The 118,008-nt window shown below is 37.3% G+C and overlaps 2 protein-coding genes across 2 annotated transcripts; both read left to right on the top strand.

The window, feature by feature from the left end:
• The first annotated feature begins 8,516 nt into the window (after window positions 1-8,516).
• On the top strand, window positions 8,517-62,452 carry LOC131644802 (uncharacterized). The gene is made up of 2 exons (XM_058915396.1): window positions 8,517-9,602; window positions 62,269-62,452. Exons 1-2 carry the CDS (start codon window positions 8,600-8,602, stop codon window positions 62,283-62,285), a joined length of 1,020 nt encoding a protein of 339 aa, XP_058771379.1. The 5' UTR covers window positions 8,517-8,599; the 3' UTR covers window positions 62,286-62,452.
• A 9,246-nt stretch (window positions 62,453-71,698) lies between these two features.
• On the top strand, window positions 71,699-74,707 carry LOC131621802 (pentatricopeptide repeat-containing protein At4g21065). The gene has a single exon (XM_058892842.1). It carries the CDS (start codon window positions 71,964-71,966, stop codon window positions 73,812-73,814), a length of 1,851 nt encoding a protein of 616 aa, XP_058748825.1. The 5' UTR covers window positions 71,699-71,963; the 3' UTR covers window positions 73,815-74,707.
• The last annotated feature ends 43,301 nt before the right edge of the window (window positions 74,708-118,008 follow it).

The raw sequence follows: 118,008 nt of genomic DNA, 5'->3' as shown, positions 1-118,008 counted from the left end.
GGACATCGCTTTATCCTGGTCGCTATTGACTACTTCACAAAGTGGGTAGAAGCAGCTTCATTTGCTTCTGTTACCAAGAATGTGGTGGCCCGGTTCATCAAATACAATCTCATTTGTCGGTACGGCATCCCTGAACGGATTATCACGGACAATGGCACAAATCTAAACAACAAAATGATTACTGAACTTTGCACACAGTTCAAGATCAAGCATCATAATTCCTCTCCATATCGACCAAAGATGAACGGCGCGGTGGAAGCTGCCAACAAGAACATCAAGAAAATCATACAAAAAATGACAGTAACCTACAAAGACTGGCATGAGATGTTGCCTTTTGCTCTTCATGGTTATCGCACATCTGCGCGTACTTCAACAGGGGCAACTCCATTCTCCTTAGTCTATGGTATGGAGGCAGTTCTTCAAATTGAAATTCAGATTCCTTCCCTAAGGATTATGAAAGAAGCCAATCTAGACGAAGACGATTGGATTCAAACACGGTTGGACCAGATAAACTTGATTGATGAGAAAAGGCTCGCAGCTATTTGTCATGGTCAGCTATACCAAAAGCGTATGATCAAAGCCTTCAACAAAAAAGTCAAAAGTCAAGCATACCAAACTGGTGGCTTGGTTGTCAAACGCATCATCTTATCACAAGGTGATCCCAGAGGCAAATGGACTCCCACCTACGAGGGACCATTCATAATCAAGAAAATATTCTCCGGCGGCGCCATGTTGCTTACCACCATGGATGGTGAGGATTTCCCACACCCTGTGAATGCTGACATAGTCAAAAAATACTTCGCTTAAAAAGAAAAAAAACAGCTCGCTAAGTTGAAAACCTGAAAGGGCAATCTAGGCAAAAAATGAGCGTCTCGGTGGATTGAAAACCTGAAAGGGCGGTCCAGGCAAAAATTAGAGACTAAACGAATACTATCCCGGTAGGCTGAAAACCTGAAAAGGCAGCCTAGGAAAAAGTTAGGGAATGAAGCATACAACTATGTTCCGTTCAGCTGCCTACTCACCATCAAGATTCAACACCTCAAAGACACCGATCAGTCCAATCACTTTCTTCCAACAAGTGAGGGATGAGATGCTCGAAGACAGATTGGCAATAGCAGAGTTGAAACTTGACTGGATTGTTTTCACATAGCTATTTATCTTTATAAATATTTTCCAAAACTTTCTAACAGTTTCCTACTTCTAGGATTGTTGTCTCCCTGTGCTAACCAGCCTATCATGGCTCTTTTTCAAAAATCAATGCAGCTTAGGCTCAAAAATCACCATTTTCACTTTTTCTGTTTTAAATACGTAAGCGTCCCAATGATAATTTTGAATGAACATGTGCATTCGAATATGATTGATGTTTACCAGGAAAAACAGGAATAGCATTCAGGAAATGTCCTAATTATCTGGACATCATTCCGTCAGAAGAAAATCCCCAAGAGAAACACATTTCTCAGCAAATTCCTCAAAAAGATTTTCTCTTCAAAAGAAGTCTTATCCCCCAGCAGGGTTGTTCCAGATTACTATCTTCAGAAGGTGTGATCCCCGCACCCGGACTTGGTCAGATAGTGCATCGGAGGATTATGCATCTTCCTCATTCCCATTTGAAAGGGCATCAGAACTTCCAGCTACCTTTCATTCCCAAGAGATATTCAAAGATCCTTCAACAGAGTACCAGGGTTCTCAAAGAATTTCCCCAGCCGAGGGTACTCAAACAAGACAAAAGATCATCAACAATCACAATATAGTCATATCTAGATGACTGGCGGAAATTTATTTTCCCAAATAAAAGCTTTACATCACACATTCATATTCACATTCATACATTCATACATTCATATTCACATTCATACATCATGCATCATGCGCATATTCATACGCATATTCATACACAACATCACATGCATATTTCTCCGGGAATATCTCACATTTACATACATCATAAACATTGCATATCACTAACTTGATTTTTCAGGTAGACGGATATCTTCAACAAAGATGTTCTCAATCACATGCAGTGTTCACCTGAATTCCATGAACGGTTCTCTCAGATATAATCAAGCCAAAGATTCATTCTGATCACTTATCAACTCAAAAACAGACATCACAGATCTAAAGTTGATACCTCAGACGGTTCCAGAACGATCTAACCTTGCAGATCTAAAGTTGATACCTCAGACGGTTCCAGAACGATCTAGCATCACAGATCTAAGTTGATACCTCAGACGGTTCCAGAACGATCTAACATTGCAGATCTAAAGTTGATACCTCAGACGGTTCCATAATGATCTAGCATCACAGATCTAAGTTGATACCTCAGACGGTTCCAGAACGATCTAACGTTGCAGATCTAAAGCGATACCTCAGACGGTTCCAGAACGATCTAACATTGAAGATTCAAAGTCGATACCTCAGACGGTTCCAAAACGATCTAGCATCACAAATCTAAAGCGATACCTCAGACGGTTCCAGAACGATCTAACGTTGCAGATCTAAAGCGATACCTCAGACGGTTCCAGAACGATCTAACGTTGCAGATCTAAAGCAATACCTCAGACGGTTCCAGAACGATCTAACGTTGCAGATCTAAAGCGATACCTCAGACGGTTCCAGAACGATCTAACGTTGCAGATCTAAAGCGATACCTCAGACGGTTCCAGAACGATCTAACATTGCAGATCTAAAGCGATACCTCAGACGGTTCCACAATGATCAACTTCCAAAATCTAAATCGGAAAAACTTTGGACAAGTTCCGTAACGATTATCTTCCAAGACTTAAAGCGGTAACCTTGGACGGTTCCGAAACAGTCAACACAAAGACTTTCAAATCCTTCATCAAGATATAATCAATGGATTCATTCTGATGAACAAACCCTCAACCCATTTACCAGGTGGCATCTGAAAGCCCATCTCAGGTAATGTTTCAATCTGCCAACAACATTTCGCAGACGACATTCAAATGCAACTTCCAACATCTCTTCTGATCAAGGTAAGTGCAAATTTTCAGGGCATCTAAATATTCAATCATCTTCTACCTTCAGATTTCAGACAATCTCTTCAGGTTTAAGAAGATTGAATAGGGGCAACTGTTATACCCCAAAATTTGCCCACATATTTTTCAAGAAAACTCCAATCTGAAAATTAAGGGTATCATATAATCATGGATTTTTATTTCAACAAATATCCTGACATATGAAATACTTAGTTTTTAGAATTTTTCTTATACAGTAATTTGGCTTGCAGTTGAATTTATTCTTACGCAAACACCAAATACTGTTTATTACTTCACACATGCTATTTATTTATTTACAGATAAATGGTACTGACACAATTGGTACAGAGTTAAATCTTTTTTGCAGGCGCAGAATCAGGAAACTCAGACTGTACTGGTAACAAGTAGATTATTATTATCTTTTGTTTCCCACTAATTTTTGTACTATATTCCATTATTTGCAAAAATCTTTTCAAATCTCTTTTTCAAAAATCAAATCTCTCCTTTTTCCAACACTATCATACACTTTCTTTCAAATCTTACTTCCACTCAAATTTTCCTTTTGTACGGAATCACACCATTCCCCAACGTCTCTTTCCTTCTTTCCATTCTATAAATACCTCTCATTTTCTTCCATAAAATCTCACATCAAATTCCAACTCATCTTTCAAATTCCTACCTCATATCTATTTTCTCTTCTTCCCTAACAAGAATGGCAAAGTGGATAGAGACACTGTTTCTTACAGTCATCACCATTGCTACGGTGATCATGACTTTCTTCTGCCTACATAGTCCTGAAGAGTGTGGACCTGCAATGGTTGCACTCCCAATCATCTACATGTTATTGTTCATAGCATGGGTCATTAATCGTCATTCTTAAAATTTGCCGTATTTCTTATTTCTTAAATGTACCGTTTATTCGTCGTACTGTTCAATATAGTATGTGATATTTGTACTGTCAGTATTAAATGTTGTACTATTTGTCATAATATTGCTTAATTACTAAGATAATATTTTGTGTGTTTTCTGCCAGTCAAATATTCCTATTTCTGTGCATTAAATGATTTTCAGGGTTATTATCGGTAATTTTGCCCGCATACCGTAAATATTAGTTATTTATTATGTCTGTGTTTTTCTAACAAGTCATGTAAATAAACTTTCATTTTTTACATAAAACAAAAACAAAAAACAACAAAAAAGAAAATTAACTTTGACTGTTGATTTTTCACTCTAACTGCTACATCAATACCTGAACAGTCAGTTGACAGCCAAACTGCTGGCAGTACAATTCTCAGTGTTTTGTACCATCAATCAAATCAATCTTTCACAATTCAAAATTCCAAGATTTTTGTTCTAGAAGTCTTCTGAATATCACGCGATTAGCAGAGACTCAACACTGCACAAAAATCAGGTACGCTTAACTGTCTCCTACACAAACAGTCCCTAATCAGGGTTTTTCTTGTTTTTACAGGAGCAACAAGTTCTTGAGAGCTCAAATGGATTTCATACACATCCATATATCTCAAAGTACCATCATACAAATTTCCAAACTTCAATTCACTCAGACGCACCGTCAGCAGCTCAAACAGTCAACAGACGACCCGTTTGACCAAAAAAGTCAACAGACAGTCAAAAATGAAATTTTTTGTCAAAGTCCATATTTTGTCAAAGGATTCATCATTTGATCATTGGATGATCATAATTCATCAAGGAAAGATCAAAAATCAACAAAACCCTAAGATTCAAAATTAGGGTTATTGCCTGAAAAGTCAACTCAACTTTGACTGATCTTAACTCTCTCATCCTTCATCCAAAAAATTCAAACCAAAGCTTGTTTTGAAGGAAATTCAATTATCTTTCAAATGCCATTGATCCCATGGTCATTGGATTCACCATTTGAAAAATATGATCAAAGACATTACAGGTCATTTTCAAAGTCAACAAAAAGACACTTTTTTCAAAAGGACACACAAGGAGCTTCAAAAATCATTTTGACATGAGACCAAAGGCATTGGTTAGAGGACTCTTTGAGTTTTCCAAAAAGTGCAAGATCTCCTTCATATGACAAAAATTGAAGGATTTACACCTTGTTGAAGTTGGCTAAATTTTGGGAAAATACATGAAATCAACATTGTTCAAAATGGCATTTTTTCCAAATGGGGCCAAGTTTTCAGCATTCAAACATCATTTCCATGATGATATGGGCCTCCCACGACCAAGACTAAGCCCACATCATTTTTTATCCATTTTTGGCATAATTTTATCTTATTTTAAGATTAAAATTAAAAAGAAAATGAAATGGATAAAGAATAGCTTGTATTCCAAGCATGACTCATTCAACTCTGTCCCAAAGCAAAGTACAGCAGAGGAGAAGAAGAAAATCAAGCCATGGTGGCTTAAAGGCAAAGCTACCAATGTTGAAAAAGTCAAGATTCCAAAAAAACTCATCAATGCTTTTGGCTTAGTTTCTAAGCACTCTAATGCTTATAAATAGGCTATAGCACTTCAGTAATATGAGAGACAGAAATTGAGAGCAAAACTCTTGCTGGTAACACACTTGTAATCTCTTAAAATATTCAAAGAATTTTGAAATTCGAATTCCAAATTTAAGTCACTTTCCATTCAAACTAAACACTCAAACACGTTCCTTGAACTTCACTGAACATATCCAGATCATTTGCAAGCTCTGAAACTCCTTGAATCAAACGCTACAGGTCTCGATTCATCCAAACTAAAACTGACTTGTGTCTCATAACCCAAGCATATCTAGCACGATGTAGACATATATTTGAACTTGGTGTGGTGTGTAGATCATTTCTGGAGCTTTAATTGAGTTTTAGATGCTTACACACGAAGATACCATTTTAGGGTTCTTAAGCTAAAATTTGGGATCCTCTGATTTAGGCAAAATTAGAAGAAACCAATGACATATTTGAACTCAGGGGACGATTTTAAGCTTAACCATGGTCTCCTAAGTAATTTATATTGCTTGTATGAAATTTTGACATGTGCAGGTCTTGTAGCTACGGACGAAAACCGTCACTAAAGGCTTTACCTACAGTTGCAGAGCCTATAGCAACGGAGAGAGGAAGAAGATGAAGGCGTGGCAGGCTCTGGTTGGCCAGAATGCGCGCGCTAGCTTTTATTCAAATTCTTGGATCCTGTGTTACGCTGTCCATGCTTTTGTCATGCTCCTCAAAATCTGAGCCCTCTGATTCACTTCCAGTCAGATCCAACGTGCCAGATCTCTCACCACACCATACTCCTTCATTGATTTCCACACAGGATCAGTATCCTTTTTATTTTCTATTTTATTTTCTATTTTATTTTAATTTCTTTGTTAAATTAATTAAAAATAGTTTTAAAAATCCAAAAAATACACAAAAAATATTTTTAGACTTCTAAAATAATATATTATTTTCTGAAATAAAAATATTTTATTTTCTTCAAAATTTTAATATTTTGCATAATTAATTAGTATATATTTATATATTGGCTTTTTAATTATTCTAACCAATCAAAAAATCATAAAAAAAATTGTTCTTTGTGTTAAACATTGTTTATATATTATAAACTAATTTTGTACATATTTTGAATAATTTTCTTTTTAAGTTTTAATTATTTGTATAATTATGTATTAATTAGCTTAATCAATTTCCAATCAATTTCAAAAATTCCAAAAAAATTAGTTTTGTTTTAAAATTAATTAACAAATATTTTGTACATATTTTAAACTTAATTTCTAGGTTTAAATCTATTTTCATCTTTTTTCTTCATTTTAATTTAATTAATCATGCATTAATTATAATTAAAACCAATCATAAAAATTCCAAAAACATGCCTTTTATTTTTCTTGCAATTTAAAATTCCTAGATAAATGTATAGGATGTCAAATTCATGTAAATAGGCTAGTTTACATTTCCCGCACAATCGATGTAATAGCGTAGATTTACTTTCCGCACTTTACATTTCCGCACTTTAATTTCCAGCAAATATAAACTGCGTGTATGTCAAAGATAAAATTGAACCGTTAGATCACTAACTTCAAAGATAAAATATCTGAATCCAATCACAATCACACTTGCACCTCTTAAGGTAATCCCTTCTCATTCCTTTCAAAATCAAAGTCAAAATTCCACTGTTTTGAGTACAAAATCGAACCTTGCTTTTATATCCGGTGAAAGGATAGATTTTTAAAGGAAATAGGATAAAGACCTTACAACTCAGGGTAGACCTCCTAGTTTGCTTGCTCAAATCAAAACAAACAAAATTCTCATACACTGTTGATTTTTCAAAACTTTCAAAAAAGACAATACTTTGTATACATCCAAACACGGGTTATTACAAAGTTAACGTTCTTTTCAAAACATCTTTCGAAAGATAAACAAACATTTTGTATACATCCACACAAGGATCATTACAAAATTCAATTTACAAAGGTATTTGAAACCACATATGAGCATTCTAAAGCAATTGAAAAGTAATCGAAAAACAAGTGAGCTAAGCAAACTTAAGAGCCCATGGATAACCATGGATACAAAGGGTGCTAACACCTTCCCTTTGTATAACCTACCCCCTTACCCAGAATTTCTTAAAGGTCTTTTTTCTGTTTCTTTTATAAACCTTTCCTTAATTGGATAAAATAAAAGGTCGGTGGCGACTCTGTGAATTTTCAAAAAAATGCGAAAGCATTAAGCGATAAAAAAAGAGTCAGTTCACGTATCTCTCCCGCTCAGAGGTATGGCCCGAAAAAACGGAGGTCCACAGTACCACATGCATATGCATAGTTGAGTCGCATTCGAGTCGTTGTCAGTTGTTGTTGGTTGAAGTTGTTGTTTATGCATTGTGATGCTTATGTGTTGACTTGTTGAAGATGTCGATGTGTTGATATCAAGACTATTCTTTGATGATGATCTTTGTGTTGTTTATGTTGATGTTGTATGAAATGGTGATTCATTTATATTCCTTACCTAATATATTATTTATCATAATCCTATTTATATAGTTTGATATCTCACCCTTTCTGTTTGAATGTTGCCTCCACGTGGGTAACGTGCAGATAATCCAGATGAGTAGTTGTTTCCGCTTATAGTCGAGTCTTGGGTGTCATTGCTCTGATACGTAGCACTTGGGGGGAAATGAACACTTGCTTGATGTTGTTATTTGCTTATTGAACCTTATGATGTATTTGAGGATTTGTTTGTATTGTTTCTTTTTATGATTCAAAAGATGTTATGTCTTAATTATTGAATCATTGTGAATCTGTTGCATGTTTTACCTAAGTTTGGGTTATGCTATGAATACTATGTTATTCAAAAGTAGAGATATGTGTTATGAGTTTGTTCACTCCAATCCTGATAGTGTTATGTATTAGTTTAAAAAGCATGACAGGTTTATGTTTATGTTGAATGTGTGACATCCTGATTCTGTTGAGAATTTTTATACTCTGATTTTTCCGCATAAATGTTTGGGGTAGATTTAGGGTGTTACATTAGTGGTATCAGAGCAGGTCGGTCTTGTCCGGCCAAGTGTCGAGTCGTAGTGTAGTCTAACAATCGTGTATTGTTGTTTGTGCTGAATTGTTTTTGTGTTGTAGTGACGCTATGGCTCGGAGGAATGATGTTGCGATAGCTGCTGCTTTGGAAGCGGTGGCTCAGGCTATGCAGAACCAACCGAATGCTGACGAGAATGCTGGATCTCGTAGTTTGGCGACTTTCCAAAGGGAGAATCCTCCGGTGTTCAAGGGTACGCATGACCCTGATGGTGCTCTTGATTGGTTGAAGGAGCTCGAGCGAATCTTCCGTGTTATGGATTGCACTCCTGCTCAGAAGGTCAGATATGGCACTCATATGTTGGCTAAGGAAGCTGATGATTGGTGGTTAGAGACGCTTGCTAGGTTGGAGTTTTCAGGTGAGGAAGTCACTTGGAATGTGTTCCGTAGGGAATTTCTGAGGAAGTACTATCCTGAAGATGTTCGGGGTAAGAAAGAGATAGAATTCCTAGAGTTGACGCAAGGGAACAAGTCCGTGACCGAGTATGCTGCCAAGTTCACTGAGTTGATTAAGTTCTATCCTCACTTTGATGGCAAAGGTGCTGAATTCTCTAAGTGCGTCAAGTTTCAGAATGGGTTACGCTCGGATATCAAGAAGGCTGTTGGGTACCAAAAGATCCGTTTGTTTCCTGATTTGGTTGACAGTTGTAGGATCTTTGAGGAAGATAGTAATGCTCATCACAAGATGGTTAGTGATAGAAGGGGCAAGAATCAACAAAGCCGTGGGAAACCGTATGATGCTGGTAAAGGGAAACAAAGATTTATTCATGGTCAGAGGTCTAGTGGGGGAGATGCTCCTGCTAGGATTGTATGCTTCAAGTGTGGTCAACCTGGTCATAAGAGCAATGCTTGTACTGCTGATGCGAGGAAGTGTTTCAGATGTGGTAAGATGGGACATGCAATGTCTGATTGCAAGCATAAGGACATGGTATGTTTCACGTGTGGCGAAGAGGGACACATTGGTAGCCAGTGTCCAAAGAAGAAGGCACAATCCGGTGGAAAGGTGTTTGCTTTAGCTGGGACTCCTACAACTAGTGGAGACCGACTCATCAGAGGTACATGTTTCATTAATAGTAATCCTTTAATCACTATTATTGATACTGGTGCTGCTCATTGTTTTATTGCTTCTGATTGTGTTGAAAGATTGGGTCTTATGTTGTCTTCCATGAATGGAGAGATGGTTGTCGATCTTCCAGCTAAGGGATCGGTGACTACTTCTCTGATGTGTTCAAAGTGTCCTTTGTCGATCTTCGACAAAGACTTTGTTGTTGACTTGATTTGTTTGCCGTTGAGTGGATTAGATGTGATCTTAGGTATGAATTGGTTAGAGTGTAACTATGTTCATATCAACTGTTTTAACAAGTCCTTGAGGTTTTCTTCTCCCGAGGAAGAAGGAGTTGGTTTGTTGACTAGTAAGCAGTTGAGGCAATTGATGCAAGACGAAGCACAGATGTTCTCGATGATGGCGTCATTGTCTTTTGAGAATCAAGTTAGAACTGACGAGTTAAAGGTGGTGCGAGAATTTCCTGATGTGTTTCCTGATGAAATTCCTGATGTACCTCCAGAAAGAGAAGCTGAGTTTGCGATTGATCTTGTACCTGGTACCAGACCTGTTTCTATGGCACCGTACAGGATGTCTGCATCTGAGTTATCTGAACTGAAGAAGCAATTAGAAGAGTTGCTTGAGAAAAAGTTTGTAAGACCAAGTGTATCGCCGTGGGGAACGCCCGTGTTGTTAGTAAAGAAGAAAGATGGGAGTATGAGACTTTGTGTTGATTATCGGCAGTTGAATAAAGTGACGATAAAGAACAAGTATCCACTTCCAAGAATTGATGACTTTATGGATCAATTGGTGGGTGCTAGTGTGTTTTCTAAAATTGATTTGAGGTCCGGATATCACCAGATTAGAGTAAAAGAAGATGATATTCAAAAGACCGCGTTCAGGACTCGGTATGGACACTACGAGTATTCAGTGATGCCCTTCGGTGTTACTAATGCGCCAGGAGTATTCATGGAGTACATGAACCGTATTTTTCATACTTACTTGGATCGGTTTGTAGTGGTATTCATTGATGACATTCTGATTTACTCTAAATCTGAACAAGAGCATGAAGAGCATCTGAGAATTGTGTTACAAGTTCTGAAAGAGAAGCAGTTGTATGCCAAGTTATCTAAGTGTGAATTCTGGTTGCACGAAGTTAGTTTCCTTGGTCATGTCATTTCTGGTAGTGGCATTGCCGTGGATCCTTCTAAAGTTGATGCTGTGTTACAATGGGAAGCTCCGAAGTCAGCTACTGAGATTAGAAGCTTCTTGGGTTTAGCCGGTTACTATAGACGGTTTATCGAGGGATTTTCTAAATTGGCACTTCCGTTGACAAGATTGACTTGCAAGGGAAAAGCTTTTGTGTGGGATATTCGATGTGAAGAAAGTTTCAATGAGTTGAAGAAGAGGTTGACGTCGGCTCCAGTTTTGACTTTGCCTAATCCAAGAGAGCCTTTCGTTGTGTACTGTGATGCTTGTCTGATGGGGTTAGGTGGCGTTGTAACACCCCATAAAACTCTTTATTTAATTTAATTAATTTTTGGATTAAATATTAGAATTGAGTTAACTGAGAATAATGGAAATAATGAGGCTAATGGGCCAGGGTCGCGTGTAGTAGAAGGGGGGTGTCAGTGGTGAAGCCCATTACTAATGATAAGCTTATTTTCATAAAATAGAAGGAGTTGTGGAATAGAGAGAATTACAGCGTTTTGGGAAAAGAAGTCTGAACGTGAAAAGAGGAGAAGAGCGAAGAAGTGCGACGCGAAGAAGAGCGAAGAATCAACCTTCAGGTAAGGGGGGACTCTTCCGTTTATCTTCTATTATGGGATTATAGGTAGTATGATAGAATTTGATCGTGTTATTCGGATCAATTGGGTTATGCTTAGGTTGTAGAAATGTTAGGTTTTTGGGGGAATTGATTTATAATGAATTGTATTGATCGTGTGTGGTGATAATTGGACGGTTGAATGTATTATAAATGTGTTATAATATGTGTTATTTCACTGTATACGAAATCTGGTTGGAGTGAGTTTGGTTTGGTAGTGATTCGGTGAAAGAGGGACGAAATCGCAGGCTGTTTTCTGCTATTCGGAGCGCTGGAAATCGCCAGTTCGCGCCGCGTCCAGGAGTTGGCGCCGCGAACTGCTTGGCAGAAGGCCAGGAAGTTTTTGTTGTGCTCAGTACGCGCCGCGAGAGTATGGCCGCGCCGCGAAGGCGTAGTTTCTTCTCGTTCCGCGCCGCGAAACCTTGTTTGCACTGCGAAGGCGTTGTTCCGATTCGTTCCGCGCCGCGAATGTGTGTGGCGCCGCGTGCTGTTAGTTGTTGCGACAGGCCGTTTTGAAAAGTTTAAAAATGTGTAACTTTTAAACCGTAAGCCGGATTTTGGTGCCGTTTCGAGTACAGTGAAGCTAATCAAATAATTTATATACTCAAATGGTGTTTTGAGTTGTGGCTTGAATTATTTTTAAAACACTCGATCTTATTTGTTGTGGTGGGATATGCTTATAGGTTCACTAATGAATGTCTTACCTGTATGATGACGTGGTTATAACTGGTGTTTATTATACATGTATTGTGGTATGAAATATGTGTTTTATTGATGATTATGACATTGATCGATGTATGTGGGTGATGAGCATGTTATGGTTGATGCATGCATTCATAATCATTTTGGTGGCTGGTCCTTGACGATGGTGGATCAGTGGTAGCTAATTCCCATTGTGTGGAATTAGTGAGTGGGTGTTACCGTATCCTTGACGATGGTGGGTCGGTGAGTTGGGTTATCCCAGATTTTGGTACCACATGCATGTAGTTGCATTGCATTAGGCTGTTTTGCTATTATAACATGAATGGAAGATTGTCCAATGTTATAATATGTGTTAATTTGGTTGTTTGCTTGCTGATTGTATGGTTTGAATCTGATCATAACTGTGATTGGGTGAATGGCATGTGAAATGATATTTTATTATCTATATCTTATAACATTAGTTAAATGTGAATGAGACTCACCCTTACTGTTGTTATTTTTCAGATTGAGGAGTAGCTCTCGTACTTGGTGAGGATTAGCTCGTCAAGTAGTTCGTTAGAGTCAGTTGGGTCCGTGTCATGCTCTGGTCGTGTAACACTGGGGGCGTCGTTTAGAGTTACTTGTTAAACTTTTTATTTTGGATGGATTTTATGTTAACGTCTGTTATACCCCAAAATTTGCCCGCATCTTTTTTCAAGAAAACTCCAATCTGAAAATTAAGAGTCTCATATAATTATGGATTATTTCAACAAATATCCTGACATATGAAACACTTAGTTTTTAGAATTTTTCTTATACAGTAATGTGGCTTGCAGTTGAATTTATTCTTACGCAAACGCCAAATACTGTTTATTACTTCACACATGCTATTTATTTATTTACAGATAAATAGTACTCACACAATTGGTACAGAGTTAAATCTTTTTGCAGGCGCAGAATCAGGAAACTCAGACTGTACTGGTAACAGTCAGTTGACAGCCAAACTGCTGGCAGTACAATTCTCAGTGATTTGTACCATCAATCAAATCAATCTTTTGCAATTCAAAATTCCAAGATTTTTGTTCTAGAAGTCTTCTGAATATCACGCGATTAGCAGAGACTCAACACTGCACAAAAATCAGGTACGCTTAACTGTCTCCTACATAAACAGTCCCTGACTAGGGTTTTCTTGTTTTTACCGGAGAAACAAGTTTTTGAGAGCTCAAATGGATTTCATACACATCCATATATCTCAAAGTACCATCATACAAATTTTCAAACTTCAATTCACTCAGACGCACCGTCAGCAGCTCAAACAGTCAACAGACGACCCGTTTGACCAAAAAGTCAACAGACAGTCAAAAATGAATTTTTTTGTCAAAATCCATATTTTGTCAAAGGATTCATCATTTGATCATTGGATGATCATAATTCATCAAGGAAAGATCAAAAATCAACAAAACCCTAAGATTCAAAATTAGGGTTTTTACCTGAAAAGTCAACTCAACTTTGACTGGTCATAACTCTCTCATCCTTCATCCAAAAAATTCAAACCAAAGCTCATTTTGAAGTAAATTCAATTATCTTTCAAATGCCATTGATCCCAAAGTCATTGGATTCACCATTTGAAAAATATGATCAAAGACATTACAGGTCATTTTCAAAGTCAACAAAAAGACACTTTTTTCAAAAGGACACACAAGGAGCATCAAAAATCATTTTGACATGAGACCAAAGACATTGGTTAGAGGACTCTTTGAGGTTTCCAAAAAGTGAAAGAACTCCTTCATATGACAAAAATTGAGGGATTTACACCTTGTTGAAGTTGGCTAAATTTTGGAAAATGCATAAAACCAACATTGCTCAAAAATGTATTTTTTCCAAATGGGGCCAAGTTTTCATGGTTCAAACATCATTTCCATAATATTATGGGCCTCCCACGAGAAAGACCAAGCCCATAACATTTTTTCTCCATTTTTTGATTTAATTTTATCATTTAAGATTAAATTAAAAAGGAAAAAAAGGAAAGGATAAAGCATAGCTTATTTTCTAAGCTAAAGTCTCCACATGGGACTTAATTATGCAGCAAGGAAGGTGCAAAGCAAGTCTATGGCAAGAGTGTGGAAAAATGAAGCAATGGTTGCTTGAATTTTAAGTTTGAAAGTCAAGATTCCAACAAAGACAATTAAGGCTTCTTAGCTTCAATTCTAAGCACTCCATGGCTTATAAATAGGCTAGCATACTCCAACAATCAAGGGGAGAACGAAATATAGCCCAAGCATAGCATTGAAACCTCATAATTCTCACAAAAATCTCCAAACTATGTAATTTTCATTTTCATATTTCCAATCAATATCAATACAAAACAATCATTCAAATCATCTTCTGAGATCATATAGAGTAAGATTGGTGCACTAAACAAGTCCCTTAATACTCTAAACACGTGTATCATAATCTTCATGCTCATAACTTCATAACTTTCGTTTTCCAAATTTTCACGTGAAACAACTTAATCTAATCTTTGATTTAAGTTCCTGACATCATTTAGAGTAGATTCAATGTAGATCATGCAAGGTTTCACGCCTCTAACACAATCCACCATTATTGGGTGTCCAAACTTGAAAAGCTTCGAGTTGCCTCTTCCAAGCACTTTTAACAAAAACTAATGCCACTAATGAACTCAGGGGGTCTTAATTAGGCCATCTGGGTTGTTTGCAAGAATTTATTTCCTTGTTTTTGCAGGTTTCTAAAAGCATGGAAAAAGCAAAGAAAATCCGCAGGTAATGTTGCAGCTAAATCCGCAGCTAAATCCATAGGTAAAAGGTTAGGGATGATGAATAGTGACGTTGAATCTTTGACCAGCACGCGTGGCAGATTCCCTTTTCCTCATTCGTTGGTCAGCCAGCGTGGGTCCCAGCGTGGACTTTGAATATCTGACTGATCACATGCACTGATTTCCATATGGCTATCATGTTCCCTCATGATCTGAGCCCTTGGATCAATCTCAAAGCCAATCCAACGCATCAGACAAGCAGCCCTATACTATGGACTTCATTGATTTTCACACATGATCATATCCTTTTTTATTTTCTATTTTTATTTTAATTTCTTTGCAAAATCAATTAAAAATAGTTTCAAAAATACACAAAAAATATTTTTAAGTTTCTAAAATAATATTTTATTTTCTGAAATAAAAATATTTTATTTTTCTTCAAAATTTCAATATTTTGCATAATTAATTAGTATATATTTATATATTTGCTTTTTAATTATTCTAACCAATCAAAAAATCATAAAAAAATTGTTCTTTATATAAAATATTGTTTATATATTATAAACTAATTTTGTACATATTTTGAATAATTTTCTCTTTGAGTTTTAATTATTTGTATAATTATTTGCATAATTATGTATTAATTAGCTTAATCAATTTCAAAAATCCCAAAAAAAATTAGTTTTGTTTTAAAATTAATTGACAAATATTTTGTACATATTTTAAACTTAATTTCTAGGTTTAAATCTATTTTCATCTTTTTTTTCTTCATTTTAATTTAATTAATCATGCATTAATTATAATTAAAATCAATCATAAAAAATCCAAAAACATGCCTTTTATTTTTCTTGCAATTTAAATTCCTAGATAAATGTATAGGATGTCAAAATCATGTAAATAGGCTAGTTTACATTTCCTGCACAATCGATGTAATAGCGTAGATTTACTTTCCGCACTTTACATTTCCGCATTTTAATTTCCAGCAAATATAAACTGCGTGTATGTCAAAGATAAAATTGAACCGTTAGATCACTAACTTCAAAAATAAAATATCTGAATACAAACACAATCACACTTGCACCTCTTAAGGTAATCCCTTCTCATTCTTTTCAAAATCAAAGTCAAAATTCTACTGTTTCGAGTACAAAATCGAACCTTTTGTTTATATCCGGTGAAAGGATAGATTTTTAAAGGAAATAAGGATAAAGACCTTACAACTCAGGGTAGACCTCCTAGTTTGCTTGCTCAAATCAAAACAAACAAAATTCTCATACACTGTTGTTTTTCAAAACAAAACTTTCAAAAAAGACAATACTTTGTATACATCCAAACACGGATTATTACAAAGTTAACGTTCTTTTCAAAACATCTTTCGAAAGATAAACAAGCATTTTGTATACATCCACACACGGATCATTACTGTCATACCCCAAAATTTGCCCATGTTATTTTTCACGCATAAAATCAGAACAAAAGACAAAGCTCCAAAACACACTCTCCTATACAAAAACTCTGAACTAGGGTTTGATTAATTCGATGGAAAATCATTGAATCAATGGCTCAAGGTGGTTCCATAGGGTCACTAACATCCCAAAGTATCTCCATATAAAGTTTCAAGTCAATCAGAGCAAATTGAGTCCCTCAAATCTTGGTTAGGTCAACAGTCGACTCTCAAGGGCAAAATAGTCATTTCAAGTCAATATATAGTCAAAGTTCAAGATATTTGGTCGACAACATCCTCATAACCCTAAAATCATCATTTGATCAAGGGTTGATCATGATGATGCAAGGAAAGATCAGAGAAGTCAAAAGTCAAGAGTTACTATTTTGGGCATGAACTGAAAAAGTCAACCAAACTTTGAAAATTCACCAAATATTCATACTTCATCAGAAAAATTCCCACCAAAGCTCATTTTAAAGGGAATTCATTTCTCTATCTAATGGTCCAAGAATCAGAGCTCATAGGTCAATGGTTTAAGAGATATGGCTTCATACATTATAGGTCCTTTTCAAAAGTCAACAAAAAGACATTTTTTTCAAAAGGTCATAAGATGAGAATGGAAAATGATTTTGATATAGGACCAAAGACATTGGTTAGAGGACTCTCTAAGGTTTCCAAAATGTCCAAGAACACTCCCATACCTCAAGAATTGAAGGAGATACACCTTGTCAAAGTTGGGCTATTTTTGAAGGAAAAATATGAAGAATTGTGAATATTTTTGCAAATGGGCCTAAGATATTTTTTATCCAACCTTGATCCACAAGTCATCTAAAAACCCAATAACCAATAGCCAAGAATTTACTTGAAATTATGTGATTTATTATAAATTTTATTCATGATAAAAATGATTAAAAATTAAAATAAATCATGTAAATACAAAAAATTTGATTTGATTCTATTTCCAATCAATTGAATCATCATTAATCACCAAATATATTCAAATATTCATTGCAAATTCGTGCTAGACCAATTTGTGAGGGAAATATTGAGTTAGGCCAAGATTGGAAACTTTAAAAAATCAAATTTCAATCAAATTTTCTCAATATGCAAATACAAGATTCAAAGAAGATTTGATCAGTTTCTCTTGCCCTAATCATTCTAGTATATATACACAAGCAATTCAGATCATAAGGGGACGAAATCTGCAGCCAGAGCATACCTAACCCGAGCTCAAAATTCTTCAAAAAAACTAAAACTTCAATTCTGAGATCTAAAGCAATTCAAGGGTTGCAAGTGATCAAGAATCGTTCCTGGAGCATCACAAAATAATTCCCAACCGTTTTCGAGTCTCAAAGCTCCAAGAACAAGGCACTGTAAGCCCTACTTGATCCGATTCTAAGTTCTCTCAATTACATATTTTCATACTTCCATTCGCGAATCTAATGACATATTCATGTTTATAATGTTATAATTATTGTTTCTGCAAAGTTTGGTGTGTTGTGATGCGTTTATGGATAGATCACCATTGTTAGGGTTTCGGCCTCGAATTAGGGCTTCCCGTTCCAGGTAAAATTAGCGTATGACATGGTTATAGTTGAAATCGCATGAACCATACGATCGTTTTGGTAGGGGTGCGCCATATTTTGGTTGTGTTTTGGTCGTGTTCGTTATTTCGTGCAGGTGTTAAAAGTAGAGCTTTTATAGCGCTTGTACAATAAGCACTGTAAAAGATGCGTTGCAGAAAATTCTTGAAGAAGATGATGAGGTGGCGAGGAATCATTGGTCTATTCGAATCAAAAAGAGCGCGCGCGTTCCCTGCAGACTCTGGGATCCTGTGCTCTGCGACCTACCATCATGCCATGTGCATTGGTTTCCTAGCCGTCAGATCTCATCAACGTCACATCCAATGGACTGAAGCCGCAGGTGCACCATGGACAACACGCGCGCGTCACACACGATCAAAAGCTAAGTAATTTCTAATTTTTTTAATTTTTTATTGCACAACCTTTTTATCTTATTTATAATATATATATATATGATTGTTTTATTTTTAATTTTATTTTTATACATAAAAACTATATAAGATTTCATAAAAACCTTTTATATGTTTATTTATCTAATTTATTTATTTAATTGTTTCCCTTTTAATATTTGTTTAAATGACTTTATTTATTTTAATTTACCATTAAATCTTTAAAAATTTATATGTATTTTCTTTTAATTCTAAAAATTCCAAAAAATTACTTTTTACTCAATTTAGTTTTTCGCCTCGATTTAATTAATTAGGTCGCAAGACCAATAATTAATTAAATTGATTTATCCTTATATTCCATTTGAATCTTAACCAGGATTAATAATACACTGAAAAATATTTTCTTTCTTTTGTGCCTTGCCTTTTCAGGGTTATCGACATGGTTCACTCCGACAACGCGCCCGATCAAGAACCCAGAGCTAAGTACCTTAAAATTAAAGTCTATTTTTGTTTTCTTTTAAAATCAGGGGTTTGTTTTGCCTTCATCTTTCCTCAGCCTTTGCCATTTTTCAGGGTTAACTCCGAGGCTTTCTGCCAACCCTATCAGATCAAATCAGAGCTAAGTGCCTTTGTCTCTTTTATTATATCTTTTTTAATCTATTTATTCTTCATTTTAGGGTTAATCCTGTTTGCCTCCGAATTGATAATGCACTCACTGTACTTTGCCTTCTTGTTCTTCCTCCTTTTCAGGTTTATCAATTGCCAAAGCTACGTCATTGGTAACCCTAAACCTCATTTTATTCTATGCCTTTTATTATTATTACTTGTGTCAAACCCTGATAAGGGATCCGCTGGTTACAATTCCCCTCTCCTCCGCAGGTTTCATTTTCCCCCTTCCCTTTATTGCTTTATATACTGCGTGGTTAGTAATCTTAGGGAGTGCAAGCCTTAAATCAATGTAGATAATTAATTAAAAGATAAATATCTGAATATAATCACGTGATTGTTGCACACACGCACCCTTTGGGTAACCTCTCTGCTGCCTTGTTGCCTTGTTGCCTTGTTGCCTTGTTGCCTGTTGCCTTTGTGTTTTTGCAGAATAAGCCATGTCCCTCGAATTCGAAGATACCTCAGCCATGTTGCCTCGAATACTAAAGGTCATACGACCCTAAATGATGCTGCCTTCGATACACAATATGACCTCGACCCTCGGAAGTTGCCCACGAAAAAAGGCTGAGGTATCTTCTGGCTGCCTACGAAATGGCTTATTCTGATCCTTGCCTTAGACTACCTGCCCTTCTATGGCATGGGACAGTCTTATGGCAAAGGATGCTTCGATGACCCTTCAACCTCCAAACGAAAGGCTTCCTGCCCTCTTATGGCAAGGATAGACCCTTTCATTCTGAAAGGCTAAAAAGAGACCTATCATCTGAGTTTAAGGTAATTGCCCCTAATTGCCTTGCAATGCTCAATTTTCTATATTCTTTCTCAAAATTCTTCAAAAAAAACTGGCTACGCTCATTTACGAGCTAAAGTCCATTTTTCCTCTTTCATCTACATTTTCTGAAAATGAGCAAGCAAAGCAATTAAGAGCCCATGGAAAACCATGGATGCAAAGGGTGCCTTACACCTTCCCTTTGCATAAATTACCCCCCGAACTTAGATTTCTTTAAAAGGTTTTTTCTGTTTCTTTTTGCCTTTCTGAATTTGTTTAGATAAAATAAAAGTCGGTGGCGACTCATGCTTAACCGCGACATTTTTCGATTATAAAAAAGTCAGTTCACCGTATTACAGAACTGGCGACTCTGCTGGGGATTTTCCGATAAAAGAGGGGTTACCTTAAAAGTTTAGGATTCACTTAAATGTTTTCTATTGTTTGTTTTGTTTGTTTTATTTTTCAGGGGCGTTTTGGGAAAATTGAAGGACGAATCCTATTCCCGGATTCAAGAACACCTAAGTTTAGGAGTGGCATAGTCATGGAGGCCTCTTTCACATATGTGGGAGATGAGTCAATATGAAGTTCACGCTTGAGTTAGGACTCCATAGCATATGCACACCTTTCTCAAATGAGGGAGGTCTATGTATGTGTCTGTGGGTGCGCCGGAGCTCAAGGACCTTTAGTTACCCTTAACCCATCCTGGCCTTTAGGAACGTAGTGGGGGGACTACCCTTGACAAATGTTAAGGAATAGTCGCTACCCGATGCTACAATTCAGATAGGTTCTTTCTCAAAGTATCATTGCATGGTGCAAATGCATTATGTCCGAGGGTGCTTTAGAAGGGCTTACAATTCTGGATAACTTGTAGAACCTGTTGCTGAAATCTCCTTATCCATAGAAATGCCCTTGGGAAGGACACCTGATCTAAACTCCATGCAAGCCTTAAGCCAAAAATTGTGTGATTTGTATGGATTTGTTTTTCTGTGATGCATCATGCATACATGCATTCATGACATGGCTAACTCATCTCAAGGAGAAAAAGGTCTTTTAACCATAATTTGTTTTGTAGGTTATTTAAATAATGGGAATCCTAATCAGAAAACCTTTCTTCCTCAACTTCAAGAAAGTACCTACTGCATTAAGACTCTTATGTGATGATATTACTGGTTCTCTTGTTCTTTCTGAATCTCTCAACAAACTGATGAGTTTAATGCGAACCAAAGTGGATGAAGCTCTCCTCAACTCTATGATGCAATTTTATGATCCTCTTCTCCATTGCTTCACTTATAGAGATTTTCAACTGGTACCTACATTGGAAGAATTCTCTTACATAATGGACATGCCCATACCTGATCAAATCCCTTACACTGGTGAGGAAGGAGGTCCTAAGTTGGAAGACATTGCTGCTGCTCTACACCTACCAAGATCAGAAATTAACAAAGTTTGGATCAACAAAAGAGACTACTCTGGGATACCTGTGGATTTCTTGATCGAGAAAGCTAAGATCTTTGCTAAAGCTTTAAGCATGGATGCCTTGGAAAGTGTTCTAACCTTGCTGATATATGGACAAGTTCTGTTTCACCGCTGCGACAAAGTTGTTGATAGGGCTGCTATCAAAATCTTCCTTAGCAAGAATCCTGTTCCTACTCTACTTGGTGATTTATTGCATTCCATCAACGCTAGAGTAACAAAGAGACGAGGTTGTGTTCTAGGGTGCATCCCTCTCTTACATAGGTGGTTTATTTCTCACTTACCCCGATCCTCAATAAAGAATGAAGAAGGTTTGACTTGGATTCAAAGGATTATGGAGCTTTCATACGACGACATCATTTGGTATCCAAAGAAATTCGAGGGAGTTCAGTTATATGACCGATGTGGAGAGTTCCCTAATGTGCCTCTTCTTGGCATCCATGGAGGAATTACCTATAACCCTATACTTGCTCGACATCAGTTTGGTTTTGCTTTGAAAGATAAGCCCCGCTCCATATATCTTAGTGCGGAAAATTTTGACTATGGTTCAGATACAACTGAAAAGAAGAATCGCTTCATTAAAGCTTGGTATGAAGTAAAAAAGGTGGATGCAAGAGAATTGGGAATGAGGATCGATACTCCTTCAGATCTTTACTTTAAATGGATTTATGACCGAGTCGTCGAGTTTGGCATACCACATCCATCTGACACACCCGTTGTTCCGAGGGTCACTCCTCCCGAGGTTCACATAGAATTGGAGCCTTATGTACCCGCTCCAAACGAAGACCTTGCTGCCACCGTTGCTCATTTAAGACAAGAAAAGGCTGATCTTGAGAAGCGTCTACAAAAGGTTGAAGCAGAAAAAGCAGTATTAGTGGCTAATGCTAAAGAACGAGATAGTATGCTTGACTATTTCTCTCGCAAGTGGAAGATTGAAGACTTCATCTCACCTGATCAGATACAATCATGGGAGCTAGAGATTGATAGGCTTATTCAAGAAAAGAACGAGATGGTCAAAGCCCATAAAGAGGAAATCAGAGGATTAAAGAGAAAGCGCCGACTTGAAGAATGATTCTTTTTATATTTTATTTATTATTTAGTATTTCTTTAATGTAACTTCAAAAAATAATAGTAAAAAAAAAACATACAATACACTGGTTTTTATTTAAAATAATTAATTTATTTTTGCTTCTACTTTTCTTTTCTTTTAAATGTGTTAAAAGGCCTGTAACTCCTTGAGATCATTGCATATGCATAATCATGCATTCATAAACATTGCATCACAGGTTTCATAAAAACAAATGCCTCATCTTTCCGCTGTTTATTTCAGTAAGAAAGATGGATCTCGAACAATCTGTCAAAAATCTTCAGGCTCAGAATAACTAGTTCCAAAAAGTAATCTTTCACTTGGCCAAGGGGCAAGAAGAATTAAAGGCACTTCTGGCCGAGAAAGAGAAGGACCAACAAAGGTGAAGGATAGAAAAACACTTAGAAAGGGGGGGGTTTGAATAAGTGTAGCTTTAAAAACTTGACAGATAAAAATAAATTGCACAGTTATTTTTATCCTGGTTCGTTGTTAACTAAACTACTCCAGTCCACCCCCGCAGAGATGATTTACCTCAACTGAGGATTTAATCCACTAATCGCACGGATTACAATGGTTTTCCACTTAGTCCGCAACTAAGTCTTCCAGAGTCTTCTGATCACACACTGATCACTCCAGGAACAACTGCTTAGATACCCTCTAAGACTTTTCTAGAGTCTACTGATCAACACGATCACTCTAGTTACAACTTGCTTAGTTCACTCCTAAGACTTCCTAGAGTATTCTGATCAACACGATCACTCTAGTTCCTTACAACTTAATGTAATCAATTCTAAGAGTTTACAAATGCTTCTTAAAAGCGATAATCACAACTGTGATATTTCTCTTAATCGTTTAAGCTTAATCTCACTAATATATTACAGCAGCAATGTAGTGAGCTTTGATGAAGATGAAGATTCTGAGCTTTGAATTTGAACAGCGTTTCAGCAAGTTAATATGCGTTGTTTTTGTTCAGGATCGTTAACCTTGCTTCTCATCAGAACTTCATATTTATAGGCGTTGGAGAAGATGACCGTTGAATGCATTTAATGCTTTGCGTGTTCCGTACAGCATCGCATTTAATGTTATACGCTTTTGTCAACTACCTCGAGCCTTGTTCACGCTGTGTCTACTGACGTAGCCTTTAATAGCTTTTAACGTTCCTTTTGTCAGTCAGCGTAGCTTGCCACTTGTACTTTCTTCTGATCTGATGTTTGTGAATATATCGTTTGAATATCATCAGAGTCAAACAGCTTGGTGCATAGCATCTTCTGATCTTCTGACCTTGAAGTGCTTCTGAGCGTGATACCATCAGAACTTCAGTGCTTCTGTTCTCTTGTTCTTCTGATGCTTCCATAGACCCATGTTCTGATTCTGCTTCGACCATCTTCTGATGTCTTGCCAGACCATGTTCTGATGTTGCATGCTGAACCATTTGAGACAAAGCTTCTGAGCGCTGAATTATGCGTACTCTTTATATATTTCCTGAAAGGGAAATTGCATTGGATTAGAGTACCATATTATCTTAAGCAAAATTCATATTATTGTTATCATCAAAACTAAGATAATTGATCAGAACAAATCTTGTTCTAACAATCTCCCCCTTTTTGATGATGACAAAAACATATATAAATGATATGAATTTGCGATCAGAAAGAATAGATGGCAAAAGACAAATTACACAGCTATAGCATAAGCATATGAATATGTCTCCCCCTGAGATTAACAATCTCCCCCTGAGATAAATAATCTCCCCCTGAAATAAATACTCGAAGAACTTTAATAAAAGACTTCCCTGATTATTTCGGTAGAGACGATCATATAAGCTTTTGTCTTCAGAGAATTCATAGCTTCTGACTTCTGCTTCCATAGGACAGCTTCAGAACTAGAATTTCTTTAGATCCTTAGAACACTCACAGCTTCTGATTCCTGCTTCCATCTAGGACAGCTTCAGAACTTGAATTTCTTTGATCTTCTGAACATTCACAGCTTCTGATTTCTGCTTCCATTCAGGACAGCTTCAGAACTTGAATTTCTTTGATCTTCTGAACATTCACAGCTTCTGATTTCTGCTTCCATTCAGGACAGCTTCAGAACTTGAGTTTTCTGGATCTTTAGAACATTCGCAGCTTCTGATTTCTGCTTCCCTCAGATAGCTTCAGAGCTTTGAATTTCTACCAACATCACTTCATGCTAGATTTGTATCAGAACATTGTTGAATGTACCAGAGCATCATCTGAGCATCTCTACATCCTGAAATGTTACAGAACAAAAACTAAACGACAAAAGTCAGCATGAACGAGTTAGAACATAAAATGTATGTTTGAACACATTATATGTATCAGAGCCATATAGGCTGAAATAATGTATCAGAGCAAATAATGTATCAGAGCCATAACATTATATGTATCAGAGCAAATAGAATTTTGTCAGAACAAATAGACAAATGTAGATCAAATTCTATTATCAGTGCTTCTGATTCATTCTTCTTTCTTGCTTCTGATTTTCTGAAGCTTGATAGCACTCAGCTTGCTTCAGTTTCCATGGTTTTGCTTCTTGTGTTTGCTTTGAAGATTCTCTTCACTTCTTTATACCTGCAAAACACTTAAACCATATAGAACTTGCAGTTCTTGTTAGTGAGAGCAACTGATTAAATCAAATCATTTTTCATTTATCTTTCTCCCCCTTTTTGTCATAACATCAAAAAGCAATATTTCAAAAGAATTAGATGCATAAAACGACAAATAGAATTGCTGCAATGTAAAAGCAAAGAAACTTTTTCATTGATAACTAAAAAGGATTACAAGAAAGAAATGCAGGAAAACAGATGCAACAAGGAAAGGAAACTACAAAGACCAAAAGACTAAGATCCTAGCCTACGCAAAATCCGCGCCAGAACATCATGAATCCCGTCAGTGCTTGTAGCTTGCCTTGTCATGAAGGAACGAAACTCAGCATTGGCTGCTTCTTGCGCGTCCAAACGAGAAGCCAGCATAGCTTGATTCTGATGAAGAGTTTCCAAGGTCTCCATCAGAGCTGAGGTTTCACCAGAAGAAGAAGCACCAGTATTTCTGCCCAGAGGGACAGCAATCTCAGCAGGGTGATCTTCTGGAAGATCTTCAGCTTGTGCATCTTCCATTTTCTCATCTGAGTCTGACTCAGAAGTAGCCTTAGCATATTCTGGTTCAGGCAGCTCAGAAGTTCCATCTTCCAATGCTTGAAGAATAGCTGCTAGGTTTGTTGGAGGAGTAGGACCAGCAACTTCAGCACGATAAACCACTACTGGAAAGACCATGTGAGGTGCTTTTTCAGAAGGGTTCATTCTGAACCAGTTGAACAGCCACTGAAAATCTCCAGTCAGCACAGGAAACCATGGTCTCCACACCACGATGTCTCTGCAGAGATTTTCTTCTTCCAACTCATCTGCTGGTATCTTTCTTTCAAGAACATTTCTGTTCCTGATGAGATGGTGATGGCTGCTTTCACCAACTTCCAACCGGAGACCACGAACACCAGGAGCTTCAGACATAATCCTTCTCTGAGTGTCTGTAGCCTTATCCAGAAAATCCTGACGAAAGGTATTCCAAAGGTTGTTTGTAGCATACTCATCCAGATGATAAAGGTGAGCAGCACCTAGAATCTCCAACCAGCCATTTACATCAGCATGTAAAAGCTCCAGATATGTTTGAGTGGTAGGGGTTGGAGGGTTGACAGTGAACCTTGAGTCGGGAAGAACAACACTATAGGGATTAGGTGTTCTGGTGGGAAAAGGGTATGAGAGAGATGAAGAAATATCTGATGGAAGGGTTGAAGGAGAGGAGATATCAGATGGTGAAGAAGGTGGTTCCGAGAGGATGAAAGAGGAGGAAGAGGTGGTGGAGGTCTTTGAAGAGGGAGGTGATTGAGGGGAACCGTCAAGGGGTTGATACACTTTGAGAGGGTCATAGGAGATCCTAACTCTTTTAGGTTTGGTTTCTGGTTCAGCAGATGCCTTTCTCTTTTGTTTCCTATCATTGTCTTGATTCCCAGAGCTTGACGATGGATTCATGATGAATTTTCAGATATTGGAAACTGCTAGGGTTTGTGATATGAAAAGAGAGAGAGACGAAAAAGAAACCGAATGCAGAGAGAGAAATATGAGAGGGAAAAGAAACGTTTGAAGAGTATAAAAAGAAAACTGAAAGAGAGTAAATGATGAAAAGCATTTAATGTTACGTGACATGAGGAGGGATAATAATGACAAAAGACGTGATTTGCACAGTTACCTAAATAGACGTCCCCTCAACTGCACGCACGCTTGTCCAGGAATAGTGAACACGTGTTTACCATCTGGATAGCCAGTTACAGCTGTTTTGCTTTTATAGAGATTCTGAATCAACTTAGACACTGAAACGTTAGTAATAACTGAATCACAATTTCTAATTGATTTCTATCAGAACTTCTTAAAAAAAATTTCATATCAAAGGATACTCATACGTAAGAATTTCTCATCTTCTCATTCTGAGCTTGTTTCTGAAGACCCAATTTGTGCCGATTATATTGAATCCATCTGGTCTAGGAACAAGGTCCCAAACATCATTCCTTGTAAACTGATTCAGTTCTTCTTGCATAGCAATTATCCAGTCTGGATCTTCTAGAGCATGATCAACAGAAGTTGGCTCGATCAAAGATACAAGACCTAATTGACAATCTGCATTGTTCTTAAGGAATGCTCTTGTTCTGATTGGATCATCCTTCTTTCCAAGAATGACATCTTCTGAATGACCAGAGATGAGTCTGGATGATCTTCTGACAGATGGTTCTTCAGAAATGCTTAGATTCTCCAGAGAAGCTGATACTTGATCTTCTGGTTCTTTGCTTCTGAGAAGCTCTGCTTCTGATGCGTTGCTTCTTGGCTCAACAACTTCTGATATATCAATATCACAATCTGCAAAATTATCAAACTGCTTTGGTTTTTCAGAACCAAGCTTATCATCAAACCTGATATTGATTGATTCTTCTACAACCAATGTTTCAGTATTGTATACTCTGTAGCCTTTTGAGCGTTCAGAATATCCAAGAAGGAAACACTTTTGTGCTTTGGAATCAAACTTACCAAGATGATCTTTAGTGTTCAGAATAAAGCATACACATCCAAAAGGATGGAAATATGAAATGTTGGGCTTTCTATTCTTCCACAATTCATAGGGAGTCTTATTTAGAATAGGTCTGATAGAGATTCTATTCTGAATATAGCATGCAGTGTTTATTGCTTCTGCCCAGAAATGCTTAGCCATATTGGTTTCATTGATCATGGTTCTGGCCATTTCTTGCAGAGTCCTATTCTTTCGTTCTACAACCCCATTTTGCTGTGGAGTTCTAGGACAAGAGAAATCATGGGCAATACCATTTTCTTTGAAGAATTCTTCAAAGGATTTGTTCTCAAATTCACCACCATGATCACTTCTGACCTTTATGATTTTACACTCTTTTTCAGATTGAATCTGAATGCAGAAATCAAAGAACACTGAATGAGTCTCATCCTTGTGTTTTAAGAATTTTACCCATGTCCAGCGGCTATAATCATCTACGATGACTAATCCATATTTCTTCCCTCTGACAGATGCTGTTTTGACTGGGCCAAACAGATCAATGTGCAAGAGTTCTAATGGCCTTGAGGTAGAAACAACATTCTTGGACTTGAATGCAGGTTTGGAGAACTTGCCCTTCTGACATGCTTCACAAAGAGCATCTGATTTGAATTTCAGATTAGGGAGTCCTCTGACAAGATTCAGTTTGTTAATCTGAGAAATCTTTCTCAAACTAGCATGACCTAATCTTCTGTGCCAGACCCACTGCTCTTCAGAAACAGACATAAGACAAGTCACCTTCTGACTCATAAGATCTTGCAGATCTGTCTTATAAATGTTGTTCTTCCTCTTGCCTGTAAATAGGACTGAGCCATCCTTCTGATTTACAGCCTTGCAAGACTTTTGATTAAAGATTATATCATAACCATTGTCACTCAATTGACTGATAGATAAGAGGTTATGTGTTAATCCTTCTACAAGAAGTACATTAGAAATGGAAGGAGAGTTACCAGACTTTATAGTTCCAGAGCCAATTATCTTGCCCTTCTGATCTCCTCCAAACTTGACTTCTCCTCCAGACTTAAGCACCAGGTCTTGGAACATAGACCTTCTTCCTGTCATGTGTCGCGAGCATCCAGAGTCCAGGTACCATGACATGTTGTGCTTTGTCCTTTTTGCAGTCAAGGATATCTGCAATAGGAATAATCTTATCCTTAGGTACCCACATTTTCTTGGGTCCTTTCTTGTTAGATTTTCTCAAGTTCTGATTGAACTTGGGTTTAACATTATAGGCAATAGGAGGAACAGCATGATAATTCTTAATGTGAGTTTCATGATATTTCCTAGGTTGTGTCACATGCTTTTTGGTGTGTGTTATGTGAAAACTTTGAGCATGTGAAGTGTGCCTAATATCATGGGAGTGGCCATACTTGAACTGATCATACAATGGCTTGTATGTAATTTTCATTTCATCAACAGGTTCAAGTTTGTATGGGGTTTCACCCTCAAAACCAATGCCAACTCTTTTGTTTCCAGACACAGCATATATCATAGAAGCTAGCTGACTTCTGCCAATACTTCTAGACAAGAACTTCCTGAAACTTAAATCATATTCTTTCAGAATATGGTTTAGACTGGGAATGGATTTTTCTGAATCAGAAGGAGATCCAACATTATTGGATAATTTTAAAAGTTTTTCTTTTAATTCAGAATTCTCCAACTCAAGCTTCTTTGTTTCAAATTCAAATTGCTTTTTCAGCTTTTTGTATTTGAGACTAATCTGAGACTTGAGTTCCAGAAGTTCAGTTAGACCGGAAACTAACTCATCTCTAGTAAGTTCAGAAAATACCTCTTCAGAATCTGATTCTGATGTAGATTCTGATCCGTCATCTTCTGTCGCCATCAGCGCACAGTTAGCCTGCTCATCTTCAGAGTCTGAATCATCTTCTGACTCATCCCAGGTTGCCATAAGACTTTTCTTCTTATGAAACTTCTTCTTGGGATTTTCCTTCTGAAGATTTGGACATTCATTCTTGTAGTGTCCAGGCTCATTGCATTCATAGCACATGACCTTCTTCTTGTCAAATCTTCTGTCATCGGAAGATTCTCCACGTTCAAATTTCTTTGAACTTCTGAAGCCTCTGAACTTCCTTTGCTTGGTCTTCCAGAGTTGATTTAGCCTTCTGGAGATCAGGGACAGTTCATCTTCTTCTTCAGATTCTGATTCTTCAGGATCTTCTTCTCTGGCCTGAAAAGCGTTAGTGCATTTCTTGATATTAGATTTTAATGCAATAGACTTACCTTTCTTTTGAGGCTCATTTGCGTCCAGCTCTATTTCATGACTTCTCAAGGCACTGATAAGCTCTTCCAGAGAAACTTCATTCAGATTCTTTGCAATCTTGAATGCAGTCACCATAGGACCCCATCTTCTGGGTAAGCTTCTGATGATCTTCTTTACGTGATCAGCCTTGGTGTATCCCTTGTCAAGAACTCTCAATCCAGCAGTAAGAGTTTGAAATCTTGAAAACATCTTTTCAATGTCTTCATCATCCTCCATCTTGAAGGCTTCATACTTCTGGATTAAAGCTAGAGCTTTAGTCTCCTTGGCTTGAGCATTTCCTTCATGAGTCATTTCCAAGGACTCATATATGTCATAGGCCGTTTCCCTGTTAGATATCTTCTCATACTCAGCATGAGAGATAGCATTCAGCAAAACAGTTCTGCATTTATGATGATTCCTGAAAAGCTTTTTCTGATCATCATCCATTTCTTGCCTTGTTAGCTTTACGCCACTGGCATTTACTGGATGTTTGTAACCATCCATCAGAAGATCCCATAGATCACCATCTAGACCCAGAAAGTAACTTTCCAGTTTATCTTTCCAGTATTCAAAGTTTTCACCATCAAATACCGGCGGTCTAGTATAACCATTGTTACCGTTGTATTGCTCAGCAGAGCCAGATGTAGATGCAGGTGTAGGTGTAGACTTTTCACTTTCATCAACCATCTTTTACTGAAGCGTTTTTCTCTTCCTGAATCTTTTCTAAACACGGTTAAGTGCTTGCACCTTAGAACCGGCGCTCTGATGCCAATTGAAGGATAGAAAAACACTTAGAAAGGGGGGGGTTTGAATAAGTGTAGCTTTAAAAACTTGACAGATAAAAATAAATTGCACAGTTATTTTTATCCTGGTTCGTTGTTAACTAAACTACTCCAGTCCACCCCCGCAGAGATGATTTACCTCAACTGAGGATTTAATCCACTAATCGCACGGATTACAATGGTTTTCCACTTAGTCCGCAACTAAGTCTTCCAGAGTCTTCTGATCACACACTGATCACTCCAGGAACAACTGCTTAGATACCCTCTAAGACTTTTCTAGAGTCTACTGATCAACACGATCACTCTAGTTACAACTTGCTTAGTTCACTCCTAAGACTTCCTAGAGTATTCTGATCAACACGATCACTCTAGTTCCTTACAACTTAATGTAATCAATTCTAAGAGTTTACAAATGCTTCTTAAAAGCGATAATCACAACTGTGATATTTCTCTTAATCGTTTAAGCTTAATCTCACTAATATATTACAGCAGCAATGTAGTGAGCTTTGATGAAGATGAAGATTCTGAGCTTTGAATTTGAACAGCGTTTCAGCAAGTTAATATGCGTTGTTTTTGTTCAGGATCGTTAACCTTGCTTCTCATCAGAACTTCATATTTATAGGCGTTGGAGAAGATGACCGTTGAATGCATTTAATGCTTTGCGTGTTCCGTACAGCATCGCATTTAATGTTATACGCTTTTGTCAACTACCTCGAGCCTTGTTCACGCTGTGTCTACTGACGTAGCCTTTAATAGCTTTTAACGTTCCTTTTGTCAGTCAGCGTAGCTTGCCACTTGTACTTTCTTCTGATCTGATGTTTGTGAATATATCGTTTGAATATCATCAGAGTCAAACAGCTTGGTGCATAGCATCTTCTGATCTTCTGACCTTGAAGTGCTTCTGAGCGTGATACCATCAGAACTTCAGTGCTTCTGTTCTCTTGTTCTTCTGATGCTTCCATAGACCCATGTTCTGATTCTGCTTCGACCATCTTCTGATGTCTTGCCAGACCATGTTCTGATGTTGCATGCTGAACCATTTGAGACAAAGCTTCTGAGCGCTGAATTATGCGTACTCTTTATATATTTCCTGAAAGGGAAATTGCATTGGATTAGAGTACCATATTATCTTAAGCAAAATTCATATTATTGTTATCATCAAAACTAAGATAATTGATCAGAACAAATCTTGTTCTAACAAAAGGGAGCAAGGTGGGCATGATAAATGGAAATCCAAACCTAAGCGGTCATTCACTCCGTTACCCATGCCGCTGTCTCAAGCTCTGCAACAACTGCTCAATCAGAACTTGATAACTCTATTGCCTCCATATTCATTTCCTACTAATCCCGCTCCTGGGTATAAGTATCATGCGAGATGTGCTTATCATTCGAATAGTCCTGGTCATGATACAGAGGATTGTGGACCGTTGAAACACAAGATTCAAGACTTAATTGATGAAAATATCATTGACTTCGACTCACCTGAAGAACCTCGCATGACTAAGGTTGTGTACAATCGGAAAGGTCGCAACGAACACAATCAATCTGTGAGGACATTTCTGATCTCTACACCAGTTCCACAACAAAGATGCAAGTCAGATGCACCTAGGCGTCAATTCACAAAAATCAATATGACGCTGGCTCAGGCATTACGACACTTGTTGAAGTTAGAGTTGATTACTTTGAAGGACCCTCCGAAGAACCCTAGTACTTCTTCCTCTCGTTATAATCCTAATGCAAGATGTGCATATCACTCTAATAGTCCTGGACATGACACTGACAATTGCTGGACATTGAGGAACAAAGATTCAAGATATGATCGATGCTGGTGAAATTGAATTCCCTCATCCCAAGACCCCTGCAGTGATCAATGCTCCCATTCCTGGTCACCACAAGATTGATTAATGTTTAGAAGGATGAACTTTTTAGATCATTAGATTTACTCTCATTTGCGATTTCCTTTCCTGTTTGTTTAAACAATTGGAATTATGATAGATATTATCTGTTTTAAGAATCATCATCAGTGCATTGCATATGTTTGTCTTGAATAAATTATTTCGTTATCACTCATTTTAAATTATGTTTTTACTTTGCATGTGTTTTGTGATATTCAACTCCCGCTAAAGTTGTAAGCCTTTTAAGGGAGGATGACGAAAACGATACCGCAACCTCATACAGTATGCTTTTGAGCGGACTATGCTGACGATGTACAGGCATTGTTTCAATTCCTAAACAGCGGAGATATAAGGATGTTAATCCCTCGTCAACCCCCTTTGAGCCTAAGAAGTAGAAGTTTCTTTTTTTTTGTATTAAAACCCTTGATCATAACCTGGGGCAGGGTAGTTCTCAGTTTAATTTGGCTGTGCATTCTATTTTAAGAGAATCACTCAGTACACCTTTCAACAAGGATTTCAATCACAAGCATTCATCCGCACACATCAAAGGAGTGTTGGAGATGTCAATGAAAAGACAATGATGGTTCATCAATCATCAAACAAGGCAGTCAATATCTTTCAAAAGGGAAAAAATGAAAAAACATATACACCAAGAAAAGCCTGCTAAGTCAAAAATCAAAAAGGTGACTTAGGCAAAAATCAAGGCATCCCGCTGACTGTAATCTAAAAAGAAAAAAAAACAGTTCAGGCAAAAATTAGGGATATCAAAAGGATGAAAACAGAGAAGTCAATAAGTTCCTGAACAACACAATGTTATGACTACCAAAAGGAAGAAGTGACTGCCATCTCAGAAGTTCTATCTGCTTGTGAACCATCAACATTATCAAAGGTGCAAATCCAAAAGTCTCTTGGAACTTGAATGCATAAGCCGGATTAACTGAGCTTAGGATTGAAGAACATCACGAAGAAAGGGATGGGTATAAATAAATTTTGAGCCATTATCCTTTGTTTCTTAAACCGTGAACCAAACCACGTTACAACCCTTGAAAGTCCTAATTGAAGCATGGTTAGTTCGAAAGCATACTGTCACCAAAATGGTATCCTGACTCCTTAAGGTTTACCAAAAATGCTGAGTTAATATTTCTCTTTTTTTACAAACATCACGTTGTTACAAATATCATGCTTTCACAAATAGCACGCTTTTACATCTCTTGTTTTAATGTTTTTTCAAAAAAACTCAAGACAAATGTATGCATTGCATCTCATGAATACATTATTAAACATATTCTGCTACATAATTTCAAATGTTAGCATCAGAAAGAATTTGCACAGGGTACAACTAATGACTAAAAGTTATCTCGACAGACAAAATCACTTCAGAAGCAATGTCTCTTATGTATACAAGGGGCACGACACGTTTTGTCCAATCAATCTGGGGCAATCAAGTCAAGATTCCAAGAATCTCTCAAAAAAGCCAAACACTCAAGAGCATCATCCTAAGTTTACGATTACTAGGGATATGTCGCCTACAGTATACACTTTATAAAGTCCTCGTGAGGTGAATCTCTTCAAGTTCCTACTAGCAGGGGTAAATCTATGAAAGTCCAGTTTGACATCTTGATCAACATTCAGTGACATGTCTTAAATCCAGGAATGGCAGGTACTATAATGCTAGGGGCAATATTCAAGACACCCACGTCTTCCCACAGAGCCGGGTTCACGAGATCATATCCCCACAGAGTAATCATTAAGAAGATATCTTCAAATGCTCTTGTCCCGACAAAGACATGGCTCCCCAACAGAGTTTACATCTTCAACACTATCGGTTCTCCAACACTTTGCTCTTCTCCAACATGGTTTATTAATATCTCTAATCCCCAATCAGGGAACATCAAGTTACTGATCATCCCCAAGCAGAAATCATAAATCCCCAGCTGAGCATCTTCAAGATAAGATCAAACATCAAAATTACAATGACATGGAGATCCACCTTCTCAATCAAGAAGTGTCAAAAAGCATAAATCATAGTCATACGTCATAAATCATAAACATATTCATACATTGCATACATTTCATACAAAGTTTCTCACTTTGATGAACTCATTTAAACATACTCATACAATCACATACAGGTTCATACATAATACATAATGCATCGCGACAAATGCATACATAACATGCAAGGTTCTCATTTATTTTGAGAATCCCGTCACATAAACACAATACATGCATCATAACATGGCATAAAAAAGCTAACTTTGCCTTTTTCAGGTTATTGCTGCAATCAAATAAACAACTTCGAAACATTTCAGATCTAAGTCGACACCTTTGACGGTTCCTTATACAGTCTATCTACATATCTGAGTCGATACCTTTGACGGTGCCTCAATGATATGCATCAAGAGTTAAGTCGACACCTTTGACGGTTCCTTAACAACACACTTCAGATATAAGTCGATACCTTTGACGGTTCCTTATACAATCTATCTACATATCTGAGTCGATACCTTTGACGGTGCCTCAATGATATGCTTCAGAGTTAAGTCGATACCTTTGACGGTTCCTTAACAACACACATCAAGAGTTAAGTCGATACCTTTGACGGTTCCTTAACAACACACATCAAGAGTTAAGTCGACACCTTTGACGGTTCCTTATACAGTCTATCTACATATCTGAGTCGATACCTTTGACGGTGCCTCAATGATATGCTTCAGAGTTAAGTCGATACCTTTGACGGTTCCTTAACAACACACATCAAGAGTTAAGTCGATACCTTTGACGGTTCCTTAACAACACACATCAAGAGTTAAGTCGACACCTTTGACGGTTCCTTAACGACACACTTCAGATATAAGTCGACACCTTTGACGGTTCCTTATACAACCTATCCGCATATCTGAGTCGATACCTTTGACGGTGCCTCAACAATATGCTTCGAATTTAAGTCGATACCTTTGACGGTGCCTTAAATAACCCAACACAGATTTGAGTCGATACCTTTGACGGTTCCTCAACATTCAAACAAAAAAGAATACAGCAAAAGCAAAAATTTCACAACAATCCATACTCCAACAACTACCAGATGGCATCTACAAGCCCATCTCCGACAAAAGTCCCTACTGCAAATAGGGCAAATTTCTTGGTATTCTAGTGTTCAATCATCTTCCACCTTCAGATACCGACTGGCATATAGACCACTCTACATCTTCAGGTTTAAGATAATTGAACAGGGGCAGCTGTCATACCCCAAAATTTGCCCATGTTATTTTTCACGCATAAAATCAGAACAAAAGACAAAGCTCCAAAACACACTCTCCTATACAAAAACTCTGAACTAGGGTTTGATTAATTCGATGGAAAATCATTGAATCAATGGCTCAAGGTGGTTCCATAGGGTCACTAACATCCCAAAGTATCTCCATATAAAGTTTCAAGTCAATCAGAGCAAATTGAGTCCCTCAAATCTTGGTTAGGTCAACAGTCGACTCTCAAGGGCAAAATAGTCATTTCAAGTCAATATATAGTCAAAGTTCAAGATATTTGGTCGACAACATCCTCATAACCCTAAAATCATCATTTGATCAAGGGTTGATCATGATGATGCAAGGAAAGATCAGAGAAGTCAAAAGTCAAGAGTTACTATTTTGGGCATGAACTGAAAAAGTCAACCAAACTTTGAAAATTCACCAAATATTCATACTTCATCAGAAAAATTCCCACCAAAGCTCATTTTAAAGGGAATTCATTTCTCTATCTAATGGTCCAAGAATCAGAGCTCATAGGTCAATGGTTTAAGAGATATGGCTTCATACATTATAGGTCCTTTTCAAAAGTCAACAAAAAGACATTTTTTTCAAAAGGTCATAAGATGAGAATGGAAAATGATTTTGATATAGGACCAAAGACATTGGTTAGAGGACTCTCTAAGGTTTCCAAAATGTCCAAGAACACTCCCATACCTCAAGAATTGAAGGAGATACACCTTGTCAAAGTTGGGCTATTTTTGAAGGAAAAATATGAAGAATTGTGAATATTTTTGCAAATGGGCCTAAGATATTTTTTATCCAACCTTGATCCACAAGTCATCTAAAAACCCAATAACCAATAGCCAAGAATTTACTTGAAATTATGTGATTTATTATAAATTTTATTCATGATAAAAATGATTAAAAATTAAAATAAATCATGTAAATACAAAAAATTTGATTTGATTCTATTTCCAATCAATTGAATCATCATTAATCACCAAATATATTCAAATATTCATTGCAAATTCGTGCTAGACCAATTTGTGAGGGAAATATTGAGTTAGGCCAAGATTGGAAACTTTAAAAAATCAAATTTCAATCAAATTTTCTCAATATGCAAATACAAGATTCAAAGAAGATTTGATCAGTTTCTCTTGCCCTAATCATTCTAGTATATATACACAAGCAATTCAGATCATAAGGGGACGAAATCTGCAGCCAGAGCATACCTAACCCGAGCTCAAAATTCTTCAAAAAAACTAAAACTTCAATTCTGAGATCTAAAGCAATTCAAGGGTTGCAAGTGATCAAGAATCGTTCCTGGAGCATCACAAAATAATTCCCAACCGTTTTCGAGTCTCAAAGCTCCAAGAACAAGGCACTGTAAGCCCTACTTGATCCGATTCTAAGTTCTCTCAATTACATATTTTCATACTTCCATTCGCGAATCTAATGACATATTCATGTTTATAATGTTATAATTATTGTTTCTGCAAAGTTTGGTGTGTTGTGATGCGTTTATGGATAGATCACCATTGTTAGGGTTTCGGCCTCGAATTAGGGCTTCCCGTTCCAGGTAAAATTAGCGTATGACATGGTTATAGTTGAAATCGCATGAACCATACGATCGTTTTGGTAGGGGTGCGCCATATTTTGGTTGTGTTTTGGTCGTGTTCGTTATTTCGTGCAGGTGTTAAAAGTAGAGCTTTTATAGCGCTTGTACAATAAGCACTGTAAAAGATGCGTTGCAGAAAATTCTTGAAGAAGATGATGAGGTGGCGAGGAATCATTGGTCTATTCGAATCAAAAAGAGCGCGCGCGTTCCCTGCAGACTCTGGGATCCTGTGCTCTGCGACCTACCATCATGCCATGTTGTTATACCCCAAAATTTGCCCGCTCAAATCTACGTCTTTCAAATCATCAAGGGTTAGAATTAAGAGTCATGGGGTTCGACAGTCCTATTGTCAAACCCACGCTCTCGTAAAATATCCTGAATTAAAATGGTTAGAAGATGTGCGGGCCCAGTCATTTGGCCCGTCTAAGGTTTTGATCCGTTAGCGATTATTCGTATGGTTTACGGTTTAATTTTAATACTTGATTTAACCGTCTTACTACTGTCATTGATTAATTGTGATATTTAATATTAGTTAATAATATTATGCTTAGAATTATTAATATTAATCTCACTATTTATCATATATGCATTGTATTATTATTAATCCAATTATTAGTGTTTAACATTATTATTTATTGTTATTATACTATTAATTCGGTTAATTGGTTTATTGGTAAGAAAACTAGTGAATTATTTAAATTGGGCAATAAGCCCATTAGGTGTAGAAAACCTAATTGGGATTAATATAAATGAAAACTTTTTTGTGCAAAGGAGGAGGGCCGCGGAGAAAAAAAAGAAGGATTGCAGCACAAAACAACTATGGCCGAACACAAAAAAATTCAATGAAAACTGAAATTTGATTTTGTTGTTGCAGGGCGATTCACTTGGTTTTGATGATTCAAACACGGTCCAGGAGCATCATTGAATCGATTCCAATTGCTAGCAAGATTCGAAGCGCTCAGAATTCCCTACAATTGGCCACGGTTTCGTCAAACTTTCTTAATATCGATTACGTTCTTTCATGCGTTGTAATTGAATTTTGTTCATGTATTTGTGTTCATATTGATGTTTATGATCTTTCTGGAGATTTAATTTGATTTTGGGGCTGTTTTGCAAGAACTACCATAGTTAGGGTTTTAGGACTTCGAATTAGGAACCATGGATAGAAAAAAAATTGGACAAAATTAACAGTACTATTGAATTCGGAAGGTGTCTCTTAGTTAATATGGATGTTTAATTTAGATTTATTTGGATTATATGATGAATTTGGAAATTGCAGGGATATGGCTACACATACAAACCGTTGCCATAGGTATGCGTTTTTTTTCTATTTTACGAAGAAGAAGAAGTGCAGAGTTCTGGGCGCGTGATTGCTTGCAATTTAAAATTTTGTTTTTTATTATATTGCAATTGCTTCATTAAAATGACAACTAGCGAATCCAGCACAGTTGGCAAGAGGCATGTATATGTGACCATAAGGGCGCAGGTTCGATACCTGGCGTCTCCCCTTATTTTTACACAATTTCCTGCATATACAAACTTCCGGATCCGGTGTTGCTCCTGCGTACGCGTCTATGTTATACCCTCATTCACACGGCCACAGATCACACCAACGTCCAGATCTAAGGCATCAAAGGCTAAGGGCTACCATACACCTTCAATAGCCCCCCACACAGGATCGAAGCCAGGTTTCTTTTATTTATTTTTATATTATTTACATATTATTTATTGATTGTTTAATTATAATTAATATGTATATAATTTATTTATTTATTTTTAGTTAGGTTTAAAATACAATTAGGATTAGGTTAATGACTAGGGTTTGAAATTATTTTCCCGATTATTTCGATTATTCGATTTAATTTGTTTAATTAATTTAATTACAAAAAAACCACAACAAACCCTAGAAAGGTCATATATATATTAGGATTCGCCCAATCCCATTAATTACCTGGCTAAGATTTTAGGATTCAATTTATTATTCGTTCCGACTAAATCTATTGGTCGCGATGGTTAATAATCGATTAATTTAATTAATCAAATCCTATAAATTAAAATACACATTATTTTGCTAAATGGTTTTAACCATCTTATTGGTTATGATGATTAGCATACCTTTTAATTTGTTATTATTTGTAACCGTATTAACCGGTTATGAGAGGTAACAATACAAAATACAATTCACAACAATAATAAAACACATTAATCCATTATTAGTGATAATCGAATCAATCGATTTGAATTGGTAATGGTGCAAACCTCCTAATCTTTTAACTATGGTGATCAAACCTATTGATCATCGCGGTTAATAGTGCCATATCAAATCAGGGTTGTACGCCCGAAACACTTAAAATACATCAAATCACAAACCACACCACAGATTTTCATCTCTGCGATGTTCATAACTACGATAAGGTAATTCAAAATACCTTCGAACTTCGCATTTCAAAACCACTTCAAACCATTCAATTCAAATTCTAAGGCGTACAATCCTGTGCCCCGAACTACGTTGACTCTGATTCTCCCTAAGGAGATACGTAGGCACTTGGCAACGAGGCGAGTCCCCCTCTTCCAAACTCTAATCATGTTCATATAATTAGCCTTTCAACTCTATTAACTGTCTGTCATCTTTCTTTATCTTTTGCCATAAACTTTTATCTTTGAATGTTAGCCTTTAGGAAAGGGTTGAGGGTGCCTAACACCTTCCCTCGACCTGAATATAGTATCTTACCCCGATCTCTCAACTGCGTAAGGTTTCCTATTCGCCTTGGTAGAATAGGTGGCGACTCTCTAAGTTTAAATTTTAGGCAGGTTGCTACAGCTGGCGACTCTGCTGGGGATACACTTAACGGTGAATTACTATGCTCCTAAGGCTTGAGAGGGTTTAGGTTTAGGTTTGTGGCAAACGGTTTAGGTTTTTGGCGAAATTTTCAGGGTTTGGCTAATTAGCCAAAATTAGGGTTTATTTTTTCTTTATATGTAAATATTTAAAAATTTTATTTTATTTATTTATTTAAAATTTCACCTTTTACATCAATTAATAAATACCTGTTTATTTAAATAATGACTGTTTATTTAAATATTGGATGTGCATTGCATTTTGTAAACCGTAAGCAGCCGGATTTCGAGGTTAGTTCAAATATTTAAATTTTATTTATTTATTTATTTTCCTCTGCAATTTCATCACTGCAATTTAATATTTATTTAAGTGAATATTTTTATTTCTATTGCATCTTCTGGGATATATAAGATCGTTGTTAAACCTAAGTGTGGGGGTTAACTCTGAGACCAAAAGGGGACATGAATCGCCTTACGAGTCTCACTGATAACTCCACTCGGAGTGGGTTAGGTATTTGGAAAGGTCCGAAACGAAGCTTGACTTTGTGGAGGGCTGGACTGGATACTTAGCTGATCTCTCCGGGAACCTACCCCAAAAATTCGAACCTCATGGATAAAATGAGTTGTTCTAAAATCCGAAGAGACAAAAAGTCTCGGAGGCTACGAACGACCCCATGAGACCTTCTAGAACACTCCCATAAAAAGGTTGGCTCCCTAGAGCCCCCTACGTCGAACCTATGAACCTAGGACTTTCGTGCTCATGTGCTTATTATATGTTTGCAACTTATTTGCTTTGGATATCTATGCGTTTGGATTTTGCAGGTATCCCTACGTGGTCCCTAGCCTGTAGGGACTCTAATTTCTAAAAGACCGTGTCTTTCCCACGGAAGACATCACCATCTATGCATCCCCTAGCCTGTGGGGATTTTATTTTTATATCCTTGTATTCTTACAACTACGCGTCCTTCCCACGAAGGACATTTCCATTAACGCACGTCAATTGGCCTCTCGATGGCCATGCGATTCGGTGATTGTCGTGAACGGTCACCCCGTGCTTGCTACTACGTACTCCCTAGCATACAGGGATTTTCTGTTACATCCACGTGTTTCCACAATGACGCGTCCTTCCCCGAAGGACAACTTCACTAGCATGCGTTCGATTGGTCTCTCGATGGCTATGAAATCTAGTGACTGTCCTGAACGGTCACTCCATGCTTATTCTCGCGCACCCTCTAACTTGTAGAGTTTGGGATCTCCATTTACACATCACATCCCTAGCCTGTAGGGATTTCTCTTCGTCCATATCGTCCTTAGATAGGTTGTGTTCCGCATAGAGAACCTTCCCACGAGGGACAAATTCATTGGTACACGTTGATTGGCCTCTCGATGGCCATGAGATTTAGTGACTATCTCGAACGGTCACTAGCCGCTATCTTCTGCATACTCTCGAATCCAAGGGATTTCCTTTAGCGTGTCATAACATTTATCCTGCAAAGATTCCAAGAGGGTCTAATGTCGCCTCTAAGGCCATCCCTAGGATCATATGTTACACGTCTGCATACACGGAATTACAATACAAGGAGTCTCTCGCTTACGCGTGCATTGGCATTTTCATGCATTCATACATGCTCATCTGCATTTCTATCTTCGCCTGCATCCATACCAACCGTGCTAGCCGGTTTCCCGAAACTAAAAAAAAAATCAAAGGATCGTAGACTATGGAGCAAGGAGAATAAAAGATCTTAGTCTTGCTAAAGAAGAGGATGTCTTTCACCATGCTAGCCGCATGTCCATGCCTTGTCATAACAGAATTATAAATACAATAAAGGTTGTCATCGAGCAAGGATTAGTTCAACAAAGAGTTCCCTCATAGACACACTCAAGATGTATCTAATCATAAGGGGTTCATCTACGAACATAACAAACTTACACGGACGCTCTACGATAACCTGGGGGCAAGGATTAGTCCAACTGGGGCAAAATCCTGAACAAAGATGCATGACTACTATGAAGGGAAGGCGACCTGTGTTAACTCCACGCCAAGGGAGAAAGGGTCATAGATTTCCTTCATTAATTTACAAACGCTGAAGGTTGCAAATGGTGTGATACTATCCTGAGAAAAAGCAAAAGAGGTTCAGTCTAAGGAAACTCATGAAGTTCCGAAACGACGAAAACCCATGCTAACAGTTTATTCCTGACAGGTTTGACGTGTCCAAAGAAAATTCGAGGTTGCCCTCACTTTTACAAGTTTAAGAAACTAAGGAGTAAAACAAAGTCGACGGATTCACAAAGGAGATTGCCCTTAGGATTAATAGGTGTATCTTTCTAGTTGTATTTCCTACGATCACAAAACGCTATTTGATGTAAAACGTTGTACTTTTCGAATAGTAATTCAATACAATAATCATGCATGTTTTGAAATCAATTCTTTCGCTCCGCTCTTGCATTACTACGACTTTCCACTCGTACGCTTCTATTCTATTTTCAATTTCAAATCTAAGAGTATTAACAAACTTGAGGGAGAATGACGAATACAAATAACTAAGTCCAACTAAACATATGCTTTCAAAGTAAGACCGAGCCGAGGATGTACAGGCATTGTTTCATTTCCCAAACAGTGGAGATATAAGGATGTTAATCCCTTGTTACCCCCTCGAGCCAGGAGTTGGAGTTTTGTTTCTACTTTTCAAAAAAAAACCTTGATTTTAACCAGGGGCAGGGTAGATTTCAATTAATTCAATGGTGTATTTTGGTTGCCAAGAGAATCATTCAATCCAAGCATAAGGTCCAAGCATATCTTCTTCCTCGCATTCATCCAAGATTGAGGAAGCAGTGGAGGTAACATTTACAACACCTTCTTCCTCATTACATCATTCAAGATCGAGGAAGTATCAAAGGCGAAGCTTACAAATCAAAATCAACATAGCAGTCACAACATGCAATATCCAAGAATCAATCTCAAAAGGAGCTTTCAAGAATAAAAAACGCCCGCTAAGTCAAAATGAAAATTCCATAAAAGGAAACAAAAAGGCTTAGGCAAAATTGGGGCATCCCGATGGGTCAAATTCAAAAGAATTGGTTCATGCAAAAATAAGGGATAAAAACAAAGGCGAAATACAAAGGATAATCTTGTGACTGCTAAACCATCAAAGCTTCACATCAACGCTTGGATCTCTACTAAGGCTTCTGCTCAACATCAGAACTGATTCTCTTACAAACAAGGCACATCCATTGGAGTAGGCGAATTTTTAGGATCTGGAGAACATCAAGGAGAAAGGGGTGGGATAAATAAAATTTTGAGCCTTATATCCATTGTTTCTTAAAACATGAACCAGGCCAAGTTACAACATTTAAAAGTCCTAATTGAGGCAAGGTTAACTACGAAAGCATATTAAGCAGGAATTTGTTATACTGACTCCTATGTTTGTTAAAACTACTTCTAATCACTATGCTTCTTCAAGCATTCTTTTCAAAACCATCCAGTCCTAATTCATAACGGACTTCGATTTCAAAACTTGCATACGCATTCCATTGGAGCTACTTCTCAAAAAGTACAACACCATCTACGATTATACACTTAGCATCGAGGAAATCTCGAAATAGGTTAATCAAAGGTGATCATTTCTAATAAAGACCCTGGAGTCGGGGGAACCACATCTAGGGGGTTCTCCTAAACAGGGGCAAAAAATTTCAAGGAGCACAGGGGCATACAATCGAACATCCTATTAACTAGGGGCAGTCTTCCTAAGGTTCAATCGACTTGGGGCACATCTCAAAGCAATCTCAAACAGGGGCATGTCAGACATGGGAAGAATTCAAATTCAGAGGATAGAACACTATGGATAACCTTCCATGACCTGGAGATCAGGGGCACACCCTTCAATCTAAACATCGAAGCATATGACAAGGCTATTCCCTGGGGCACTTCCTTCATAAGCATCTTTCTCCATGAAAATACTGGGGCAATGGATATCAAATCCGCAAGACACACAACAAAAGGAAAAAGGCGTTCTCGCACTTTACAACATCGAACAAATCTTTTTCTCCTAACTACGATCTTCAAAGTTCGAACAAAACAGGTACCGGGAATCGCGCTAGCATCACACCTCATCTTATCAAAGCAAACCTACAACTCAAGCAAGCTATATACGCTTTGGTTATCAACAACCTATCATTGGAGCATCATGCAAATACATATAAATCATGCATTACATAAACTGGTTGATACATTATACCATACCTTTTCAGGTAGTCTTCTCTAAAACAAATCTCACGATCCTTTCTAGGAATCTTTTCACATAGTCTTCTGTAAGACAAATCTCACGATCCTTTCTAGGAGCCTCCCCAAACAGTCTTATTCGAGACTAATTATCACCATTTCCAAGAAACCTCTTTAGGTAGTCTTTTCCAAGACACTATTTTCTAAAAAAAAAAAACCCTTTCTAGGTAGTCTTCTCTAAGACAATCATTGTCATTTCTAAGTACCTTTTCAGGTAGTCCTCTTCAGGAAATTTTAAGTACCTTTTTAGGTAGTCTTCTTCAAGACAATTTGTCTTCCTTTTTAGGAACCTCTTCAAGTCGTCTTCTTTAAGACATTCTACGAACCTCTTCAGGTGGTCTACGTTAAGACATTCTACGAACCTTTTTAGGTAGTCTCTTTAGACATCTTTTAATCTCTTCAGGTGGTCTTCTTTAAGATACTCTACGAACTTTTCAAGGCGGTCTTCTTTAAGACAAACTTCAGCCCTTGCTAAGAACCTTTTCAGGTAGTCGTCTTTAAAGACATTCTCCATTCCTTGCTAAGAACTTCTTCAGGTGGTCTTCTTTAAGACAAATTTCTATCTACTCTAAGAACCTTTTCAGGTAGTCTTCTTTAAGACAAATGTTCACATCCATTCCTAAAAAAGGACCTTTTTCAGGTAGTCCTACAGAAGACATTACTTCGTTCCACTCATTACGTCAACCAAACATGCGCATATGCATAAGCATACATAAACATTACAAAGCCAGCATAAGCATAGTCAGGGTATAGGTGCAAGCATAGAGTAAACAAGCTCAATGGGTTTAAGGAGATAAAATCTCGGGATTGCATCATCATTAACATGCATACATACGCATGAGCATTAGCATATACATAAAAAGCCCAATTTTTATTGGCAATCCAAACCATTTCAAAGTTCAGTCCTCGTCCTGGCAAATCCTTGCAAAGTCCAGTTCTCGCGTGGTAGTCAGTCCCCGTTTGACTATTACATCAAAATTCAGATCACACTACAAAAGCCTAGTCTCCAACCCTCGTGTTGTGAAAGGTGTATTTTCTCCGACCCTCGAGTCGTGAGTCTCCAAACAGGTGAATCTTTTTCATGCAGGTAAGTTTGCTAGAACTATAGCAAATGATTACTCTTATGCAGGTACGCTTGTCAGAACCATGGCAGGTAATTCCTTCGGTGCAGGTGAAATTTGTCCGAACCAGGGCAAATGATCCAAATTCTACATAGGTAAATTTCGCGACGACGCTCGTGAATAACCCTATTGGTGGTACAGGTAAATTCTGCGATAGCATTCGCAGATAACCCTGATAATATAGGTAAATTTCGCGACGACGCTCGTGAATAACCCTATTGGTGGTACAGGTATATTCTACGATAGCATTCGTAGATAACCCTGATAATATAGGTAAATTTCGCGACGACGCTCGTGAATAACCCTATTGGTGGTACAGGTAAATTCTGCGATAGCATTCGTAGATAACCCTGATAATATAGGTAAATTTCGCGACGACACTCGTGAATAACCCTATTGGTAGTACAGGTAAATTCTGCGATAGCATTCGCAGATAACCCTGATAATATAGGTAAATTTCACGATAACACTCGTGAATAACCCTATTGGTGGTACAGGTAAATTCTGCGATAGCATTCGTAGATAACCCTGATAATATAGGTAAATTTCACGATAACACTCGTGAATAACCCTATTGGTGGTACAGGTAAATTCTGTGATGATATTCGCAGATAACCCTGTCAATGCAGAGGAAATTGCTAGAATTATAGCAAACAATCCTATTGGGGTCCACAAACTACAGAAACTTACTAGAACTATAGTAAGTGGGGGTTCACCAACTACGGAAACTTACTAGAACTATAGTAAGTGGGGGTTCACAAACTGCGGAAGCTTGCTGACCATAGCAAGCCAATTACACAACCAACAGAAGGTCCTCGCTATTCCTTTTCAGGAACCTTTCCAGGAAGTCTTCTTTAAAGCGTATTCCATCCTTTCTAGGAGCTCTTTCAGGCACACAAGATTTTTTAAACCGTTCTTCAATTGGGTTTATCACGTTAGTCCCTCGGCGGTGATATCTTCCAAAACATCATCAACAAACAATCAAAGGTGCTACCTTTTCTTTTCAGAATTACTAACATACTTCATTCATACATAATGCATATACATACATCGCTCTCATTTATTTTGAGAAGCTCACTGCATCATACATCGCATGCATCATAACATTGCATAAAATTTAGGTTGCCTTTTCAGGCCATGCTATAATCAAAGTACAGAGTTCCTTCCAGAAAGCATTTGCTTCATATGCTGAAAAATGGTGTTTACCTTGGGTGGCATCTGTAAGCCCATCCCTCACGGAATTCATTCCCAACGCATGCAAATTTAAGGGCATTTCAGTGTCCAATCATCTTCTACCTCTTCAGGTTCAAGAAGATTGAACAGGGGCAGCTGTTATACCCCAAAATTTGCCCGCTCAAATCTACGTCTTTCAAATCATCAAGGGTTAGAATTAAGAGTCATGGGGTTCGACAGTCCTATTGTCAAACCCACGCTCTCGTAAAATATCCTGAATTAAAATGGTTAGAAGATGTGCGGGCCCAGTCATTTGGCCCGTCTAAGGTTTTGATCCGTTAGCGATTATTCGTATGGTTTACGGTTTAATTTTAATACTTGATTTAACCGTCTTACTACTGTCATTGATTAATTGTGATATTTAATATTAGTTAATAATATTATGCTTAGAATTATTAATATTAATCTCACTATTTATCATATATGCATTGTATTATTATTAATCCAATTATTAGTGTTTAACATTATTATTTATTGTTATTATACTATTAATTCGGTTAATTGGTTTATTGGTAAGAAAACTAGTGAATTATTTAAATTGGGCAATAAGCCCATTAGGTGTAGAAAACCTAATTGGGATTAATATAAATGAAAACTTTTTTGTGCAAAGGAGGAGGGCCGCGGAGAAAAAAAAGAAGGATTGCAGCACAAAACAACTATGGCCGAACACAAAAAAATTCAATGAAAACTGAAATTTGATTTTGTTGTTGCAGGGCGATTCACTTGGTTTTGATGATTCAAACACGGTCCAGGAGCATCATTGAATCGATTCCAATTGCTAGCAAGATTCGAAGCGCTCAGAATTCCCTACAATTGGCCACGGTTTCGTCAAACTTTCTTAATATCGATTACGTTCTTTCATGCGTTGTAATTGAATTTTGTTCATGTATTTGTGTTCATATTGATGTTTATGATCTTTCTGGAGATTTAATTTGATTTTGGGGCTGTTTTGCAAGAACTACCATAGTTAGGGTTTTAGGACTTCGAATTAGGAACCATGGATAGAAAAAAAATTGGACAAAATTAACAGTACTATTGAATTCGGAAGGTGTCTCTTAGTTAATATGGATGTTTAATTTAGATTTATTTGGATTATATGATGAATTTGGAAATTGCAGGGATATGGCTACACATACAAACCGTTGCCATAGGTATGCGTTTTTTTTCTATTTTACGAAGAAGAAGAAGTGCAGAGTTCTGGGCGCGTGATTGCTTGCAATTTAAAATTTTGTTTTTTATTATATTGCAATTGCTTCATTAAAATGACAACTAGCGAATCCAGCACAGTTGGCAAGAGGCATGTATATGTGACCATAAGGGCGCAGGTTCGATACCTGGCGTCTCCCCTTATTTTTACACAATTTCCTGCATATACAAACTTCCGGATCCGGTGTTGCTCCTGCGTACGCGTCTATGTTATACCCTCATTCACACGGCCACAGATCACACCAACGTCCAGATCTAAGGCATCAAAGGCTAAGGGCTACCATACACCTTCAATAGCCCCCCACACAGGATCGAAGCCAGGTTTCTTTTATTTATTTTTATATTATTTACATATTATTTATTGATTGTTTAATTATAATTAATATGTATATAATTTATTTATTTATTTTTAGTTAGGTTTAAAATACAATTAGGATTAGGTTAATGACTAGGGTTTGAAATTATTTTCCCGATTATTTCGATTATTCGATTTAATTTGTTTAATTAATTTAATTACAAAAAAACCACAACAAACCCTAGAAAGGTCATATATATATTAGGATTCGCCCAATCCCATTAATTACCTGGCTAAGATTTTAGGATTCAATTTATTATTCGTTCCGACTAAATCTATTGGTCGCGATGGTTAATAATCGATTAATTTAATTAATCAAATCCTATAAATTAAAATACACATTATTTTGCTAAATGGTTTTAACCATCTTATTGGTTATGATGATTAGCATACCTTTTAATTTGTTATTATTTGTAACCGTATTAACCGGTTATGAGAGGTAACAATACAAAATACAATTCACAACAATAATAAAACACATTAATCCATTATTAGTGATAATCGAATCAATCGATTTGAATTGGTAATGGTGCAAACCTCCTAATCTTTTAACTATGGTGATCAAACCTATTGATCATCGCGGTTAATAGTGCCATATCAAATCAGGGTTGTACGCCCGAAACACTTAAAATACATCAAATCACAAACCACACCACAGATTTTCATCTCTGCGATGTTCATAACTACGATAAGGTAATTCAAAATACCTTCGAACTTCGCATTTCAAAACCACTTCAAACCATTCAATTCAAATTCTAAGGCGTACAATCCTGTGCCCCGAACTACGTTGACTCTGATTCTCCCTAAGGAGATACGTAGGCACTTGGCAACGAGGCGAGTCCCCCTCTTCCAAACTCTAATCATGTTCATATAATTAGCCTTTCAACTCTATTAACTGTCTGTCATCTTTCTTTATCTTTTGCCATAAACTTTTATCTTTGAATGTTAGCCTTTAGGAAAGGGTTGAGGGTGCCTAACACCTTCCCTCGACCTGAATATAGTATCTTACCCCGATCTCTCAACTGCGTAAGGTTTCCTATTCGCCTTGGTAGAATAGGTGGCGACTCTCTAAGTTTAAATTTTAGGCAGGTTGCTACACATGTGCATTGGTTTCCTAGCCGTCAGATCTCATCAACGTCACATCCAATGGACTGAAGCCGCAGGTGCACCATGGACAACACGCGCGCGTCACACACGATCAAAAGCTAAGTAATTTCTATTTTTTTTAATTTTTTATTGCACAACCTTTTTATCTTATTTATAATATATATATATATATGATTGTTTTATTTTTAATTTTATTTTTATACATAAAAACTATATAAGATTTCATAAAAACCTTTTATATGTTTATTTATCTAATTTATTTATTTAATTGTTTCCCTTTTAATATTTGTTTAAATGACTTTATTTATTTTAATTTACCATTAAATCTTTAAAAATTTATATGTATTTTCTTTTAATTCTAAAAATTCCAAAAAATTACTTTTTACTCAATTTAGTTTTTCGCCTCGATTTAATTAATTAGGTCGCAAGACCAATAATTAATTAAATTGATTTATCCTTATATTCCATTTGAATCTTAACCAGGATTAATAATACACTGAAAAATATTTTCTTTCTTTTGTGCCTTGCCTTTTCAGGGTTATCGACATGGTTCACTCCGACAACACGCCCGATCAAGAACCCAGAGCTAAGTACCTTAAAATTAAAGTCTATTTTTGTTTTCTTTTAAAATCAGGGGTTTGTTTTGCCTTCATCTTTCCTCAGCCTTTGCCATTTTTCAGGGTTAACTCCGAGGCTTTCTGCCAACCCTATCAGATCAAATCAGAGCTAAGTGCCTTTGTCTCTTTTATTATTATCTTTTTTAATCTATTTATTCTTCATTTTAGGGTTAATCCTGTTTGCCTCCGAATTGATAATGCACTCACTGTACTTTGCCTTCTTGTTCTTCCTCCTTTTCAGGTTTATCAATTGCCAAAGCTACGTCATTGGTAACCCTAAACCTCATTTTATTCTATGCCTTTTATTATTATTACTTGTGTCAAACCCTGATAAGGGATCCGCTGGTTACAATTCCCCTCTCCTCCGCTGGTTTCATTTTCCCCCTTCCCTTTATTGCTTTATATACTGCGTGGTTAGTAATCTTAGGGAGTGCAAGCCTTAAATCAATGTAGATAATTAATTAAAAGATAAATATCTGAATATAATCACGTGATTGTTGCACACACGCACCCTTTGGGTAACCTCTCTGCTGCCTTGTTGCCTTGTTGCCTGTTGCCTTTGTGTTTTTGCAGAATAAGCCACGTCCCTCGAATTCGAAGATACCTCAGCCATGTTGCCTCGAATACTAAAGGTCATACGACCCTAAATGATGCTGCCTTCGATACACAATATGACCTCGACCCTCGGAAGTTGCCCACGAAAAAAGGCTGAGGTATCTTCTGGCTGCCTACGAAATGGCTTATTCTGATCCTTGCCTTAGACTACCTGCCCTTCTATGGCATGAGACAGTCTTATGGCAAAGGATGCTTCGATGACCCTTCAACCTCCAAACGAAAGGCTTCCTGCCCTCTTATGGCAAGGATAGACCCTTTCATTCTGAAAGGCTAAAAAGAGACCTATCATCTGAGTTTAAGGTAATTGCCCCTAATTGCCTTGCAATGCTCAATTTTCTATATTCTTTCTCAAAATTCTTCAAAAAAAACTGGCTACGCTCATTTACGAGCTAAAGTCCATTTTTCCTCTTTCATCTACATTTTCTGAAAACGAGCAAGCAAAGCAATTAAGAGCCCATGGAAAACCATGGATGCAAAGGGTGCCTTACACCTTCCCTTTGCATAAATTACCCCCCGAACTTAGATTTCTTTAAAAGGTTTTTTCTGTTTCTTTTTGCCTTTCTGAATTTGTTTGGATAAAATAAAAGTCGGTGGCGACTCATGCTTAACCGCGACATTTTTCGATTATAAAAAAGTCAGTTCACCGTATTACAATTACAAAATTCAATTTACAAAAGTATTTGAAACCACATATGAGCATTCTAAAGCAATTGAAAAGTGATCGAAAAACAAGTGAGCTAAGCAAACTTAAGAGCCCATGGATAACCATGGATACAAAGGGTGCTAACACCTTCCCTTTGTATAACCTACCCCCTTACCCAGAATTTCTTAAAGGTCTTTTTTCTGTTTCTTTTATAAACCTTTCCTTAATTGGATAAAATAAAAGGTCGGTGGCGACTCTGTGAATTTTCAAAAATGCGAAAGCATTAAGCGATAAAAAAGAGTCAGTTCACGTATCTCTCCAGAACAGAGGTATGGCCCGGGATAAAAAACGGAGGTCCACAACGTCTTAAGTCTGTGACTTGGCTGTTTGTTATTCAGATGTTAAAGATAATTCCGTTGTGTTAAACATGATGATCTGAATAAATTTGGTTGACGTTATCTTTTATGGCATGACATGAGTATTATTGTTTAATTATTTGGAAGTTGTAATGCCCTTTTTCATGTTTACTCTGATTATTATTCATTATTTATGCGGGGTATTAGAAGGGTGTTACAATAGTGGTATCAGAGCATAGTCGGTCGTTTGAGTCAGAGTCTTAGTGTCGGTTGATCCCTCGTATGCGATTAGTGTAAGATTGACACTGTCGATACTTCTTGTTCTAATAAATATTGTTTGATATTTAGCAGAACAATGGCCGGAAGAGGAGGAAGGAACGACGACGCGATTGCTGAGGCTCTCGGTATGATTGCTGGTGTGTTGGGAGGGAATGCCAATGGAGCTGGAATTGGTGCTGACAGACAGCTGAATAGTTTTCAGAGGAACAACCCTCCGTTGTTCAAAGGCACTCACGATCCCGAAGGCGCCCAGAAGTGGCTGAAGGAAATTGAAAGGATCTTCCGGGTGATTGATTGTGACGAAAATCTGAAGGTGAGATATGGGACTCACATGCTGTCTGAAGAAGCTGATGATTGGTGGATGGCTAGTAGGGACGAACTGCAAGCTGCAGGTGTTGCAATCACTTGGGTTGTGTTCAAGAGAGAATTCTTGCGGAGGTACTTTCCTGAGGATGTTAGAGGCAGGAAAGAGATTGAATTTTTGGAGCTGACACAAGGTAACATGACTGTGCCTGAGTATGCGTCCAAGTTTGTTGAGCTAGCAAAGTATTATGTCCACTACAATAATGATGAGGCTAGTGAATTCTCGAAGTGTGTTAAGTTTGAGAATGGTCTCCGTGATGAGATTAAGCAGGGTATCAGATACCAGAGGATTCGCAGGTTTGTCGATTTGGTTGACTGCAGCCGAATCTTTGAAGAGGACAATATTAAACTGAAGTCGTCACACTCTCGCGAGTTAGTCGATAGGAAAGGGAAAAAGCATATGGATCGTGGTAAGCCATATGGTAAGGGTAATCAGAAAGCTGGAGGCTGGAAGAAGCCTAGTGGGGGAGACTCTAGTGCCCCTATTAAGTGCTTCAAGTGTGGGGAACCTGGACATCGCATTCACGAGTGCAAAAGTGAGGAAAAGAAGTGCTATAGATGTGGAAAGGCAGGTCACATTGCTATTGAGTGCAAGGGGAACACTGTAACGTGTTTCAACTGCGGGGAAGAAGGTCATATTAGTCCTAAGTGTCCTAAGCCGAGGAAGAATCAAGCTGGTGGTAAGGTGTTCGCCTTATCTGGTTCAGAGACTACCCCAGAGGATCGGTTGATTAAAGGTACGTGTTTTATCCATGGCACTCCTTTAATTGCAATAATAGATACTGGAGCAACTCACTCGTTTATTTCATTGGATTGTGCTAAGCGACTGAATTTGGAAATATCTGAGATTAATGGAAGTATGATCATTGACATTCCTGCGTCGGGTTCAGTGACTACTTCGTTTGCTTGTTTGAACTGTCCAATTGATATTTTTGGTAGAGAATTCGGAATGGACTTAGTGTGCCTTCCGTTGGAACAACTGGATGTTATCCTGGGCATGAATTGGTTGCAATTTAACCGGGTTCATATCAACTGTTTCACGAAAACGGTTATTTTTCCTGATGATGTCAGTGTTGAGGACTTGGAGATGACGGCTAGACAAGTGGATAAAGCAATGAAGGAAGGAGCTGCCGTGTTTATGTTGATTGCGTCCATGGAAGTGAAAGAGAAAGCGGTGAGTAGTGACTTACCGGTAGTATGTGAATTTCCGGAAGTTTTCCCAGAAGACGTAAGAGAATTACCGCCAGAGAGGGAGGTGGATTTTGCTATTGAATTAATTCCGGGAACTAGTCCTGTGTCGATGGCACCTTATCGTATGTCGGCATCGGAATTGACTGAGTTGAAGAGTCAATTGGAAGAGTTACTTGAGAAGAAATTTATTCGTCCTAGTGTCTCACCGTGGGGTGCACCGGTGTTACTAGTGAAGAAGAAAGAAGGTTCAATGAGGTTGTGTGTGGATTACAGACAACTAAACAAGGTTACTATCAAGAATCGGTATCCCTTGCCGAGGATTGATGATTTGATGGATCAACTAGTTGGAGCATGTGTGTTCAGCAAAATTGACTTGAGGTCGGGATATCATCAGATTCGGGTGAAGACGGACGATATTCAAAAAACAGCATTTAGAACGAGGTATGGTCATTACGAATATACAGTGATGCCATTTGGAGTAACCAATGCGCCGGGGGTTTTCATGGAGTATATGAATAGGATCTTCCATCCTTTTCTGGATCAGTTCGTAGTAGTATTTATTGATGATATTTTAATATATTCTAAGAATGAAAAAGAGCATGCGGATCATCTTAGAGTGGTATTGGAACTATTGAAGGAAAAGAAACTTTATGCAAAACTGTCAAAGTGTGAGTTCTGGTTAAAGGAAGTGAGCTTTCTCGGGCATGTAATTTCTAAGGATGGTATTGTCGTTGACCCAACGAAAATAGAAGCAGTGTCTCAGTGGGAAGCTCCGAAGTCAGTTTCCGAGATCCGTAGTTTCCTTGGTCTTGCGGGTTACTATAGAAAGTTCATTGAAGGTTTTTCAAAGTTAGCGTTGCCGTTAACTAAGTTGACTAGGAAGGGTCAAGCTTTCGTCTGGGATTCGAAATGTGAAGAAGGATTCCAAGAGTTGAAGAAGAGGTTAACTAGTGCGCCGATCTTGATTTTGCCGAATCCGGCGGAATCTTTTGTTGTTTATTGTGATGCTTCGTTGTCAGGATTAGGGGGTGTACTAATGCAGAATCAACAGGTAGTCGCTTATGCGTCGAGACAACTCAAAGTGCACGAGAGAAACTATCCGACTCATGACTTAGAATTGGCAGCAGTGGTATTTGTGTTGAAATTGTGGAGGCATTACCTATATGGTTCAAGGTTTGAAGTATTTAGCGTTCACAAGAGTTTGAAGTACCTCTTTGACCAAAAAGAGCTGAATATGAGACAAAGAAGATGGTTAGAATTTCTCAAGGATTATGATTTTGAACTGAATTATCATCCGGGTAAAGCAAATGTTGTTGTCGATGCATTGAGTAGGAAGTCCTTGCATATGTCTATGCTTATGGTGAGAGAATTGGATTTAATTGAGCAATTCCGAGATTTGAGTTTAGTATGTGAAGACACTCCTACCAGTGTTAAATTGGGTATGCTGAAGCTGACTGGTAGTATTCTTGAGGAAATTCGAGAAGGTCAGAAGACTGATGTAGAGTTGGTTGATAAGTTGACTCTGATTAACCAAGATAAAGGAGGTGAATTCAGAATCGACGAGAATGGTATAATGAGGTTTGGTAATCGTGTTTGTGTTCCTGATGTTGCCGAATTGAGGAAGAGTATTCTTGAAGAAGGATATCGTAGCGGATTGAGTATTCATCCTGGTGCTACCAAGATGTATCATGACTTAAAGAAGCTGTTTTGGTGGCCTGGAATGAAAAAGGAAATAGCTGAATTTGTCTATGCTTGTTTGACTTGCCAGAAGTCGAAGATTGAGCATCAGAAACCGTATGGATCTATGCAACCGTTATTTATTCCAGAATGGAAGTGGGATAGTATATCTATGGATTTTGTTTCAGGTTTGCCGAGGACGGTGAAGAATTGTGAAGCTATTTGGGTTATTGTAGACAGGTTGACAAAGTCTGCTCACTTTATACCAATGAGAATGGATTACCCAATGGAGAAGCTGGCTCAATTGTATATTGAAAGGATAGTGAGTTTACATGGTATTCCTTCGAGTATCGTGTCAGATAGAGATCCAAGGTTTACATCCAGATTCTGGGAAGGTTTGCAGAAGGCTTTGGGTACTAAGCTGAGATTGAGTTCTGCTTATCATCCACAGACGGATGGACAGACAGAAAGAACTATTCAATCACTAGAAAATTTGTTGCGTGCTTGTGTGTTGGAAAAGGGCGGTGCTTGGGATAGTTATCTACCCTTGATCGAATTTACTTACAATAATAGTTTTCACTCAAGTATTGGTATGGCTCCGTTTGAAGCTTTGTATGGTCGGAGGTGTAGAACGCCTTTATGTTGGTACGAATCTGGCGAAAGTGCTGTGATTGGGCCGGAAATTGTTCAGGAGACAACAGAAAGGATTAAGATGATTCAGGAGAAGATGAAGACTTCTCAGAGTCGGCAGAAGAGTTATCATGATAAAAGAAGAAGGACACTTGAATTTCAAGAAGGAGATCATGTGTTCTTGAGGGTGGCTCCTACAACTGGTGTTAGTAGAGCACTGAAGTCAAGGAAGTTGACTCTGCGTTTTATTGGTCCGTTTCAAATTACGGAGAGGGTTGGAGAAGTGGCGTATCGCATTGCGTTGCCACCGACACTTGCGAATCTGCATGATGTATTCCATGTATCGCAGTTGAGGAAGTACATTGCTGATCCATCTCATGTGATCCAAGTCGATGATGTGCAGGTAAAGGATAATCTGACAGTTGAAACTTTACCTATGAGGATTGAAGATCGGAAGGTGAAACAATTGCGTGGCAAGGAGATAGCATTAGTCAGAGTAGCTTGGGGAGGACCAGCCGGTGGAAATGTTACGTGGGAGTTGGAGAGCCAGATGAAGGACTCCTACCCAGAACTCTTTGCCTAAGGTATGTTTTCGAGGATGAAAACTTTTCTAGTGGGGGAGAGTTGTAACACCCCATAAAATTCTTTATTTAATTTAATTAATTTTTGGATTAAATATTAGAATTATTTGAGTTAACTAAGAATAATGGAAATAATGAGGCTAATGGGCCAGGGTCGCGTGTAGTAGAAGGGGGGTGTCAGTGGTGAAGCCCATTACTAATGATAAGCTTATTTTCATAAAATAGAAGGAGTTGTGGAATAGAGAGAATTACAGCGTTTTGGGAAAAGAAGTCTGAACGTGAAAAGAGGAGAAGAGCGAAGAAGTGCGACGCGAAGAAGAGCGAAGAATCAACCTTCAGGTAAGGGGGGACTCTTCCGTTTATCTTCTATTATGGGATTATAGGTAGTATGATAGAATTTGATCGTGTTATTCGGATCAATTGGGTTATGCTTAGGTTGTAGAAATGTTAGGTTTTTGGGGGAATTGATTTATAATGAATTGTATTGATCGTGTGTGGTGATAATTGGACGGTTGAATGTATTATAAATGTGTTATAATATGTGTTATTTCACTGTATGCGAAATCTGGTTGGAGTGAGTTTGGTTTGGTAGTGATTCGGTGAAAGAGGGACGAAATCGCAGGCTGTTTTCTGCTATTCAGAGCGCTGGAAATCGCCAGTTCGCGCCGCGTCCAGGAGTTGGCGCCGCGAACTGCTTGGCAGAAGGCCAGGAAGTTTTTGTTGTGCTCAGTACGCGCCGCGAGAGTATGGCCGCGCCGCGAAGGCGTAGTTTCTTCTCGTTCCGCGCCGCGAAACCTTGTTTGCGCCGCGAAGGCGTTGTTCCGATTCGTTCCGCGCCGCGAATGTGTGTGGCGCCGCGTGCTGTTAGTTGTTGCGACAGGCCATTTTGAAAAGTTTAAAAATGTGTAACTTTTAAACCGTAAGCCGGATTTTGGTGCCGTTTCGAGTACAGTGAAGCTAATCAAATAATTTATATACTCAAATGGTGTTTTGAGTTGTGGCTTGAATTATTTTTAAAACACTCGATCTTATTTGTTGTGGTGGGATATGCTTATAGGTTCACTAATGAATGTCTTACCTGTATGATGACGTGGTTATAACTGGTGTTTATTATACATGTATTGTGGTATGAAATATGTGTTTTATTGATGATTATGACATTGATCGATGTATGTGGGTGATGAGCATGTTATGGTTGATGCATGCATTCATAATCATTTTGGTGGCTGGTCCTTGACGATGGTGGATCAGTGGTAGCTAATTCCCATTGTGTGGAATTAGTGAGTGGGTGTTACCGTATCCTTGACGATGGTGGGTCGGTGAGTTGGGTTATCCCAGATTTTGGTACCACATGCATGTAGTTGCATTGCATTAGGCTGTTTTGCTATTATAACATGAATGGAAGATTGTCCAATGTTATAATATGTGTTAATTTGGTTGTTTGCTTGCTGATTGTATGGTTTGAATCTGATCATAACTGTGATTGGGTGAATGGCATGTGAAATGATATTTTATTATCTATATCTTATAACATTAGTTAAATGTGAATGAGACTCACCCTTACTATTGTTATTTTTCAGATTGAGGAGTAGCTCTCGTACTTGGTGAGGATTAGCTCGTCAAGTAGTTCGTTAGAGTCAGTTGGGTCCGTGTCATGCTCTGGTCGTGTAACACTGGGGGCGTCGTTTAGAGTTACTTGTTAAACTTTTTATTTTGGATGGATTTTATGTTAACGTCTTAAGTCTGTGACTCGGCTGTTTGTTATTCAGATGTTAAAGATAATTCCGCTGTGTTAAACATGATGATCTGAATAAATTTGGTTGACGTTCTCTTTTATGGCATGACATGAGTATTATTGTTTAATTATTTGGAAGTTGTAATGCCCTTTTTCATGTTTACTCTGATTATTATTCATTATTTATGCGGGGTATTAGAAGGGTGTTACAGGCGTGCTTATGCAGAATGGTAAAGTGGTTGCTTATGCGTCTAGGCAATTGAGAACTCATGAAAAGAATTATCCTACGTATGATCTAGAGTTGGCTGCAGTGGTCTTTGTGCTGAAAATTTGGAGACATTATCTTTATGGTTCGAGATTTGAAGTGTTTAGTGACCATAAGAGTTTGAAGTACCTTTTTGATCAGAAAGAGTTGAATATGAGGCAACGAAGGTGGTTAGAATTATTGAAGGATTATGATTTCAGTTTGAATTATCATCCCGGAAAAGCTAATGTTGTGGCCGATGCTTTAAGCCGAAAGACCTTGCATATGTCGGCTATGATGGCTAAGGAGTTGGAGTTGATTGAGCAGTTCCGAGATTTGAGCTTAGTTTGTGAAGTGACACCGCATAGTGTTATGTTGGGAATGTTAAAGATTAACAATGACTTTCTCGACAATATCAAAGAGGCTCAGAAGCTAGATGTGAAGTTGGTGGATTTGATGGTAGGAACCGATCGACTTGAGAAGGATGATTTCAAGTTAGATGCGCATGGTGTGTTGAGATTCCGAGATCGTATTTGTATTCCTGATGATGAAGAGATTAAGAAAGTGATTCTTGAAGAGAGTCATAGAAGCAGTTTGAGTATTCATCCAGGAGCTACAAAGATGTATCAAGATTTGAAGAGTTTGTTTTGGTGGCCTGGTATGAAACGTGATGTGGCACAGTTTGTGTATGCTTGTTTGACTTGTCAGAAGTCAAAGATTGAGCATCAAAAGCCTGCAGGGTTAATGCAACCGTTAGAAGTTCCAGAATGGAAATGGGATAGCATTTCAATGGACTTTGTAACAGGATTACCTAATACCTTGAGAGGATTTGATTCGATTTGGGTGATTGTTGATAGGCTTACTAAGTCGGCACACTTTATACCTATTAACATCACATTCCCGATTGCGAAGTTAGCAGAGATATATGTCAGGGTGATTGTAAAGTTGCATGGTGTTCCTTTGTGTATTGTGTCGGATAGAGATCCGAGATTTACTTCCGATTTCTGGAAGAGTTTGCAAGAGGCGTTGGGTTCTAAGTTGAGGTTGAGTATGGCGTATCATCCACAAACTGATGGTCAGACCGAGAGGACTATTCAGTCATTAGAGGATTTGTTGAGAGCGTGTGTTCTTGAACAAGGAGGTTCGTGGGATACTTATCTTCCGTTGATTGAGTTCACTTACAATAACAGTTACCATTCAAGTATTGGGATGGCACCTTTTGAGGCGTTGTATGGTAGGAGGTGTAGGACTCCATTATGTTGGCATGAATCGGGTGAGAGTGTGGTACTTGGACCCGAGATTGTTAGGGAGACTACTGAGAAAGTGAAGCTTATTCGAGATAAGATGAAAGCTTCTCAAAGTAGGCAGAAAAGTTACCATGACAAGAGAAGGAAAGATTTGGAATTCCAAGCTGGTGATCATGTATTTTTGAGGGTCACACCTGTGACTGGTGTTGGGCGAGCTCTGAAGTCTAAAAAGCTCACTCCTCGTTTTATTGGTCCGTATCAAATATCAGATCGAGTTGGGAGAGTTGCTTACCGTGTGGCGTTACCGCCAAATCTTGCTAATTTGCACGATGTGTTTCATGTGTCACAACTCCGAAAGTATGTTTCCGATCCGTCTCATGTGATTCAGATGGACGATGTGCAAGTGCGTGATAATCTCACAGTGGAGACGATGCCTGTGCGAATTGTGGATCGTGAGATGAAGATTCTAAGAGGTAAAGAGATTACTTTGGTGAAAGTTGTCTGGTTAGGAGCTGCTGGTGAAAGCTTGACATAGGAATTAGAGAGCAAGATGCGAGATTCCTATCCCGAGTTATTTGAATCAGGTAAATTTCTATTTTCGAGGACGAAAATATTCTAGTGGGGGAGAGTTGTAACGCCCGGAAAAATAATTATTTGCTTAATTTAGACATTTGTGATGTTTTCTGAAATTTTTGCGTTTTGGGGCAATTTAGTCGGTATTAGTTCGGGATAGCGGATCGACATTTAATCGATAATTTTAATATTTTTAGTATTAGAAATATTAATGAGTTAATATTTAGCGTTTTGGGAATTTTCTGAGTAATTAAGTTTAGACCGGAAATATGAGACACTGAGTAATAAGTCGGTATATTAAAATAATCGAATTTTATTTTAATGGAGTTTTAGTGGAAGTATTATTTTTATATTAAGTGTGGAAATATTATTGGGCTTAATTAATGACATCTTTAGGTATTAAGGGGGTATATTTTGTTAGGCCCATTTGTGAATTAATAATTAATATAGTCTAGTTTTTTTAAATAGAAGTAGTAGAGAGTTAGTGTTTTCTGTAAGAGAGAAGAAGAGGAAACCGAAGGAGAGAAAGAAAAGAGGGGTTAGGGTTTGAAGAGGAGATCCAAAGTGTTGCTCTAAAGTGCATTTTTTCTCCAATTTTCAATTGAATCTTCTTAGAGCTGCACTCAATCCAAGGTAAGGGGGGATTCTTACTACCTAAATGGGTATATGATGAATTTTATGTGGGTTTAGAGTATAGATTAATCATTGTGTGGGTTAATTTTATTTTCTGTCTGAGATTGCAAAAATTATTTTTATGGTAAGTACTGTTGTTCAATTTATTCTCATAATGAATCTGGAACTTTCCAACGAAGTAGAAGTTGAGCGAGGGCCTCTTCCTAAGGAGGTGGGCGCCTCTCTTACTGTTCATATGCAAAAAGAGGCGTGTGCCTCTTATACATAGGAGATGTGTGTCTCTAGTTGTTCCTATACAATACACATTTGTTCATTTTCTTTGTCTGTAGCTTAGAAAAAGGTGGATTATATGCATAGTTTTAGGTAGTTTAGGTACTTGTTATTTAGGAATGAGAAATACTAATATGTATTAATATTATTATATGATAATGATCATTGATAATGTATTTGATATCTAGTTAATATTAATTATAAAAAAAAACTATGTCCTGATATAGTAGTGTTAATAAATATGGTAATTAAGCACATGTATTACATATTAGAATTAGTAGTAAATTGAAATTAATATAATATAATTATTAATTGGTTGATTTAATCAATAGTAGAATTAATTTCAATGAGTCTATTTAATTAGAAAATACTTAGATTTGAATAAATCATTCGGTTTATCGGTAAATTACGGCACCTTGAGAATTTGACCGTAATTGTGTTTTAGTTGAATAATTAAATTGAGAATAATATATTTTTATGCCAACGATGTTGTTTTGATAATTAACATGATATCTAATTTAGTTAAATGTTAATTTGGAAGTTGTTTTGGCTTATTTAATATATTGGCATATTGTGATTATTTTGCGAATTGGTCGCAATTTGTGATTTTGTTTTGGATGCTTTTGTTGCGATTAATGTTGTGATTTCCAATATGATTATTTTGTGCATTCTTATGTGAATAGCCTCATAGTGTGAATTATAGCAAATTTTGATATTGTGTATATAACGCTATGAATTGATAAGTTGTGTTGTGAGCCTTTGGCTAAAGTGGAACGGTGTGATGTTAATATGTGACCGTGGTTGTGTTGTTGATATGTCGTTGTTTCGTTGTCGAATTGTGGTCGTTGTATATTTCCGCATAGCATAGCATAACATAAAGTTGAACGGTGTGATGTTGATATGTGACCGTGTTGAAGGCTTTGCCTTATGCCTCGGAATTACTGGCAATGTTCTAAGTTGGGAGTTTTACTCCAATGGTACCACATGCATATGCATAGTTGAGTCGCATTCGAGTCGTTGTCAGTTGTTGTTGGTTGAAGTTGTTGTTTATGCATTGTGATGCTTATGTGTTGACTTGTTGAAGATGTCGATGTGTTGATATCAAGACTATTCTTTGATGATGATCTTTGTGTTGTTTATGTTGATGTTGTATGAAATGGTGATTCATTTATATTCCTTACCTAATATATTATTTATCATAATCCTATTTATATAGTTTGATATCTCACCCTTTCTGTTTGAATGTTGCCTCCACGTGGGTAACGTGCAGATAATCCAGATGAGTAGCTGTTTCCGCTTATAGTCGAGTCTTGGGTGTCATTGCTCTGATACGTAGCACTTGGGGGGAAATGAACACTTGCTTGATGTTGTTATTTGCTTATTGAACCTTATGATGTATTTGAGGATTTGTTTGTATTGTTTCTTTTTATGATTCAAAAGATGTTATGTCTTAATTATTGAATCATTGTGAATCTGTTGCATGTTGAACCTAAGTTTGGGTTATGCTATGAATACTATGTTATTCAAAAGTAGAGATATGTGTTATGAGTTTGTTCACTCCAATCCTGATAGTGTTATGTATTAGTTTAAAAAGCATGACAGGTTTATGTTTATGTTGAATGTGTGACATCCTGATTCTGTTGAGAATTTTTATACTCTGATTTTTCCGCATAAATGTTTGGGATAGATTTAGGGTGTTACATCTAACGTGGAAGCCATTTTTTTTTTCTTTTTTAATTTTTTTATTTACTGAAATTCCACAGATTTTTTTTTCTCTCAGCAATAGGCTCACATATTTGATATTACTAGGCTATGATTTCTATTCTGTCATTCCAATGCAGCAACATGTATATTTTATAAATACTTCAAAATTTAATAAAGAGTTGAAATATCTCGAAAGATTAATGCTTCAATATTTAATAAATAATTAAAAATAGTTGAAAGATTAATAAAAACCAATATATATTCATTTAATACTAAAAATTTAAAGGTAGTGCACTGACAGTGTAAACCAACTTTACACGTACAACCAATCAAAATCCTTACACTTGCTATGTCATATTAGTTTTTTAAAATTAAAATTATGTTTTAATTAGATACATGGTTGTGATTGATTGATGGTGTAAAAATATTTTACATTGTCAGTGCATATTCTTTTTTCTCTAATACTAATATCAAAAAAATATGAAATAGTTTAATATTTAATAAATTAATTGTTTAATAAACTAAATATTTAATAAAATAATTGTTATAAATTAAATATTTCAAATATTAAATATTTTATTAGATAGTTTATTTAATAATTAAAATATTATTATATAATATATTTAATGCATTTCGTATTAATTTTTGTTTTGTTCTAAATAAATAATATACAACAATTTATATACTAAATAGTTTAAAAAATTTTAATTATTATTTAACTATATTATTTGATTATTATAAATTAAAATATTTAATATTTAATATATTTTAGTTCAATAGTTGAAATATTATGAAATAATCATTTAATATATAATTATTGAAATATTTAATAGTTGAGATATTAAATAGTTAAAATAATTATTAACCTATTTAATAAATATATTGAAATATTTAATAAATTAATTATTTAGCGTTAATATTTATCAACTATTTTTTTTTTGACAAAAGCAAACTTAACTTCTTTCATTATTCAAATAATGGAAAATACAAGGAGGAATCTCGTCAAATAACATACGTCGAGTCCAAGAACTGGCCGCCTTAGCTAAGGTATGAGCAACCAAGTTCGCTTGACGCTTAACAAACTTAACCTCAAAGTGGAGAAAATCTAGTAACAACAATTTAATAGAAGAAATAATAAACTTAAACTCTGAAGTGCCATGAGTATTAGATCGTAGACTCTGGACAACCAACTGAGAATCACTTTCAAACAGAACATAATCAAGGCGTTGGTTGATCACTCCATGGATAGCTTCTTTAAGGGCTAAGGCTTCAGCTTCTAGAATAGATAAATTACCACGATCCCAAGCTGTACCAGCAATAATAAAATCTCCATGATCATCCCGAAGGCACCACCCACGGTTCGTTGTGCCTAATTGACGGTTAAAACCTGCATCCACATTACACTTAAAGAAACCACTCGGTGGCTTATTCCAATGTAACAGATTCTCATGGTTGCCGTCAGTCTGACAGACCTGTTGAGCAGAAAACCATTCCTGCCACTTATGCAAGGCCAGCCAACCAAGTCTAGTAGCTTCTTCTTTCTCATTATTCCAAACCCAATCATTCCTATTCTTCCACAAGCCCTCTATCATTACAGCTACCCTGCCAGCAAGGTATTTATCTTCCTTACTACAAATATCAATAATAACAGATTTAACATCTGGAAGAGAATGGAGACGAGGAAATATAACATCATACAAACCTGCTGCCCGCCAAGAAGAAATTGCATCCAAACAACCAAAAAAGACATGCCAATCATCTTCAAAATCATTATCACAAAACGAACAATGAAGAACACAAGGAACATGGCGATGTCGGAGACGCACCCTTGTTGGGAGACAATCCCGACAAATTCTCCAAAGAAGATGTTTTACTTTATTCGGTGCCGATATCTTCCATAAACTATTCCAATTAACGTTCATGTCCAACCCCCTATTTCTGTTCCTCGCCTTCCTCCAAATACGGTACCCCGACCGGACACTGTATAAACCATCCTGTTCTTCCTTCCAAACCATTCTATCAACCGTTACCTCCTCAACCAAGAGAACTTGTAGGATATTTTTTGTAGCTGTAACATCAAATAAATCCCGAATAACTCTCATGTTCCACTGTTTAACATTAGGCAGTAACAAATGTAACACCCGGTATTTAGTTAATTATTTAATTAAATACTTTCAAGTTATTTCGAATTTAATTATTGAATTTGTGGAGTGTTGAGAATTGTTGACATGAGTTTTTATGATTAATTAGTCGATTAATTAATTGATTAAGTTGTAGAAATAGTATTGAAGAAATACTAGATTTATTATATGGACTTAATTAAGTGATGGTGGTAGTAAAAGGTGGGGTGTGAATGTTAGTCCCAATAGGTTTAATGAAATTAGATTAAGATAAGGATTAGGCTAATTAGAAGAGAAAATGTCTTGGGGAATTGGTCATGGGAAGTTGTAGAGAAGAGAGAAAATAGGAGAGAAATTCATTCCCGTTTTTCTTGCAGCAGTCTCACTAAATCGAAGATCCCCGATTCGTTAACCGTTGGATCGTCGCCAAATTTTGTGGGTAGGTTCTCAACATCTATATCTAACTTTTGACCGTTGGGATCTTCAAAATAAGGTCTGAGTTGTGAGATATGATCATCGCACTGTAGCTGCATATTTGGGAAAATTTTCAGCTTTTGATTCTGATTAAAAGAGGCAATGGTTGGGAGCTAAGGCTAGATGGCTTCGATCGATAGAATTGTAGAACGTACTCCGAATACAAGGTAAGGGGTGGGGTTCTAACTCTATAACCGGACTCATGATGAATGATATGTGGGGGTTAATTTCGTAGGAAATTATTTCGGTTTATTTGTGTGTGATTTATGTTGCAAAACAATAATTTTTATGCTATTGTGTCGAATCTTGTTGTTGTTGAATCGATAGTGTAGTTAAATTTGTAGTGCAAAATAATTATTGGAATACTTGGAGATAGGAATATGATGATTGTATGTGGGATTATGGTGTATTTAGTTATCCGGAATTAATTGAAAATTGTAGAGGTAGTTCGTATATGCTAGTAGGTGATTGTGATCGGCTTGTTTTGTGAATTATGATGAGTACGTTGTGTTGTTATTTCTTTGTGATTTCTGAGTGATGTGTATATTGTTGTTGTTTTATGCGAAGTTGCATGATGTTTCAGTGACGATGTATACCTCTATTTATTGGTATAGCGACGATATAGGCTTATGCCTTGTGACGATGATGTTGTTTGTTGTGTGTGTTTGTTGCATTCATATACATATGCATTTTTGGCGACGGCCTGGATTGGCAAATTAGTGACGAAGGCTTATGCCTTGATGCCTCTGTTAACTGGCAATTGGCGATGGGGGCTGAAGCCCTGGGTACCACATGCATGTGCAGTTGTAGAGTCTCATTGTATGTGGCATGAGTGTGATTTAATTGTGATGTGATGTGACTTGAGTTGTTGTTAAATTGTGATAATATGGAGTTGTAATTATAAATTGTTATACTAATGACGTGTTGTGACAGGTATTGTCTGGAAGATGAGAAATAGTTGTTATAACTATTAATATGTTGTCGTTATTGATTTTTGTTAATTATAACTGTTCAGGTTAATTGTTATTATAAATGTAGTCTGAAAGCTGTAACGTGATAATTTCGTATGATTAAATTCTAATATATTGTTTATCATGCGTTTGTTTATATTGGTAGATTTGGGGTGTTACAACAAATCCTTAATTGTAATGTTGTACGCACCTTGGACTTGCGGTCCATCCAAACACCCTTCACAATTACCGTGGAGCCAAGGTTCATGCATGACCTTTATGTTGCTACCATCACCTATACTCCCCCTGCTGCCCAACATAAGAACCGCCCTCGCTTTCCAAATCCCACTCCAAACAAAACTGGGGTTATAACCAAGAGTAGCATCAAATAGAGAAGTTCTCGGAAAGTACCTGGCTTTGAAGATTCTTGATACAAGAGCCCGAGGATTAGACATAATAAACCATCCCTGTTTAGCTACGATAGCCATATTAAAAGCTTTAAAATATCTAAAACCCAACCCACCTTCCTCCTTTAAATCAGTCAACTTGTCCCACGACATCCATTTGATCCCCTTACTATGCGACCCACCTCCCCACCAGAAGGAATTAATCACTTTCTCAATATCATCAATCACACCATCCGGAAGAAGAAAGACACTCATAATATAAGCTGCTATAGCCTGGAGAACAGACTTAATCATGGTCTCTTTACCTGCCCTGGATAATGACCTACCCCTCCAAGAATTTATACGCTTCCAGATACGATCTTTAATAAAATAAAAGGTTTCCTTCTTACTTCGACCTATCACCGAAGGCAGTCCCAAGTACCTCCCTGTACCAAGAACATGACGGACCCCCATAACCTTAGCCAGATCCTCTTGAGCAGGGATGCTCAGGTTACGACTGAAAAAGACTTCTGATTTAGACATATTAATTTCCTGCCCCGCCGCCTTAGCATATAAATCAAGTAACTCCATAATATGACGAACTTCTGAGAGTGTTGCCCTGCAAAAAAGAAAACAGTCGTCAGCAAAAAGTAGATGGGACACACTAGGTGCCCCTCTACAGATTTGGACACCATGGATGTCACCCTTGGCCACATAGCTCTTTATAAGAGTAGAGAGTCCTTCCGAAATAAGAATGAAGAGATAAGGAGACAGTGGGTCTCCTTGCCTCAGTCCTCTTCCTGGTTCAATAGGTCCGACACAGTCTGAGTTTACCAGCACAGAATAGTTCACCGAAGTCACACACATCATCATCCAGTGGATCCACTTATTAGCAAAACCCATTCTTTCAAGCACCCCTTTTAGGAATCCCCAATCCACCCTATCGTAAGCTTTACTAATGTCAATCTTTAAAGCTAAAGACGCTTTCCTACCAACCGTTTTCCTTTTGAGATGATGGATAATTTCTGTAGCTATCATCGCATTATGTAAAATAGATCTACCTTCCACAAACGCCGATTGTTCTTCAGACACACATTTATCCAACACAGTTTTGAGTCTATTTGCCAAAACTTTCGACACAATCTTATAAATCACATTACAAAGCGAAATGGGCCTGAAGTCTTTCATTGTACTTGGTTGAGCACATTTGGGAATAAGGCAAATATTAGTGTCATTCAGAGATGTTGGAAAAAATCCTCTATCTAGCCAAACGGATGCTGCCTGGAAAATGTCTTCGCCACAAACATCCCAGTATTCTTGAAAAAATGCCGGATTGAACCCATCCGGCCCCGGTGACTTGTCCGGATGCATATCAAAGAGAGCTGCCCTAACTTCCCCCATGGACAGTGGCTGGAGAAGATAAACGTTATCACTATCAGTGATTTTACGGTGTAACAAGCAAAGAACAGCTTCATAGCTACCTGTCCCAGCCCGAAATAATGCATCAAAATAAGTCTTTGCAATGTCGCAAAGCACCGACTAATCCCGGACCTCCACTCCATCATCACTTTTTAACATATCAATCTTTTATATCTTTTTCTAGCAGTAGCAGATTGATGGAAAAATTTGGTATTCATGTCGCCTTCCCGAAGCCAATACATTTTAGCTCGTTGTCTCCAATATAATTCTTCTTTTACGAGAGCTTTGTTATACTCAGATTGAGCCTCAAAAAACCGTTCCGCCTCCTGTTCATTGTTCCCACCTCTGAACATCTCCATCGATGCTCGGTAACGCTCAAGATCCGACTTCATATTCCTTCTTTTATCTCTACTCCACTCCACCAACCTTTCTGCACAGTTCGAGAGTCTACCCTCCACCTCAATATTATCTTCAAGCAACCAGCCCGAGTGAACAATATCATCAATATCCGGCTCATGAAGCCAACTATTTTCGAAGCGAAATTTCCTTCTAAACATACTTTGCTGCGGTAAATCACATGACAAAAGGATAGGGCTGTGATCAGAGTGACCAGCCACAAGGTTCGACAGAGACGCATTCGGGAATAATTCAAGCCACCCCGGTGTCGCCATAGCTCGATCCAACCTCTCTTCAATCATATGCGAAGCTCCGCGACTCTTGACCCACGTATACTGATATCCTTCAAGGGCTATATCAATCAAGTCACAATCATTCACCGCTTGCCGGAATCCTGTACAAAGCCAATTCGGGTGAGTATGTATGCCACGTTTATCTTCTTGCGAGAGGAGATCGTTAAAATCGCCGATGATACACCACGGTAAATCCGACATGTTCCGAATATCCCTTAGCATATCCCAAGCAAGTCTCCTCCTATTTCGTTCAGGAAAGCCATAGTAACACGATAACCGCCAAACTCCCCTATTCTCATCTTTAATATCCAGGTTAATAAAGTTACGTGAGAAATTACTCACACTGCAGCAACCTGTGTTCCTCCATAAAACAGCTAATCCACCACTCCTACCTTCCACATCAATAGTCAAGCACGATTCGAATTTGAGCGTGACTCTAATAGATTCCAACCTACGACTGTTAGCCAACGTTTCCGACAAAAATATAATATCCGGGCGGTGCTGCTGAGCCAGCTTCTTCAAGCTCGGAATTGCACGCGGGTTGCTTAGACCCCGACAATTCCAGCTTAAGATTTTCATGAGTCCCGGCAGTCCTGACTGCCAGGACTTGCCGATAAAAATGATGCTTAGTTTCAACAGTAACTGTGTCGTTTTCATTTTCTGTGGCCACACCCCTTCTTCGCTTCTTCTCGCCTGGTTCATTCATTAATTGATCCTCTTGAGTAACAGGTTGGTGTAAAGGGCTGAATGTGCTAGTTTCATGGTGCGTAGAAAGGTTTGGTTGCAAGGCTATGACACTGTGTCTGGTTTCTTTTAGAGTTTTCTGGGAGTTTTGGGTGAGTTTAGAAGTGAGATTTTTTGTTTTAAATTTGAAAGGCCTGGGATTAAGAGGGGTTTGAGGGTTAGTATGCTGGGGGTACGATTGCTGTTGGTTTTCCTGTTGAGTAATATTTGTCGAAGTTAAAGGGACGGGGTTGTTTGCTGAAAAGGTTACGAGGGACGTGTTGGCAGAATTTTGTGATTGGGTTTGGAACGTTTCAGCATGCACAACTGCATGGGTGGGGTCCGCAGATGGTGTGCCACGTGGGTTAGACAAAGTCATGGCAGAATTAATATTGGGTAGTGAAAGCAACGGTTTTGTTTGGTTGTGTAGCATGGTAGGTTGGGTACTAGAAAGGTGGGACATGTTTAAATGAGGGGAAAAACATTCTTGGAAAGTTTTGATGTGATATTGAACATGTCCAGGTCGTGTGGGACCAGGATTAAAATTGTTTTTAATGCCATGAATCTCAAATGATGAGCAATTAATATCCCTTGATGTGCCACTTATGTTGTTAACTATTTCAGGCGTTTTAGTCACTACTAAAGGGGAATTTTGTGGGGCCCGCGGTTGGGTGTGATGCACCTCACGTGCTTCTTCCCTGCAATGAAACTCACGCGCCTGTGCTTCACCATGAATATTCCTTCTGCTGTCAAGCTGTTTTTCATCTCTCAACCACCGTGAAGACGATCCGCCACCGCCAAATCTCCTTGTATCCGCTTTAATTTCAGCCGACCACTCCCTAGTTCCATCATCTTCCTCCAAGGCAAATCTAACTTCACATCTTTGCTCTGAGTGGCCCAGTAAACCGCACACAAAACAAAATAAACTTAATTTCTCATATTTGAAATTAACGACGCACCACTCCCCTCCTTTATTTTTCACTTTCGTGTTCTTCTTCAGAGGTTTCCGGACATCAATTTTTACACGAATTCTCATGAACTGTCGCCAAAAACTCGTATTGTTATTCTTGTCGTATTCTACGAACGACTCGATAAAGTTTCCCAATGTTTTTCCTACCTTCTCCATCATAAGTCCTGCCGGGAGATTGTGAATTTGAACCCAGAAGTCCACTTCATGCAGGGCTATATTCTCTATCTGTACTCCAATACGCATCCTCTCCAGAATTAACAGATGCCCGTCATACGTCCAGGGGCATCCATTAAGAACAGCTTCCAGATCCAGTTTGTGAGCAAATTGAAACAAGTAAAGACCATTCGCTTCCTTGATGTTCACTCCTTTAAGCGGTCTCATGATATCAGCCATCCTTGATCTCATAGACATGAAATGAATTGGTCTATCACAAAGAAATCTTCCTATAAGACACAAACTTAATTCCTCCGCTATTTCTTTGTCCTCCTCCACATCGAAACAAAAACCTTCCTCCTCTCCTTCATCCCCGATTGAAAGATCTGCGAGACTCGGACTTGCCATACTGTGCTGTAAACCAGACTCGAAAAACCAAAGAACCAAGAAAAGAAAAACTATCAAAACTTCTCACAAGAGAAGAAAAAACCAAACCCTAGCAGAGCCAGGAAATAACATTTGCAAATATTATTATGTATATACTTAAGTTATCCTAGTCAAATGACACAACCACAATGAGGGTTAGAATATACCCCTCAAGTTATGTCACCACTAACTACTAATTTTATGCTATATTTGACGCAACAAATGGATGAAAGTAATCATGATATAGTGAACATGCTTACGCAGCAAATTGGTATTGTGTTTAATCATTTGATTTAAAACACAAATTGTAGTTACCAACAATTGGCTCATCAAATGGGTCGAATTTCTGAGTTCTTTGGTGCTCCTCAAGCGCCTGTTGGACCAATCTCTCAAATCCAAAATGTTAGTCAAATTCAAAATTTAGGAGTGTCAAACAATGAAGGAATTTTTAATGATGAAGGGCAACAAGTCGAACAGCCCATATTCAGAGTAGTTAGAGATGACTTATGTTGAAATGGTCGAGAGGTAGTAGTTAATAGAAATCAGAATGCATACGTAGAAGTATCCAACAAAACAATTTTGTGGGGCCAAATAATATAACCAATGTGTTCAAAACTTATATTAGCCCAAAATGACTTTAGTGTTGGTCTTCATAAGCCTAATTTTGTTTCTGCCATATCTACACATTGAACTACCCAAGAGTTGAAGATTCGTAAGTTCACAAAGTTTGCATATAACACTATAACTTCAAATTATAGGGCTGCGCGTCCCGTCTTGAGTCTTGTGTGCTTGAAATGGAGAAATCTCAATCTCAACTCAAGTGGCTAGTAGGATACTGAATGGTCGAGGACAGTGATAATCAGCATTGAACAAACGATCCCGACAGTAAATTGAGATTTACGGTTCAAACCTTAGTTTGATTCCTTGTTGCAACAAATTTGATTTCATCACATGAAACAAATGAAAGTATCCTCAAAGTTTTCCTCATTCCTCCCCAATCCCAAAAACCCTTTACCTTCCTTCAAATTTACATCCTTCTTTTCAACCACTCCACAAAACCCAACACCATACATTCTCACCAAATGCATTGCTCTCTTACAATACTGTGCCTCTTCCAAACACAAACTAAAACAAATCCATGCATTTTCCATAAGACACAATGTCCCACTCAACAACCCCGACATGGGAAAGTACCTTATTTTCACTATTGTTTCACTCTCCGCACCCATGTCTTACGCTCACAACGTTTTTACCATGTTACATAATCCAAATGTGTTTACTTGGAACACCATGATTAGGGGTTACGCTGAAAGTGATAACTCAACTCCTGCACTTCCATTTTACCGTAAAATGTTGGTTTCGTGCGTTGAACCTGATACTCACACTTACCCTTTTCTTCTTAAGGCTATTTCCAAGTCATTGAATATTAGAGAAGGGGAAATGATTCATTCGGTCACCGTAAGAAATGGGTTTGAGTCGTTGATTTTTGTTAGGAATAGTTTGCTTCATATATACGCTGCTTGTGGTGACACTGAAAGTGCACACAAGGTGTTTGTGTCAATGGATCAAAGAGATTTAGTTGCTTGGAATTCTGTCATTAATGGGTTTGCTCTTAATGGAAGGCCTAATGAAGCTTTGACTTTGTTTAGGGAAATGAGTTTGGAAGGCGTGGAGCCGGATGGGTTCACTGTGGTTAGTTTACTGTCTGCTTGTGCTGAGCTTGGAGCTCTAGAATTAGGACGTAGGGTTCATGTGTATTTGTTGAAGGTTGGATTGACACAGAATATGCATGTGAATAATTCATTGTTGGACTTTTATGCGAAATGTGGGAGCATAAGAGAGGCACAACAAGTGTTTAGTGAAATGAGTGAGAGAAATGTGGTTTCCTGGACTTCTTTGATTGTTGGTTTGGCTGTTAATGGGTTTGGTGAGGAAGCACTTGAGCTTTTCAAAGAAATGGAGAGACAAGAGCTTGTACCTGGTGAGATAACTTTTGTTGGTGTCTTATATGCTTGCAGCCATTGTGGGATGTTGGATGAGGGGTTCAATTATTTTAGAAGGATGAAAGAGGATTATCGTATTATGCCAAGGATAGAACATTATGGTTGTATGGTGGATCTACTGAGTAGGGCTGGTTTAGTGAAAAGAGCTTATGAATATATTCAGAATATGCCAATGCAGCCAAATGCTGTTATTTGGAGGACCTTATTAGGGGCATGTACAATACATGGAGATTTGGGTTTGGGAGAGATAGCAAGATCCCACCTCTTGAAGTTAGAGCCTAAACACAGCGGGGATTATGTGCTTCTCTCAAATCTTTATGCCTCTGAACGTCGTTGGTCTGATGTCCAGACAGTGAGGAGGTCAATGATAGAGGACGGAGTTTGGAAAACGCCTGGCTATAGTCTCGTTGAATTGGGAAACCGGGTTTTTGAATTTACCATGGGGGATAGGTCTCATCCCCGGAGTCAGGATGTGTATGCACTGCTAGAGAAGATCACAGAATTGTTGAAGTTAGAAGGTTATGTGCCTCATACCGCAAATGTGCTTGCGGACATAGAGGAAGAGGAGAAGGAACAGGCTTTGTCTTATCATAGTGAAAAAGTTGCAATTGCTTTTATGCTCCTGAATACAGCACCGGGGACTCCAATCAGGGTCGTGAAGAATTTAAGAGTCTGCGCAGATTGTCATATGGCCATCAAACTCATATCAAAGGTTTATGATAGGGAGATTGTTATCAGGGATCGTAGTCGGTTTCACCATTTTAGAGGTGGTTTTTGTTCCTGTAAAGACTACTGGTAATGACATCTTGAGAGTACAATGCTGTATTGTTTTTGAGGTAAGACTTGGTGATTAGATAGGCAGTGAGACATGGCTGAAGATTTTGCTAACTTGCAGTCATTCTCAGTAAATACTTTCTACTGTAGGAAAGCCCCTTTCTCCTCCCATGCATAAATTGCTTAACATCAAATGATGTTACATGTCACATTCAAACATTAATTTATGCTTCAGTATTAATGACATGTGTCACATACCATTTATTTGGAAGAAAGAAAAAAAGGATATTCGCAGAGCTGAGACTTGTATCATTTCAAATACCTGTGCAGTATATTCCTTCAAGTTTCTATTGTTGTTTCACTTTTTAGAATGAGCCAAGATGCAAGAAATCACAGCCTAGAATTTCATTTTTGTGAAACGAAAAATGCTAATACACTTTTCCTGGATTGCTTTTATCACGGCCTCCATGTAGGTGGTCTACAAGAGACGAAAAATAATGCAATTTTTTATCATTTGAACTTTTCAATTTTCCATTTTCTCCCTCATTTTTGGTACAACCACAGAACAGAGGCCGCTTGAAGGCATAAGTGGAAGAAAAAAATCAAAAGGGGAAGGAATTTGATGGCTTGAAGGCACGTTGTTATAATTCAAATTCAAAATGTCTAGTTACATGTATTATCAAAAGTTATGAGAAATGAAGACAAAAGGTAAACTGATGCTTCATTGAGTTGAGGTGCTTGATCCCAGTTGCCTAGATTGACCGCTTGAAGAGTCTATTTGTTCTGGTGGGTTGGTAAGTGTTGTGAGTTGAGAAAGCATGCTACTTTGGCAAAGTATATGTTTGGTTTCACATTTGAATAATCAAGAATTGATTCTAAAGGAGTAAATTTGGTTTTAACATGTTTGATTGCTCTTAAGTGAGATTGATAATATGGATATATATATTGTATTTTTATGTAAAAATATAAATGTACGAAAATAAAAATATATATATTTTTTCATACTACAAAACAAAAAAGTACATTCTACTAATACAATAAGAACATGAAATATAAATTATCCTTCTCCGACTTTCCTTGCAATTGAACAAAAATAGAGTAAATTAATCTTTGAAATTTAAAAGCAAAAAGAATAAATATAAAAGAGAATGTAAAACTTTTTATAGCACTGATAATGACATATAACCTAATCCATTATGCATATGTTGAAAGTGAATTAAAATAGCAATTTAAACAAACTTACACAATATGTATGTAATGTGCAGCAAAACCTTTCTAATTTGTAATTGGCACTATCCATCTATTTTAAAAAAAGTAAACATCACACAAATTAATGAAATCATATATTTATTTATATATTTATATAGTGAGATATAAAAGTATTGAAGTAAAAACTCAAATATGTTTTAACTTCACCTGGAATCAAAGATAACATGTAATCATTTATGAGTTCAACAACTTCATTTTTTGGATGTTTAAGAAAATCATCCATTGAAGCATTGTTGCTTTGGTCAGATACATAACTAATCACTTGGTTCAGTGAATTATTTCCATTCTCCAACCTGACAATAAAATTAACAAAAATATAATTCTAAACATATATTGAAACAAAAAAATCAATAAATTAAAAACGTAAAAAGATATTGTAGGCAAATTATATAAATTACTTCTCTTTGTATTCAAGAGATTCCTTTAGATTGTTGTTAATAAAAAAATTTGTACCATGAAAGGCATTTGAAATGCCATGAATTGCTGGAAAAAATAGAAATAGAAATTAAATTGTTAGTATGTTGTATAGATAGTATAGCTATTAAAAAATACAATCTACTAAAATATGCGTCACTTACATTGGAAAATTTTAGGCTTACACAACTGTAAAATGACTATTACCGACTTATCATAACCATTATCAGTTAAATAATGGTTCATTTGTTCAGCATGTTCAGCCCACAAAGTGCAATCAACATTATTTCCTCAGTATTGATGATATGAATAAAAAATGTAGTCAATAAATATATAGTTGTTATTCTATACTTTAAACATAATAATTAGTTGATAAATCAAAATTTTACTCCAAATCTTCCAATGCAATATCCAACCGTTTAACTCTAATTTCACTTCGCATTGTTTCCTTCATGTCAAACTTTTTAATCACGTAACCAATCACATCTGACAAAATATGATAAAATAGAATTGAGTTAAGCTTAAAAAAATAATTGCAAAATCTGATTTTGAAGTATGACTGACCTATGGCACAGAATTGGTCAAGACCAGACAAAATTTGAGGAAAACCCACAAATTTAAAATAAGTTTTAGGGATGGATGGATGGAACATCTCCAATCTTTGTACAACTTGTGGTTTTGATGAAGTTAATCTTGTACTTATGATTTGTCATAATAAACTTAGGATCATGCAATCCAACCAATATATTAGAAATAATATAGCAAGATCCCTCTTCAAGATTTGAGTCAAATTCACCGATGAGGGCCGATTTCATCGAAGCTTGGATACTTGAACACTGATAAATAACACAAGAAGAGGTAAAAATGTAATAATTTGGTAAACTAACAAAAAAGTTAAATAACAGATTAAAGCTAATAAACAATAATTGTAACACTCACTTTGTCATCAAGCAAAATCATTTCTAAACTGGTAATAGTATTGTGGTCATTCCAAGAATGGACTTTCCACAACCTTAGTACACAAACTTTAATCTGCCAATTCAGTTTTGGAGGGACAATGTCGGAAATCATACTGATACACGGTGCCATTCTGCATAAAGTGCAAAAGAAAAAATTTAGACAATTAATTGATATAGAGGAAGTCAAAACGTGAAAATATATGTGGGGTAAGAACTCTCAATACACATTTTCTATACCTAAAGTTTGAAGAACCTTGATGTAACATTTCTGTTTAGAATTTGGAGAATATAAAAAAAAATGGGGAGGTTGGATCTATTTGTACTAAAATCGTGATAGGACAATTTGAATAGGTACAATAAGTGCAGATAATTGGTAGAGTTTTTGGAATTTGCATGGGAAGTTGAAAACTGCAGAATTAAAATTAAAAATGGAGAAGAAGTGAAGGGTTAGATTCAAAGAATGGGGGAGAAGGTAAAGTAGACAAACTTTAGGGTTTTTCGTTCAATGAATCATTTGAGTAATAAGTGCATATATCTTATGCTTTTACTAAAAATTAATTAAAAAGAAATAATATGGTTGTGATTAAAAAGGAATACATAACAACTTATTGGATTGTACATTCCAAACAAATGTTACACATATTAGTCAAAAAAATCACAATCTATTATAATAATTCCTAATTAAATTGTATTTATTGAGTAGAAAAATAAATAAATGATTAATTTATTAGTAAATAAATTATTAAGTTCATATTTCAATAAATAAATAATTTAATAATATATAATTAAATTGAATTTATTGAGAAGAAAAATAAATAAATGATTGATTGATTTATATTAAATTGATTAATAATATATATTATTGATAAAATTTTGTCAATATTTATTTTATAATATTTAATAATATAATAAATAGAATATAAATGGTTGATATTAAAAAGAAAAAGAACATAAATGATTGAGATAAAAAAGAGAATAATAAAAAATAATAATATAATAAATAGATAAACTAAATTGATGAAATAGATTTTTAGTTATTATAATTTAATGTGATGAAAAATTTATTTACTAATCAATTAATAAATTTAATAATAATGAATTGATATCTCAATTTTTTTTGAGGTGAACGTGGGTTAAAGAAAAGGAGTATAAATGGTTGAGATAAAAAAGGAATATAGAATGAGAGTGTGAGTAGTTGAGATAAAAAAGGGAATATAGAATGGCTCCATTAAATAATAAATTAATTTATATAATTTTTTGATAAAATAACGTCTTAAAATTTTCATATTTTTAATACAACATTTATAAGAATATCAAAAATTTAAATTGTTACTTACATTAAATATATAATATTTTTTAATATCAATTTTTTTTAAATATGTTGTTAAAAATATAAAAATTTTAAATTGTTACTTACATTAAATTTATAATATTTTTTAATATCAAAGTTTTTTTTTTAAATATGTTGTTAAAAATAATTAAGTGATTTTAAATATTCAGATATTTATAAAATATAATTTGAGAGAAAGAATATAGAATATAAATTAAATCGTGATTTTTAAATATTGAGCTATTTATAAATGGAATATAAATAATTTAATGAGATGGAAAATTTATTTACTCATAAATTAATCAATTTAATAATAATGAGTTGATATGTCAATTTTTTTAGGAGGTAGGTTAAAGAAAATGATTATAAGTGATTTAGATAAAAAAAAAAGGGAATATAGGGAATGTAAGTAGTTGAGATAAAAAAGGAATATAGAACGGCTCCTTGAGAATGGTTCACAATATATTATAATTAATTATAATTAATAATTAATAATGAAATCACATTTATTGGAAAGAGAATAAGTGGTTGAGAAAAAAAAGGAAATACTTGAATAACAAACGTGTTCTTGTTCTTTTCAATAAATAAATGTGGTTGAAATAAAAAAAATTGCAAATATTAAGTAAATAGGTTTAGGCGGGAATTGATTGCATTTAGGCGCTTAAAATGGTACATAGTATTGTGTTTTAATATATTAAGGATGTGATTTTTATATTCAAATGTATTTTTTTATTTCAATTTTACATAAATATATTAAAACATAAATCACTTTATATTTAAATTCATTTTTATATAATATCAATTTATATCAAACTTGAACAAAAAAAATGTAATATCAAATTTACTAAATTTATTTATAATTAATTTTTGTCACCACATGCCAGCCACCCGGAATACAAAGAGATGGAGTCGAATGGTATAATCTCTATGATCCTCGAACGGCGTCCATATGATGTCATCATGAACAGTCCGATCAAGATACATCCGGAACGGCAGCATAGCCTGATTCCCTTTGTGGGGGAGATACATGGCAACCCTCGACATCTCTTCCATATAGTCAAGATCAAGAGCATATTCATGAATGTGGTGGAAGTGAGAAATGATTCATCCCTAAAAAATGAATAAGAGAAGTGACAGGAAAATTATTACTAGTAAAATAAATTTAATAAGGGGAATGAAAGATATCGTCAGCAGTGTGCCTCGTCCTCTAGTTAGAGGCTTCATTCAGCTTTTGGTATAGGTATACCAAACAGTCGTTCCCCCCAGTTCCCCTCACTCACTCACCGCATCCAAATCCATGAAGTACCAAAGGTACGTTACATCCATGTAGTTACCACTTGTGTCCCGTTGTCGGTGACAATTGTCTGGGGCATGCCGAAGCAGGCAAGGATGTTTTGTTTGTAGAAACATAGAATGTTTTGGGCTGTGATTTTAGCCAGGGCCTCCGCCTTTATCCACTTAGTGAAGTAGTCTACCCCTACGATTAGGTATTTATTTTGGTTGGACCCTACTTCGAAGGGTCCAAGGATGTCAAGGCCCTACCATGCAAACGACCATGTGGATGACAAGGTCTTGAGTTTGTTAGGTGGTGCCAAGTGCATGTCCGTGTGGTATTGACACTTGTCGTATTTCTTCACGTGTTCTTTTGCATCGGACTGGATGGTCGGCCAGTAGTACCTAGCTCGCAAGGCTTTTCGAGCTAAGGATATACCTCTGAGGTGTTAGGCATTGATGCATTCATGGATCTCGCGCAAGATATGGGGGATTTTGGTTTCCTCAACACATTTGAGGACAGGGATGTTGAATCCTCGCCTATAGAGTTTGTTTTCGACTAGGACGTACGAACAGCTCAGTGTTTGACTATGCTAACCTCCTTCGGAATTGACGGCAGTTCATCTTTTGCGAGGAAGTTGTAGACCAGAGTCATCCAACAGTTGTTGTCCCTAATAGCGTATACGTCTAGGACTGCCATGGTCTTCTCAATTTGGGTCGAGGAAGGATTTCCTGGATGACAAATTTGTTTCCTCCCTTCTTCTTCGTGTTGGCGAGTTTGGATAGGACGTTTGCTAGGATGTTATGTTCGCGGGGAACGTGCCTGACTACCACGAACGTGAATCTCTTTATCTTATATTTCACCAATGTCAAGTATTCAGAGAGGTTATCGTTCTTAACTTGGTATTCTCCTCGAACTTGAGGGCAACAAGTTGGGAATTCGTGCATATTTCGATTTTCTCCTGCGAGAAAAGCTTCGTACTCCGCTTGGTTATTGGATGTTGGAAACGTCAGGGCTAGAGATACTTCGACTAGGACGCCTTCCCTATTTTCGAGGATGATGTCTGCACCGCTTCACGTGGAGCTTACGAAGATGGTCCATTTGCGAGCTCTTTGGCCAATGCTACCTTTTATATCTGTTGATATCTAAGTTCGGGGCCTTGTAAGGCTTTACTCGTAAAATATATGGCTTTTTGTCCCTCGGGCGTTTCTAGTATGAGGATGGTGCTTACGGCCTTGGTGACGACCGCCGGGTACAAGTACAAGGTCTCCCTGTTATCTGGTCTAGTTAGGACTAGGGGTTTTGACAAATCTTGTTTGAGGTGGAGGAGGGCTTGCTCGCACTCATCTGTCTACTCAAATGCTGCTTCCTTCCAGAAAAGTTTAAAGAAGGTGAGAGTGTGTTGGGCAGATTTCGCCATGAACGGGATAAGGACGCGAGCATCCCGTTCAGAGCTTGAATTGACTTATTTGAGCCCGACGTCTTGAGTTCGGAGAAAGCCCTACATCTGTCAGGGTTGTCCTCGATTCCTCATTCTGTCAAATAAAAACCGAGGAAATTTCCTGCCCGTACCCCGAACGTGCATTTTTCTGGATTGAACTGCATTTTGCATTTTCGAGCTTGGTCGAAGACCTTCTTTAGATGGACATCATTGAAATTCTGGTATCATATATGTGATGTTGAATGAGATGTCACGACACAAATATCTGTTGATAAATTTTATGGAACAAGATGACAGCAGTAACAAAAAATAGTGCAGAAAGGTAAAAGACACAAGGAATTATTTACCCAATTAAGAACAACCTTCCTACTTTGGGGGCTACCAAGCCAGGGGTGAATCAATATACGATAGTATTAATTCGAAGTTAAACTCCCTCGTTTAAAACTTCTCACTTAATCAATACCCTTCCTATGACTTCTACCTAAGACTCGCCTAGGTATGAGGCCCTCCTCAAATCCCCGCAGTCACAACCCGTGACAAACACCACAAACAATTAAAAGTAAAAGACACTCTTCCAAGACACACCATTATCAATGATTAAAATCTTATGAGAACTGACACTACTCTCCTTGCTTAACAACTTTGGAGATTAAATACCATTCAACACCTACAGGTTTGTGAATGAACAAACATGGAACTTACAGCACAACCAAAATAAGGATTCCTAGAACCCTAAAAATACAAATACCAGTTCCACTCAAAACTAGGTTTAGGCCAGACTATTTATAGAATTAGTATTGACTGAATTGGACCTAAAACCGCAGCAAGGAGGCTGCACAAAGTCTGTTGCTTGATCTCCAAGAAAATATTTCCTAAATTGTCTCCAATTATAACTGAATACACATTAGCTAACTGTCTACAATCTTGGATACACATTAGCTAACTGAATATTCCATAATATTCTGTAACTAATAAAACAGCTGATATACTTGACAAATCAGCTCAAACAAACACGATGTCATACTTGTCATGTTGTGACATCTTGTTCAACATGTTGAAAAATGAATGATGTGACATTTTAATCAACATGTTTCAGCTAGGTTGGTGATCGCGGCTTTATGTGTCTATTAATCTAATGACTGCAAGTGCACAGTCGTGTCGTGTAGTTTTAAAAGATATCGAATCCACAGGGAGTATGAATCGATCTACCGTTATCTAAGGTTACTATGTAAAGCTAAGGCTAAGAATATTTGGATTGTTTATAAATGGAGAAACTAAAATATTAAATCTAGGTAATATAATAATAAGCGTATATCAGTATGTAGTTCGTCTAACTTAGGTGATCCGAAGTTCCATTGGCCAGATTCTTATTAAATCAAAAATCTTTACTAACTATGTTATTTAAAAGTCCTCCTCTCAAACTCTCGCTCTATTGATTAAGACTATGATCCTAACTCATAATATACGCTCTCGCTATCCCATCGAATTTAAAAACGCTTTTTGAAAACATCATAATTGATAAAGTGCCTATTTCATGCAGACGTTATTTAATTAAAAATCCTTGTCTAAAACTCTCGCTCTGTTGACTCAGATTATGCTAATATTCCCTAACGTACACTCTCGATGTCCCGTGTGGAGTTTAAAAGCACTTTTTGAAAATAAATAATATCTAATTAGTTTTAATACGCTCTCGCTGTCCTTAAAACTAATGTCGTGTGTCTACTATCCGGTTAAAGATCTCAAACTCTCGCTCTGTTGATTTTAACCTTAATTAGTTCTAAAACCTCAAACTTCCGCTCTGTTGATTTTATAAACTTTAATAAATACAATTAGACACTAAAACCAGAAAAAGGGTAATTTTCAATAAAACATTATTTAGGCCAATTTATTTCGGATCCCTTATTTTAGATTAATTTACATACCGATATTTAAATGATTTAGCCAGACATATTAATACGGTTAAATATACATAAACATATTTGGTTTATAATTTTAGACATATTTAATTGGCATACAATATATACCATGCAATGAATAAATGTAATAAATAAGAAACCTGAATAATATAAATCTGTAATAAATCTTTAGATCTTCAAGTACTCGAACCTCCACCACAAGTCGTTTGGATTGTTCTTCGATAAATGAAAATTTGGCGGGAAATAAATCAAGGAAATAAAAACTTGGACCTAATGTAAGGTTAGAACAATAAAAGGTTCACAACAATTTCCGGTGTAGAAATTATTGTGAGAAAAAGAAAACTGGAATTAAAGAATAAACGGGAATTAAATTGCAAAGAAAATAAATGGAGTAAGAAAACAGAAAATAAAATAGTAGGCTTTCAATTGCAGAATTTCGGGCCCTTCTAATGAACCATTGGCTTTGCTTTTATAGTGTAGGTACCCAACGTACTTTTCTTCCATTCAGTCTCCACGTCCCTTCTTTTTCTCCTTAAAGTTTGCGTTCACATTGTAACACCCCATAAAATTCTTTATTTAATTTAATTGATTTTTTTTTGGACTAAATATTAGAATTATTTGAGTTGTTTGAGAAAAATGGAGTAATAAGGCTAATGGGCCAGTGTTGCTTTGAGTAGAAGGGGTGTCAGTTGTGAAGCCCATTCCTATTAATACACTTATTTTCATAAAATGGAAAAAAAGGAAGGATTTGTGAAAATAGAACCAAAAGAGAAGAGAAGTCTAAACGTGAAAGAGCAGAGAAGCGAGGAAGTGCCAAGAGAGGAAGAACGATGAATCAACCTTCAGGTAAGGGGGACTCTTCCGTTTAACTTCTATTATGGGATTATAGATAGTAAGATAGATTGAGCATGTTGTTTGTATCAATTGGGTTAAGTTTAGGTTTTAGGATGTTAGGTTGGAGTTGGGATAATTTGATGAAAGTTACACGATTTGGTGAATTCTGGATGTTAGATACTGACATGATGTTAATAGATGCTTATTGTGTGCTAGATGTGTGTTATAATATGTGTTGTTTTACTATACGTGAAATCTGGTAAAAAATGGAATCGGTTTGGTAATGATTCGGTGAAATAGGGACAAAATCGTAGGCTGTTTTCTACGATTCGGATTCCTGGAAATCGCCAGTTCGCGCCGCGTCCAGGGGTTGGCGCCGCGAACTGCTTGGCAGAAGGTGCAAGGAAAATTGATGTACTCAGTACGCGCCGCGGACATTAGTCGCGCCGCGAAGGCGTACTCCCTTTCTCGTTTTGCACCGTGAACCTTGATTGGGCCGCGGAGGCGTACTTTCTATTTGTTACGCGCTGCGAACTGTGTGTGGTGCCGCGTGCTGTACTGATGGTTGCTTTCTTGGAAAAAGTTTAAAGATGTGTAACTTTCAAACTGTATGACCGTTTTTAGTGCCGTTTCGAGCACGACGAAGCTAATTAAACGATTTATACAATAAAATGGTGTTTTGATTCGTGACTCGATTTTATTTTAAAACACTCGATTTTATTTGGTTCTGATGGTCTATGCGTACAGGTACATTGGTAAATGTTTTATCTGTTATGATGTCGTGGTTGTAACTGGTGATTGATATACATATATTGTTGATGTAAAATGTATGTTTGTTATGGTTGAGAAATAGCATAACTGTGTGTGGCTATTGATTGTTGCGTTGGTTGATGATTATGATATTCAGTTAATTGGTGTTGATGATTAGCATGCTATATGTGATGCATGCATTTCATAATCATGTTGTGGGTTGTATCCCTTATGGTGGTGGGACAGCGGTAGCTAATTCCCATTGTGTGGAATTAGTGAGAGAAGTAGCCGAATCCTTATGGTGGTGGATCGGTGAGATGAGTTATCCCATGTTTGGTACCACATGCATATAGTTGCATTTGCATTAGGCTGCTTGTATTATTATAACATGAATGGAAGATTGTCCAATGTTATAATATGTGATGATTGTGTAATTGTTGTGATTTAATTATGTTGTGGCAAATCTGATCATAACTGTAATTGGGTGAATAATATGTGATTGATATTTTATTATTTATAGCCTATAACATTGGTTAAATGTGAATGAGACTCACCCTTACTGTTGTTATTTTTCAGATTGAGGACTAGCTTTTGTGCTTGGTGAGGATTAGCTCGTAGAGTAAATCCGTTTTGAGTTACTTGGGTCTGTGTCATGCTCTGGTCGTGTAACACTGGGGACGTTATTTAGAGTTACCTGATAAACTCTTGTTTTTGGCTATTGTTTTATGGTTGAATTATGAGTCTCCGACTCTGGATGTTTAATTATTCAGACGTTAAGAATGTTCTGCTGTGTTAACATGTTATCTGGATAATTTTGGTTTATCGTTCCTTTTATGGCATGACATGAATATTGTTTATTTTGTTGGAATTGTAATACCCTTTTCATGTTTTACTCTGATTATTGTTAATTTTCTTGCGGGGTTTAGAAGGGTGTTACAATAGTGGTATCAGAACATAGTCGATCGTTTGAGTCAGAGTCTTAGTATCAGTTAATCCCTCGTATACGATTAGTGTAAGGTTAACACTGTCGATACTTCTTGTTCTAATGAATATTGTTTTATATTTAGCAGAACAATGGCCGGAAGAGGAGGAAGAAATGACGATGCGATTGCTGAGGCTCTGGGCATGATTGCTGGCATGATGGGAGGGACTGCCAATGAAGTTGGTATTGGTGCTGACAGGCAGCTGAACAGTTTTCAGAGGAACAATCCTCCGTTGTTTAAAGGCACTCATGATCCCGAAGGCGCTCAGAAGTGGCTGAAGGAAATTGAAAGAATTTTCCGAGTGATTGATTGCGCTGAAAATCTGAAGGTGAGATATGGTACTCACATGCTGTCTGAAGAAGTTGATGATTGGTGGATGGCTAGTAGGGAGGAACTTGAGGCTGCCTGTGTAGCAATTACTTGGGCTGTGTTCAAGCGAGAATTCCTGAGGAGGTGCTTTCCTGAAGATGTTCGGGGCAGGAAAGAGGTTGAGTTTTTGGAGCTGACATAAGGTAATATGACGGTACCGGAGTATGCTTCAAACTTTGTTGAGCTGGCTAAGTACTATGTCCACTATAACAATGATGAAGCAAGTGAATTTTCTAAGTGTGTTAAGTTCGAGAATGGTCTCTGTGATGAAATTAAGCAGGGTATCAGGTACCAAAGGATTCGTCGGTTTACTGATTTGGTAGATTGTAGTAGAATCTACGAAGAGGATAGTCTCAAGCTGAAGTCATCTTACTCTCGCGAGTTAGTTGACAAGAAGGGGAAGAAGCCTATGGACCATGGTAAGCCATATGGTAGAAGTAATCAAAAAGCTGGAGGTTGGAGGTGTCGCACGCTCGCGAAAAATGAACAGAGTCGCCACTAATATATTTATCCCATAAGGGAAAGGAATATCAGAAAACCTAACAAAGGAAGGAACAGGGTCTTGCAACCAGAGAATCTAGGTACGGGAGTGAGTTACGCAAGGGGAAGGTATTAGCACCCATCGTGCCCATCGTACTCGATGGTATCCACCTATGTTTGTTTCTATCTAAAGGGTGTGTACTATGTCTACCTATATGTGAATGCATGCAAAAAGAAATACAGGGAAAAGAAGGAATTATTTACAAATGTGCTCGTTCAAGCCCCGCGACTTGATGCCTACGTATCCTTTTCAGGAATTAGAGCGTCGTAGTTCGGCTCAAGATTTTCTGTTTGTTGTGTGTTTTTTTTAGTTGGGCGGAGTTAACATTCGCGCTCTTGCATAAGGGATCGCCTATGATGCATTCGAGCGGAAATAACATTGCCCTTAAGAAAAAGAGATGAGAGAGAGATTTTGAGTGTTTCGAGGAAATCCCTTAAGCAAGGGAAACTCGAGTTACTCTTTGGTTGGTGTTTTTTAGGTTGGGAACTTACGCTCGAATGGTTCCCTTAAGCAAGGGAGATCCAAGCACTCGAATGATTCCCTTAAGCAAGGGGGATTCAAGCTTCCATTCCCTTTTTAATGATTTTCACTTTTTTATTAATGTTTTAAGTGTTTTCTTTGTATTTTTTAAAGGGATTTTATTTTGAGTATTTATTAGATGTTTTAATGTTGCAAAAAGGAAAGAAATGATAAAGGGGGAGACTAGCCTAAGTATTAGCCTAATTGTTGTTTATGAATTGGGGAAAACTAGTCTAAAGTCATGTTATGGAATTCTAAAAGGAGCATACTTATGATATTAACAAAATAGGCCAAAAATATGGCCAAAAGCTAGCAACAAAATCACACAACAATTATACCAAAAAACATGGAAATGATACAAAATGATAAAAGAATCAATTCAAGATTAGTACAAAATTTAAACTAAAAATACCACTATTTTTATGAGTTTTTTATGTCATTTTTATTACCTAAAAAAAAGTAGCAAAAAAACTAAGTAGAAAAACCTAAAAACTACCAATTAAATGTGAATCAGGGGGGTGTGAAGAGTACATGCGCAGGCCTGGTACAGAGGCCCAAAAGGTTTTTTTGTTGTTCAGGTTTTGGCCAAAAATGGCGTGTCCTGGGCCATGGTAGGTGATCGGAAAATTAGCAAGTGTACTATTTTTCACCGATGTAGTTTCAAATAGAGGTTTATACCCAGTATCGAACTCGCGGACTGCGTAGAAAATACAAGTTTTACAATTATTCAATTGAACAAAATATCATGGGGTTTGTTGGTTTGTAGAGAAATTATATAAATTATAACTAATTAAAACTAAAGTAAAATAACGGTTCTTGAAAATATAAGAAAGCATGCTAGGTTAGGTGTATAAATTGCCGCGCAATGAACTCTATTCCCCAATTTATGAAGTATAGTTATAATGAGCTACTACCGAATCTCAAGAGTTGTTTTCCTTAATTCCTTAACGGAAAACCTTTGGTGTTTATCTTTAATCCTAATTCCTTAGCTATTAAAGATAACAACAAGTGCTATAATAATGAATATCAAGAATTAAACGGTTACTACGGTTAAATCCTCATTCCTAAGCAATTTTTACCGAAGTATTATTATGCAAAATGCGTTGAGTGGTTTGTCCGACCTAAACCTCAACCGTAAATCCGAAAACTATTTGTCCGATAGAAAAGGCGTTAAAAACTTTGCACAATGAAGATAAACTCATTAAAACTTGAATAACATAAATTGATAGAAAATTAGTTCATAACAATGGCAATTCAGGGACACCCCCCTAGCATTGGGGGGTTTAGCTACTCATAGTAATATTCAAAGAATTATAAAGAAAGATGATGAACATTACAAAAATTAGGGAATACTTTGATCTTCAATTGCGATTGCCGTTGAAAATCTCCGTTCTCCGAAACCCTTGATAGCTTCTCTTCTTCACCGTAAAATTCTTCAATATGATCCAAGATACTCTCCAAACTCTCAAACTAGGACTAAGTAGTGTTAGGTTACATTCCATTCATGCAAAAAGTCTAAAACGCCCTTAATGAGACTTGGACTAATGAAACAGCTTAAAAATTCAATTTCTGGCCGCAACAGCTGACACGGCCGTGTCAAACGACACTGGCGCCCGTGTCAGCCACTGTTTTCTCCTTAAAAAACTCTGTTTTCATCTAACAGCTGACACGGCCGTGTCAAATGACACTGGCGCCCGTGTCAGCTCCCAGCAGCATTTTCTTCCTTTTTCAGCTGACATGGGTGTGTCAAACGACACTGGCGCCCGCGTCAGCTACTTTCTTTGTCTTTTTGACTTCATTTTCTTCTGTTCTCGTCCCATTTTTTCGGTGATTCTTTCTTACACCTGAAATAACCAATAACTACCAACAAAGTGATCAAAAATAAATATTCTACTAAAAATTATCACTAACTATTAGATTAACAAAATATGAAATAACTACTTAAAACAAAGAACAAACCATTCACAATGTTACCGATTTTTACCAAATAGTTTGCGGAGTATAAGTGAAATTGGTGACCGATCACAACCCCAAACTTAGCTCGTTGCTTGTCCTCAAGCAATGCCTGAGAATTCAAACAAAGGTCACCCCTGAATTTATGCTTCCACAATACAACCGTGTTTTTCGCAACTCGACTTCCACCCTTCCGGTCAATCGTGCTAGCTTTTACTCCCCGAATTTTCCGCTCCACTTTCACATTAAAATTCTCCTTCACCTGTAAGCTTTTTCACACTTCTCACCAAGTCTCTCACGGTTAAAAGCAATTCACTCATAAATCACGATATGCAATATCAACTTTTAAATTTGAACAAATTCTACTTTCATACACAACACTTTGCACACACTTTTTGAGGTCTTTGGGTTGTAACGGGGCTTAGGACAGGTGGGATAAACAAGGAAACGAATACACAAAGGTTTTGGGGGCTCGGCAATCATGTTGTCTTTCTTCTCATTGTGCTTATTTTAATACAATGGGGTTTAACATTGACTTTTTAACTTCACTCAATTATTCGAGTGTTTCAATTGTAACCAAGTCATTTAGTCGGGACAAGTGTGTTTTTATGAGTTCTATATATTTTTTTCTTCTCTTTTTTTTTCGGAGCATTCAAGAGTCTCCACATTTTTTTTCACACTTGCCCTTTTCGTATAAGGTTCACCACCCCAAACTTAGAATTTTTGCACAATTTCTACATCCACAACGTTTATGCCGAGCACGGGTAAGAGGGAATATTTTTTTTCTTTTTGGCCAAGGGGTAATATATGCAGTTTAAAAAAAACAAACAAGGGATACAAGCTCAAAGGGGTTTGCAATGGATAAACATAATTAAGGGACGGCTAGAAAGGCTCAAGGGGAAACAAAAAAAAAACGTGCCTCAGTGTGTGTTATCATGTAGTGTCATATGAGTAGAACTTACGCAAATTCAAAGTGATAAAGTCATACCTGACTACTCTCTCATGATGATAAATTTCTGGTTTTTTATGATCTCACCATGTTGGGCAAGCTTACAGGATCCCGAGTGCTTATTGTGTAATGTCGCTTCTTTTCCGGTTCATATGTACCAGCTTTCAATCTCAGTCCGGTGTCATCAAGTTGCGTCCAACAATTATTTTTGGTTGTATCAACTTCCAGGGATGCCTGAGGTGCAAGCTTGGGTTGGATCTTTCATCCTTTTACTACTACTCCATCAACCATCCGGTAAATCACATCAATCTGTAACACATGGTAGACATAATAGCATAGAAATACAAGGAACACACACAAATAACCGAATCTAAAAACTGAATGCAATAAAAACCCCCCCACACTTGAACCAAACATTGACCTCAATGTTTAAATTCGAGATAGCGAGGGTGAACTCACAGAGGGTATTGTGACTCCAGCTGCCGCTTCCTAGCTTTCACCGGAAAGACCTTTTTTTTTTTCTGAAAACAAAACAAAAAGTAAACTGCATTATTAAAACCGTGGGTTGCCTCCCACAAAGCGCTTCGTTTAACGTCGCATGGCTCGACGATCCATTCCCTTCTATTATGGGGGATACTTCCTCTTCCACACCATTTTGCTTGTCCTTTCCGCAACCCAGAACTCATCTAGATTTAAAGGATGGAACACTTTGTGCCTCAAGTCACTTTCAACTTCCATCTCCTTACCTTGATGTTCCTTTTTCTTTCTTTCCTTGATTTCTTTATTGGACTTTGGAGTTTTTATATGAGATGCTGCCACCTGAGAGATTATGCTTGAGACCTTTTTTGGGGTTGGTTCCGATCTTTTGCTTTTGCCTACTATGTGGATCATTCCAACTGAAGATTGATTATCTCCACTTTCACCTTGCTTCTTGGTATCTAACACTTTCAAAGTTATTTCTTCATCAAAAGATTTCAAAGTCAGAGTACCTTTTTCAATATCGACATTGCACCGACTAGTGCGCAAGAAAGGTCGACCCAGAATAATAGGGGTCTCTTCATCTTCAGGGATATCCATTATTTCAAAATCAACTGGAAAAACAAATTTGTCAATTTCTACCAATACATCTTCTGCCACCCCATATGACCTCTTCATGGTGTGATCTGCAAATTTCAACTCTGTTCCTCTTTCACTCACCTTTTGAATACCGAGCTTTTTGAAGATAGATAATGGCATTAAGCTCACACTAGCACCCGAATCAATTAGAACCTTCATGAAAGTTCTGTTTTTTATCGTGCACGGTATTGCAACTGATCCAGGATCTTTCTGCTTGATTGGTATTCTCTTCTCTGGTGAGATTGCACAACATTTCTCCTTCTTAACTACCCCTTCACCCCTTGTTGGTTTCTTTTTAGATATCACTTCCTTCATGAATTTCCTGTACATTGGCATTTTCTCGAGTGCATCAAAGAATGGAATATTGATCTCTAACTTTTTGAAGTATGTGGCAAACTTCTCAAAGTCTTTCTCTTTTTGGTCCTTCTTTGCTACTCGAGAAGGATACGGCAACTTAATCAATGGTGTCGGCTCTTTTCTTCTTTTCTCTTCAGTTGGCTTCACAGGTTGTATCACCTCCTCTGGCACTTTCTTATTTTCACGCACTTCAAGATCTACTTCGATGATATCATCATACTCAATTTCATTTTTTTCTTCTGGTTTTGATCTCCTCAGACTTCTTGTTGAGATGACATTCACATTCTGATGCTCCCTTGGGTTTGTAACAGTTGCACTTGGTAAGGCACCTTGTGGTTGAGCATTGGCGAGTTGTTGTGCTATCTGACTCATCTGAACCTCAAGATTTTTGATGGATGCACCTGTGTTTCGAAAATTGCTCCTTGTTTCTTCTTGAAATTGGGAACTTTGAGCGGCCATCTTTTCAATGGCGATCTCCCAGTCTGCTTTTCTTAGTCCCTGTTGCTGAAATTGTTGTTGCGGTTGTTGATATGGTTGTTGCGGTGGCCGATATTGTTGTTGTTGTGGTAGACTTTGGTATGGCACAACTCCCTGTTTAGGAACATCCCCTTGTTGATCTTTCCAGGAGAAATTTGGATGATTTTTCCATCCTGGATTGTAAGTGTTGGAGTAGGGATTGTTCTGCTTCAAAAATTTGATTTCCTCCACTTGTTGAGCTGTTGCCACACAATGCATGGCAAAATGAGGTCCTCCACATATCTCACAATTTACCGCTTGAATCGGCTGAGCTGGTTGAACCTGTGCTACAGTTTGCTTCTCGAGAGCCATTTGTTTTAGTCTTCGTTCAACTTCAGCCACAATTTGGTCTTCCATCTTAACAACTTGATTTGACAACTTCAAATCAATTAACCCTTCAGGCTGATTAACACTACGGTCATATAACTCCAAGTGTTCATTTGCCGCGATAGCATCAATGATCTTCTTGATTTTCGTGGCTGTTTTGAAATTTGTTGAGCCACCGGCAGCTGTGTCAATAAGTTGCTTCGTCTTCAACTTAAGACCATTCACAAAGTTCTGCATTTGTTCAGTCACATCCATGTTATGAGTGGGACATGCAACCAACAACCGCTTGAACCTTTTATACGCATCTCCAAGTGATTCTCCTTCCTTCTGTTTAAAATTTACTATGTCATATCTTTTTCGGATATACACAGAAGCAGGGAAATACTCATTTAAAAATGTTGTCTCCATTTGTTGCCAAGTGGTGATACTTCCAGCAGGTAAAGAGTAAAACCATTCTTCAGCATCATCTGACAAAGTGAACGGAAACATCACTAGTTTCTTTGCCTCTTCAGAATGCCCCTCTATTTTCAACGACGTAGTCATAGTAAGAAACCTTTGTAAATGCTTGTTGGCATCTTCATTAATTCTTCCAGAGAAAGGTTTCTTCTCAAGTTGTCGTATGGTTGCCGGGTGCAACTGAAAGTGGACAACATCGACCGGTTGATTCACTATTGTCATCCGGCCGGTTGGTGCATTTGCTCCACCATAATCACCTAACAGTCTTTCTACGGGAGCCGCCATAGTTTCAGCCTCCGAATCCGAGTGCTCAGAATGAACAGAAAAAGTATCCTCGTTATCAGATTCCGAAGCTATTAGATTTTCTTCTATCGCTTCCAGTCTCTCTTGTCTTGCTTTTCTAAGTCTAGCTCGCAACGATCGTTCTGGCTCTGCGTTAAAAAAAAATTGTGCTGAGGCCTTACCTCGCATACAAAGATTAGATAATTATGAGTAATCAGCAAAAATAAAATAAAATAAAATATAACAGAAAAATAAAATTTTAGTTGCAGAGCAACAAAAATCCAATTGAATTATTATTAAACTTATATTTTGGCAGTCCCCGGCAACGGCGCCAAAAACTTGATCGGAAAATTAGCAAGTGTACTATTTTTCACCGATGTAGTTTCAAATAGAGGTTTATACCCAGTATCGAACTCGCGGACTGCGTAGAAAATACAAGTTTTACAATTATTCAATTGAACAAAATATCATGGGGTTTGTTGGTTTGTAGAGAAATTATATAAATTATAACTAATTAAAACTAAAGTAAAATAACGGTTCTTGAAAATATAAGAAAGCATGCTAGGTTAGGTGTATAAATTGCCGCGCAATGAACTCTATTCCCCAATTTATGAAGTATAGTTATAATGAGCTACTACCGAATCTCAAGAGTTGTTTTCCTTAATTCCTTAACGGAAAACCTTTGGTGTTTATCTTTAATCCTAATTCCTTAGCTATTAAAGATAACAACAAGTGCTATAATAATGAATATCAAGAATTAAACGGTTACTACGGTTAAATCCTCATTCCTAAGCAATTTTTACCGAAGTATTATTATGCAAAATGCGTTGAGTGGTTTGTCCGACCTAAACCTCAACCGTAAATCCGAAAACTATTTGTCCGATAGAAAAGGCGTTAAAAACTTTGCACAATGAAGATAAACTCATTAAAACTTGAATAACATAAATTGATAGAAAATTAGTTCATAACAATGGCAATTCAGGGACACCCCCCTAGCATTGGGGGGTTTAGCTACTCATAGTAATATTCAAAGAATTATAAAGAAAGATGATGAACATTACAAAAATTAGGGAATACTTTGATCTTCAATTGCGATTGCCGTTGAAAATCTCCGTTCTCCGAAACCCTTGATAGCTTCTCTTCTTCACCGTAAAATTCTTCAATATGATCCAAGATACTCTCCAAACTCTCAAACTAGGACTAAGTAGTGTTAGGTTACATTCCATTCATGCAAAAAGTCTAAAACGCCCTTAATGAGACTTGGACTAATGAAACAGCTTAAAAATTCAATTTCTGGCCGCAACAGCTGACACGGCCGTGTCAAACGACACTGGCGCCCGTGTCAGCCACTGTTTTCTCCTTAAAAAACTCTGTTTTCATCTAACAGCTGACACGGCCGTGTCAAATGACACTGGCGCCCGTGTCAGCTCCCAGCAGCATTTTCTTCCTTTTTCAGCTGACATGGGTGTGTCAAACGACACTGGCGCCCGCGTCAGCTACTTTCTTTGTCTTTTTGACTTCATTTTCTTCTGTTCTCGTCCCATTTTTTCGGTGATTCTTTCTTACACCTGAAATAACCAATAACTACCAACAAAGTGATCAAAAATAAATATTCTACTAAAAATTATCACTAACTATTAGATTAACAAAATATGAAATAACTACTTAAAACAAAGAACAAACCATTCACAATGTTACCGATTTTTACCAAATAGTTTGCGGAGTATAAGTGAAATTGGTGACCGATCAGTAGGGGTGCAGATCTAGCAATTTCGTGGAGGCCCAGGGATTGTCTTTGATCCAGATTTTCTATTATCATGATTTTTATTTTGCATTTCAATTAATACTAATTAAACCTAATACATCTATTAATCCTAACTAAATTCAATTATCCCTAATTAAACCTGATTAATACTAATGTTAATTAAAAACAAATGAAAGAGGAACTTAGGGTTAGTTATCAGACTCTTCAGCTCAAAAATGAAAAACTCTCCTCCCTCTACCTCTCGACTAATGCGGCGGCGACTGTGATCTCTCCGTTCCGATCGGAGCTTACTCCGCCGTCTCCTCTCGGTCTCGTCTCTTTCACTTTCTATTCAAACCTTTACATCTAATCATTCTAGATTGAAACCAAAAGACCTAAATCGCAAGAACATCTCAGTGCCATAGATTACACGTTTGAATATACACAATAATACTACACGAAGGTGCAAAAGAGATGGAGGATGAAGATCGAACGAGTTTCACGGCGTACCTACCGGAGACGAGTCCGGCGCTTCTTTGACCGCGAACACGAAGAAATAGAATCCGGAGGATAAGCGTTGGATGCTCAGGTATGCACGTTCTTGCCTCGCTCTTGCCTGTGATTCTGTTAGCTTCTTCTTCTACTCTTTTTTGATTTTTCGGATTTCTTCGTCGCCGCACGCGGTTGTTCTTGTTGAGTATAGTAGAGCAGAGGCTTATGCTGAGAGAGTGTGGATTGATGAAGGCTAAGCTCGATTGAACGGAGCTTCAGAGGTTGAAGCTCCTTCAATGGTGAACAGAGCGTTTGGTAAGGGTGAGGGAGATGAAGATGGAGGGAAGATTGAAAGAATTCTGAGATGGGAGAATGAGAGTGAAGAATGATAGGTTGAAGATTATGGTGTGTGAAAATGGCGTGGAAGTGAAAGTTGTGGAGGGAAGTTATGTTATATAGAGGTTTGAAGGCTGAAGAGTTAGTTAGAGGGAGGAGATTTCAGTTAGAGAGTGAGGATTGAGGGCCATTAGATCTGAGATTCGGTTAGAGAATTAAGGGTGGGGATTGAGAGTTGGTTATAAAGGTTATAGAAGTTGGTTACAATTCTGTTTTTCTATTACTTGTTAGTTGAAGTTAGTTTTAGGAATGTCACAAAGTTAGTTAGGGTGAAAATTTTGTTTTTTTACAGTTAGAGAGTGGCTAGGTTGGAGCTGAGTTGACAGTTAGTAAAAATAGTTAAAGGCTTTGTTAGTAGGTTTGTCAGGTACTGTTAGTGATGCTTTATGGTATCAGCTATGTATGTGAATGCATTTGTGGTGGTAACTGTGAGTTTGAAAATGTGGGAGCAGGGGTCTATTTTTTGGTTTTGAAATATTGGTATGGAAGGCTTGAATTGAATGAATTGGTGAATGTTGATTATTGTATATAAAATTCTGAACAGATGTATTGACTTTGTGCCTTTTTCTGGACCAATTTCTCTGGCTTTGCAGTGGTTTAACTTGAAAATGATTCTTCTGGTTTGGTTTATTAAGTGTCGCAAAATTGTTTTGAATTTCATGGCAGGTCTTTGAATGTTTTTTTGTATGTTATAGGTTCGGCACCGTGTTGATGAAGGTGTGTGGTTTTGAACCGTTTGAATTTATTTATGCATTGATGCCTGGTCTTTTCTGGTTGAATGGAGATGTGTGCCTGCTATGTGTTTTATTTTACTGGTTATGTGCAGGCAGCAAGTCTTATTATGCAGGATGGAAGCAATACATGGTGCACCATGGAAACAACATGAAGTTGAATGAAGAAGTCTTTGAAGATTTGAAGGATAATAGGCCTTAGGAGGGTCAACTGTATTTTTTGTGGAATATTATGTAATGATTTTCTTTGTTTTGTAATAGGATGATGGTTGAATAGTGTAATGAACAAAACTTTTTCTCTTTGAGTGAATTCCCATACTTTTCTGAATTTGAACTTTTCATGCTTCAGTGTTCGATATTCAATATGATCCTAATGCATCTCAAAAGAAAGCGATCATAGTCCATCTTGAATGAGGAAGTCAACATGACTTGGTCAACAAAAATCAACATTCCAAGGTTGACTTGTTTATGAAAAGTCAACTTATACCCAATGAGATCATCTTTAATTTTCCTTCTTTTTCCAAATTTAAATGATCAATTATTCCTTTACTTCTCTCAATGCTTGATATCAACAGAACTTGCACTTCAAACTTCAAACTAACCATTAATCCCATATCTTGTGATAGAAGAAACAAAACTCGAACAATATTTGCCAAGACCTAAGTGAAACTTCAAATTGCTTCATGACCCTTGATCCCATATTTTTAGATGTCTTATTAAATGGATGAATGCAAAGTTTATGCAAATGACCTAATGGAGAGTATGTACATGAATGCAAAGCCTAAGCCAGTTAGAAATAAAGGGGTAGGACAAATTTGGGGTATGACAGGAGGAAGCCTAGTGGGGGAGACTCTGGTGCTCCTGTTAAGTGCTTTAAGTGTGGAGAACCTGGACATCACGTTCACGAGTGCAAAAGTGAAGAGAAGAAGTACTACAGGTGTGGTAAGGCAGTCCACATTGCCGTTGAGTGCAAAGGAAAGACTGTGACTTGTTATAACTGCGGTGAAGAAGGTCATGTTAGTCCATAGTGTCCTAAGCCAAAGAAGAATCAAGCTAGGGGTAAAGTTTTCGCTTTATCAGGTTCAGACACTACTCCAGAGGACCGATTGATTAAAGGTACATGTTTTATCCATGACACTCCTTTAATTGCAATTATAGATACTGGAGCAACTCACTCATTTATTTCGTTGGATTGTGCTAAACAACTGAACTTGGAAATATCTGATATTAATGGAAGTATGATCATTGACACTCCTGCGTCGGGTTCAGTGACTACTTTGTTTGCTTGTTTGAATTGTCCAATTGATATATTTGGTAGAGAGTTCGGAATGGACTTAGTGTGCCTTCCGTTGGAACAACTTGATGTTATCCTGGGTATGAATTGGTTACAATTTAATTGGGTTCATATCAACTGTTTCACGAAGAAGTTTATTTTTCCTGAAGATGTCAGTGTTGAGGACTTGGCGATGACTGCTAGACAAGTGGATGAAGCAATGAAGGACGGGGCTGTCGTGTTTATGTTGGTTGCATCTATGGAAGTGAAAAGGAAAGCGGTGAGTAGTGACTTACTGGTAGTATGTGAATTTCCAAAAGTCTTTCCAGAAGACATAAGAGAGTTACCGCCAAAGAGGGAAGTTGAATTTGCTATTGAGTTAGTTCCTGGAACCAGTCCTGTGTCGATGGCGCCGTATCATATGTCGGCATCTGAGTTAGCCGAGTTGAAGAGTCAGTTAGAATAATTGCTGGAAAAAGAATTCATTCATCCTAGTGTGTCACCGTGCGGTGCACCGTTGTTGGTAAAAAATAAAAAAGGCTCTATGAGATTGTGTGTGGATTATAGGCAGCTGAATAAAGTTACTATCAAGAATCGGTATCCGTTACCGAGGATTGATGATTTAATGGATCAACTAGTTGGTGCAAGCGTGTTCAGCAAAATTGACTTGAGTTCGGGATATCATCAGATTCGGGTGAAGACGGACGATATTCAGAATACGGCATTTAGAACAAGTTCTTGTCATTACGAATATACAGTGATGCCATTTGGAGTAACTAATGCGCCGAGTGTTTTCATGGAGTATATGAATAGGATCTTCCATCCTTACCTGGATCAATTCGTGATGGTATTTATCGACGATATTCTAATATATTCTAAGACTGAAGAAGAGCATGCAGAGCATCTAAGAGTGGTATTGGAACTATTGAAGGAAAAGAAACTTTATGCGAAACTGTCAAAGTGTGAGTTCTGGCTAAGTGAAGTAAGCTTTCTTGGGCATGTAATTTCTAAAGATGGTATTGCCGTAGACCCAACAAAAGTAGAAGCAGTGTCTCAATGGGAAGCTCCGAAGTCAGTTTCTGAAATCCGTAGCTTTCTTGGTCTTGCAAGTTACTATAGAAAGTTCATTGAAGGTTTTTCAAATTTAGCGTTGTCGTTAACTAAGTTGACTAGGAAGGGTCAAGCGTTCATCTGGGATTTAAAATGTGAAGAAGGATTCCAAGATTTGAAGAAGAGGTTAACTAGTGCGCCGATCCTGATTTTGCCGAATCCGACGGAATCTTTTGTTGTTTATTGTGATGCTTCATTGATGGGATTAGGCGGTGTACTAATGCAGAATCAACAGGTAGTCGCTTATGCGTTGAGACAACTCAAAGCGCATGAGAGGAATTATCCGACTCACGACTTAGAGTTGGCAGCAGTAGTATTTGTGTTGAAATTGTGGAGGCATTATCTGTATGGTTCGAGGTTTGAATTATTTAGTGATCACAAGAGCCTGAAGTATCTCTTTGATCAAAAAGAGCTGAATATGAGACAAAGATGGTTAGAAATTCTCAAGGATTATGATTTTGGGCTGAATTACCATCCGGGTAAAGCAAACATGGTTGCTGATGCGTTGAGTAGGAAGTCCTTGCATATGTCCATGCTAATGGTGAGAGAATTGGATTTAATTGAACAATTCAGAGATTTGAGTTTGGTATGCGAAGACACTCCTGTTAATGTTAAGTTGGGGATGCTGAAGCTGACTAGTGGTATTCTGGAAGAGATTCGAGAGGGTCAGAAAACTGATGTAGAGTTGGTTGATAAGTTGACTCTGATTAACCAAGGCAAGGGAGGTGAATTCAGAATCGACGAGAATGGTATAATGAGGTTTGGCAATCGTGTTTGTGTTCCTGATGTTTCTGAATTGAGGAAGAGCATTCTTGAAGAAGGACATCGTAGTTGATTGAGTATTCATCCTGGTGCTACCAAGATGTATCATGACTTAAAGAAGCTGTTTTGGTGGCCTGGAATGAAAAAGGAAATAGCTGAATTTGTTTATGCTTGTTTGACTTGCCAGAAGTCGAAGATTGAGCATCATAAGCCGTATGGAGCTATGCAACCGTTATTTATTCCTGAATGGAAGTGGGATAGCATATCTATGGATTTTGTTTCTGGGTTGCCAAGGACGGTGAAGAACTGTGAAGCCATTTGGGTTATTGTAGACAGGTTGACAAAGTCTGCTCACTTTATACCAATGAGAATGGATTATCCGATGGAGAAGCTGGCTCAATTGTATATTGAGAAGATAGTGAGTTTACATGGTATTCCTTCGAGTATTGTGTCGGATAGAGATCCAAGGTTTACATCCAAATTCTGGGAAGGTTTGCAGAAGGCATTGGGTACTAAGCTGAGATTGAGTTCTGCTTATCATCCGCAGATGGATGGACAGACGGAAAGAACTATTCAATCACTAGAGGATTTGTTGCGTGCTTGTGTATTGGAAAAAGGCGGTGCTTGGGATAGTTATCTACCCTTGATTGAATTTACCTACAATAATATTTTTCACTCGAGTATTGGTATGGCTCCGTTTGAAGCTTTGTATCGTCGGAGGTGTAGGACGCCTTTATGTTGGTACGAATCTAGTGAAAGTGCTGTATTGGACCGGAAATTGTCCAGGAGACGACGGAAAAAATTAAGATGATTCAAGAGAAGATGAAGGCTTCTCAGAGTCGTCATAAGAGTTATCATGATAAGAGGCGGAGAACACTTGAATTTCAAGAAGGAGATCGTGTATTCATGAGAGTTACTCCAATGACTGGTATCGGACGAGCTCTAAAGTCGAAGAAATTAACTCCGCATTTTATTGGTCCGTTTCAGATTGCGGAAAGAGTAGGAGAAGTGGCTTATCACATTGCGTTGCCACCGACACTTGCAAACCTGCATGATGTATTCCATGTGTCGCAGTTGAGGAAATACATTGCTGATCCATCTCATGTGATCCAAGTAGATGATGTACAGGTAAAGGATAATCTGACAGTTGAAGTTTTGCCTATGAGGATTGAAGATCGGAAGCTGAAACAATTGTGTGGCAAGGAGATAGCGTTGGTCAGAGTAGCTTGGGGAGGACCAGCAGGTGGGAATGTTACCTGGGAACTGGAAAGTCAGATGAAGGATTCCTACCCGGAATTCTTTGCCTAAGGTATGTTTTCGAGGATGAAAACTTTTCTAGTGGGGGAGAGTTGTAACACCACATAAAATTCTTTATTTAATTTAATTGATTTTTTTTGGACTAAATATTAGAATTATTTGAGTTGTTTGAGAAAAATGGAGTAATAAGGCTAATGGGCCAGTGTTGCTTTGAGTATAAGGGGGTGTCAGTTGTGAAGCCCATTGCTAATAATAAACTTATTTTCATAAAATAGAAAAAAAGGAAGGATTTGTGAAAATAGAACCAAAAGAGAAGAGAAGTCTGAACGTGAAAGAGCAGAGAAGCGAGGAAGTGCGAAGAGAGGAAGAACGAAGAATCAACCTTCAGGTAAGGGGGGACTCTTCCGTTTAACTTCTATTATGATATTATAGATAGTAAGATAGATTGAGCATGTTGTTTGTATCAATTGGGTTAAGTTTAGGTTTTAGGATGTTAGGTTGGAGTTGGGATAATTTGATGAAAGTTACAAGATTTGATGAATTTTGGATGTTAGATACTGACATGATGTTAATAGATGCTTATTGTGTGCTAGATGTGTGTTATAATATGTGTTGTTTTACTGTACGTGAAATCTGGTAAAAAATGGAATCAGTTTGGTAATGATTCGGTGAAATAGGGACAAAATCGTAGGGTATTTTCTGCGATTCGGATTCCTGGAAATCGCCAGTTCTCGCCGCGTCCAGGGGTTGGCGCCGCGAACTGCTTGGCAGAAGGCGCGGGGAAAATTGATGTACTCAGTATGCGCCGCGGACATTAGTCGTGCCGCGAAGGCCTACTCCTTTTCTCGTTTCGCGCTGCGAAGGCGTACTTTCTATTTGTTACGCGCTACGAACTGTGTGTGGCGCCGCGTGCTGTAGTGATGGTTGCTTTCTTGGAAAGAGTTTAAAGATGTGTAACTTTCAAACTGTATGACCGCTTTTAGTGTCGTTTCAAGCACGACGAAGCTAATTAAATGATTTATACGATAAAAATGGTGTTTTGAGTCTTGACTAGATTTTATTTTAAAACACACGATTTTATTTGGTTGTGATGTTCTATGCGTACAGGTACATTGGTAAATGTTTTATCTGTTATGATGTCGTGGTTGTAACTGGTGATTGATATACATATATTGTTGATGTAAAATATATGTTTGTTATGGTTGAGAAATAGCATAACTGTGTGTGGCTATTGATTGTTGCGTTAGTTGATGATTATGATATTCAGTTAATTGGTGTTGATGATTAGCATGTTGTATGTGATGCATGCATTTCATAATCAGGTTGTGGGTTGTATCCCTTATGGTGGTGGGACAGCGGTAGCTAATTCCCATTGTGTGGAATTAGTGAGAGAAGTAGTCGAATCCTTATGGTGGTGGATCGGTGAGATGGGTTATCACATGTTTGGTACCACATGCATATAGTTGCATTTGCATTAGGCTACTTGTATTATTATAACATGAATGGAAGATTGTCCAGTATTATAATATATGATAATTGTGTAATTGTTGTGATTTAATTATGTTGTGGCGAATCTGATCATAACTGTAATTGGGTGAATAATATGTGATTGATATTTTATTATTTATAGCCTATAACATTGGTTAAATGTGAATGAGACTCACCCTTACTGTTGTTATTTTTCAGATTGAGGACTAGCTTTTATGCTTGGTGAGGATTAGCTCATAGAGTAAATCCGTTTTGAGTTACTTGGGTCAGTGTCATGCTCTGGTCGTGTAACACTGGGGACGTTATTTAGAGTTACCTGATAAACTCTTGTTTTTGGCTATTGTTTTATGGTTGAATTATGAGTCTCCGACTCCGGATGTTTAATTATTCAGATGTTAAGAATGTTCCGCTGTGTTAACATGTTATCTGGATATTTTTGGTTTATCGTTCCTTTTATGGCATGACATGAATATTGTTTATTTTGTTGGAGTTGTAATACCCTTTCATGTTTTACTCTGATTATTGTTAATTTTCTTGCGGGGTTTATAAGGGTGTTACACACATGACCGAGAAAAAGAGACGTTATTTGAAAAGGGTTTGAGACGTGCGTCTCAAGTGGGCTAAAAATAAGGAGACGAGCGTCTCCACTTATGATGTGGCAAGGGGAGTGGGAGACGGACGTCTCCACTCCTTTTACTTGGTTTTCCAGCTTCAATTTAACTTGGGCCTTTCTCCATGTTACAAGCCCAAGACGGGCGTCTTCATGTTGGGTCAAATGGAGACGGGCGTCTCCTCTTCTTCATAATGGGAGCTTCAGCTCCTTCGTGGGCTGGGCTTCCACATAATTGGTTTTTCCTATTTGCAACCCTCATATTTGATTCATTCTATTTGCACCTCTTTTCTTCTTTCTTTGTCTTTTTAAATTGATTCTTCTACATTTCTTCTTCTTTTGATAAATAGTTATCAAAACGAACATAAAACCTGAAACATAGAGAATACCAGCATAATACTAAAATAAAGTAATTAAATTAAATGAAAATACTAAAATTATTTATGAAAACTAAGTCAAATATATGATATAAATTCATGTTATCAGCTGGTTTTACCAAAATGCATGTCAATTTTAGAGAAACTACAATCTCCCCCTTTGGCACATTTTGGATAAAACACAAAATAACCCTTGCATCAGAAGAACAACAGCAGCGGAAAGAACATAGCAGAGTAACAGCTCCCGCTCAACATATGCTAGTGTAACACGGTGGGAGAACTGACTTTTTGAAAAAATGTTGCGGATAGCAAGAGTCGCCACCGACTTTTATTTTATCCAATTGGAAAGGAAAAAAGAACAGGAAAGACCTTTTTAAAAGACTTGAGTTCGGGGGGTAGGTTATACAAAGGAAAGGTGTAAGCACCCTTTGTATCCATGGTTATCCATGGCTCTTAATTTCTTAGCTCACTTGTTTGTTTGAATTGTTTGAAAGAGTGTCGTGTGTGATTAGAAAGGATTTGTTAAGGACTTGCTTGTAAATAAGCGTAGTCTTTTTGGATTGATTTGAAAAGGGGTGTGAAAAGTATTTTGAAAGTTTGAATAGTGAGTAAGCAATTTAAAGCACCTACCCTAAGTTTAAATTTTCTGTTCTTTAAGACTTTTAGTTGGAAAGGGCTATCCATAGCATAAAGAGGGTAAATAGTCCTTTCATTGGATTTTAAGGGTCATCGAGGAAATGTCGTTCGCCATAAAACTGTCCCTCCCATGTAGAGGGTAGGTAGTCTTTAGGGAAGGATAAAATAGTTATTTTTAGGCAACCGGCGAGGATACCTTAGCAATTGGGACAATCATCATTTACCGAGGCAACATCGAAGGACAAGATCATTTTTCTGTTAGGCAACTTCGAAGGGACTATGATCTTATGAGGATTTATGAACTGAGAGCAACATTTGCTTTAGGTATCCTTGTATTTGAGGGACTTGGCTATTTTGAAATTTATAAGGCAACAGGCAACAAAAGAGGTTACCCTAAAGGTGTGTGTGGCACAATCAGGTGATCAATATTCAAATATTTTATCTTGTAATTAGAGTGATACTAGGTTAATTTTAGCAAGGCTTGCACTCCCTAGGATTACTAACCACAGCAGTAATAATAGAAACCCTAAGCTATTACAAGGCTTTGGGGCAGTTACATAATATGGCAAAAACTTGCGGAAATAATAAAGGCATTACAGGGAAAATAATAAAGTAAAATAAGAGGGCAAAAAAAAACAAAGAAAATTAGTGTTTAAAAGAATTATAGGGAAAAACCTAAATTTGTGGTTAATGGGCAAAATGTGTATTTTTTAGGGTTAAGGGAGAAGGTCAGTGATAAAACCTAAAATTAATAGTTATTATTAAAATTAAAACCTAAAAATAAATATTAGTCTAAAACCCTAATTTGATTAACCTAAGTCTATAAATTATTGATTAAACCTAAAACTAAGTTAATTAATCTAAATTAAAACTTAAATTAAAGTAGTTATTATAAAAAACCTAAATTAAAATTGTTTAACCTAAAATTAAATCCTAATTACTAGATTAAAATGCACTAATTAATAAAAAATGTTAATCCTAATTAATAAAACTATTCTAAAAGCTAAACCTAAATTATTCATTTGGTTGGTTAATTAAAATAAGATAAATCACACCAACAAAATAAGAGAAAGAAAAAAAAACAAACATGGGCCTGGGGGGTGCAGTCTGGAAGAGGTGTATGGCCCAGCAGTTTGGAGGCCCAGAAGCTGCGCTGACCCTGTGTAATTCGCTCTTGAGGGAACATGGCGATATTGCGTTCTTAGTCCGTCTGATATGAATTCCTTGGAGATCCATTGGCTCACGTTGAGAGCGCACCGTGATCTGCCAGGAGATGTTAGCGCTGAATCTGCCAGAAAGTTAGAACACACATATTGTAAAAAAATAAATGGTCCGCGTGTGGTTCGAAACCCCGTCTCAAGAGTCTTTGGCGTGTCCCTCTGCCGCTGCGCTGTTTTTCGCTGGTTGATTAACAATCGATAAATATTATATTAACAAAAACTCATTCAAAAATTTGAAACGGAATTCGCACACCCCAAGCTTCTTCGTCCTCGTTCTCAGACTCGTTTTCATACCAGGTTTTTACCTACGGATGTACTGTTGGTACAGCTTCTACCTACAGATGTGGCGCGTAACCATATGTTTTTGCCATCAGAACCTGCAAATCATCAGCAATAAACGCAAACAAATGATCCGGACCAATCATAGAACATCTCACGAATCCATTAGACCTGGTAATTTGACTACATATCGCTCCTAATCAAAATCCCCTTTTTTGAGGAATATGAACCCTAATCATGGTGGATTAGTGTACCTGTGCTTAAAACGAAATTAAACAATCCGGATAGCTTCGAAGCTTCATCACAAACACAGATATATGATTGAATCATGTTAAAAGGGCATATATGGATGAAATCGAATTTGAAACAATTTGAGGCAAACCGTGACTTTATGGGATGATCTTCAGCGTGTCTTGGTCAACGATGAAGGGTGGGTTATGCTCAGAAAACACAAGAGAATCGATTTGGATGCTTGGCTTGGCCTGAATCCAACTGCAACTCAGAAAACAATTTTGATTTTTTTCCTACTTTTCACGAGTTCGGTTAGAGTCTTTCAGCCTCCATCTTTTCGTCCCCAGCATTTGGAATCCTTGTGAATATATAAGGGACTGAATTAGGTTAAATAAATTGAATCAAATCTTCCTAAATTATGAGAGTGATATTTGATTTCAATCACATGCCATTCTTTCCAAATTTGCTTCAATCCCTTCTAATTACCATCCAAAGAAATCCTTGTGATTCAAGACAATTGGAAAGCCTTCTAGAATAATATGGACCAAATTATATGCCTAAAAGGATTCACTTATTATTTTATGTAATTTACTTTGATTAAATTGAATTTTAAATGAATTAAAAATCAAAATAAAATAGAGTAAATAACACAAGGGCGTGGGATTGGGCTTGGATACTCTTGATAACCTTAGAAGCAAGTTTGGGTCATAAAAGAATAGGCCCATTGCTCAAAAATATGGAATTCACCAATTAGGGCTTTGTGTAAAATTCTCAAAAATTAACCAACTTGTGCAAGCCATAACTCATTCAATATTTATCATATTGAGATGATCTATGACTTTTTGGAAACCCAAGATGTCTTCTACAAGCCACTTTGGAACCTTTTTTCCATTTGGAGATTTTATCTTGAAGATATGGCTCCTGACAAAAAACAGCTTTTAGCGAGTTTCTAGAAGGACCTGTAATGTTTTGGCTTATATCTCTTAGGCGGAAGCATTTCTTGACCTTAGGCCCAACATCAAAGTTGTCGAGTATTTAATTTCCTTGATAATGAGCTTTGGTTGAGGAATTTATGATAAAGTAAGAGAGGGATATGATCAGTCAAAGTTGGGTTGACTTTCTCCTAGAAACCCTAATTTAGTAACTTAGACATTTGGTGATTTCTGAGCTTTCCTTGGTTAATCATGATCAATGCTTGATCAAATTATGAATGATACTTCAAAATGAGGATGTTGACCAAAAATCATGAATTTTGACTGTACTTTGACCATAGTTGACTTTTAGGTCAAACTAGTCGATTGTCGACTTTCTGACCAATTGACTGAGCAATCCTGGGATTTGGGGCTTGCATTTTGTCACAGGGATAGTTGGAAACATCATAAGTCATATGAAACCCTTTGGAGGCCTTGATTCATCAATTTCCTTCAGAGAATGCAAAACCCTAATTCAGGAAGTTCTTGATTAGGAGAGTGTGCCTTAGCTTAACCTTTGAGTCTTGCACCTATGCATGAGCTTTGCAGATGAAATGAGATGGGCAAATTTTGGGGTATGACATCTGCCCCTGTTCAATCTTCTTAAACCGGAGGATGTAGAATGGTTTATGTCCCATTTGGTATCTGAGGGTGGAAGAGGATTGAACACTAGAGTACCCATAAATTTACACTATCGTGGATGGGCTTAGAGATGTCACCCAGTTATTGAGAGAATTGATTGAGATGGGCTTAAAATATGCCACCTGGATGTTGGGAGTATGAAGTGGGCTTAAAAGTCAGAATGAGTCATACGTTAGACTGTGTCTGAAAGGATATACTTAGGAAGAGTCGTACGTTAGACTGAATCAACTGTATTGATGAATGTCAAAGTAAACTGTACATTAGGCTATACTTTTAGTACGAGTCATACGCTAGACCGGATCCAATTGCATTGATAAATGTTTGGAAAGCCGTACGTTAGGCTGAAGGATGGGTCGTACGTTAGACTGGGTCCGATTGCATCGGTAGATGTTTGGAAAGTCGTACATTAGGATGTAGGATTGGTCTTACATTAGACCAGGTTCCCTGTGTTGATAATTATCAGGATACACCGTACGTCAGGTTGTATCCTAGGATGAGTCGTACGCTAGACTGAATCTTTTTGTATTGAGAAGTACCAGAATGAGCCGTACGTTAGGCTGTATCTGAGCTCAGTGTGTTGAGAAGTGTTTGTTGGAGGTCGATCGTGTCAGCACCGTTCGTGATGATAGAATTAGATTTCTGAATGTCTCTTGATTATCTCTGAACTATCTCTGGAGAATACCCGGAACTAAGTATCAGAACTAAATCATTGTCTTAATTATCTCTGAACTATCTTTGGAAGATATCCAAAATTAAGCATCAGAACTAAATCTCTGTCTTAATTATCTCTGAACTATCTTTGGAAGATATCCAAAATTAAGCATCAGAACTAAATCTTTGTCTTGATTATCTCTAAACTATCTTTGGAAGATATCCAAAATTAAGTGTCATAATTAAATCTCTAATGAGTGTTAGAATTAAATCGTTGACTTGATTATCTCTGCACTATATCTAGAAGATAATGTTCATTTGATTTGTAGGAATAAACTGAAAAAGCAACATTAGTTTTATGCAGTATCGTGATGCATGTAATGAATGAGACGAGGTCCTCAAAATAAATGAAGAAACTTTGTATGTTTTGTATGCATTTGTTATGAATCTCTATATGTAATGTATGGATATGTATGTGATATATATGATGTATGACTATGACTTATGTTATTTGGAGTGTTTTGAGAAAATAAGTCTCTGTATTGTTGTGACTCTGATGCTTGATCTTGTATTGAAGGTGCATAGCTGGGGGTTTCTGTTCTCTGCTTGGGGATGAAAACAGTTTGAGTGATTGATCTCGATGTACCCTGACTGGGGATAGGAGAGTTGGATGACTCTGAAAAGAGAAGTATTGGAGAATAGGTGGTGTCAAAGATATAAACTCCGCTGGGGGACTAAAGATCTTGTTGGGGAGAGATCATTTGAATATATCTTCTCGAGGATTACTCTATGGGGATATGATCTTGTGAAACCGGCTCTGTGGGAAGGCATGGATGACTTGAACATTTCCCCCAGTGGTTATAGTAGCTGTCATTCCTGGACTCGTATTGATTGGAACACACCAATGAGTATTGATCGAAGTGTTGAACATGCCTTGCATCTCTTTGCCCCAACTAGTAGGGAACTTGAAGAGATTCTCCTCCTGAGGACCTTATGAGATGTGTATTATGGGTGACATGCCCCCCAGTAATCATAGACTTAGGACAATGCCCCATGTCGATTGGGAAGTAGCTTCAGACCCACTTGGATGCATGCCCCTGATTGTTTGGCGTTCTTGAGAGATTCTCGGAATCTTGACCTGATTGCCCCAGATCGACTGGATAAACTGTGTCATGCACCTTGTATACGTAGGAGACGTTGCTTCTGAAATGATTTCGTCTGTCGAGATAACTTTTAGTCATTAGTCGTACCTTGTGCAAATTCTTTCTGATGCTAACATTTAAAATTATGTAGCAGAATATGTTTAATAATGAATTCATGAGATGCAATGTATATGTCCATCTTGAGTTTTTGAAAAACATTAAAACAAAGGTGTAAAAGCGTGATATTTGTAAAAATGTGATATCAACTCAGTGTTTATGGCAAACCTTAAGGAGTCAGGATACCCTTTTGATGACAGTATGCTTTCGAACTAACCATGCTTCAGTTAGGACTTTCAAGGGTTGTAACGAGGCTTGGTTCTCTGTTTAAGAAACAAAGGATAATGGCTCAAAGTTTATTTGTACCCATCCCACTCTTCGTGATGTTCTTCGATCCTATGGTCGGTTAACTTTTCGTTTAAGTCCTAGTAGGGCTTGAAGTCCTAACATTGACATTTGATGGTGGTTAAAGCACCGGGAGTTTATTGGACAGACAATCATCCCCTTTTTGTAATGTTTTATTTTGCAATGACCTCTTTTTGACTTTGTTATCCCTAACTTTTGCCTGACCTGTTTATTTTGAGATTACAGTCAGCAGGATGTTTCAATTTTTGATAAGTCTCCTTCATAGGTTTTGACTTAACAGTTTCCTTTTTTCTTTTGATGGATGTTGACTGTTGGATTTAATGGTCGCGGGAACCCATCATTATTTGGTGTAAACTATTATAATTGAGTTAACTGAGTAACTACCCTTGCTTAAGAAAATAAGTGTTCCTCCCCTGGTGGTTCCCTCTTGTTATAACAAGATTTGTTCTAATCAATATTCTTAGTTTTGATGATAACAAGGATATGAATTTTGTGTGAGATAATGTGGTACTCTAATACATTGCAATTTCCCTTTCAGGAAATATATAAAGAGTATGCACAAATCAGCGCTCAGAAGCTTTGTCTCAGAAGGTTCAACATGCAACATCAGAACATGGTCTGGCAAGACATCAGAAGATGGTCAAGGCAGAATCAGAACATGGGTCTATGGAAGCATCAGAAGAACTTGAGATCAGAAGCAGAGGCACTGAAGTTCTCATGGTATCACGCTCAGAAGCACTTCAAGGTCAGGAGACAAGAAGATGCTATGCACCAAGCTGTTTGACTCTGATGATATTCAAATGTTGTATATACAAACATCAGATCAGAAGAAAGTACAGGTGGCAGGCTACGCGGACTGACAAAAGGAACGTTGGAAGCTATTAAAGGCAACGTCAGTAGACACAGCGTGAACAAGGCTCGAGGTAGTTGACAAAAGCGTGAAACATTAAATGTAATGCTGTACGGAATACGCAAAGCATTAAATGCTCCCAACGGTCATCTTCTCAAGTGCCTATAAATATGAAGTTCTGATGAGAAGCAAGTAAGACGATTCGCTAACAATAAACTTGCTGAAACGCTGTTCAAACTCAAAGCTCAGAAACTTCATCTTCATCAGAGCTCACTACATTGCTGTTGTAATATATTAGTGAGATTAAGCTTAAACGTTAAGAGAAATATCACTGTTGTGATTATAGCTTTTCAGAAGCATTGTAAAACTCTTATTTGATTACATTAATTTGTAAGTAACTAGAGTGATCAAGTGTTGATCAGGATACTCTAGGAAGTCTTAGCTTGTGTCTAAGCAGTTGTAATTAGAGTGATCACGTGGTGGTCAGGATACTCTAAGAAAGTCTTAGCTTGTGTCTAAGCATTTGTTCCTGGAGTGATCAGGTTGTGATCAGGATACTCTAGAAGACTTAGTCGCAGACTAAGTGGAAAACCATTGTAATCTGTTGCAATTAGTGGATTAAATCCTCAGGTGAGGTAAATCACTCCGTGGGGGTGGACTGGAGTAGTTTAGTTAACAACGAACCAGGATAAAAATAACTGTGCAAATTGTTTTTATCGTTCAAGTTTTTAGACTACACTTATTCAAACCCCCCCTTTCTAAGTGTTTTTCTATCCTTCAATTGGCATCAGAGCGCCTGGTTCTAAGGTGCAAGCACTTAACCGTGTTTAGAAAAGATTCAGGAAGAGAAAAACGCTTCAGTAAAAGATGGCTGGTGAAATTTCAACAAATACATCTGCATCTACATCTGGCTCTGCTGAGCAATACAACGGTAACAATGGTTATACTAGACCACCAGTATTTGATGGTGAAAACTTTGAATACTGGAAAGATAAACTGGAAAGTTACTTTCTTGGTCTAGATGCTGATCTATGGGATCTTCTGTTGGATGGTTACAAACATCCTGTTAAAACTACTGGTGTAAGGCTCACAAGAAGCGAAATGACTGATGATCAAAAGAAAGAATTCAAAAATCATCACAAATGCAGGACTGTTTTGCTGAATGCTATCTCTCATGCTGAGTATGAGAAGATATCTAACAGGGAAACTGCCCATGATATATATGAGTCATTGAAAATGACCCATGAGGGAAATGCTCAAGTCAATGAGACTAAAGCTCTTGCTCTAATCCAGAAATATGAAGCCTTCAAGATGGAGGATGATGAAGATATTGAGAAGATGTTCTCAAGATTTCAAACTCTAACTGCTAGATTGAGAGTTCTGGATAAAGGCTACACCAAGGCTGATCATGTAAAGAAGATTATCAGAAGCTTACCCAGAAGATGGGGTCCAATGGTGACTGCATTCAAGATTGCCAAGAATCTGAATGAAGTTTCTTTGGAAGACTTATCAGTGCCTTGAGAAGCCATGAAATAGAGCTGGACGCAAACGAGCCTCAAAAGAAAGGTAAGTCTATTGCATTAAAATCTAATGTTAAAAAATGCACTAACGTTTTTCAGGCTAGAGAAGAAGATCCTGAAGAATCAGAATCTGAAGAAGAAGATGAACTGTCCATGATCTCCAGAAGGGTAAACCAACTCTGGAAGAGCAAGCAAAGGAATTTCAGAGGCTTCAGAAGCTCAAAGAGATTTGAACGAGGAGAATCTTCTGGTGACAGAAGATCTGACAAGAAGAAGGTTGTCTGCTATGAGTGCAATGAGCCTGGACATTACAAGAACGAGTGTCCAAAACTTCAGAAGGAGAATCCCAAGAAGAAGTTTCATAAGAAGAAAGGTCTTATGGCAACATGGGATGATTCTGAATCAGAATCAGAATCAGACTCTGAAGGAGAGCAGGCCAACTTCGCGCTGATGGCTACAGAAGATGATGGATCAGAATCTACATCAGAATCAGATTCTGAAGAGATATCCTTGGCGGCAAAGAGGACAAAAAGCAAAATGTCATGGTACCTGGACTCTGGGTGCTCGCGACACATGACGGGAAGAAGGTCTACATTCCAAGACCTGGTGCTTAAACCAGGTGGAGAAGTCAAGTTTGGAGGAGATCAAAAAGGCAAAATCATTGGCTCTGGAACCATAAGTCTCGGTAACTCTCCTTCCATAACTAATGTACTTCTTGTTGAAGGATTAACGCATAACTTATTGTCCATAAGTCAATTAAGTGACAATGGTTATGACATAATCTTTAATCAAAAGTCTTGCAAGGCTGTAAGTCAGAAGGATGGCTCAATCCTATTTACAGGCAAGAGAAAGAACAACATTTATAAGATTGATCTTTCTGATCTTGAGAAGCAGAAGGTAACTTGTCTTATGCCTGTTTCTGAGGAGCAATGGGTCTGGCACAGAAGATTAGGACATGCTAGTTTGAGAAAGATTTCTCAGATTAACAAACTAAATCTGGTCAGAGGATTCCCAAATCTGAAATACAAATCAGATGCTCTTTGTGAAGCATGTCAGAAGGGCAAGTTCTCCAGACCTGCATTCAAGTCTAAGAATGTTGTTTCTTCCTCAAGGTCGTTAGAACTCTTGCACATTGATCTGTTTGGCCCAGTCAAAACAGCATCTGTCAGAGGGAAGAAATATGGATTGGTCATCGTTGATGATTATAGCCGCTGGACATGGGTAAAGTTCTTGAAACACAAGGATGAGTCTCATTCAGTGTTCTTTGAATTCTGCACTCAGATCCAATCTGAGAAGGAGTGCAAAATCATAAAGGTCAGAAGTGATCATGGTGGTGAATTTGAGAACAAATTCTTTGAGGAGTTCTTCAAAGAAAATGGTATTGCCCATGATTTCTCTTGTCCTAGAACTCCACAGCAAAATGGAGTTGTAGAGCGAAAGAATAGGACTCTACAAGAAATGGCCAGAACCATGATCAATGAAACCAATATGGCTAAGCATTTCTGGGCAGAAGCAATAAACACTACGTGTTATATTCAGAATAGAATCTCTATAAGACCTATTCTAAATAAGACTCCTTATGAATTGTGGAAGAACAAAAAGCCCAACATTTCATATTTCCATCCTTTTGGATGTGTATGTTTTATTCTGAATACTAAAGATTATCTTGGTAAGTTTGATTCTAAAGCACAAAAGTGTTTCCTTCTTGGATATTCTGAACGCTCTAAAGGCTACAGAGTATACAATACTGAAACATTGATTGTAGAAGAATCAATGAATATCAGGTTTGATGATAAGCTTGGTCTTGAAAAACCAAAGCAGTTTGAGAATTTTGCAGATTTTGATATTGATATATCAGAAGCAGTAGAACCTAGAAGCAAAGCTGCAGAAGCTGGCAGTCTCAGAAGCAATGGATCAGAAGATCAAGTTGCTGCATCTTTAGAGAATCTCAGGATTTCTGAAGAACCAACAGTCAGAATATCACCTAGACTTGCCTCAGCTCATTCAGAAGATGTGATCCTTGGGAAGAAAGATGATCCCATCAGAACAAGGGCATTCCTTAAGAACAATGCAGAATGTCAATTAGGTCTTGTTTCTTTGATCGAGCCAACTTCTGTTGATCAAGCTCTAGAAGATCCAGACTGGATAATTGCCATGCAAGAAGAACTCAATCAGTTTACAAGGAATGAAGTATGGGACTTGGTTCCTAGACCAAAAGGATTTAACATCATCGGCACTAAGTGGGTGTTCAGAAACAAGCTAAGCGAGAAGGGAGAAGTGGTAAGAAACAAAGCCAGACTGGTGGCTCAGGGTTATAGTCAGCAAGAAGGGATTGATTATACAGAAACCTTTGCACTAGTGGCCAGGTTAGAATCTATTCGTCTATTAATTTCTTTTGCCACTCAACACAACATCACTCTTTATCAGATGGATGTTAAGAGTGCCTTCTTAAATGGTTACATAGATGAAGAAGTTTATGTCTATCAACCTCCTGGTTTTGAAGACTCCATGTCTCCAAATCATGTTTTTAAATTAAAGAAATCATTATACGGATTGAAACAAGCTCCTAGAGCTTGGTATGAACGTTTGAGTTCTTTCCTTCTGGAAAATGGTTTCACTAGAGGAAAAGTGGACACTACTCTCTTCTGTAAAACATTTAAAAAGGATATTTTAATTTGTCAAATATATGTTGATGATATTATCTTTGGAACATCTAATGCTACACTTGGAAAGGAGTTTGCTGAGTCTATGCAGGCTGAATTTGAAATGAGCATGATGGGAGAACTCAAGTATTTCCTAGGGATTCAAATCAACCAAACTTCTGATGGAACCTATGTTCATCAAACGAAGTATGTGAAATAACTTCTGAAAAAGTTTAATCTTTCTGAAAGCAAAGAAGCCAAAACTCCTATGCATCCAACATGTGTCCTAGGTAAGGATGAGGTAAGTAAGAAGGTAGATCAGAAGTTGTACAGAGGTATAATTGGATCTCTTATATACCTAACTGCTTCTAGACCTGACATTCTCTTCAGTGTTTGATTGTGTGCTAGATTCCAATCAGATCCAAGATAATCTCATTTAACTGCGGTTAAGAGAATTCTGAGGTATCTGAAAGGTACTATTAATGTTGGTTTAGTTTACAGAAGATCCAAAGATTACAACTTAGTAGGATTCTGTGATGCTGACTATGCTGGAGATAGAATAGAAAGGAAGAGTACTTCTGGAAGTTGTCAATTTCTTGGAAGTCACCTGATCTCATGGTACTGCATGAAGCAACCTACTATTGCCCTCTCAACAACAGAAGCAGAATATGTTGCTGCTGCTGGTTGTAGCACACAAATGCTCTGGATGAGAAGTCGGCTAGAAGATTATCAGATATATGAGAGTAACATTCATATCTTCTGTGATAATACTTCTGCTATATGTTTATCTAAGAATCCTATCTTACATTCAAAAGTTAAACATATTGAGATTAAACATCATTTCATAAGGGACTATGTTCAGAAGGGTGTTATATCTTTAAACTTTGTGGATACAGACCATCAATGGGCTGATATCTTTACAAAACCCCTTGCTGAAGATAGGTTTAAGTTCATTCTGAAGAATATCGGTATGGATTTATGCCCAGAATGAGAAGATGAGAAGATCTTATGTATGAGTATCTTCTGAAATGAGATTGGATTAGTCTTTTATAAGAAGTTATGATTGTAATCAATTAGAAGTAGTGATTCTGTTATTACTAACGTTTCATTGTCTAAGTTGACTCAGAATCTCTTTAAAAGTAAAACAGTTGTAACTGGCTATCCAGATGGTAAACACGTGTTCACTATTTCTGGACAAGCGTGCGTGCAGTTGAGGGGACGCCTACTTAGGTAACTGTGCTAATCACTTCTTTTGTCATTATTATCTCTCCTCATGTCATGTAACTTTAAATGCCATTCATCATTTCAGTTTCTTTTTATACTCTTCAAACGTTTCTTTTCCCTCTATTTATTTCTCTCTCTCTCTCTCTCTCTCTCTCTCTCTCTCTCCTTATATGCATTTTGCATAAACCCTAGTTTATTCATCTTCAACCTAGCATTCACCATGAATCCGTCTTCAAGTTCCTCTCAAGAGGTTTCTCCACTGAAAACTCGCTACATTCCTCCATCAGAAATGAAGACTCAAGGGTGGTCGATCTATTTGAATAGAACGGTTGGAAGGGTTGTCTGGTTCCAGGTTGAGAAACAAATCTCGGGGATCGCTGACATTGATTTCAAGACGGATCTCTCAAGACTCCAAGAAGTCTCAAGTCAGATCTCTTATGTGATGCTGTTATCAACATTTATCCAAAGGAAGAAGACTTTCTTAAGATATTGGATGATGTTAAGGATCATGTTCTTGACTTCTATGTTAAGGGAAAGCCTCGTTTGAGACATTAGCTCTCTTCCTGTGAACTGTCTCTCACTTCCTCCTTGAATTCATGCATTCTCTTACAGTGGAGGTTCTAGTCTGGACAGGCATGCAGAGTCTCAAGCTTTCATGGCTAGACAAACTGAGAACATCGCAGGGATTCATGATATGTTAGCGCAGATTTTGTCTAAGCTAGGGTCTTAGTCTTTGGTCTTTGTAGTTTTCTTTCCTTGTTGCATCTGTTATTCTGCATACATCTTTTGTAATCCTGCTTGTTTAATCAATGAAAAGTTTAATTCTGTTTCTTTCCTTTGTCATTTTCTACATCTGAATCTTTTATATTCTTTTTGATGTTATGACAAAAAGGGGGAGAAAATATATGATAAATGATCTGATTAAATATTATCAGTTACCGGGTAAAAAGGCCCCACATTACTAACAGAACTTGCAAAGTTCTATGCTTTAAGTTGTGTTGTTACAGGAATTGAAGATTCAAGATCAACATTAGAAACAACAAGATGAATCAAGTTCTTGGATTCTTGAAGCAAGCTGAGTGCTATGAAGCTTCAGAATCAGAATCAGAAGCAAGAAGGAAGAATGTTCAGATATTCTGATGATAGAATATGATCTGAAACATTATGTCTATTTGTTCTGATACATTCTATATGGCTTATATGGCTCTGATACATATTATGTGTTCTGAAACATATTTTATGTTCTGATTCATTCATGCTGACTTTTGTCGTTTAGTTTTGTTCTGTAACATTTCAGGATGTAGAGATGCTCTGATGAAGCTCTGGTACATTCAACAATGTTCTGATACATTCTAGCATGAAGTGATGAAAGAAGAAATTCAAGCTCTGAAGTTGTCCCAATGGAAGCAGGAATCAGAAGCTGTGAATGTTCTGAAGATCAAAGAAATTCAAGTTCTGAAGCTGTCCGATGGAAGCAGAAATCAGAAGCTGTGAATGTTCTGAGGATCTAAAGAAATTCAATGTTCTGAAGCTGTCCTATGGACGCAGGAATCAGAAGTCATGAATGTTCTGAAGATCAAGCACTGTGAACGTCTCTACTGAAATCAGAAGTCTTTTATTTATACTCAGGGGGAGATTATTCATCTCAGGGGGAGATTGTCAATCTCAGGGGGAGACATATTCACATGCTTATGCTATAGCTGTGTAAATTGTCTTTAGCCGTCTGCTCCTTCTGATTGCAAATTCATATCATTTATATATGTTTTTGTCATCATCAAAAAGGGGGAGATTGTTAGAACAAGATTTGTTCTGATCAATATTCTTAGTTTTGATGATAACAAGGATATGAATTTTGTGTGAGATAATGTGGTACTCTAATACATTGCAATTTCCCTTTCAGGAAATATATAAAGAGTATGCACAAATCAGCGCTCAGAAGCTTTGTCTCAGAAGGTTCAGCATGCAACATCAGAACATGGTCTGGCAAGACATCAGAAGATGGTCAAGGCAGAATCAGAACATGGGTCTATGGAAGCATCAGAAGAACTTGAGATCAGAAGCAGAAGCACTGAAGTTCTCATGGTATCACGCTCAGAAGCACTTCAAGGTCAGAAGACAAGAAGATGTTATGCACCAAGCTGTTTGACTCTGATGATATTCAAATGTTGTATACACAAACATCAGATCAGAAGAAAGTACAAGTGGCAGGCTACGCTGACTGACAAAAGGAACGTTGGAAGCTATTAAAGGCAACGTCAGTAGACACAGTGTGAACAAGGCTCGAGGTAGTTGACAAAAGCGTGAAACATTAAATGCAATGATGTACAGAATACGCAAAGCATTAAATGCTCCCAACGGTCATCTTCTCAAGTGCCTATAAATATGAAGTTCTGATGAGAAGCAAGTAAGACGATTCGCTAACAATAAACTTGCTGAAACGCTGTTCAAACTCAAAGCTCAGAAACTTCATCTTCATCAAAGCTCACTACATTGCTGTTGTAATATATTAGTGAGATTAAGCTTAAACGTTAAGAGAAATATCACTGTTGTGATTATAGCTTTTCAGAAGCATTGTAAAACTCTTATTTGATTACATTAATTTGTAAGTAACTAGAGTGATCAAGTGTTGATCAGGATACTCTAGGAAGTCTTAGCTTGTGTCTAAGCAGTTGTAATTAGAGTGATCACGTGGTGGTCAGGATACTCTAAGAAAGCCTTAGCTTGTGTCTAAGCATTTGTTCCTGGAGTGATCAGGTTGTGATCAGGATACTCTAGAAGACTTAGTCGCGGACTAAGTGGAAAATCATTGTAATCTGTTGCGATTAATGGATTAAATCCTCAGGTGAGGTAAATCACTCCGTGGGGGTGGACTGGAGTAGTTTAGTTAACAACGAACCAGGATAAAAATAACTGTGCAAATTGTTTTTATCGTTCAAGTTTTTAGACTACACTTATTCAAACCCCCCCTTTCTAAGTGTTTTTCTATCCTTCACC

Source organism: Vicia villosa, linkage group LG1 (assembly GCF_029867415.1).
Source record: "Vicia villosa cultivar HV-30 ecotype Madison, WI linkage group LG1, Vvil1.0, whole genome shotgun sequence".
Classification (NCBI taxonomy): domain Eukaryota; kingdom Viridiplantae; phylum Streptophyta; class Magnoliopsida; order Fabales; family Fabaceae; genus Vicia; species Vicia villosa.
This window is presented reverse-complemented; position numbering and strand designations above follow the sequence as displayed.

Bases quoted from the DNA above. Each gene is read 5' to 3' on its own strand.
- LOC131644802 (XM_058915396.1), top strand. From the start codon at position 8,600: ATGGCTCGGAGGAATGATGTTGCGATAGCTGCTGCTTTGGAAGCGGTG.
- LOC131621802 (XM_058892842.1), top strand. From the start codon at position 71,964: ATGAAACAAATGAAAGTATCCTCAAAGTTTTCCTCATTCCTCCCCAAT.